General features: G+C 45.3%; 1 long non-coding RNA gene across 5 annotated transcripts; it reads right to left on the reverse strand.

The window, feature by feature from the left end:
* Nucleotides 1-27,601: 27,601 nt before the first annotated feature.
* Nucleotides 27,602-95,711, reverse strand: LOC135964722 (uncharacterized). Of its 5 annotated transcripts, none has more exons than XR_010577265.2 (3): nt 95,571-95,711; nt 95,025-95,125; nt 27,602-28,596 (listed from the first exon to the last, which is right to left on the reverse strand). It is a non-coding gene; the product is annotated as an uncharacterized lncRNA (long non-coding RNA). The 5 variants fall into 5 exon arrangements; XR_010577264.2 differs by lacking the exon at nt 27,602-28,596 and adding an exon at nt 55,929-56,071; XR_010577262.2 differs by lacking the exon at nt 27,602-28,596 and adding an exon at nt 64,597-65,697.
* Nucleotides 95,712-144,179: the final 48,468 nt, after the last annotated feature.

A 144,179-nucleotide genomic window follows, 5' to 3' on the forward strand; every position in this document is an offset into this window, starting at 1 on the left:
GGAGCATATCTCCTTCCTGAAGATCCCTTTGTCATTCACTGGAGACACATCACTTGCCCTAAATTTAGTAGCCTTCACCTAGTCACAAAAATTTAAGAGCTGCTTATTGGTTTTGAACTTTTAGAATCAACTTGAACTGTGGTAGCAAGAGAGCAAGTCAATGTAAACAACCTGAAGGTGGTAAAAATACGTGCAAATGACAGCACTGGGAGTCAAAATGAGTCAAGGAAAGGGTAGAAATCCTGATACCTTATAGAAACTGGGCAGTAAAGAGATAGTATTTAAAGTTGCTAAAATAAGATGTACTTTACTCAAAGTTGTAAAGTTAATCAGTAAAAGAACTAAAAATAATAGCGCAAATATCAAACAATAGAAAGTAGCTGGAGAAAATAGGTGGAGGGTAAACCCCCCAGTGTATCCCAATGAGATTAACAGCCCACCAAAGTGGTATGAAAGTACTTCAAACTAAAAACATCTAAGCCCTCAGCAGCCCCCAAAAGATACATGATCCATACTTAAGTAGAGCCTCCTGAAAATACAGATGCCGTTGATCTCCCTCAAAAGGAATTTCCTGTTTGGGAGAAGACTGACCCTTAGCAGTGATAAGTGCAAATTCATCTGCCTGCCAGCATCACAAAGACCAATGGAACCTTCCTTCTTTTCCCACTGAAGCCCTAAATCATCCCCTCTTTGTTAGGTTGGTATGTAAAGCTCTATCTCCGGCCCTTCAGTGAGTTATTCACTACTGAATACTCCCACAATGCATAATAGACTTTTCTCCTTTTTATCTGTCCCTTCTCAGTTAATTCACAGATCATCAACCAGCCAGACCTAAAGAAAAGTTTTTCTTTTTTTCTTGTTCTGTTAGAGACAAGGTCTTGCTCTGTCACCCAGGCTGGAGTGCAGTGGTGCAATCATAGCTCACTACTGCCTCAAACTCCTAGGTTCAGGTGATCCTCCCACCTCAGACTCCTACAGGTGAGCATCACCACAACTGACTAATTTTAAATTTTTTGTAGAAACAGGATTTCGCTGTGTTGCCTAGGCTGGTCTCGAGCTCCTGGTCTCAGATGTCTTCCCTCCTTGGCCTCTCAAAGCATTGGAATTACAGGCATGAGCCACTGTGCCCAGCCTCATGGCTAAAAGTTTTTGAAAGAAAGCCATACAATCTCTATTTGCATTTGTCTGTATCTTTTTGTATGTATATATGTGTGCACATGTATGTTACATATATGTGATATTTTCCTATCTGCAGATGCTATTGGCAAATTAATTTATAAATCCCATGATGTAGCTCTATGCCAATTCACTTAGAGGAAAATATGCACTTATATAAATAAAATATTCCTAAAACACCCAGAAGTATATAAACTAATCCAAATGCTTTTCAAGTTCATGTAATTTTGATAACTAAGAATAGTCTGTTATTCTAGGTTTACTAAAAACTAGTATATCTTCAGGGTTGTCAGCCTTAAATATAATGCAGTTATATATTTTTATTCTACCTGTATTTGCAAACCAAATATGCTAATATTACATATAGTAGATGTTTAACATAATAAAACTTATAGATTTGAATTTAATCAAATGGAGTCATTATTGTAGCAAATTGCATTTAAACAATTTTAATCATGTTTTATGTCTGCCTATAGATAGTTTCCAAAATCTTTTTGGTGACTTGGAGCCTTACTGTTATGCTAGGTAAAATATATTCATTAAAAATCTAAATAATTTCAGGCCAGGTGCTGTGGCTCATGCCTGTAATCTCAGCACTTTGGGAGGCCAAGGTGGATGGATCACCTGAGGTCCGGAGTTCGAGACCAGCCTGACCAACATGGAGAAACCCCATCTCTACTAAAAATACAAAATTAGCTGGGCGTGGTGGCACATGCCTGTAGTCCCAGCTACTCAGGAGGCTGAGGCAGGAGAATCACTTGAACCAGGGAGGCAGAGGTTGCAGTGATCCAAACTGCACCACTGCACTCTAGCCTGGGCAACAAGAACAAAACTCCGTCCCCACAAAAAAAAATTGAATAATTTCTAAGTAAGAAACTACTGAAATATCTATTCATAAGTAAACATAATTTAAGTGTATATACTTTTGGCTTCCTATTTTTACAAAGATACTAAAAATATCTGGGTCTCTCTCTCTCTCTCTCTTTTTTTTAGATGGTTTCACTCTGTTGCCCAGGCTGGAGTGCAGTGTTGTGATCTCAGCTTACTTCCACATCGCCCACCAGGGTTCAAGAGATTATCCTGCCTCAGCCTCCCAAGTAGCTGGGACTATAGGCACATGCCACCATGCCTGGCTAATTTTTGTATTTTTCATAGAGACAGGGTTTCACCACGTTGGCCAGGCTGGTCTTGAACTCCTGACCTCAGGTGATCTTCCTGCCTTGGCCTCCCGAAGTGCCAGGATTACAGGTGTGAGCCACCACGCCTGGCCTGGGTCTCTTCATAAACATGTCATTAATATTTCGCCACCTTGGAATTTTTTTCTTTTTACTATAAAGAAGCATATACCTCTAGAAATTACGAGATGATATATTCATAAAATGTGCTAATCTGCTACAAAATGCCGGCATATGACAAACAATTCACAACTGTCTACTTCTTAGTTTTCTCTGCAAAATAAAAGTTACAAATAGATACAAATTATAATGTGTAAATGAAACTACTAGAAATAAGGGTGAAGAGAAACAAGTTTGAGGCCAGGCTCAGTGGCCATGGTGAAACTCCATCTCAGTGGCTCAAGCCTGTAATCCCAGCACTTTGGGAGGACAAGGAGGCAAGATCACCTGAGGTCAGGAGTTCGAGACCAGCCTGACCAATATGGTGAAACCCCACTCTACTAAAAATACAAAATTAGCTAGGCATGGTGACCCATGCCTGTAATCCCAGCTACTTGGGAGGATAAGGTAGGAGAATTGCTTGAACCCAGGAGGCGGAGGTTGCAGTGAGCCAAGATCGCCCATTGCACTCCAGTCTGGGCAACAAGAGAAAACTCCATCGCAAAAAAACAAAACAGGCCGGGCGCGGTGGCTCAAGCCTGTAATCCCAGCACTTTGGGAGGCCGAGATGGGCGGATCACGAGGTCAGGAGATCGAGACAATCCTGGCTGACACGGTGAAACCCCGTCTCTACTAAAAAATACAAAAAAATTAGCCGGGCGAGGTGGCAGGCGCCTGTAGTCCCAGCTACTCGGGAGGCTGAGGCAGGAGAATGGCGTGAACCCGGGAGGCGGAGCTTGCAGTGAGCCTAGATCACGCCACTGCACTCCAGCCTGGGCGGCAGAGCGAGACTCTGTCTCAAAAACAAACAAACAAACAAACAAACAAACAAACAAACAAAACAACTTTGTATGTTAGGCAAAGGATACAAGGGATGTAAGATGGGTTTTTGTTAAGGGAAAAAGAGTATTTTTTCCTAACGTGGTTGTATAGTGGTTATTTAAAGGTTGTTCTAGAATGAGAAAGAGAAAAGTGTACAATTGAATGGATATAACAAGCTGTAAAAGATCCATGAAAAAGAGAAAGAGAATCTTATCTCATGTGGTCAAACTTGTCAAGATGAAATGGATTTACTTATAAGGTATTATAATGAGCCTTAATGTCAACAGTGCACTGATGCAATATTAGTTTGGTTTTCTCTCTCTTAAAAATGACAACATGGGCTGGGCGCAGTGGCTCACGCCTGTAATCCCAGCACTTTGGGAGGCTGAGGCGGGCCGATCACGATGTCAGGAGATCGAGACACCGTCCTGGCGAACACGGTGAAGCACCGTCTCTACTAAAGATACAAAAAATTAGCCGGGCATGCTGGCGGACTCCTGTAGTACCAGCTACTTCAGAGGCTGAGGCAGGAGAATGGGGTGAACCCAGGGGGCGGAGCTTGCAGTGAGCCGAGATTGCGCCACTGCACTCCAGTCTGGAGGACAGAGCGAGACTCCGTCTCAAAGAAAAAAAAAAAAAATGACAACATGGGCCATGCATGGTGGCTCATTCTGTAATCCCAGCACTTTAGGAGGCCAAGGCAGGTGGATCACCTGAGGTCAGGAGTTTGAGACCAGCCTGGCCAACCAGCCTGGCCAACAGGATGAAGCCCAGTCTCTATTAAAAATACAAAAAATTAGCCAGGCGTGGTGGTGGGCGCCTGTAATCCCAGCTATTCAGGAGGCTTAGGGAGGAGAATCACTTGAAACTGGGAGGCGGAGGTTGCAGTGAGCCAAGATTGTGCCACTGCACTCCAGCGTGGGTAACAAGAGTGAAACTATGTCTCAAAAAAAAAAAAAAAAAAAAGAGAACATATTTTTGAATTATTGGTCTGCTTCTAATAAAAGGTCATAGTAGGTTTTTCTTTACTTTTTCAATAATCCATATAGGAAACAGATTCTGTGTTTTATCAGAATAATTTGTTGTGTTATCTTTATCATCTCCTCAATTATTTAAGAGAAGTGAGTTTTCTCCCTTTTACAAGCTAGGCTTTGGGGCTGGGTACAGTAGCTCACAACCGTAATCCCAGCATTTTGGGAGGATAAGGTGGGAGGATTGCTTGAGGCCAGGAGTTTGAGGTTACAGTGAGTCATAATCACACTACTTCACTCCAGCCCGGGCAACAGAGACTCTGTGTCAAAAAGATAAAAAATAAAAATAAAAATCTAAGCTTTTTTTTGTTTGTTTTTAAATCATGTTACCTTCTATAGTTACCTTTAAAATATTTTATTGTCACTTTGGTTAGATATTATTTCATGGTGACCTATGATCCTATGTAAATAAGTGTTTAAACCTTTTGGCATTTTGACAACTTGTGATGTATTGCCTTCCCAAAACCAAATCCTAAATGAAATCTGTAATTCAAACTGACTTAGATTTCTCAGAGGGCTCCTGGAAAATCTCAAAGGATTTGTTCTTTTACCTTCTAAAAAGAGGAATGTTCGAAAATCATTAGTTTTTCTGATATGTCAAGTTACATGAAAATCTTTGTTAAATAGAAGTGATACTTAATCTTCCTTGTGTTATATTTGCATGAGAAAACATTATTAATATAAATATTTCAGAAATGTTATAAAACACCTAGAAATGTATTACATTTTTTGCCACCCATGATAATTCTTAATGCTGCTTTGGCTGAGAGTAGAAAATAATGATGTAATTGTTGACAAAAAGAGTCAAACTCTGTAAAATATTTGAAGATATTTATTCTGAGCCAAATATGAGTGACCATGGCCCATGACACAGCCCTCAGGAGGTCCTGAGAACATGTGCCCGAGGTGGTTGGAGTGCAGCTTGGTTTCATACCTTTTAGGGAGGCATGCGACATCAATCAAATACATTTAAGAAATACACTGGTTTGGTCCAGAAAGGAAGGACAACTCGAAGCAGAGGTCGGGGGAGGCCTCCAGGCTACAGGTAAATTTAAACATTTTCTGATTGACCATTTTTTGAATTTGTCTAAAGACCTGGGATTGACAGAAAGGAAATGTTCAGGTTAAGATAAAAGTTTGTGGAGATGAAGGTTCCTTTGAAGTCTTATAGTGGCTACCCTTAGAGGCAACAGGTGACAAATGTTTCCTATTCAGATCTGAGACATTTCACAGTGTGTATAGAATCAGGTATGACCAGTTTTATAGAACTAAGGTTGACTTATGGAGCCACTATTCATGAAGTTCTCTGGCAAATATCAGCATAGCATGTGCCTTGCAGCCTTCCCAGCATTTCAAGTGAGTAAGGAAGGCCACTTCCTAGCAGGCCAAAAACCACCCCATGGTTTTTGGTGTATGAAAAAATAAAAATAGGCCAGGCACAGTGGCTCACGCCTATAATCCCAGCACTTTGGGAGGCAGAGGCGGGTGGATCACCTGGAGTCAGGAGTTCAAGACCAGCCTGGCCAACGTGGCGAAACCCCGTCTCTACTAAAAAATACAAAAATTAGCTGGGCATGGTGGTGGGCACCTATAATCCCAGCTACTCAGGAAGCTGAGGCAGGAGAACCGCTTGAACTAGGGAGGCAGAGGTTGCAGTGAGCCGAAATCACGCCATTACACTCCAGTCTGGGTGACAAAAGTGAAACTCCATCTCACCAAAAAAAAAAAAAAAAGAAAGAAAGAAAAGGGAAAAATAAAAATAAAGAAGCTTAAGATATTTTGTGCATCTTGAAAATGGAGGGGCTGGGCACGGTGGCTCACACCTGTTATCCCAGCACTTTGGGAAGCCAAGGCGATTGGATCACCTGAGGTCAGGAGTTTGAAACCAGCCCAGCCAACATGGTGAAACCCTGTATCTACTAAAAATACAAAAATTAGCTGGCGTGGTGGCATGCACCTGTAGTCCCAGCTACTCAGGAGGCCAAGGCAAGAGAATTGCTTGAACCTGGGAGGCAGATGTTGTAGTGAGCAGAGACTGAGCCATCACACTCCAGCCTAGGTGACAGAGCAAGACTCCATCTCAAAAAAAACAAACAAACAACAACAAAAAAAAGAGAAACAAGGAATTCACCCAAATCTATAGGTACAGCAGGTGAAGTCTGATGTTGAGTTCTTGGTTTGACTTCATGGCCTCAAGATGCTTTTAAAATCTAATGGGAGATTCCTTATAACAGTTGCTACAAAACAAACTTTAATAGACCTATGTAGTCAATTACTATTCTTGCTGCACTTACGTAAATAATCAGGCCACAATGAGATAAGACTTATTTTGTAAACAAGAATACTACTACTTTAATGATCTGATCAGAAAAGGAGGTGACTGTGTAGAGATTTTATACTGCCATAGAAAACTGTAACACATTCTTATGGGTTATCAGATTCTAGTCCTGTTCGTTATTTTTAAGGTGCTATCATCTAACTGTGTATTGGACTGCCCCATGCCCTTTGCACACTTTGTCAGACCTCACCAGTTCTCCATTCTTTTGTCTTCCTTCAATTTCTGGTCACTGCCTTCCAAATTAACATTTCATAATATTCTCCTACCCACTTGACTTGGCATCACTAAATACTGAGATCTGACTATACAGATCTTTATTTAGGACCCTAGCATGTCTTGTAGCTGCCCCTTTCCACAGAGCGTCTGTAAAAGTCCTGCAAGCTGAAGCTGGTTGGCTTGATAAAAAGTTCAAAGGACTCATCACAGCAGATCACATATGGGATGTCATCACCAAAGACATTCAAACTACAAACTGGAAAATCCACCGGATTGCCACTACCATTCTCATTCCACTGTTTATAAATATTGTAAACCCAATGTTTAATTTCTGGACTCAGAAATTTCATCTTGTTTTTCATCCATTCATCTTTTTCTTTGTTTTCTCTATGTTCTTCTTTCTTATTGACAATTGATTATCTCCAACTTCCAGCCCAAGCCTTCTGTCTACAGTAATCAGCCCAGCTTCTTGTTTGTGAAATTTCTTAGGAAGTTTCAAGTGTTATAAATACAGGGATTAGCAGCCTGCCAATGTGGCATAAAAATTACTATAAACTGAAAACATTTGAACAATCAGCAGCTATGGATAAAAACATTATCTAAACTTAAAGAGAGCCTCCAGAAAATACAGCTGCCATTGACCACCACCCACTCCCAAAGGAGTTTCCTGTTTGGGAGAAGATTGACCCTTTTTGGAGAAGACTGGGGGAAGTGTGAATTCAGCTGCTCATTAGCATGAAAAAGACCAATAGAACTTTTCATGCTTTCTCACTAAAGCCCTAGCCCCTTCCTTCTTTTTTGTTAAGCCAGTATGTAAACCTTTATCTGTGGCTCTTCAGTGAGTTACTCATTACTGAGTACTCCCACATGCATAATACATCTTCTCCTATTAATCTGTCTATTGTGAGTCTTGACTAGTCAGACCTAAGTGGGTAGAGGAAAAGCCTGTTTCCCAACATCAATAATTATTGTCTAAAAAGGACTAGTAAAGAAATAGGGAGGTATATCATAAGCATATTGTCTATAGTTATAAAGATAACCAGTAGAAGACCTCAAAAACATATTTAAGAGATTTTTTTGAGGAAATGGGAATGGGGTTTGAGAAGACAGAGGAGGGACAGTTCACATGTTTTTCATCATAAACTCTTCCATAGTATCTGATTTCTTGATATGCACATATTACTTTAATAAAAAGAAAATGAAAGGAGTGAAATGCAGAATGTAAACTAAAAATAAAATTTTAAGCCCCTCAACTGACTGGATGAATCACCTCTTGGCCTAGGGGATCCCAGAGGAACGTTGAAAACTGAGTTCTCAGCCATGACAGGATGGAAGGTCGGTCAGACACAACTTGTTACACCTTCTACCTCACTAACTTTTCTTTTCTTTTCTTCTCTTTTCTTTTTTTCCAGATGGAGTCTTGCTCTGTTGCCCAGGATGGAGTACAATAGTACAATCTCAGCTCACTGCAACCTCTGCCTCCTGGATTCAAGCAATTCTCCTGCCTCAGCCTCCCAAGTAGCTGGGATTACAGGTGCACACCACCATGCCCAGCTAATTTTTGTATTTTTAGTAGAGATGGGTTTCACCATGTTGGCCAGGCTGGTCTCGAACTCCTGACCTCATGATCTGCCTGCCTCGGCCTCCCAAAGTTCTGAGATTACAGGTGTGAGCCACAGTGCCCAGCCCCTCACTAACTTTTCAAAAGCCCTACTGCTGATACCAACCAAGCACCTGACACTGCCCCTTCCTTTTGCAGTTTCCACAAAACAACCAACCAGCACTCCTTTTTGAAAAGAGACCACCAACCATGAAGTGGTTCTGCCCAGTCTACAGAGAATGCAGTGAGGGTTTTCACATCCTCTGCTTCTCCTTTTGATGTCAGAGGGCCAAAAACTCCACCCTCAGGTCCTGCTAACATCACCATTTTTGGAACATGAGTCCTGTGGAGATGTGTGAAGCTCCATTGTGCTTATGCGTGTTTCTCCTTTCATAAATATTCATGACTCCTCCCATAGCTTATTGAATATGTATGTTCAGCCACTCTGCTCAGCATAAATTCCTGTTCCCTTTGCTCCTCCCTTGAAATGCCTGTTTCTGGCTTCTGACTGGAGGCCATCCTCCCCAGTATGTCAGAATGGCCACCCTGCAGGTTGCAACCCTTTAAGAGAAATAAAGCTCTTGTTTCCAACTGCATGAACCTTCAGGTGACAAGAGGAAATGTGCAGCTGTACATGAAAAAGGTGTTCATATCTTCATATAGAGTCATGTGTCACCTGACATTTCAGGCAGTGATCAATCACAAATATGATTCTATTGCCTACTGATGTCTTGATGATCTTGACCCTGCATAGGCCTAGGTTCATGTGTGTGTTTGTCTTAGTACAAAAAAGCTTTCAAAGTTTTTAAAAATTCATAAATAGAAAAAACCTTACAGAATAAGCATATAAAGAAAGAAAATATCTTTGTACAGTGGTACAATGTATTTGTGTTATTGCAAAACAAGTCATAATGTTTAAAAAATAAAATGTTTATTAAGTTAAAAATTTACAGTAAGCTAAGGTTAATTTTTTATTGAAGAAAGAAAGATACCTTTTATAAACTTAGTGAAGCCTAAGTGTACAGTGTTTATAAAATCTGTAGTAGTGTATAAAATCCTAGGCCCTCACATTCACTCACCACTCACTCACTGACTCACTCAGAGCAACTTCCATTCCTGCAAGCTTCATTCATGGTAAGTGCCCTGCATAGATGTACTTTTTAAAAAATCTTTTTTTTTTTTTTTTTTTTGAGACAGAGTCTTGCTGTGTTTCCCAGGCTGGAGTGCAGGAGTTCAATCTTGGCTCACTGCAACTTCTGCCTCCAGATTTCAAGCAATTCTCATGCCTCAGCCTCCTGAGTAGCTAAGATTACAGATGTGCATCACCACACTTGGCTAAGTTTTGTATTTTTAGTAGACAGTGTTTCGCCCTGTTGCCCAAGCTGGTCTCAAACTCCTGGCCTCATGTGATTTGCCTGCCCCAGCCTCCCAAAGTGCTTGGATTACAGGCGTGAGCCACCACACCTGACCTAAAAATCTTTTACACCACATTTTACTGCACCTTTTCTATGTGTAGATAAGTTTAGATACACAAATACTTATGACTGTGTTCCAATTGCCCACAGTGTTCAATGCAGTAACATGCAATACAGGTTTGTAGCCCTGAAGCAATAGGCTATACCATATAGTCTAGGTGTGTAATAAGCTATATATCATCTAGACAAAATGATAAAATCGCTTAATGATGTATTTCTCAGGATGTACCCCATTAAGCAATGCATAACTGTATTTCATCTGACAGTTTGCTCCTCACTATTCCCATTCCTTCAATGAACGTTCCATAAAACTCTAAGCACAAGATATTTACATCCCAAGGGACTCACATCTGGGCAAGTGTCCCAGCAGAGTATGCGGTAGATGTGGAAATTGATTAAGATTTCAAACTCCAGCCCAAATGTTAAGTGCATATTCAATTGCAAATGTGCCTGCTTTGCATTCCCTCAGGCCCTAGTGTGGTATTCATGTGCTAATCAGAACTCACCAAAACAATGTTGTTCATCAGTAACTAAAATCTGTACAAATTGTTAATGCAGAGAAACTTTCAAGGAGCCAAGAGGGAACATACTTCAAAGTGAAGAAGCAGCTTCTAGTTAATTATGAAAAATGCAATTCCCCACCTCCTCCACATGTATGCCTTTCTTTGGACTACTGAAGGATTTGTGCACAAGATAAACCTGGGTTTGCACAGCTTCACCTCCACACAAATTTCCCAGGGCTGTGTTAGCCTCCTTGGCTTTGTTGAACCGTAGGCACTGCCCGATTTCATATACTTGTGCTTTTTTAAAAGAAAATCCAGAAACTTAAGGATCTACCCCCAGAAGTTTACAAATATTCTAGTTCTCAGTACCTTGGCATCTCAGTCATTTTTTTTTACAGCATTTTAGACCAAAAGAAGTACCTAACAATTTGGTTATTTAAGTAGTTGGTTCCCAGACCACTCAATACATCTTTATGTTCTAATAACTTAATCACAATTTGAAAAAATAACACACATAAGTTGAAAGAAAGATAATATTTCATTCTTAACTACAGCTATATACTCCTGGGATGTGCAGTTGACACTGCCCAGCTTTCAGACCTTGGAATCGGATGGGACACCTTTACCCTCATTTCCTGTTTCCCACTGATTTTTCACATAGTCCTTTTTTATTGCAGCAACAGAAAACACACCTTTCAACGATATGATACCACCAAAATGAATTCGTGTAATCAAGCTGGTAACTCATGATGTGTCTGACAGATGTCAAGTTTCTCCCAAATTTCACAGTTTCCCACAGTGCTCCTGTTGCTAGTGGGCCAGTTGAGGTTCTTGACTTTGACATACAGGACTAGCTAGATTTCCTAGGCCGACTAAGAATTCCTAAGGCTAGCTGGGGAAGGTGACCACACCCACCTTTAAACGTGGGGCTTGTAACTTAGCTCACACCTGATCAATCAGGTAGTAAAGAGGGCTCACTAAAATACAAATTAGGCTAAAAGCAGGAGGTAAAGAAATAGTCAAATCATATATCATCTGAGAGCACAGGGGGAGGGACAATGATTGGGATATAAACCCCAGGCATTCTAGTCAGGAATGGGCAACCCCCTTTGGGTCCCCTCCCCTTGTATGGGAGCTCTGTTTTCACTCTATTAAATCTCGCAACTGCACACTCTTCTGGTCCATGTTTGTTCCGGCTTGAGCTGAGATTTCGCTCACTGTCCACCACTGCTGTTCACTGCTGTCACAGACCTGCAGTTGACTTCCACCCCTCTGGATCTGGCAGGGTGTCCCCTGCGGTCCTGATCCAGCAAGGTGCCCAGTGCTGCTCCAATTAGGCTAAAGGCCCGCCATTGTTCCTGCATGGCTAAGTTGCCCGGTTGGCCCTAATTGAGCTGAACACTAGTCGCTGGGTTCCACAATTCTCTTCCGTGATGGGGCTTCTAATAGAAGTATAACACTCACCACATGGCCCAAGGTTCCATTCCTTGGAATCCATGAGGCCAAGAACCCCAGGTCAGAGAACAAAGGGCTTGCCGCCATCTTGGGAGCTGCCCACCACCATCTTTAGAGTTCTAAGAACAAAGACCCCGGGAACAACTCCACCACACAGAAGAATTTGAGAGCAAGTCTGAAGTGAAAAGAAGTAAAGAAGTTTATTGCAAAGTGCAAGTACAGTTCGATAGCTGGGTCAGAGCAGGCTGCTCAAGCATGAGCCCGTGCTGGCTGGCTCTGAGGAACCTACCTTTATGAGAGATTTACATGATTATTCATAAAAGGACGGGAAGGGGTGTTATGGTTAACCATGCTGTGGGTGGTTTCTTAGGCCCACATGCACAGTGGGTGTACATGCTAGTACATACATCATGTGCCTCATTAGCATTTTAATTCTCCTCCCAAGGATATGTTTTTTACTATTATAATGAGCGCAGGTCAGCCCAAGGAAACCAATCATGAGTTTGTGCGTTTGCACAAGTTTGGGGTTTTTCGCTTCTTTTCCTTTACCTCCTTGCTGCAGGATCTTCTCACCAGGAGCCGAGGATGCCTTGTGTGTACTGATGGGCAGTTTGTTCTCTCCATCTATTTGGCAAGTTTGTTCCTCTTTAAGGGTCACTATGGTCTCCTTATCCAACCTACCTCACTCCTACCAATTCATTGTGATGCCTGAGATGGGTTGGCACATAGTTTAGGAAGAACTTTTTTTCTTTTAATCTTATAACCATAGGTTCACAAAGAAAGAACTTTTATCTGAGGCATTCGAGTCCTTTTAAGTTATCAGGCCCAGAGAGGCATTAAAATGAGACAGCAGTCACCTCCTACCTTCCCGCCATTTGAAGCTGTGTGTTCATCTACTGAAACTGCTTGATATTATCACAATAGCATTATCAGGCTATTATAAATTAACCTAGTAATGCCATACTGAACTCTATAACACACATTCTAGAGCTTATCAATGTATAGCCAATGAGTAACTTGCATTACTTTAATGTAAATTATTGGTAAACAACTCAGGAACTGCTTCTTCTTTCCTTTTAACAATCCATTTGAAACTGCTGCTGAACGGAGTGCACATCCAGAGCAACTGGAATCTGTGCTCCCTGGTTGCAATCCTCAAGCTTGGCCCAATAAACCCTCTACTTACATTGATTTTTCCCTCAGCTTCTTTCTTTCAGGTTGGTGCAGAGCTACTCCAAGAAAAAGCTGAGGTCATACTTCGGTTTCTGGAAAGTTAAATAGATCATATCAAGTGACAGATGATGAGAATTTGGGGACTTCATCTTAATACCAAGTAATCAGGAATTTCCATAAATCTATAAATCTAAATTTTAATGTCATCAGTAGAAGACTGTTACAGCAAAAACTCCTGGATTTAAAGTACTTCTTGTGGCCAGGCACGGTGGCTCATGCCTGTAATCCCAGCACTTTGGGAGGCCGAGGAGGGTGGATCACCTGAAATCAGGAGTTCGAGACCAGCCTGGCCAACATGGTGAAGCCCTGTCTCTACTAAAAATACAAAAATCAGCCTGGCATGGTGGTGCACGTCTGTAATCTAGCTACTTGGGAGGCTGAGGCAGGAGAATCACTTAAACCCAGAAGGCAGAGGTTGCAGTGAGCTGAGATTGTGCCACTGCATTCCAGCCTAAGCAACAGAGTGAGACTCCATCTCAAAAAATGAAAAAAATAAAAAATAAAATACTTCTTGCTTTAGAAAATGCATATGTAAATATCAAAGAACATATAAACTAGGAGGCATGACAGAGATAAGATAGCTCAACTCCTCCATTTCAAAATAGAAGGCCAGGAGGTGGCTCACAGCTATAATCCCAGTGTGAGACCAGCCTAAGCAACAAAACAAGGCCCTGTCTCCTCAAAAACAAAAACCAAAAAAGAAAGAAAGAAAATTTAAAAAAAAATTCATCTGGTTAGACAGATGGAAAAAATAATAAAGGAAAAACATTTTTTTTGAGACAGGATTTCACTCTGTTGTCCAGGTAAGAGTGCAATGGTACAAGCTTGGCTCACTGTTAACCTTTGCTTCCCAAGTTCAAGCCATTCTCATGCCTCAGCGCCTCCAGTAGTTGGGACTAAAGGTGTGCATCACCATGTCTGGCTAATTTTTGTATTTTTAGTAGATACAAAGTTTTGCCACGTTGGCCAGGCTAGTCTTGAACTCCTGGCCCCAAGTGATCCACCCAGCTTGGCCTCCCAAAGTGCTGGGATTACAGGCAAAATAAATTTTTAAAAAGAGAATAAATAACATTGTTTAGCTCTTACATACATCGGTCACTATTCTAAGTACTTTACTACTGTCAATGAAAATAATTGAACTCTAAAATATTTGAAGAGATTTATTCTGAGCCAAATATGAGTGACCGTGGTCTGTGACACAGCCCTCAGGAGGTCCTGTGCCCAAGGTGGTTGGGGCGCAGCTTGTTTTCATACATTTTAGAGAGGCATGAGACATCAATCAAATACATTTAAGAAATACATCGGTTTGATCCAGAAAGGCAGGGCAACTCAAAGCAGGTTGGTGGGGGAGGGGTGTTCCAGGTTATAGGTGAATTTAAAATTTTCCGGTTGATAATTGGTTGAATTTGTCTAAAGACCTGAGATTGATAGAAAGGAAATGTTCAGGTTAAGATAAAGATTGTGGGGACCAAAGTTCTTTGAAGTCTTATAAGTGGCTGCCCTTAGAGACAATAGATGACAAATGTTTCCTATTCAGATCTTAGTTAATCTCTTCAGGATTGGGAGGGTCCGGAAGAAAAAGATCTAGCTTTGTTAATAGAGATTCTTTACAGATGCAAATTTTCCCCCACAAAGAACAGCTTTGCAGGGCCATTTCAAAATATGGCAAAGAAACATGTTTTGGGATAAAGTATTTTTTCTTCCTTGTCTTGTAATGTTATGCCAGAGCCAGGTTGGAAAGTAAGTCATGGTATACAGGGCTAAATAAAACCCATCTGATGAGAATTTATGATTTGTAGGGCATGATTCCCCAGACCACTTTGATAGGAATTTGGGCCAGAGAAAAATCAGAGTTTAGTCCGCACTACGTTAAGTCATTAATTCACATTGCAACCTCATGAAATGCTATAATTATTCTTATTTTATATATGAGTAAACTAAGGCACAAAGAGGCTAAAATATTTGCCCAGAAACACACAACCTCTAAGTGGAGGAACAGGTATCAAACTCCAGTCCATCTGGCCCCAAAGCCCAAGCTCTTCTTCAAATGGAAAACAGAGCCTGAGAAGATTTTTCTCTAAGTATTTAATTCAGTCCTTGATAATTTGCAAAGTGATTTATTTGTTTATTTATTTATTGAGACTGAGTTTCGCTCTTATCACTCAGGCTGGAGTGCAATGGGGCGATCTCAGCTCACTGCAACTTCCGCCTCCCAGGTTCAAGTGATTCTCCTGCCTTAGCCTCCTGAGTAGTTGGGATTACAGGCGTGCACCACAGCCCCCCCCCCCCAGTATTTTTAGTAGAGACCGGTTTTCACCGTGTTGGCCAGGCTGGTCTGGAACTCCTGACCTCAGGTGATCCACCCACCTCAGCCTCTCAGAGTGCTGGGATTATAGGCGTGACCACCACGCCCGACCTAAGAAGTGCTTTAAATCAATTATTTCTCCTCTGAGAGTTACAAAACTGCAAAGTGGGCCGGAAAAATATTACATCCAAATTCCAAGTGAGGAAAATGAGGTTGAGCAGGGTCGGGGTCAAGGTCAAGTTGCTAGTGAGCATAAGGCAAGCCCAGATTCCCACCCGGAAGTCTAGGGATCAGGGCACTGGACTGCATTTGGGCGATATAAAAAAATACTTTGTCTAAGATAATGCAAGTGACTTCTTGAAGAAACATGGAAAGACAACTGCTGTCCAGTATTCTTCAGAAAAGCTGATGACAGCTTCAAATCATTTCGTCATGTGCTGGGCATCCTGCCAAGCATTTTCTCTCCTTATTCTGCTCTGCAGCCTTACAATGTTGATACTTTTCCTCATTTTACAGATAAGGAAACTGAGGCTCAGAGGACCTGAGTCACTGCCAGCATCATTCAGCTCATGAAAAACTGGTTGGCCAACTGTCAAAAGCCTGTGTTAGCCTAACCTCTCTGCAGGTTTTACAAAACTCAATTTGTGGAATATGCTAATTCTAGGAACAAAAATGAATTTTCACCACCAATCTCTGTTTTCTGAAAACATTTATCTTACTTGCTGGAAAATACAATTGTGACATTGTAATCAGTGTTTCCCTTATTTGGAAGTCACTGGAAACAACTGGAAGGATAACATGAAGAGGTCAAGAGATACAGTCTTTATTTAATTTGGCTTCCTGTGTAAGCAGAGCAGTGAGTTTTTTTGTTTGTTTGTTTGTTTTTTTTTTTTTTTTTTTTTGAGACGGAGTCTCGCTCTGCCGCCCAGGCTGGAGTGCAGTGGCCGGATCTCAGCTCACTGCAAGCTCCGCCTCCCGGGTTTACGCCATTCTCCTGCCTCAGCCTCCCGAGTAGCTGGGACTACAGGCGCCCGCCACCTCGCCCGGCTAGTTTTTTGTATTTTTTAGTAGAGACGGGGTTTCACCATGTTAGCCAGGATGGTCTCGATCTCCCGACCTCGTGATCCGCCCGTCTCGGCCTCCCAAAGTGCTGGGATTACAGGCTTGAGCCACCGCGCCCGGCCAGCAGTGAGATTTAAAAAGATAAAATGTCACCAAGAACTACATTTGCTGAGACAGTAAGTAAAGAAAAGAAAAGGAGAGGAGCACCATTAAACTCCTGCTGCTCCCCACAAGCTCTTGATCCCTTGTTTCCTCACATTCCCTACCAGATGAGCATTTTCCTGGTTTCTAGATGAGAAAACTGAGGCTGGGGTGCTTAAGAACTAGTAGCCTACCCAGAGTGTCATGGTTTGAGGTCGAAAGTCTAACTCTCAAACCTGAGCTGTCTCTTCTGACAAACTTTCTAGACCAAAGAAACTCAGAATGCAAGCACTGGAAAGTGACGATTTGTGCAAATCCACGAATCAACAAAGAGGAGATATATTTTACAACAACGTTTAAATAGTCCATAAAGGATTCATAATGAACCATTCCTTTGACGATCTTCTTTCATAAAGAAAGAGATGTAGACAAACTGACCAAGGATACTCAGAGACAAGTTGACCAGGTTAGAGAGGGGCATTCTTGTTGTATTGCCCAGGAAGCCAACCCCCTTTTTTTTTTTTTTTTTTTTTTTTTTGAGACGGAGTCTCGCTCTGTCACCCAGGCTGGAGTGCGGTGGCCGGATCTCAGCTCACTGCAAGCTCCGCCTCCCGGGTTCACGCCATTCTCCTGCCTCAGCCTCCCGAGTAGCTGGGACTATAGGCGCCCGCCACCTCGCCCGGCTAGTTTTTTGTATTTTTTAGTAGAGATGGGGTTTCACCGTGTTAGCCAGGATGGTCTCGATCTCCTGACCTCGTGATCCGCCCGTCTCAGCCTCCCAAAGTGCTGGGATTACAGGCGTGAGCCACCGTGCCCGGCCCTTTTTTTTTTTTTTAATATCACTTTGATCAAAAAGCAAAGAGAAGCCAGGCACGTGGCTCACGCCTGTAATCCTAGTCCTTTGGGAGCCTGAGGCAGGTGGATCACCTGAGGTCAGGAGTTTGAGACCAGCCTGACCAACACGGTGAAACCCCGTTTCTACTAAAAATACAAAAATCAGCTGGGCGCAGTGGCACGTGTCTGTAATCCCAACTACTTGGGAGGCTGAGGCAAGATAATCACTTGAACCTGGGAGGCAGAGGTTGCCGTGAGCCGAGATTGCACCACTGCACCCCAGCGTGGGCAACAGAGTGAGACTCAGTCTCAAAAAAAAAAAGCGAAGAGGCCCAGTACAGTGGCTCATGCCTGTAATCCCAGCACTTTGGGAGGTTGAAGTGGGAGGATTCCTTAAGCCCAGGAGTTGGAGACCAGTCTGGGCAACATAATGAGATTCCATCTCTGCAAAAACTAAATAAAAATTAGCCAGGCATGATGGCACATTCCTGCAGTCCCAAGCACTTAGGAGGCTGAGGCAGGGGGATCATTTGTGTCCAGGAGTTTGAAGCTGCAGTGAGCTATGACTGTACCAGTGCGCTCCAGCCTGGACAACAGAACGAGAACGGTCTCTAGAAAAAAGAAAGAAAGACAAAAAAGCCAAAGAAATCTTTTTCTTGTTCCTGAATGGTTTCCAAATACAGTGCTTAGATTAGAAAAACGTAAAAGAAAAAAAACCCTCAACTGTAACTATATTAAGTATGAAACTCTAAGTCAAAAATAGTTCAAAATTCTTGCAAAGAATTATTACAAAGCATTGTTTTATAGAAAGATAAGTTCCAGAGGAATATCACAAATACCAAAGGGTGCATTTCTATAATTTGTCAAAGGCATATCTCATGCCTTTCTTGGTATTTGCCGGTACAGCCAATGAACCCTTGATGTTTCTCTCCAAGGGAAGTTGATATACATGTGTTTAAATACATTTAACTCCAACAGTGCCACGCAGGCACACACATGAAGAACATGCAGGTTCCCGTGCATGTGAACTGATTCGGCACCTACAAAAGAGAAACATGAAGTGCTCCATGATGATGCTACATTAGCATGAAAACAAAAGTGGGTATTTGTGGTCCTTTCTGTCTTTTCAAATTAGTATCTACAGTGTATGGCAGTGGTTAGAATAAAGGAGTGAATGCATGCCACATGCTTACGGTTGCAAGCATATAAAAAGCCTTTCACGTTGGAAGGCTGAGGCAGTCAGATCACCTGAGGTCAGAAGTTCAAGACCAGCCTGGTCAACATGGAAAAAACCCCATCTCTATTAAAACTACAAAAAATTAACCGGGTGTGGTGGCAGGCGCCTGTAATCCCAGCTACTCGGGAGGCTGAGGCACGAGAATCGCTTGGACTCAGGAGGCAGGGACTGCAGTGAGCCCAAATGGCACCACTGCACTCCAGCCTGGGCAGCAGAGTGAAACTACATCTCAAAAAAAAAAAAAAAAAAAAAAAAAAAAAGCACTTCAAATTAACACTGCCCATTATTATTGTCATTATTACACCCACTGACCTACACTGGCATTCTGACGAGACTCGCAGGTAACGGTTTGCAATGACAGAGCGGTCATGAGAAGTACGCTCTGCTTGGGTTTAGTTTCCCTGTGACTGCCACCAGGGGAGCCTCTTGAGGTAGAAACAACTATTAGACCAGACTCGTTTTCAGTTATTAGAATGTCATGTCAGAGTTGCAGTTGTTAGAATACGCCATTCAAATGACTGAGGATTAATTCTGATGTCAGTATTTGGTTTATTAAGAATAAGTTACTACTATCATGTCAAACTTGAAAAAATTGTGGTTCTATTTTATTCTTTAACCTTACAATTTTACAACAAGGAGTAGCATTTATTTATTTAGTTTGTTGTTTGTTTATTTGTTTATTTTGAGACAGGATCTCACTGTTGCCTGGAGTGCAGTGGCATGATCTTGGCTCACTGCAACCTCTGCCTTCCGAGTTCAAGTGATTCTCCTGTCTCAGCCTCTGGAGTAGCTGGAACTACAGGTGTCTGCCACTATGCCTGACTAATTTTTGTAGTTTTTGGTAGAAACGGGGTTTCGCCATGTTAGCCAGGCTGGTCTCAAACTCCTGACCTCAAGTGATCCACCCACCTTAGCCTCCCAAAGTGCTGGGATTACAGGCATGAGCCACCATGCCCGGCCAAGGAGTAACATTTAGAAAGTTTAAATTGATGGTGGCTGTTTCTACTTTTGGTTTTTCTGATGTTAAAACTGAATTCAAATGACACATGATGGAAGTATAGGAAGAAGGGAGTAGTTTGAAAGACAGATGTTAGCATTTATCAGAAAGTGGTATCTGGTGTTTTCTAAGCACTCCCTCCCCCAAAAGCTTGTATCTACTAGAGACATATCTTGTTTTAGTGTACTTTGCTTTATTGCACTTTGCAGATATTGCATTTTTTTACAGATTAAAGGTTTGTGGCAACCCTTCTCGATTACGTCTATTGGCACCGTTTTTCCAACAGCATGTACTCACTTCCTGTCTCTGGGTCATGTTTTGGTAATTCTCATGATATTTCAAACTTTATTATTATTACCATATCTGTTAAGGAGTTCTGTGATCAGTGATCTTTGATGTTACTATTATAATTTTTTGTTGTTTTGGTTTTGGTGTTTTTTGTTTTTTTTTTTGAGTTTGGGGTGTCACTCTGTCACCCAGGCGGGAATGTAGTGGTGTGACCATAGCTCACTGCAGCCTCAAACTCCTGGGCTCAAGAGTTCCTCCCTCCTCAGACTCCTGAGTAACTGGGATTACAGGTGTGAGCCACCATGACTGGCTATGTAATTGTTCTGGGGTACCATGGATCTCATCCATGTAAAATGGTAAACTTAATCTATAAATGGGTAATTTCTTTCTTTCTTTTTTTTTTTTTTTTTTTTGAGACAGAGTCTCGATCTGTTGCTCAGGCTATAATGCAGTGGCGTGATCTCCGCTCACTGCAAGCTCTGCCTCCTGGGTTCATGTCATTCTCCTGTCTCAGCCTCCCAAGTAGCTGGGACTACAGGTACCTGCCACCATGCCCGGCTAATTTTTTTTGTATTTTTAGTAGAGACGGGGTTTCACCATGTTAGTCAGGATGGTCTTGATCTCCTGACCTCATGATCCACGCGCCTCAGCCTCCCAAAGTGTGGGGATTACAGGCGTGAGCCACCGTGCCCGGCCTAAATGGGTGATTTCTGACTGCTTCACCAGCTAGCTGTTTCCCCCTCTCTCGCTCTCTCCTGTGGTCTCCCTATTCTCTGAGACACAATGATATCGCATTTAGACCAACTAATAATTTACAACGGCCTCACAGTGTTAAAGTGAAAGGAAGAATCCCACATCTCTCACTTTAAATCAAAAGCTAGAAATGATTAAGCTTAGTGAGAAAGGCATGTTGAGAGCTGAGATAGGCTGAAAGCTGGGTCTCTTGTGCCAAAGTTAGCCAAGCTGTGAACACAAAGGAAAAGTTCTTGTAGGACTTTTGTGCTTGTGCTCTGGCAAACACATAAGTGATTTAAAAAAAAACAAAACAAAAACAAAAAAACCTTATTGCTATTGCAGAGAAAGTTTGAGTGGTCTCGTTAGAAGATCAAACTAGCCACAACCTTCCCCTAAGCTATGCCTAATCCAGAGCAAGGCCCTAATTCTCTTCAATTCTATAAAGTCTGAGAGAAGTGAGAAACTGCAGAAGAAGAGTTGGAAGCTAGCAGAGGCTTGTTCATGAGACTTAAGGAAAGAAGCTGTCTCCATAACATAAAAGTGCAAGGTGAAGCAGCAAGTGCTAATTTAGAACTGCAATAAGTTGTCCAGAAGATCTAGCTAAGATCCTTGATGAAGGCTGCTGCACTAAACAACAGATTTTCAGTGTAGAGGAAAGAGCTTTCTATTGGAAGATGCCATCTAAGACTTTCATAGTTAAAGAGGAGAAGCCAATGTCTACATTTAAAGGACAGCCAACTCTCTTGTAAGGCTCATTTACCATTCTGAAAATCCTAGGGCTCTTAAGAATGATGCTAAATCTACTCTGCCTGTGCTCTCAAAAAGGAACAACAAAGCTGGGCTGTCAGCACTTCTGTTTACAGCATGGTTTACTGAATATTTTTAAGCACACTGTTGAGACCTTCTGCTCAGAAAAAAAAGATTCCTTTCAAAATATTACTGATCATTGACAGTGCACCTAGTCATGTACAGAGACCAATATTATTTTCCTGCCTTCTGACACAGCATCCATTCTGCAACCACATAAATCAGTAAGTATTTTTGACTTCCAAGTCTTATGATTCAAAAAATACATTTTGTAAGCCTATAGCTGCCATGGATAGTTATTCCTCTGATGGATCTGGGCAAAGTAAATTGAAAACCTTATGGAATGGATTCATCATCCTAGATGTCATTAAGAACACTCATAATTCATAAGATGAGAACAAAATATCAACATTAACTGGAGTTTGGGGGAGGTTGATTCCAACCCTCATGGATGACTTTGAGGGGTTTAAGACTTCGGTAGAAGAAGTTACTGTGGATGTGGTAGAAATCGTAAGAGAACTGGAATTAGAAGTGGAGTCTGAAGATGTGACTGAATTGCAACACTCTCGTGATAGAGCTTTAACAAATGAGGAGTTGCTTCTTATAGATGAGCAAAGAAAGTGGTTTCTTTTTTTTTTTTTTGAGATGGATCTCACTCTGTCAGCGAGGATGGAATGCAGTAGCACAATCTCGACCCACTGCAACCTCCACCTCCCAGGTTCAAGGAATTCTCCTGCCTCAGCCTCCTAAGTAGCTAGAATTACAGGCGCCCGCCACCATGCCCCCGCTAATTTTTGTACTTTTAGTAGAGATGGGGTTTCACCATGTTGGCCAGGTTGGTCTCGAACTCCTGACTTCAGGTGATCTGCCCACTGCGCCCAGCCAGAAAGTAGTTTCTTGAGATAGAATCTACTCCTGGTGATTCCATGGAGTAAAGATTCTGTGGACATTGTTGAAATGACAACAAAGGATTTAGAATATTCCATAAACTTAGTTGATAATGCAGCAACTGGGTTTGAGAGAATTGAATCCAATTTTGGAAAAAGTTCTGCTGGTAAAATGCCATAAAATAACACCAAATGCTACAGAGAAATCTTTTGTGAAAGGAAGAGACAATTAATGTGATAAACTTCTTTGCTGTCTTATTTTAATTGTCACCGCCACCCCAAACGTCAGCAATCAGCATCCTGATCAGTCAGCAGCCATCAACATTGAGGCAAGACCCTCTACCAGCAAAAAGATTTCAACCCGCTGAAGGTTCAGATGATCACTAGCATTTCTTAGCAACAAAATGTTTTTAAATTAAGGATTATACATTGTTTTTTAGACATAATGCTATTGCACACTTAATTGACTGCAGTGTAGTGTGAACACAACTTTTATAAGCACTAGGAAACCAAAAAAATTCATGTGATTGACTTTATTGTGTTATTCTCTTTATTATGGTGGTCTGGAACTGAACCCACAATATCCAAGTATTCTATAAATAGAATACTGAATTTTTTTTTTTTTGAGGTAGAGTCTTGCTCTGTTACCCACACTGGGGTACGGTGGTGCGATCTCAGCTCACTGCAATCTCTGCCTCCCCGGCTCAAGCATCTCAAGTCTTCCCACCTCTGCCTCTCTAGTAGCTGGAACTACAGGTGCATGCCACCACACTCAGCTAATTCTTTAATATTTTGTAGAGATGAGTTCTTACTATGTTACCCGAGCCGATTTTGAACCCCTGGGCTCTTGTTCTCCTCTCCCACCTCAGCCTCCAAACGTACTGGGATTACAGGCAGGAGCCACCAAACCCAGCTTGAATTATATTTAACAGCGGCCAGGATCCGTATTGTAAAAGACACATGTATATGTGTCTTTTAATGCAATCAGTTAACCAATATATCCCTTTCTTTTCTTTTATCTTTGATCTCCAGAGTGTTCCCTTGTGTGCTTTAGAACATAACAGCCTCTCAACTACTACTTAAACAATCGAGTTAATCAATTATTCAATGAGTATTTAATGAATACCCACTTAATTGTATAATCCTATCTTGACACTGGTGGATGCAGATAGATATGAGTAATAGCTCCCATTTGAAAGAAATTCAGAATGAAGTAGAATAGACAGGACTCTCAATAGAAAGGCAGGCAGACAGGCAGGCAGACAGGGAAAAAGTGACTAAATTCTTCCTGCTTAAGGATGATGAAAATCAAAACAGTGATTCCTGGAGGGAGACCACCTGCCATGTTCTCATCCTGGAATCTCCTACAGTGTCTAGCGTTATGTACTGCATGTGGTAACTGTCTACTGTTTGTGGATCGAATCGATGAACATGATATATGCTGTGAGATTTGAATGTGAATTTTAGAGCTCACAGTCTCACCTCCTCAGGTTACAGATAAGAGTTACTCTAAATGGCGATCCCCCCACTCCCTGCTTCAAGCCCTCCTCCCGCATCTCCATTTCTCAAGACCTGGGTCATACTTCCTCCTCTTGGCAAAGTCTTTGCCAAGACTATGTCCATGCAAAGTGACCTATGAATTCTTAGAGGTCTCAAGTTCTTTCTCTTTCTTTGTTTCTTCTGTTCCTTCTTCTTTCTTTCTTTTGGGTTTCTAGTTTTATTATTACACATCATCCATAATATTCACTCACAAATTTTTTCTGCTTCTACTATATAGCAGCTCATACAATCTTTAAGATTTTAAGAAATTTCCAGCCAGGTGCAGTGACTCACGCCTGTAATCTCAGCACTTTGGGAGGCCGAGGCAGGTGAATCATGAGGTCAGGAGTTCGAGACCAGCCTGGCCAACCAACATGGTGAAACTCTGTCTTTACTAAAAATACAAAAAATTAGCCAGACATGGTGGTGGGCACCTGTAATCCCAGCTACTCAGGAGGCTGAGAGGCAGGAGAATCGCTTGAACCTGGGAGGCAGAGGTTGCAGTGAGCCAAGATCGCGCCGTTGCACTCCAGCTCAGGCGATAGTGCAAGCCTCTGTCTCAAAAAAGAAAAAAATTTCAAGGATACATAAATACAGAAAAGATGATAAAACATAAAACCAAATGCCCACTGTCCAGATTTATCAAGTGTTCACATTTTGTCACATTTGCTTTAACTCTTTATTTAAACATATGTAATGAAACTGTAAAAATTGACCTGAGAGAAAACACTCTAATCTCAGTGTAGTGATTACCCCTGTGAAGGGAGGATGTGGCAAAGTGATGGGATAGGAGTGAAGCTTGGGGATGAAGCTATTAACTGCCTTTAAAACATTGACAGCAGCCAGGCACGGTGGCTCACGCCTGTGATCCTAACACTTTGGGAGGTAGAGGCAGGTGGATCACTTGAGGTCAGGAGTTTGAGACCAGCCTGGCCAACATGGTGAAACCCCATCTCTACTAAAAATACAAAAATTAGCCAGGCGTGGTGGCAGACACCTGTAATCCCAGCTACTTGGGAGGCTGAGGCAGGAGAATCGCTTGAACCCAGGGGGCAGAGGTTGCAGTGAGCCAAGATCGCACCTTTGAACTCCAGCCTGGGTGATAGATCAAGACTCGGTCTCAAAAAAAAAAAATTGACAGCAACAGAAACACGCTGGAAATTGGTTTCTGTTCTTGCTGCCCACTCCCTCCACTCTCATTTAACCATCAGATGGCTCTTTGTCCTCTGGCTGGGGCTGTCAGGCTTTGAGATTCAATGTCCTACGTTTAAGCCTTGTCTCAACAACCAACTCAACTGCAAGCATCCGGAGGGAAGGGGCTGTGTCTCAGGCTTGTCTTCTGCTCACCACGGAGCCATATGGAGCATATTAGAGGCTTATTTCATTTTATTACATCATGCAGTTCCCATGAATAGGGCATATGCAGCTCATTTTTAACATTTTCATGAGTTTCTCTCCCAAATTATGAACTTCACAACGTCTTCATTTATCATCTTACTCCTAAGTCTCCCCAAGAATGTTGTAAGTGTAGCCCGTCAAATTTACATATGATCTCTAGCTTGTTTCAAGGGATTCCCATTACAATGAGGATGAAAAATTGCCAAAGACCATTTCCAACCCATCTGCACATACTGTGCTTTAGGGATTCATTAGACACATTTTCCTTGCCTGGTTTGAAGATGAACTGTTGCAATGTCTCCACGGTGGGGCAGATGTAATCTTCCCTGGCCTGATCCTCTGCAGATGCTTAGCTGCATGGTGGATTGAATGTCTCAAAGGTCAATAACTCTTTCTATCATTTTTCATTAAAGTGCTTGGAGCGGGCAGTTCCTGCAGGAATAATTACTTGGAATCTGGCATACAATTCTTGTTCACCCCAGCAAGTTAACCTTGAGAATTCAACTCCAAAGCCAGTCCTTGACAGGTTTTTGTGGGAGTTTCACCTCACACCTTGGAACAACTGAAACGTCTTAGGAAATCCATATTTCCGAAGCCCGGGTTCCCAGGCTGGGTGCACAGACTATAATGATCATGGTGCCTGAGCCCGGGCAGGCCTACCCCATGGGAAAGGGAAGGGAAACTGGGGGAAGGCAGAAACATCATGCCTGCTTCTTGGAATTGCTTTTGCTTCAAACCTTGCTTTCCTCTAGGTTCAGGGGGAGTCAAGAAAGCTACAGTTACTCTAAATTCCAGACTCTGATAACGTAACCCAGCTCCTAACAACAGCCTCAGCATGAACCGGAACCTTGAGGAGCTCACTTGCCTCACTGACCGGCAGACGCCTTGGTTTAAATCCAGTTCTGGTGACCAGAGCTAGATGTCTTGAGGGACAGAGGCAGGGGCAGGGTCTGGGGAAGCAGAAATGATGCTATCCTGAGCGGCTCATGGCAGATCATGCTGGAGCGTCACCCGCTGTCAGCGCTGCCAGTGTTCTGTGCAACCACCCGAGGAGGCTCCGGTTCGGTTGATCTGTTCGTTAAAGTGTCTTTGATTATAAACAATTCAAACTATTTTGGTTGGGATCAACTGAAAAGAGAAGTGGGGTGACTCCAGGAAGCAAAACGCAGCTGAATAACCCAGGCCTGCAGAGGATGGGAGCTCCCCAGCAAAGGGGACTTCAAGGACTCCTTCTCCAGAGCAGAGCTGTCAAATGACATACAGCTCCAACCGTGTGTGCAATATTACATTTTCTGCTAGTCACATTGTAAAAAGTGAAAAAAGATGAGAGAAATTGATTTCCATTATATATTTTATTTAACTCAATATTTCAAATATGATCATTTTAACATAGAATCAAGGAATTGTCAATGAGATATTTTGAATCTTTTTTTCATATTTAGACATTGAAATCCAGTGTGTATTTTACACACACAACACATCTCTACAATGAAGTAGGTTTGGGACACACTGATCCATTATCTCTGTATTTTACAGATTAAGAGTGTTTATTTAACTAGCTTGCTGACATTGGCCCTCTTTGCCCTGCCATAGAGCTGTAGTTTGGCAGAGCAGGGGTGCAGCTTTGGTGGCTTTTTTTCTCCACAGAAGGTCTCAGTTGAGTGCTCTCAAATCCCCAGGGAGGGGCTGGCCCTTCCTAAACCCGTGGAAATGGGTAACTTTGGTTACATATGATTCATTCCCGGAATACTTCAGAATCCTGCCTAGACCACATCAGCCCTTCTGACCCAATCTCAGACTCCAGGCCCCAGGGGTATCTTTTCTTTGCTTCCCTTCTCTATCTCCACTTCCAGTGGAGTTCCAGTAAACCAGAAGGTGAGAGGGGTGGGAGCTCTGATTTGTAGCATCTGCCTATTTTGGTGGTATAAATACTCCCACTGTGGCCAGTTTCAAGCTATCAACATGACATCAGCTTATCTGCAAAAATCCCGAAAATTTAACAACTGGGTCTTAAGACCCAGGGCAAGCTGGACTCAGCTCATCACTGCAGCATTACCAAAATACTTCCTCCCCTGAGCCAGGCCTGTGCTCTTCTCTCACTTCTTTCTGTTCCCCAGAGATGCCACGTGCTGTGGACACTGGCTTCAGAGCAAGTCAGATAGCCTAACTCAAGTCTGTCTCTTTCTCCTTTGTTTTTTTGTTTTTGCTTTTGTTTTTGTTTTTTGACATTTGAATTAATGTTAACTAACTTACAGGATGTTGGAGAGGATTAGAACAAATCCTTGTGAAGCCCACATGTAGGAGGTACTCCATATATGCTGCTATTACTGTTATTAGCATTTTTTTTTTTTTTTTGAGACGGAGTCTCGCTCTGTTGCCAGGCTGGCGTGCAGTGGTGTGATCTCAGCTCACTGCAACCTCCACCTCCAAGTTCAAGCAATCTTCCTGCCTCAGCCTCCCAAGTAGCTGGGACTACAGGCACGCGCCACCACACCCAGCTAATTTTTGTATTTTTAGTAGAGATGGGGTTTCTTCATGTTGGCCAGGATGCTCTCGATCTCTTGACCTTGTGATCCGCCTGCCTCTACCTCCCAAAGTGCTGGGATTACAGGCGTGAGCCACCGCACGCAGTCAGCATTTTTAGTTTTCAATTTTTTCTTTCCTTTTGAGACAAGGTCTTTTTCTCTGTCATTCAGGCTGGAGTGCAGACGCACAGTCACAGCTTACTGCAGCCTCAACCTCCCAGACTCAAGTGATCACCGCCCCCCAACCCCAGCCCTCGGAGAAGCTAGGACTACAAGCAGGACGACCACGCCCAGCTAATATCCTTAAATTTTTTTCCAGAGCTGGGGCTCTCACCAAGTTGCCCAGGCTGGTCTCAAACTCCTGGGCTCAAGCGGTCCTCCCACCTTAGCCTCCCAAAGTGTTGGGATTACAGACGTGAGCCACTGTGCCTGTCCTCCTTTTCTGATTTTTAACATACAGCCAGTCAGAACTAAAGCCAGCATTAGAACCCAGAAAAGCCCCTTCAAGGATTCCAAACTAAAGTGCCACAACTGACTGGTTCAAGATGGCGTGAACAGGTGAGACATTTCTTCTGACCTTTGCATGTATCCTTTGGAGCAAGTCAGGGGAGAATCACGGGGAGCGGAGGTGAAATCATCATCAGGAATTGTGATGATGCTGAAATGGAAAATCATATTAGGACCTGTGTTAGTTTCCTAGGACTGCCACAATGACGTACCACAGGCTGGATGGCTTACAACAACATAAATTTATTCTCTCACAGTTTTGGAGGCTAGAAGTCCAAAATCAACGTGTTGGCAGGACCACCTTCTCTCCAAAATCTCTTCCTTGCCTTTCCTAGCTTCGGATAGCCCCCAGTATTCCTCGACTTAGAGCAGCATAAGCCCACCTCTGCTTCTGTCTGCAGGGGGCAGGAGAGCAGTTTTCTCTGTGTGGCTCTTTCATCCACTTCTTATAAGGACACCAATCCTATTGGATCAGGGCCACCCTAATGACTTCATCTTAACTTGATGACATCTGCAAATACCCTGTTTCCACATAAGGTCCCATTCACATGTACAGGGGTTAGAACCTCAACCTACCTTTCAGAGGACACACTCCAGCCCATAACAGATCCCTTGTGAGACCTCGATATTACAACATAAAATCTCTAGATGTTATTCTGGGTGTTCCAGCCTCCTTTCCCCAACCAAAAGGAAAGTTTTTTTGTTTGTTTGTTTGCTTGCTTGCTTTTGAGATGGAGTCTCGCTCTGTCGCCCAGGCTGGAGTGCAGCGGCGGGATCTCGGCTCACAGCAACCTCTGCCTCCCAGGTTCAAGTGATTCTTCTGCTTCAGCCCCCTGAGTAGCTGGGATTACAGGTGCCTGCCACCACACCCAGCTAATTTTTGTATTTTTAGTAGAGACGGGGGTTTCGCCATGTTGGCCAGGCTGGTCTTGAACTCCTGGCCTCAGGTGATCTACCCTCCTCAGCCTCCCAAAGTGCTGGGATTACAGGCATGAGCCACTGCACCCGGCCTACAACATAAAATCTGTAGATGTTATTCTGGGCCTTCCAGCCTCCTTTCCCCAAACAAAAGGAAAGGATATTTTTGTTCTTGTTGTTTGTTTTTGTTTTTGTATTTTTTAATGAGAGGCAGAGTCTCATTCTATCACACAAGCTCCAGGCTGGAGTAAAGTGGTGTAATCACAACTTACTACAGCCTCAAACTCCTGGGCTCAAGCAATCCTCCTGCCTCATCCTCCAGAGTAACTGGAACTACAGGTGCGAGCACCATACCCAGTTAATTTTTATTATTTTTATTTCTGTAGAGACAGAGTCTCACTGTGTTGCCCAGGCTGGTTTCAAACTCCTGGCTTTAAGCAATTCTCCTGCCTCAGCCTCCCAACGTGCTTGGATTACAGTTGTGAGCCACTTCTGCTGGCCAAGAAATGCATTTTTTAAATAATCCTAAATTAAACCAATGTATGTTAAATCTTTGTTGACAACATTGGAGAATCTGGGTCCCTTCTCTAGGTCCTGTTGACCAAACTCCCTCTAGCAAAATGTACTCAGCAAATCCGTTTCTCAGCAAAAGGAATGTGAGCCCACAGATACTAAGAGGTCCCCCATGGTCACACAGCACTAGAACTGAGTCGGGAAGCTCAGATGTGTGGAATATAGTTTTATTAGGTTTTATTAAAAGTAATGGCAAACACTGCAATTACTTTTGCACCAACCTGATAGCTTTCTTGCAAATCCCTTCCATCCCTCCTCCACCTCACCTCTCTTACAATATGTTCGCAGTTCACTCATTCATTCATTCAACAAGTAGGGATTCAGTGCCTACCACTAAGGGGCAATAGTGCGTAGTATTTAAGTCATGCCTGTGTTTGCATTCTGGCTCTAACTTACTGCTGTGTGACTTTGGGCAAGTTGCTTCGCCTCTCTGCGCTGTCTGTAATACGAGAATAATAACAATACCCATGTCATTGAGTTGGTGGGAGGGTTAGAGGACATGGAGCACACAAGGCACTGGCCACAGAGCCTGGTTAAGCACTGACATATCACTCATCTGTATTTGCTGGTTACTAAGTGCCTGGCCCTGAATCAGACCCTGGAGATACCGTGACAAGAAAACAGACAAGGCCTGGCTCAAGGGCTTACAGTCCAATGGAGACCACTGATCTCCAAATGAACACAACAATTTCAGATTTAAAACACTGTGTTTCTAATTTTGTGGCCAGATACGTTAAAAGAACGGCGGGCGGATCACGAGACGGGCGGATCACGAGGTCAGGAGATCGAGACCATCCTGGCTAACACAATGAAACCCCGTCTCTACTAAAAATACAAAAAAATTAGCCAGGCGAGGTGGCGGGCGCCTGTAGTCCCAGCTACTCGGGAGGCTGAGGCAGGAGAACGGCGTAAACCCGGGAGGCGGAGCTTGCAGTGAGCCGAGATAGCGCCACTGCACTCCAGCCTGGGCGACAGAGCGAGACTCCGTCTCAAAAAAAAAAAAAAAAAAAAAAAAGAACATCATCTGAGCCAGTCAAAATTTTCCAATCCCATCCAATCCAGTCCAGTCCAATCCAGTCCAATGCTTTGATGCCATTATCTACACATAGGGGCTTTGTAGGTAGGATGGAAGTGGGGAGAGGGGTAAGAGATGGGGCACTCATTTATTACTCCCATAGAGCTTTCCAGTGTGGGTGCTGTTGAAATAAAGAAGAAAGAAGAGACGAAGGGGTTGAAACAATTGGAGTTTCACTAATATAAGCCTGAAAGCAATTTTGAACCATTCCACACATTCTCTAGTAACATTAAAAGAAAAATGTACAGTCCTATCAGGGCTCAGTCCAGTGAGAAACATCCCACTGAGTTTTATCAGCAATCGTTCTGGGAGGTGGGAGGCAGGGGGTACCAAGACATGGGTCAGTGTGACCCACGCCAGGAGGGCTGTGTTCCTTGGCGGGGGTGGGAGGCCTACCAGAGTTAAGACACAGGCCTTTGGCTCTTATAAAAAAAAACTCCTTTTGTTGCATGTGTGTACTGAACCCATTTATACACTATCTTCTATCTGCAATGAATCTATGAGCCAGTTCTGATTTCACATATCCAAGCGCGAAGTTAAGAACTATTTTTATTTTGTATTTTTGACTTACGTTTTTACTTTTTTTTCAAGAAGACACATTATAGCTGTCAGAGGTGTGTGAACCAGAGCAACTCCATCTTGAATAGGAGCTGGGTAAAATGAGGCTGAGACCTACTGGGCTGCATTCCCAGACGGTTAAGGCATTCTAAGTCACAGGATGAGATAGGAGGTTGGCACAAGATACAGGTCATAAAGACCTTGCTGATAAAACAGGTTGCAATAAAGAAGCCAGTCAAAACCCACCAAAACCAAGATGGCCACGAGAGTGACCTCTAGCTGTCCTCACTGCTACACTCCCACCAGCGCCATGACAGTGTACAAATGCCATGGCAACATCAGGAAGTTACCCTATGTGGTCCAAAAGGGGGAGGCATAAATAATCCACCCCTCGTTTAGTATATAATCAACAAATAACCATAAAAATGGGCAACCAGCAGCTCTCCCGGCTGCTCTGTCTATGGAGTAGCCATTCTTTATTCCTTTACTTTCCTAATAAACTTGCTTTCACTTTACTCTATGGACTCTCCCTGAATTCTTTCTTGCGCGAGATCCAAGAAACCTCTCGTGGGGTCTGGATTGGGACTCCTTTTCTGTAATATAGCTATCTTTTAATTATATATCTTGGTGGGACTTTTCATATAAGTTATTTCATTAATCAGGAAAAACATCGTTTTTCAGGTCACATATGTTGATGCCTATCGATGCATTACGGTCACTGCTAGAAATCTGTCATCTGCTAGACAGCAAAAACAGAATCAGTGAGAAGGGAACTTAGAGGAGGGTGTGTGTGTGAGAGAGAGAGAGACAGAGGGAGAGAGCACATGTGCGAGTGTGAGAGAGAAACAGAGAGAGAGAGAGCATGTGTGTGTGTGCATGGTGAGACAGAGAGAGAGAGAGCATGTGTGTGTGTGAGAGAGAGAGAGTGCGTGTGCATGTGTGTGTGTGTGAGACAGAGAGAGCATGTGTGTGTGAGAGAGAGAGAGAAAGAGAGAGTGTGTGTGTGTGTGTGTGTGTGTGAGAGAGAGAGAGAGACAGAGAGCGAGGGAGAGCAGGGGGAGGGACATGTCCCCTGCCCATTCTGATATCCCCCTGGGTTTGGGAACCACTGAGCCAGTCCAAGCCCTTCATTTGACAGATGAGACACTGGTGACTTGGCACACATGGAGGGTGTATGACGCCTGTGTTCTCCCTGTCTGCTCCAGGGCCACACACACAGTAACTGTTGAATTAAAGTGCAGCCAGCTACCGTGGTGGGGACAGGCCGGAAGTGAGCAATGCAAAACGGGATGGCACAGAGGTGAAGAGCACCAGCTTTGGAGCTGACAAACCCCCTCCTCAGCCCTAGCCAGGACACCTGCAGGCACACTAGAGGCAGAGCAGGGAGCCACAAAAATCTACGCTCTTTGCTGTTCCAGCTTCCCATGGAGGTTCCAATGTGCGTTTCGCAAATTTATAAATGTCACAGAGCATCAGAGTCACTCTCAAATCTTTGGAACCACAGATGTTGAGTCCATCCACAGAAAATGTTGCTGAAGTTAACAAATTAGATCACCCCCTGCTCAGCCTCTACATAAAGCCGAGTCCAAGGGGCCTCAGCTAAGCGGTTAATCAGGCCCTTGCTGGATGTGCGTGGCCATCTGAAAGCAGTATTTTGGGGTAGCGAACCTCTCTCTCTCTCTCCTGGTGCAGTTTCTCAAAGGAGAGTGGAAATCTACATGAGGAAGGGAAGAGAAGGAAGCCCTGGGTGGGGAGGAGCTAATAGGAATCAGGGATGCTCCCAGGAAGGAACCTCCTTGTGAAGTTTAACTTGCTAGCTCTCAAAAAGAAAAGGCCATTTAATGTGCCTTTAAGAATTTACTTAATTATCCTTTTTTCCATTGCAGTGAATGCAGCAACATGTGCACTTTAAATCTTCCTTCTTCCTTCTTTTTTTTTTGTTTTTTGTTTTTTGTTTTTTTGAGACGGAGTCTCGCTCTGTCACCCAGGCTGGAGTGCAGTGGCCAGATCTCAGCTCACTGCAAGCTCCGCCTCCCGGGTTTACGCCATTCTCCAGCCTCAGCCTCCCGAGTAGCTGGGACTACAGGCGCCCGCCACCTCGCCCGGCTAGTTTTTTGTATTTCTTAATAGAGACGGGGTTTCACCGTGTTAGCCAGGATGGTCTCGATCTCCTGACCTCGTGATCCGCCCGTCTCGGCCTCCCAAAGTGCTGGGATTACAGGCTTGAGCCACCGCGCCCGGCCCTTCCTTCTTTTTATTTATTTTCTTTTTTGAGATGGAGTCTCTCTGTGTCGCCCAGGCTGAAATGCAACCTCCACCTCCAGGGTTCAAGCAATTCTCCTGCCTCAGCCTCCCGAGTAGCTGGGACTACAGGTGCCCACTACCACACCTGGCTAAGGCTAATTTTTTTGTAGTTTTAGTAGAGACAGAGTTTCGCTTTGTTGGCCACGCTGGTCTTGAACCCCTGACCTCAAGTGATCCGCCCACCTCAGCCTCCCAAAGTGCTGGGATTACAGGCGTGAGCCACCGTGCCCAGCCTTATCTTCCTTCTTCCTTCTAATTATCACTGCTTATGATTCCTGATACACCGTGCTGCTGTGTCAGCGAGAGTTCGCAGCAGGGCAGCCCCACAAGGGAGGAAGGCTGCCTATACCCTCCAGCAAGAGGAAGCCCCTGTGCTGAAGTTCCAGTGGCTCTTGGGCCATGTGAGGGTAACAGTGAGTCCCCAGTGGAGACCGGATGGAAGATTACATCTGCCCTTTCCCAGGGAGGCTGGGTGGCAAATGCAGGTGGTGGGGCTCGCTTCATTTACCTCTCTTTAGCCCGGTGCCAGTTGCAATGCCTTTAGGAGTGTCTATTTGCAATGCTGAAAGCAAGCGAGAGTGTTTGTGGCCAGGCAGGCATAAAGGCCCTGTGGTTCTGATGGTCCCCGAGGAAGGGCGAAAAAGAGGGGCCCCTTTCTCTGCGCAACCACCCTCCTAGTCCTGTCACAGATGGCTCCAGGGCACCATAATGCTTCCTGGTTGTAATGGAATTCAATATCTGTGATTCCTAAAATTTAAGAGTGACCTGGACAGTGGCAGAATTCCTCATAATCCAACTCCCCCCATAGACAGGAGTCGGGGAGCACAGGCAAAGAGTAGGGTCCCCCATGATGTATTTGTACTTACAGTCTGAGCACAAGTCCCTAAAACGAGCTCAGAAACATGAGCGTCCCCCCAGGCCTGCTCCCTTCGGCCACATACTCCCACCTGATCTCCTGTGGAGCCTTTTCCAAGAACCTACAAATTTGAGAGCCAAAGACGGACGCAGGTGGGAGCTGTCTCCTCTCTACTTCTGCTCGCAGCCCCTGGAGCCTCACCAAGTACTGATGAGTCACCCCCATCCCCACTCTTCATTCTTGTCTCCGTGGGGCAGGCGACACACTCAGGCTTTCAGAGTTAGACAAAGCATCATTGTCTTCAGGGCTTTTTCTGCGCAGGGATCAGGATAAGAAAAGGAAACACATCCCAAGGCCTAACAGTGAAGGTGTCTGTTGCTGACCACACTGAAGGCAGTGACTTCTCATTGGACTTGGACTGGTGAGATCTGCAGGCCTCTGGGCTGAGCTCGACTCCTCTTCAGCCTCATTAACCCAGAAAAGGGTCTGGAGAAGTGAACTTAGGCAGATTCCAACGAGCAAGAACTCATCATCATTCCTGCTTAGCGCTGGTTGTGGTGGACCGAAAAAGAAGTGATTGGTGAGGGAGTTTCTAGCACTTTACTTTCTTTAAGTCATCTTTCTCATCTCTTGCTCTTTCTTTCTTTTTTCTTTTTATTTTCTTTTTTCTTTGGGTTTTTTTTTTTTGTTTTTTTTTTGTTTTTTTTTTGAGATAGAGTTTCGCTCTTGTTGCCCAGGCTGGAGTGCAATGGTGGGATCTCAGCTCACTGCAACCTCCACCTCCCGGGTTCAAGCAAGTCTCGTGTCTCAGCCTCTTGAGTAGCTGGGATTACAGGCGCGTGCCACCATGCCTGACTAATTTTTTTGTGTTTTTAGTAGGGATGGGGTTTCACCATGTTGGTCAGGCTGGTCTTGAACTCCTGACCTCAGGTGATCCACTCAGGCCAGAGTGCAGTGGCACAATCATGACTCACTGCACTGGAGCCTCAAACACCTGGGCTCAAGTGATCCTCCCAGTTCAGCCTCCCAAGTACCCGGAACTACAGGTGCATGCCACCATGCCCGGCTAATTTCTGTAATTTGTGCAGCAGTGGGGTCTTCATATGTTGCACAGATTGATCTCAAACTCCTGGGCTCAACCAGTCCTCCTGCTTCGTTCTCCCAAAGTGCTGAGATAACAGACCAGAGCCACTGCACGTGGCCTGTGCTCTTTCTTTAAAACAATGTTTATTGAGCACCTACTACGTTGGGAGTTAGGGAGAGAAAACTGCAGTCTGTTCATGAAGAATTCAGAGGAGATTTTCCTGCATTTCTTGAAGTAACTGTCATGGCCTCGCCTTGGCAGTGGGTTTGGGAGACACTGTTGTTTCTCCTCAGGACCAGCTTGTTTCCAGACCTATAACCAGATTCAAATCCAAGGCCACTAGCCTGGAGACCCAGTTGCAATTCAAACCTGAAGCCAGTGTGTTGGAAATTCCTTTTTGCTCAAGGCCAGTCAATCTTTTGTTCTAGTCAGGTCTTCAACTGACTGGATAAGGCCCACCCACATTATGGAAGGCAATCTGCTTTATAGGTTAATTTCATCCAAAAACACACAGAAACATCCTGAATAATGTGTGAGCACCTATCTGGGCACCACGGCTTAGCCAGGCTGACACATAAAATTAACCATCGCAAGTCCTCACCTTGTCACCTCGGCACTCAGGCACCTCCTGACACCATACTTAATCCCTGAGAGAAGCACTTTAGGAGACCAAGGTGGGAGGATCACTTATGGCCAGGAGTCAAAACCAGCCTAGGCGACATAGCAAGACCTCATCTCTACAAGAAAAAATTTTTTTTAATTAGCCAGGCATGGTGGCACACACCTGTAGTCCCAGCTACTCAGGAGGGCAAGGGGATCACTTGAACCCTTGAACCAGGAATCCCAGGCTGCAGTGAGCCGTGATTGCACCACTGCACTTCAGCCTGGATGACAGAGTGAGAATCCAACTCTTTTTAAAAAATAAAGTAAGAGAAAAACAGTCACAAGGTCATCATTCTGCCTAACAAGATACAACTATCCTACATAAAATCAAAAACACTAATTCTTGTCCCAGAAGAAGTTGCAAAGTTATTGGGTGATGTTTACCCTTCTCCTTGATATTCTGTAATTTAACAACTATGATGTAAAGTTAACAAAACTTAAATAGTATAAGGTCAACACATCTTATGTTACATGATAGAAGGATAAGAGAGGGAAGAAACTATAGATACTTGCTATAGATACAGAGATATGTACACACGGATATTCACAACAAATAAGAAATATTCATTTCTGTTGTGGGTTTCTATAACCATATTTTTGTAGCTGGTCATGAGGTCATGGCTTGTAGTTACAACTACCTCTTCTACTAATCGTGCTATATCCCCTTCACCCTCAGCAAGCAACTCAGCTGGTGTGGTTTTTTACCTTTGGGGTGATCCAAGCCTTCTTTGCTAAAGGGTCTGGCCCACCTTCCTGCCTGGATTGACTTATTGTAGTTTTCCATTGTAGTTATTGTAGTTTTCCATTGACCTGAATCATAGGCTGTGGTAATACCAAGATACTCCCTAAGGGATCTCTTGCATTCCAGACATGCTCTTCCTCGCCTCCATGGTGAAAGAACAGTTCAGTTTCTTCCTCGTAGGCAATTCTTCTAAAAAGAACTTGTGCCTGGCCTCAATGCTGATAATTAGGCCATGTCTTTGGTGCTGGAGCCTGAGTAACTGAGGCTTGGAAGTGCTCTCCTGTTGGCTTTAATTTTCACCCATGTGGAGACCTTCTCACCTTGTGGGAGAGCAGAAAGGGAAGTGAGTGGAGGGCACAGTACAGCTAAGGAGGAGAAGGTGACAGGACAGGCCCACCTTCCCACCACTGATGCCATGTATAGGTCCATGAAGCAGGTACATTTCAGGAAGGCTATGGTGGGAAAGAAGGCAGCATCACAAAATCTAACAAATAGAATGTCTCCATCAAAAATCTAATCCAGGCCTGTATTAGTCCATGCTTGCATTATGATAAAGAAATATCTCAATTTATGAAGAAAGAGGTTTCATTGGCTCACGGTTCTGCAGGCTTTGCAGGAAGCATGATGCTGGCATCTGCTGAGCTTCTGTGGAGGCCTCAGGAAACTTCCAATCAAGGTGAAAAGCAAAGGGGAAGTAGGTTCATCACATGGCCAGAGCAGGAGCAAGAGGGGAACGTGCGGAGGTGCCACACACTTTTATTTTATTTTATTTTATTTTATTTTATTTTATTTTTTGAGACAGAGTCTCTTTCTGTCACCCAGGCTGGAGTGCAGTGGCCCAGTCTCGGCTCACTGCAACCTCAGCCTCCTGGGTTCAAGCAATTCTCCTGCTTCAGCCTCCCGAGTAGCTGGGAGTACAGGTGCATACCACCATGCCATGTTAATTTTTGTATTTTTAGTAGAGACGGAGTTTCACCATATTGGCTAGGCTGGTCTCGAACTCCTGACCTCATGATCCACTTGCCTCGGCCTCCCAAAGTGCTGGCATTATAGGCGTGAGCCACTGCACCCAAACCCTGCACACTTTTAAATGGCCACATCTGCAGAGAACTCACTAATTGTTAGGACAGGACCAAGTGGGATGGGGCTAAACCATTCATGAGAAACCACTCCCATGACCCAGTCACCTCCCACCCGGCCCCACCTCCAACACTGGGGATTACAATTCAGCATGAGATTTGGATGGGGACACAGATCCAAACTATATCAGGACCATAATATCCTGAGACATTAAAAATATGGGCTCATTTGGGAAAGAGGAAAGGTAGCTCTGATTTTGAGGAGCGTGAGAGGGAAGGGACAGTTATTAGGATCACGCTTCAGAGAATAGTCCCGCATCAGCCCAATATTTAAGCAAGGACCCCATGGAAGCGGCATTTCTTCTGAAACAAGAAGGAGCAAGTAACTGGCCCGAGTGTTGAATTTCTTCCTCACAGCTGAGAAGTCTTCGGTTCTGTGGGCTTTGGGACATGGTCAGTCTACTTCTCCATGAGAGATACTTCACGTTCAGAAACTGTAACCACAGTGCACAACCTGTGGGCGTGTGATGATACTAGGGGACGTGGCCTCCGTGACCCCTGGCAGAGAGTTGCTCGGGTAAAGTGTGAGTCATTGAGTTAAGCATATAAACCCTAGCCTCCCAAACTGCGGAGATTGCAGGCATGAGCCACCGTGTCTGACCTCAGGTTTATAGGCTCATGCCTGCAATCTCAGCAGTTTGGGAGGCTAGGGTGGGAGGATCACTTGAGCCTAGGAGTTTGAGACTAGCCTTGGCAATATAATGAGACCCCGTGTCTACAAAAAATACAAAAATTAGCCAGGCATGGTGGTGTGTGCCTGTAGTCCTAGCTACTCAGGAGGCTGAGGTGGGAGGATCACTTGAACCTGGGAGGTTGAGGCTGCAGTGAGCCATGATCACACCATTGCACTCCAGCCTGGGTAACAGACAGAGCATGACCCTGTCTTAAAAAGAAAGAAAGAAAAAAAAAGCATGTAAACCTGATGGTTAGTTTACTTTTACAAATACAGTTTGTTTCCATTATAAAATGAACATATAATAAAAGTTAGGAAATACAGAACATTCAGAAAAAGAAATGAATGCTCATATCATCTTGCCATGTAAAGATATTTATTAACTTTTTAATGTAGTTTTCATTGTATGTGCAGCTTTCTGTTCTTTTTGTACCGAACATTATGTGATGGTTATTTTTATATATTATTACTAAAAACCATTCATAATCATTACTTGTGCTTATTTCAAATTAGCCATTGAGTGACTAAGCTATTATGACAATGAGTTCTACATTTCTGGGACTTTTAGATTGTTTCTAACTGCTTACTAACAAAAATAAGTGACCATCTTAACTCGGAAGAGTTTTTTTCAGTTCCCAAGAACAGATTCACTGGGTCAAAGCAAATAACACTTGACATATAAATTATAAAATGCTTTTCCAAATTGTCTCACCACATTTCAGTTTCATGTTTGTTGTAAGTTGTAAGTGCATGGGAGAAGCACAAGAGATGCTGTTGAGGTAGCGCTATAAGCAAGGGAAGTAGATTCCCCTTTAGGAGTTAAGCTGCAAAGCCAGCAGGCACACCTAAAGCGCAAGCGCAGGAAGTGAGTCCCTGCTGACTTGGCAAGGAGACTGTCCACTGGGGAAAATAAAGTTTCATCTCGCCGGGCGCGGTGGCTCAAGCCTGTAATCCCAGCACTTTGGGAGGCCGAGACGGGCGGATCACGAGGTCAGGAGATCGAGACCATCCTGGCGAACACGGTGAAACCCCGTCTCTACTAAAAATATAAAAAACTAGCCGGGCGCGGTGGCGGGCGCCTGTAGTCCCAGCTACTCGGGAGGCTGAGGCAGGAGAATGGCGTAAACCCGGGAGGCGGAGCTTGCAGTGAGCTGAGATCTGGCCATTGCACTCCAGCCTGGGCGACAGAGCGAGACTCCGTCTCAAAAAAAATAAAAATAAAAATAAATAAATAAAAAATAAAGTTTCATCTCTTGCTCATGCCTACACAAAGATAAACTGCAGATGGATTAAAGGCCTAAGAGCGAAAGGCAAAACCAGTGTAGTAAGAGAAATGTGCAATGGATGAGAGACATCTTATCTCTAAGATGTCAGGAAGCTAAGGATTTCTTACATAAGCCCCTTGAAAGCATAAACCACAAAAGCGGGAAACAATAGATTTAAATCTCTTAAAATTAAGGATTTCTGTTCATTAAAAACACAATAGATGAAATTGACAAATTGGTGGCAAATCTGGAAGACATTCACAATTTTAAAAATCAACAAGGGATCACGTCTATTATAGAACATGCAAGGAACCTTTAGCAATCAACTAGGAAAAGATGGAAACCCATAGAATGTGAGCAACAGGTAGGAATTCGCAACTGACAGAAAGGAAAGCCTATGTGACTATAACAAGTATATATAGTGTTCAATTTCACTGGCATTCACAAGTGCGCAAATTAAAGCCACTTACCACCTTCCCCTCATCAGAGCGGAGAAAGTGAGCAGTTAAACAGTCCTCTCAAGTGCACTGGTGGGTGTGGAACAAGGACCCCATTCTGAGACAGGATCCTACAGTCCTTCATGATGTCAGGAACGCATCTGGCTATGGGGTAGAACACCCTCTCCTGGGGTGTGCTCCTGAGAAAGCTGTCCCAGGCCCACAGGGAATAAAACATACACACCCAAGCAGGGAAGTTAAACACGTCAGAGCAGATGAATGTGGGGAGAGAAGATGGGAATCAGGGTGAGGAAAGAGAGAGAATATTAATGAAACTAAACTAAAGTCAGAGAGGAGTCCTGCAAGGCTGGTTATAGCACGCCATGAACTGAGGCATGTAATTAACTAGACACTCTCCATCTGATGTCCAATTTAATTAATTAATTAATTACCTGGACTCTGCCTCATGAGTTAGATCATCCCTTGGCACTGATAAAAGGCAAGTCTGGGCTGACAAGGCAAAGCTGGTTTCCACCAGGCCGGCCTTGGATGATGCCATTATACACCGTGAGTGCAAATCGTTTCTACAGGTACTCATAGTTTTAAAAATGTTTGTCACTCTGGTAAGTAGAAACGTACAATTACATTTTAAGAGGTATACAAAGATTTTAACATGACATCTTTCTTTCAAAGTCATATGTGCCAGGCAAAGTGGGTTACACCTGTAATCCCAGCACTTTAGGAGGCTGAATGGGGAGGATCGTTTGAGTCCAGGCATTGGAGACCAGCCTGGGCAACGTAGGGAGACCACATCCCAAAAAAAAAAAAAAAAAAAAAAAAAAATTAGCTGGATATGGTGGCTCACACCTGTAGTCCCAGCTACTCAAGAGGCTGAGGTGGGAGGATCACTTGAGCCCAGGTCAAGGTTCCAGTGAGCCATGATCAACCCACAGAACTCCAGCCTGGGTGACAGAACAATAGCTTACCTATTAAAAAGAAAAAGTCCTGGGTATTTCATTTTATAAAATGAAGATTTATAAACCCCTTGCTGATCCCCAAGAAATCCTGGGCTGTCATAGATAGGGCTTGGTCAATGTGGTAGGCAGAATAATGACCACCACCCCAGAAATGTCCATGTCCTAATCCCTAGAATGTATTACCTTCCGTAGCAAAAGGGACTTTGCAGATGCAAATGAAGTCCAGCACCTTGTAGAAGGAGATCATCCAGGAATATCCTGATGAGCCCAGTACAATCACTGGGACTTAAATGCAGAGAAGTCTTCCTGGCAGCCTTCAGAGAGGGAGAGGCACGCTGCTGATCTGAGGACAGAGGAGGGGCCACAACCTAAAGAATGCAGGTGGCCTCTAGAAAGTGGAGGAGACAAGGAAATGGATTCTCCCCTAGAGCCTTCAGAAAAGAATCCAACCCTGCTGGCACTTTGATTTTAGTGCAGCCAGACCTAGCGGATCCTGACCTGCAGAACCGTTTGAGGATACATTTGTGTTGTTTCAGGATCACTGCATTTGTGGTGATTTGTTACAACAGCAATAGAAAATTAACACAGTAAACACAACCTGACTTAACCCCATTGACAATCTAGAGTTAGCTTTCTTCTGCTTCTGCTTCTTCTTCTTCTTTTTTTTTTTTTTTTTTTTTGAGACGGAGTCTCGCTCTGCCGCCCAGGCTGGAGTGCAGTGGCCGGATCTCAGCTCACTGCAAGCTCCGCCTCCCGGGTTCACGCCATTCTCCTGCCTCAGCCTCCCGAGTAGCTGGGACTACAGGCGCCCGCCACCTCGCCCGGCTAGTTTTTTGTATTTTTTAGTAGAGACGGCGTTTCACCGTGTTAGCCAGGATGGTCTCGATCTCCTGACCTCGTGATCCGCCCGTCTCGGCCTCCCAAAGTGCTGGGATTACAGGCTTGAGCCACCGCGCCCGGCCTGCTTCTTCTTCTTCTTCCTTTTTTTTTTTTTTTTAAACTTTTTCTGCTAAAACCCTACAGAGTCGTTCTTCAGCAGCACAATTCTTGAGAGGCAGGCCTGTGGGAAGCTCACACAATGGTAGAATTAGAAGCCATCACAAAAGTAACCCAGTGCAAATGGCTGCCCAAAGCTGGAATCTCTCCCACAACATCCCTGATCATTGGACACTCAGCGTTTGCTTGGACCTTGGGGGTGAAACTTTAGTTCCTGGTCTGCCCCATCTACACATTGAATTTTCTCTTCACAGCTGACTTAGTTCTGTTGTCAGAGAACATTCTTGTTTTGTTTTGTTTTGTTTTTCTTTTTTCTTTGAGATGGGGATCTCGCTAGTCTCAAATCCCTTGCCTCAATCAAACCTCCCACATTGGCCCCACAAAATACCAGGATTACAGGCGAGAGTCACCACCCCCAGCCAATAACATTACTTATAAGGAAGTCTGTTGCATTGCTCTGTTAAAAGGGAATCTGCTAAAACATTCTTTCTTGCTATGAACCAACATCTACTGCTCTCAAATGTCCACGTTTTGACATTAGTTCTGCTTTTTAAAGTGATGTAGAACAGAACATACAGGCTGTACCTAGGGCCTGAGATAAAAGGATTGGGTTCAGAAGAAAGGCTGACAGATTATTGAGCTGCATTCAATTCAAGCCTGTTCCACTGGACACATGTTCATTGAGCACCTATTTTTGGGCCGGGCGTTCTGTGAGCGGCCATGAACCATGAGCACACAAACACAGCCCCTGCCCTAGAGGAGTTTACAGTTTAAGTGAAAAAGATGGTAAATAGATACTACACAACAACACAGAAAACATAATTACCTATTGTAATACATGCTGTGAAGGAAAAGTACAGATATTATAAGCACATATACAGAGGTACCTGACCACTGGTCAAAAGGGTCCCTATCTGTCCAAGGACTCTGTTTGAGATGAAACTTCCTTTAGTCACTGGATAACCCTTCAAGTTCTCAGAGCTTTAGATGAATGTAAAAGTGCTCCATGTAACCTGACTATAATATGGCAGTTTGAATGTGGGTGCCTCTGCTATGTTTAATATAGGGGGGTGGCTGCCTTTGTTATGCATTTTTGGTAGATTTGTCAAGAATAGTGGCCAAGGTAGCCAGCCCCTGGCCGTCGTTTCTGTACTTGGGAACCCCCTCACATAACCCCATTGTCACCCTGGCCTGGCTTGCTGGTAACTCCAGAGGAGAGTCAGAACTCCCCACAGTAGGTCTGTTTAAGAGAGTCCTGAACAACGCAGTGCCATCCATAAGGCTACCAGACATCCAGCCATCGCTGTCAACCTGCTGGGACAGACGGGAGATCCTTCCTCTGGACAACTATCTGAGAACTCACTGCTGTCAGGACCAGAAAGCTGGTATATGCACATTTGTTTATATTAATCTGTATATCTACATAATTAATATTATCAATGGCAATATAGATGACATTGTTGGTGACAGCAAGGATCAATACATAAGGGTAAAATATTCCATTTGCTAAGATGTTATTTTAAACACATATATGCCAGGCCAGGTGCGGTGGCTCACGCTTATAATTCCAGCATTTTGGGAGGCCGAGGCATGTGGATTACCTGAGGTCAGGGGTTCAAGACCAGCCTGGCCAACATGGCAAACGCCATCTCTATTAAAAATACAAAAATTAGCTGGGCATGGTGGTGGTGTGCGCCTGTAGTCCCAGCTACTCAGGAGGCTGGGGAAGGAGAATCCCTTGAACCCAGGAGGTGGAGGTTGCAGTGAGCTGAGTTCATGCCACTACACTCCAGCCTGAGAGAATCTGACAGAGCAAGATTCTGTCTCAAAAACCAAGCCAAACAAAACAAAAGAAAATGAAAAAACACATATATACAAAAAAAAACCCTTCAAAATATGAGAAACAACTTAAAAATCAGTCTTCAGAGAGAAATACTAAGTCCACCATCATAACAGAATATTTCAATATACGTTTTTGTTTTTGAATGAGCCATAAGACAAGGGAAAAAATCATCAAGGATGCAGAAGATCTGTAAAACTCAATGAACAAGCTTGGCCTAATGAATGTAAAATCAGTGCAACATTAGAGCACACACATTTCCCCTGAAGAACACCTGCTATGCTTCCAATAACTGATTGGGAGCAATGCCATAAAAATAATCTCAATGAATTTCAAGAAGTAAGTGTCATACAGACTGTGACATCTGCATACAACACAATTTGGCTAGAAGTTAATAATACACACTCTTTACCAAAAACAACCAAAAGCTCATTGATGAAGAAGCGGAAGAATATACAGTGGAATATTACATCACATATGATGATGTAGATCAGGGGTCTGCAGGTATCTTAGGCTTTGGGAACCAAAAGGTCTCTGTCACTACTACTCATCTCTACTGCTACCATGCGAAAGCAGCCATAGAAAAACAGACACAGCTGTATTTCAATCAAACTCTATTTAAACACTAAAAGTTGAATTTCAAACAGCACAAAAAATATTTTGATTGTTTTTTCAACCATTCAAAAATGTAGAAACTGGCTGGGTGTGGTGGCTCACAACTGTAATCCCAGTACTTTGGGAGGCTGAGGCGGGCAGATCACCTGAGGTCAGGAGTTCAAGACCAGTCCTACCAGCATGGTGAAACCCCGTCTCTACTAAAAATACAAAAATTAGCCAGACATGGTGGCACGTGCCTATAGTCTATAGTCCCAGCTACTTGGGAGGCTGAGGCAGGAGAATTGCTTGAACCTGGGAGGCAGAGGTGAGCCAAGATAGCACCCTTGCACTCCAGCCTGGGCAAAAAGGAGTGAAACTCCGTCTCAAAAATATATTAATTAATTAATTAATTAAAAATGTAGAAACCATTTTCAGCTTGTGGACAGTAAAAAAACAGGCAGCGGGGTAGATCTGGGGCTGAGGCCACCATTTGCTGATCACTGATATAGATGAATTTCAGCACTGTGATATTAGCTTAATGGAAGTCCCCAAAGACTATATGCAGAATGAGACTTTTTTAGTAGATTAAAGTTTAAAGGAACCAAAAAAAAAAAAACTATACACACACATATTTTTTCCTCTTATATTTTTATTTGCACTTCTTTTCTGTGACATGAGCACACACTACTGATTCATGTATATATATATATTGCTCTGATACATCTCCTTGCCTGTCTTCCTTCAAAACACTGATGGCAAAGAGAGGACTATTTTATTACCAGCCACAAGAAAGTCGGGTTTCAAATTACACATAGGTAATGAAATATATGTATGTTTGTGTATGTGTGTGTGCGTGTATACATATATATGTATATCTTCTTTTTTTTTTTTTGAGATCTAGTCTAGCTCTGTTGCCTAGGCTGGAGTGCAGTGGTGTGGTCTTGGCTCATTGCAACTTCCACCTCCCACGTTCAAGCAATTCTCCTGCCTCTGCCTCCAAAGTAGCTGCTATTACAGGTGCTTGCTACCACACCCAGCTACTTTTTGCATTTTTAGTAGAGACGGAGTTTCACCATGTTGGCCAGGCTGGTCTCGAACTCCTGACCTCAGGTCATCTGCCCACCTGGCAATATATATGTATATCTTTATGTACACGTATGTATACATATATCTACACGTGTGTGTGTGTATATATGTAGGTATAGTCTGCAAATATACACTGTGTGTAAAGGAAAAAGGAACAAGAACCCAGAATTTGGGATAGCGGTTACCTCAAAGCCCTGGTTCTCATTTTGGAGGGTTTGCATATGAGTGCTTCTTACATTATTAAAAATGACTATATAACAAAGACTCATGCATGGGCCAAAAGTGAAAATGTGTGATGAAGCAAAGATCGTGGTTCATCCAACTCAGTGCGCCTGAGACCCACTGAAATTAGCAAAGTAAGAATTAGGTATAGGCACTATCTTCCCACATAGGCAGAGAGGTATGTGGGAAGAAATGGGAAAACTCATCAGGTAGAGAGGGTCGTGTGGGCAGACGCCCTGAGGAAAGATTTGGGGAACCAGAAAGAGGCCTGTCTGATCACACCTGAGAACAAAGAATGATATGTTAGAGGGGAAAGGGGACAGAGAGGAAGGACCAGGTCCCACAGGGCCTTGGAAGCACTTGGGTTTGGCTTTGGGTTTGTATTTTAAGATCTGTGGGAGCCCACTGAAGGACTGTGGATAGAGGAGTGATATGAGCAGCTGGCACCTGCCAACTATCACTCCAGCTGCGGTGGGCAACAGATCCCAGAAGCACAGGAGCAGAGAGGTTGGCCAGGTTGACGAGGCCACAGGCCCATGGTTTTCCTTATTTCTGGCGATTCCTGTAGCCTTGGGAATCTACTAGATGTTATTGGGACTTTTCTCTGCTCAGGATTCCCCTGACTCTGAGGGGAGACACAACCTTTACTAGACCCAGGGGTTGGAACTGGTGGGCCCAGGACATAAATGGTGCATAGTGGTTCAATTCCAGTTTTATCTTCTCCATTGGCAATGGTGGTGACCAGCTCTCTCTCCAGTTGCTTAGGAATAGCCCATCCTACTAATGTACCTCCTAATTTTCTTGCAAAGGCCACACAGTTCAGCCCTGCCTGAAGCTTGAGGAATGCATGTCCTTCCTCTTCACAAAGTTAAACTTCTTCCAAAATCTTCACTCTACTAGCACTGTCGTTCTGGGTCCGCCTTCTTGGCCTGTTTTCTCTCCACAGAGCCCCGGATAACCCAAGAACAAAACCGTTTGGAGTGTCAGAGCTTCCCCCAGATCGTTTCTCTGAAATTACAAGACAAATTTCTGTCTTGTAAGTGAAAAGTAGAGAGGAGCTATTTTCTGTTCATCCCCTTATAAGGGCAAGTTCTTTTTCAGATCTTTAGCCTCAGTGGAAGAACAGGAGACGCTCTGAGGGCGCTGAGCTGACTCAGGTGCACAGAATATTGATGCATGTAAGCGGAGAGAGGAAATCCCAGCACATCCCCATGGTAGTGGGCACAGAAGCCCCGTGACACACTTTTGTCTTTCCGTGGTGTTGTCATCCTGTAACGGGCAGAATTGTTTCTAATGAGTTAGTTAAGAGGGACGTTAACTGATCTGCAGTAGTGTTTGTGAATCGTCAAAATACGTCAAGATTGGTGTCTGGGGACTTGGTAAAGACTTCAGTGGACACTCCCCTAAGGGAGACTGCGGGTCGGGGATGGAGTCTATGGTGAAGGCTGGCAGGGCGTGTAGGGGAAGCTCAAAACCAAATGCCTGAATGGCCTTTGCATCTGTGCCCTGGGAGGTTAAGAGAGTGACATGAGCTGATTGATGGATTTAGGGAGAAAAGTCTCCTGGCACATCTTCTCCTCCAGCCCCAAAGAGAATAATTTGCAGGGCATGAACAGATGCTCTCTGGTTTTCCAGGCACAGTGAGAGGGATCAGTTTGGGAAGTCACATCCTCAGCCCCTCTCCTGTCACAGGAGTGAATCAAGCAGGATTTGACTCTCTAATTCACCTCTTAGAGGAGCCACACTCCTCTCTCTCTGTCCTGGCAGGTGACACAGTTGAGAGAACCTCATTGGAAAGGATCAGCAGTGAGACCTGGCTGAAGAAGGGCGTATCTTCCCTGTGCATAGGAGGCTGCACCATGCGGCCTCCAATCCATGTAAGACGCTGACCAAACAAGTGGCTGGAGCGTGAAACCAGGGCAGAACTATTTGCTTGAGAATAAATTATAGCCCTTCCATTATCTTGTTTCATGACTCTCCTGCACATTCAATCCACTGATTGCAGAGAGAAACTATTTTATTACCAGCCACAGGGATCTCAGGTTTCAATTTATACAAAGGTAATGAAATGTCAAACTGACCCAGTCTTGTTGCTAGAGCCAGCTTATCGCCCCTGTCAAAATAGTGCAGTTCGTAACAGCTCTCCTTTGGCCCTCTGGGAAGCCCAGTCCTGCAGCCCTGGCTCTGGAGACATCTGGCACCCCTGGCTGGGCCCAGATCCACCTTCAAATCTGGATCTGAGCTGTCTCTCTGCAGACTACAGACCCCCAAGCCCTGGCCTGCCTTCCCTAGATTCCAATCAGAACCTCTTTCTTAAGCATTGCATCCCAGGCCCTTTCCGTATAACTAGGGAAATTATATTCAATGTCTGCTTCCTTCTTTCTAGCCCCTTCCAGCTCTCTCGTCTCTGGTCAATTCAAGCATTAAAGGCTGTTCTTACAACGGTCCAGTTTGCCTCAATTCATCCTCCTGTCTGATTTTGTTTCTTCTAAAACTTCCTTTTTTTTCCCTTCACTTCAAACATGGGCCTCCACTGCTGAGGAGGCATTTAGACCCTGTGATAACATGAGTGACATCTGCTTTGGGTCCCTGCCTGGTTCACAACCCCATTCTGAAGGAAACTGCCCCTGCTTCTAACCCAGGCCTCCTCCCCGGGAAGCAGCCCTACGTGGTTGTTTTGCCTGTCACTACGCTGGTACCACGTGATCCCTCACTCCTCTAGGTGGGCGCTTGATATGGTTTGACTCTGTGTCCCCACCCAAATCTCATCTTCTAGCTCCCATAATTCCCATGTGTTGTGGGAGGGATCTGGTGGGAGATAAATGAATCATGGGAGCAAGTCTTTTCTGCGCTGTTCTTGTGATAGTGAATCAGTCTCATGAGATCTGATGGTTTTAAAAATGGGAGTTTCCCTGCACAAGCTCTCTCTCTTTGCTTGCTGCCATCCATGTAAGATGTGATTTGCTCCTCCTTGTCTTCTGCCAGGATTGTGAGGCCTCCCCAGTCACATGGAACTGTAAGTCCATTAAACCCTTTTTTCTCTATAAATTACCCAGTCTCAGGTATGTCTTTATCAACAGCATGAAAATGGATTAATACAGTGCTTGACCTCAGGGTGGTCAACCTGAAAATATTTGCTCTGGCCAAAAACAGAGAGGGAACAACAGAGTCAGGGCCTCTTGCATAAACCATGTGATCAGGACATTCAGTCGAGTCTTATTAGTTGAGATAGTTATGTTCTATGAAGTTGCTAAGGGCACTGAATTAACCAATACCAAACCATTGTTCCTAGGGGAAATTTGTGGTTACTTTCCTGCAAGCCTCCAGTACATTTTTGTCAATCAATTAATACATAACCTTGTTTTATATGTGTTTCTCTTTCAAGACACCTTATTTAACATATAAGGTTGATTCATTAACATTGAACTCACAGGCAATGGCACTACAGCTCACCTCTGAACAAAGCTTATCTAACACGTATCTTCTCCATAAGGCTCATCCCAGCCTTCTTGGCCTTAAAAACACTAGACAGCACTTCAGTGCTACCCTTGGGGGCATTTTATTTTGTTTTGTTTTATTTTATTTTATTATTTATTTATTTTGAGACAGTCTTGCTCCGTCGCCCAGGCTGGGGTGTAGTGGCACAATCTCGGTTCACTGCAACCACCGCCTCCTGGGTTCAAACAATTCTCCTGCCTAAGCCTCCCAAATAGCTGGGATTGCAGGTGCCCGCCACCATGCCCAGCTAATTTTTTGTATTTTTAGTAGAGATGGGCTTTCATCATGTTGGCCAAGTTTGTCTCAAAGTCCTGACCTCAAGTGATCTGCCTGTCTCAGCCTCCCAAAGTTCTGGGATTACAGGCTCAAGCCACCGCGCCCGGCTTTAGGGGTATTTTAAACAGAAAAATTGCCAATAAAAAGAGAGAGAAATGCAAAAAGCATGGCACTAAATAGACGGTGAAAAGAAGGCAAGTCCACAGCCTGACAGCCGAATCAAGAAGGCAGAGCCTCACCTTGCACTGCCTCAGCTGGGGACCATGCATCAGGCAACTCAAATTTTTCATCATTTTTCACATGTCAAAGAATGACTGCAAACATGCTACAGGTATTTATCTGGGGTAGTACAAGTAAATTTCGGTGAGTAGAAGAATTTGCAAATATGAATTCCACAAAATGTGAGAATGGACTGTAGTTAATTGCTTGGTTGGTTGTTGTCTGGTTTGTTGATTAACAGCAGGAGAAAATGATGGGAGACCCCCTACAAGACAGTATTTGCATATTCCAAAAGGCTGTGGGAGCCACGTGTGAGTCCAGGACAGTAGAAACTTTGTGGCAATACCCTGTTGCATGGCTCACTGAAGAGTCTCTGTTCCTTGCAATCAAAAAACCAATTGGTGACCAAGCGAGGCAGGAGAATCTCTTGAGCCATGAGCTCGAGACCAGGCTGAGCAATATAGCAAGACCTCATCTCTACAAAAAATTAAAAAATTAGCTGGGCATCCCAGCTACTGGGGAGGCTGAGGCAGGAGGATCCCTTGAGCCCAAGAATGAAGCTGCAGTGACCTGTGATCATACCATTGCACTCCAGCCTGGGGAACAGAGGGAGACCTTGTCTCAAAAATAAAAAATAAATTCAAAATAAGCCAACTAGCCGGCATATACCTATCCGTATATTACTCTCACTTGGTCCTGAGAGTTTTGATAAGTGATGATTTCTTTTGGAAAGTCCTGTTGGTTCCAATCGAGCTTGCACTTGGAGTCAATAGGCCTGGCCATATCACTTCTCGGTCACGTGACTGAGTTCTCTAACTCAGTTGTGTCATCTGACAATGGGATGGATACTTGGCCTCCAAGTTCAGAGAGTTATTATGAGGCTATGTGAGGTCACGCAGGTGGGATGAGCATCACCCTTGTCAGCTTCTGATCCAGCCTCTCCTTTTCTAGATGAGGACCCCAAGTCTCAACAGGGGAAAGAGATTTGCAAAGAAGGCCAACATAGGACAGTCCAAGATGCTCACACCTCCCTGGGGTGAACGTTACCCCTGCCAATGCCACACTTCCCCAAGGAGAGAACGCATCCCTGCCCCAGCAGTTCAGGCACAGCTGTCTTGTCTCATTCTTAAAGAACAGAGGGTCTGCAGGCACCTCAGTAAGACGCTAAAGTAATTTGTTTTATTTGTCCAAGGGAATACTACCCTTATTTGACTGAATAAGCATAAATAGCCAGGGAGGGGTCTGTTTGTGGTGTCACCGTCTGCACCAGCAGAAGAGCCCTCACACACATTGTCTCTCCCCCAGCAGCTGCAGTTCTCCTGAAGAAGTCAGATCAAGTTCAGGTTTAAAATAAGCAATCTGGATTTACAAGTTGCCATGAAGATGGCAGTGCCACTATGCCGCTTCCCTGAGAACAGCAGTGCCACTTATACCACTTCCCCACACAGCTATTCCCGGGGCTCCAGGCCCTGTGGTTTGACTTCTCTTCTCTGGCATGAGAAATCAGTGTCTTCTCACATATTCTCCTGAGATTCAGATCCTCTGCCAAACAACGGATCTGAAACTAGTCTCATCTCTGCCTCCGCGCTTCAACCCATCTGTCTGCTCCAGAGTGGACTACTTGGGACAGATACATAAAATAATAAAAGAGAGTGCTTCAGGAAAGGGAAGAAGTATGGACCTTTGCTGGGTACCCATTCTACTTCATTGGATCATCCTGATAACTCAATATGCTCAGTGTTATTATCGCATTGTGTAGATGAGGCTGAGAACGGGCGCTTGTCTGTGGTCACACTGCTGTGCAGTGATGGAGTTGGAATACCAGCTCATTTGTCAAAGCCTGGGTTCCGCTCAAAGCTTCTTAAACTTTGGTAGGACTAAAATACCCCTAATGCAAGAGATGGGTGAATGCACACTCCCAGTTGAGCTTGGGGCTCAGTACACGCAGTCTGTGGTGTTCAGGCAGCATGGAACATTGTTCCTGGCCTTTCACTGAGAAGACTCTTACTGGTCCTTCTCATCTCAGCCAGTCATTTCCTCCAGGAAGCTATTCCTGAGCTCCCCAGTCTAGGCTCCTTTGCCCACCCCCAGGTGCTCCAATATTGCTTACTCTGTGAGGGCACTCAGCTTGTGTTGTGTTGCTTACTTATTTGTCGGTGTGGCCTCAGGAGGTCTGGGACCATATCTGCCTTGTGTCCTCCCATAGGTGCCCCCAGCAGCCAACACACTGCTCAGCACAGTATAACTGCCCAATGAATATCTTTTGAGTAAACATTGACTCCAGCTAAAGCTTCTATCTCATGTGTAAATTGCCTGTCGAACAGATCTGTTAGTTCTAATTCAGCCTCTTCAAACGCAGTACCAACAACAGAAAATCCAGCAAATGAAGAGGCAAAGGCTGGATGCAGTGGCTCACGCCTTTTAATCCCAGCCATTTGGGAGGCCAAGGCAGGATGACTGCTTAAGCCTGGGAGTTAGAGACCAGCCTGGAAAACAAAGCGAGACCCTGTCTCCACACACACAAAAAAATGTTAAAAATTAGCCAGATATGATATAGCATGCACCAGTTAAGATGGGAGGATCACTTAAACCTGGGAGGTCAAGGCTACAGTGAGCAGTGATGGCAACGCTGCATGCCTGCCTGGACAACAGAGTCAGACCTTGCTCAAAAAAAAAAAAAAAAGAAAGAGGCAAACCCTTCTATGTTCATCCCATACCATGCCCATTCTACTGCACATTCTCTGTTGATTGGGTTTGTTTTGTTTTGGTTTGATTTTTGAGACAGGGTCTCACTCAGTTGCCCAGGCTGGAGTGCAGTGGCACAAATACAGCTCACTGCAGCCTCAACCTCCTGGGTTCAAGGGATTCTCCTACCTCAGCCTCTTGAGTAGCTGGAACTACAGGTGCATGCCACCATGCCCAGCTAGTTTAAACAATTTTTTGTAAAAATGAGTCTCTTACTATGTTGCCCAGACCGGTCTTGAACTCCTGGCTTCAAGCTATCCTCCCGCCTCAGTGTCCCAAAGTGCTGGGATGACAGACATGAGCCATCATGCCAGCCTACTCCATGTTCTTTGCATTCCAGGCACACTGGCCCTCACTGAGTTCCTTAAATGCTCTATGATCCCTCTACCACAGAGCCTTTGCACACCCCATTCCCTCTAATCCCTACTCCTGCTCTTTCTCCAGATCTCAACTCAGTCCCAGCTCATGTTCTTGGAGCACCATTCGGCTCTCTCTCATACCTTTCAGCACATGGTTTGTGTCTGATTGTATCTCTTGCACTGCGAAGGCAGGTGTGAGGTTTTTTTGGTCTTTGTTTCCCCTCATGTCTCCAGCATCTAGTGGCTGGCATAGAGTACAAGTTCAGTACACTGTGCCTGAACAATGAAGTGATGTTTAAATGGAGACCTGTGCAGGCGAAGGATTCTATGCGGGAGAAACAGGTAGAGCAAAGCCCTGAGGAAAGAGATATCAAGTTGCGTTTAAGACTGAACGGAGCCCACTGTAGCTGAGCCACAGAGAATGAGGGGGAAGAGTGCAGCATGGTGAGGCTCTAGAGAGGTAGGCAGAGCCTCACAGGGTCTTAAAAGTGAGTTAAGGCCTTTGACTTGCCACCAGCGGGTTTTAAGCAGGGTGGTAATTCTCCCGTTCTGCACAGGACCCCTACTAATGCCACCCCATGAGGGAAGGTGGTCTTTTAAACCAGAGGTCACATTAAATGTCATCATGGCTAGCTGAGTCTATTGCTCTAAACTTCTGAGATCATTTTGAGCCTTCTTCCTGCCTTCTAGCTTGGCATCCTTAGCAATTTGTGGTAATAGAAGGGGGCCCACCTATCAAGAAATATCAGAGAAAACAAAGTCAGCACAGTTCCACAGGGCTCCAACCACAACACAAGTCCTAGCTCCTGTGGCACTGGGAATTCCAACCGTGGATGTCTGGGACTATAACCCTGATCTCTAATAGACTACAAATTCAGCAGCATCACCCTTGCATATTCTAACATTTTATGTACATATCCTTTTATTTTTGAATTTTTAAATTTCCCTTTTTCCTCTTTAAGCCCTTCTTAATAAAGGAAGTGGAGAGGAAGAGTTTCCTTGCTTACTTCAACCACATAAACTGGATTTTTCTTTTCTTTTCTTTCCTTTTCTTTTCTTTTCTTTTTTTGAGACAAGGTCACTGTGTCACCCAGGCTAAAGCAAAGTGGCACAATCATAGCTCACCGCAGCGTCAACTTTCTAGCCTCCTATCCTCCTGCCTCAGCCTCCCAAGTGGCTGGGACTACAGGCACATGCCACTAGACCTGGCTTTTTTTTTTTTTTTTTTTTTTTTTTTTGTAGAAACAGAGTCTTGCTATGTTGCCCAGGCTGGTCTTGAACCCCTGGGCTCCAGCAATCCTTCCATCTCTGCCTCTCGAAGTACTGGGATTACAGTCAAGGGCACCACATCCAGCCTATAAATTGGATTTCTTTTTTCCCTAAAAAAATTTGTATTGTTTTCTTCCTGCTATCTGGTGTGTTTTAATAAATAGGATGTTTGTCTTTTGTTTGCATATATTCCAAAAACTGTCAGAAACTCAGGGCTTGATAAGTATTTTGAAGAAAGGAAAAACTCCAGTTACTCTTTGAGGTCACAGCATCCTTCAGGTCTGAGCAACTATCACAGAAAACACGACTGTTCTGTTCCTGTCGAGCACAGATACCCCAGGATGAACTGGAACTAGTAGCTTTTTGTTACAAACTGTGTTCAGGCATTTTTTGCTTAGTTGAGGGTTTGTTTCTTGCTTTTGGCAGATGATCCCAATGCACAAAAATAATCCCAAAATCACCATTGTTACCTTGATCTATTATGAACTGGGCATGTTTCCAGCATCCAAAATCCAACTTTTTGAAATGATATTTCCAAATTTGTAGATCTTAAAAAATCAAAGTAAGGAGTTGCTGGACTTTAAAAAAATATTTAGTTTATATTTGTCAGGAAAATAACCCAGAGAGGGAAAGAAGGAGAAGAAAAACATAAAGGAGATAACTCATGCCTTCTCCATAGCTCTCGTTCCAAGCTTGAAAAACTATTTTAAAAATTATGAATTTGCTTTATCCAATTGAAACTAAAAGAAAAGCAATGCCTGCCCCCAAAATAATTAATGAACCGGGGGAAGAGGGTGTTGCTGAGGACAGAGATGCGTGGCTTCTGCTCAGGCTCAGGTGCTGTCTACAAGGTCACAGTGACCCATTGAGACATGTTAGCTTCCTTCTAGACTCTCAGTCAGTTTCACCAGCCTGCCTGCAAAGAAATGAAGAGGCAGCACTGGCAAGAGGGTCTGCTGAATCTCAGAGGTCCCATGCCCCCATGCCCCGCAAAGTATTCCGTGATGCCAGTTTCAGAACAGACAGAAGCCCAATCTATACCAACTGCTTAAATAGTCATCCCCAGGCCCCTCTCCAGATGCTTAGAAAAGCAGCTTGTTTCAGAATCTTACCAATACCAAGGATAGGTGTGAAGTTCACTGCCGATTGCATCCGGAAAGGATCCCTTCTTTCTGGAAGCTGCGACCAACCGGGCCATCTTCAGCATTCACGAACTCACGCAGAGCCCAGCAATTGCTGCCTGGTGTGGCCAGTCCTTCATTAAATCAGAACCCATGACCTCACTTTCAGGACCTTAACAAAGGAGCAGGCATCCAAAAGCAAAAAACCTTCATTTGGAAGAAAATAAATTTTTCATGAAACTTTTTTTTTTCTTTTTGAGACGGAATTTCACTGTTGTTGCCCAGGCTGGAGTGCAATGGCACGATCTTGACTCACTGCAACCTCCGCCTCCTGGGTTCAAGCAATTCTCCTGCCTCAGCCTCCCAAGTATCTAGGATTAAAACCATGCACCACCAAGACTGCCTAATTTTGTATTTTCAGTAGAGACGGGATTTCACCATGCTGGCCAGGCTGGTCTCGAACTCCTGACCTCAGGTGATCCACCGCCTCGGCATCCCAAAGTGCTGGGATTACAGGTGTGAGCCATCGCTCCTGGCCCTGAAACATTTTTTAAATGCAAAGAAAGTGCCAAAATGTTTTCAGATTTGAGGTTCAAATGTGGTTCGTGAAACATACCAATGGAACTTGCAGCTCTTGTCTGGCATGTGAAGTGCTCCAGGCCTGCCCAGCAAGCAGCCCCTCTCTCTCAAGTCAGACAAGGTTCTAAAGAACAGTCCATGAATACTGTGAAGAGACCCTCGAGCCCACGAGGCTGCAAGACACTCATTAATAACAAGTCCACGGGGAAGCAAATCCACCAGGACTGTTAGGCTGCCTCACTGCTCGCCCCACCTCCCGGCCGTTACCTGAGGGTGGGGACTTATGAAGGGGCTGACAGCGTGACTCTGTTACCGTCTGACTGATTAAATCCAGGTGCTCTGTTTACTTTGGAGTGCAAAAAAACACACCAAGAGCTTAAAACTTACATTTACAGACAGGAAATGGCACTCCAGGGACACGGATGTCTGAAACCTGAAGACCAAGACAGGCCTCTTCTCAAACAGGGACTGTTTCTTCCAGGCTGGGGCCCAGGCCTGTGCCTCATGATGGAAAGGGGACCATGGCCTCCTTACATGGGGCAGTTCAAGGCTCCTTGAGTCATAAATTATGCATTTGAAATGTTCTTAGTCTGTCCTCACTCTCCTTCTATTTAAAAGCAGATGGTTTAAACTTAATCCCAGCCATGCTGTCTCAAAAGAGATGGTCCTTGTAAACTGGCCATTAAAATCTCTCTGAAAGCATATTCTGAATGCACAGCAAGAACAAGGGTGGTATCAGGGCAGCCAGAGAGGGTAGCTGGAAAAGGGAGGATGCGGAGACAATAACAGCCTCATTAAACCTAATCACTTTCCATTGCTTATTGAGACACCAAGATTGGAAGGGGAATTTGTGGAGGGGTTTTCTGAGTCCTTTGTACTAAAGTGATCCCGTCTCCCTTTCCCACTTCCACCCTCATGTACTCACTCACCGCATCCCCATCTCCTCACTTTCACATCAGTAACACTGAGAAGATGATGATGATGATGATGACGATGATGATGATGATGATGATGATGATTAGTATTATTATTATTGAGATAGGGTCTGGCTCCGTCACTCAGGCTGGAGTATAGTCGCATGTTCTCAGCTCATTGCAACCTCTGCCTCCCAGGCTCAAGCAATCCGCCCTAGTAGCTGGGAAGCCCAGCCGGTTTTTTGTTTGGTTGGTTGGTTGGTTGGTTTTTTGTTTTTGTTTTTGTTTTTGTTTTTGTTTGTAGAGATGGGGGGTCCCACCATGTTGCCCAGACTAGTCTCGAACTCCTGAACTCACACAATCTTCCTGCCTCAGCCTCCCAAACTACTGGGATTACAGGCATGAGCTACTGCACCAGGCTTGGAAAGATTATTTTTCTAAAAAAATTTTTTTCTTCCTTGACATATTAGGCACCCTTATCTCTTCTATATTTCCCTTTGATGAAATGAGTCAGGAAGTAAATACAGTATCTTATGGTGTCCTTCAATAACGCCCAGTGTCTATTAAAACGTTAAGCATACAGTAAGTACATGAAGCGCCTCGCTCGCACAGCTAAATGCCTCCAGCTTGTGTACACTGGAGAGCACTCGGCATTAGCAACAAAAATCTCACTGCACAGCAAGCAAGGTGTGCAGGGTGAGTCACAGCCCTTCCAGTGGCCTTCAGTCTCGTCTGCTGTCAAGTGAGGACAGAAGATAGGGTGACCCTCAGGCCATTCCTGCTCCAGAATGACAGTTGCCAGGTCTGCCTCTGCTCACAGAGGCTGCATGCCTCCGAAGCCTTTGGTTTAAGCTCTCTCTCATAACCCACCAAAGAATGCAAACAATAGAAAAAAAGACTAGAAGGAAACTGGCTAAAACGTAACAGTGATGTGTCCATTTTAGAGCTGTTGGTTGTAAGCCCTAACAGTCTACTTTAAACAAGAAGAGTTGGCTGAACTGAATCGAAAAAAAAAATGCTGATCAACAGGGTTTTTGGAAGGACAGACGCAAGGGCAGGTTTGGAGAATTTCAGGAGATGGAGCTGTGAACAGCTCCACTGTGTTGCTGATGTCTAAATGACTCATCTTCGCCTGATTTTATTCTTGATATCGTCACTACAGATTCCCATTCCTGGCAGAAAAAATCATTTGGTCCATCTGAATCATGTGCCTGCTCCTTTGGCTACATGGGCAAAGTGCAATGACTGACAGCCCAACCAGGACCACAGTGGAGCAGGGGAGGCCCCCTAAGGAAAGTGGGAAACTCTGTGTTATCATAGATTTCCCTGCATTTTTTTTTTTTTTTTTTTTGAGACAGAGTCTTGTTCTGTCACCCAGGCTGGAGTGCAGTGGCACAATCTCAGCTCACTGCAACTTCTGCCTCCTAGGTTCAAGCAATTCTCATGCCTCAGCCTCAAGAAAGTAGGATTATAGGGATGTACCACCATGTCCAGTTGATTTTTGTATTTTTAGTAGAGACGGGGTTTCGCCATGTTGGCCAGGCTGGTTTTGAACTCCTGACTTCAAGTGATCTGCCTACCTCGGCCTCTCAAAGTGCTGGGATTACAGGCGTGAGCCACCACGCCTGCCCTTCCTCTGCTTTTGATGCTTTTCTGTGATGTCTAATTGTTTTAGACATTCAACTCCTACAGTTTTTGCAACTGTATGTGTATTTCTGTGCATATATATGATATACATTAACTATATAATATATAAAAATATACTACACACACACTTGAGAATATCAACACTGAATTCTTTCACCCCTTAGTATGAGTGTATTTTAATGGAGACTGTTTTCTAAGAACAGGAGTTCTGTCCAGCACTAAGATGCTGAGAGCCCTGTGGATGGAAATAGTATAACACATTAAAGGTGATGGGTGTTCAATTGGTTTTGTTAAATAAAAACTGGATGAGGAAAAGCTACAGAAAGGGAAGATACAAGCCAACTACTTCACATGCTCTCCAGTACTCCATCCACCTGCAATGACCCAGGGGATCTGGCAACATCCCCCTTCCCCAACTCTACTGCTCTGCCCCCTCTCTTAAGAGGAACAGCTAATAGATTCATAGATCTATTAATGCTTTGAGAATAATTTTTCTATCTTTAACCTCTGGTTGCAAATAAAGCAGATACTAAGTCTCCTCCCGCTCCACATCACTGCCAGTCCCTTAAGCCAAAAGCCAGCCTTATTCCTGTAGGACTGGCATGTTGGACAAGCTCCACTGGTGGAATAGGATCAAAGCACACCTCTATTTTTTTCTCCCACTAACTCGTTAAAGCTTATTGAGCAGGGGAGGCTTTTCCTCTGCCCCAGATGAAAACTCATCAAGTCAATGACTTGTCTTTGTTCACTTTTAGCTTAGAGATAGTCTTGTATTCACTGAGTCACAGAACATGTTTCCTGAGTTTGAAAAGTATCCTACCCAAAACACTAACCCACACTTCACTCTCCATTATCCTCCTTGATAAAGCCTACAGGTGGGCAGCCAGCCTTTGGGGAGGCAATAGCCACTTCCAGTCTCTTTCTCCACCAGTCTCCTCCCCCATTCACTAGCTGCTATTTGGGAGCCTGCCAAGGTTTAAAGGAGGTGGACAGGGTGGGGATTAAAGGGGAGAGGTGAAGAATAGGACAGTTCTCACCTGGGTGGATGCATCCCTGCTTTCCTGCAGGCAGCTGGTGAAAGTGGACTCTGATGGGCATCTCCATGGGTCCTTTGGGGATTCCCAAGCTGGGGTTCCCCAGATCTGAGCATCCTACTACTCAGATGTGAATGAGGCTCTCCTTCAGCAGACCATGCTACACCTAGGAGGTCCTCTTGGACAGGACTCAAAACAGGTCCAAGTGACCTACATGTCATTCATAGGGGAAAGTTACAGAGCCTTTGCTCCACCTTTGGATACAGAATTCCTTCTTCACGCAACTTCTGCTCCTCTCTCCCACAGAGATCACTTAATGTCCTAGCAGCAAGCCAAGCCCCAAGCCTGGAGTGCCCAGCTACAGCAAACACATCCCTACCTGTGCAGGCCGTCTTGCTGAGGGAGTTCTCTCTCCCTGTCCTTCTCCTCTGTCACTCTCATTTTTTGTTTTGTTTTGTTTTGGTAGAGACTGAGTCTCACTGTGTTGCCCAGGCTGGTCTGAATCTTCTGTCCTCCACGAATACTTCTATGCCTCCCAAAGTGCTGGGATTACAGGTATGAGCTACTGTGCCCATCTTGAGTGAAAGAGACAGCACCAACAACCCTTGACTTTCGGAGGGCAGAGTGGGGACCCCACAGATGGCAACTGCAGAAATCCCCTCATCCTTGCCTCTCTCTCCCCAACATACCCCTGATCCCTTTATTTTCTCATCCTGGGGAAGGGGTTCCAGAGTCTGTGTTTTCAAGTTGGCATTTTAAAGATTTCTCCTGAGTGACGTGTTCTCACACTCAATTGAGCATCTAATATTTCACATCTGGGTCAAAATTTGAATTTTAATAGCCTGTCCTTACAGCTTTTACATATGTTACCTATCAAACTGAACCTTTTCAACTTTCCAATGGGGTTTTCAGCCCATTTTATAGATGAGAAAAGTGAGGGTCAGATAGTGATGCCACATGCCTGACGTCACTCACCAGGCAGCAGGGGGAGGCCAGGTTCAAGCCCACACCCTCGCTCTCTCTTCCCTACATCGCATCAAGTTGGCCTTTGAGGAGGAAGAAACATCTGCCCTGCTCTGCAATATGGGATTCAACCATTCCTGATGGGTCACTCTGCTCTTTGACTGTCATTCGGCTCCAGTAGAAGAAAAATACTTTCCCGTAAACAGTTATTCAGCATTGTCCAAGGGACAGAAATGAGTCATACCTGAAGCCAATCTGCAAGTGCCTCAATACTCATTCTAGAATACAGATCATATAGGTGTGGCTGGCCTTAGGTAAATTCAGAATCCACAATGATACAACAGCTGAATGACAGGATAGTACTATTTCTTCTGTAATAAGATCCACCTAAACTTTCCTTCAAGCAGTGAAGTTTCCTGAGCAAATTCAATGACTTGATCCCCCAAGGCCTCAGAGCCCTGAGTTCCACATCATAGAACAAGTGCTGTCTTGGGGTGACTCCCTTCCTCTCCTGCTGCCCTGGACCCCACATCCAGTGGCTCTAAAGACAATAAGAGTTTTTTTTTTTTTTTTTTTGAGACAGACTTTCGCTCTTTCGCCCAGGCTGGAGTGAAATGGTGCCATCTCAGCTCACTGTAACCGCTGCCCCCCAGGTTCAAGTGATTCTCCTGCCTCAGCCTCCAAAGTAGCTAGGATTATAGGCACCCACCACCATGCCATGATAATTTTTGTATTTTTAATAGAGACGAGGTTTGCCATTTTGGCCAGGCTGGTCTCGAACTCCTGACCTCAGATGATCCACCTGCCTCGGCCTCCCAAAGTGCTGGGATTAGTGGCATGAGCCACCACACCCAGCCAAGAGTCATTCTGAGAAGAAACTGCTCGCTTGGTCTAAGAAGGCAGATTCACGGCCCCCCTGGCTATACCCTGCTATGAGGAAACCCTGCACAAAATGGCCCAAAAGGTCCTACGGGTGATAGACACTGGTATATTTTTCTTGCAGGGAGTAACTGTTGCCAAAAAAATTTGAAAGTCTGGCTAGTTTTAAGGAATTTGAACTTTACTTTTTCCCCAGTCAAGGACTTAGCCAAGACAGGGATTTTACAGCAAACAACAGAAAAAGGGAGAAAGAAGATTTGAAAAGAAAAGGAAGAGAGCAAGGAGGACAGGAGGGAAAAAGGAGAAGGGGCCTCAGAACAGGGAGGACATCCTCCCCTGCCTTCAAGATGTCAGTTACCTATTCCCACGCCACCCACTTGTAGCCACACAGGCCCTGTCTTCCCTGAGTCATGGGCTCCAGAGCCCTCTGGGCTCAGAGCCACCCCTCAAGTCCTCTGACTTAGAACACCTTCTGCCCCCACTTCCCACTTCAGTCCCATCTCTGCAGACCTCATCTGCTCTCCAAGGCTGCTCTGGAACCAGAGCCATGACCGGCCCGGGGAGCAACTGCTTCCCCTGAGTATGTTCTTCAAAGTCATCACTTCCTAAGGTAAGCTTGTCCAACCTGTGGCCCATGGGCTGCATGCAGCCCAGGGCGGCTTTGAATGTGGCCCAACAAAAATTCATCAATTTTCGTAAAACATTATGAGATTTTTGGGTTTTGTTTGTTTGTTTGTTTTTAGTTCATCAGCTGTCATTAGTGTTAGTGTATTTTATGTACAGCCCAAGACAATTCTTCCAATGTGGCCCAAGGAAGTTGAAAGATTGAACACCCCTGTCTTAGGTGGTGTGACAATCATTAAGGCTAGGAAGAAAATACATGGAAAAAAAGCAAGACCAGGAGACCCAGAGAGAAGTTTATCAAACACCGCTGGCTTTTTCAGAGGGTTCAGCCAGACTCCAGTGGTGCAGGCCCCAACTCCTCTCCTCCACGCGGCCCTGCCCAGGCTCACGTCTCCTCCATGCACTCCTGGCTGGCTTATCCTCTTGTCCCCTCTCCAGGAACACCCATGGTGCGTCAGGCTGCAGCAGCACACACTACATTTATGACATCACCTTGGTGCCATTTTCCATGAATTAATCTTGAACTGCTTGCCCAGGTTCAAGAGGGCAGATTCACAGCGAATCTCAAGTGGAGTGCAGATTCACTGGGGTCGAGAGTTCTATTCTGTTCTCTGATCACCGGCCCCCGCAACACTCCTTGCCCCTCCACCTCTACCTAAGTGAGCAGATAGTGGGCCCCCTCAGATATTTTCTGGAGGATTCCATGTCCCTCTTTCTCCACACTGCACCCCATGGACTCCAGCCCAGCAGCCAATGCTTTCAGAGCAGCCTCATCAGAGCTGCGGGGCTGAGGTTAAACCTGCCAATCTGTTACAGGACAGGGATGCCAATCCAGACCCCAAGAGCAGGTTCTTGGATCTCACGCAAGAAAGAATTCTGGGGAGTCCGCAGTGCAAAGTGAAAGCTAGTTTATTAAGAAAGTAGAGGAATAAAAGAATAGCTACCCCACAGAGCAGCCCCGAGGGCCGCTGGTCACCCAATTTTATGGTTATTTCTTGATAATATACTAAACGAGGGGTGGATTATTCATGCTTCCCCGTTTAGACCATATATGGTAACTTCCTGACATTGCCATGGCATCTGTAAACTGTCATGGCGCTGGTGGGAGTGGAGCAGCGAGGACGACCAGAGGTCACTCTCGTTGCCATCTTGATTTTGGTGGGATTTAGCTGGCTTCCTTACTGCAACCTGTTTTATCAGCAAGGACTTTATGACCTGTATTTTGTGCTGACTTCCTATCTCATCCTGTGACTTAGAATGCCTTAACCATCTGGGAATACAGCCCAGTAGGTCTCATTTTACCCAGCTCCTGTTTAAGATGGAGTTGCTGTGGTTCACAGGTCTCTGACAAAGCCACAGAGCTGGACCCCAGCTGGGGACTGCCGGGCTTATCTGTTCGTCCATGCTGTCCCTCTGTGTGTCCCCAGTTTGTTCCCTGTCTCGGCCATCAGATGGCACCACTATTCCACAGGTCACCCAGGACAGTCGGCCAGGTTTTTTGGAAGGGGCGCTCACCACCCTGCCGCTGCCCCTCCTTGCGTGGGTGGCATTCCCAGAGCCAGCTATACCCTGTGGGCTGGAGCTGGGCTGGCCCTGCCAGCAGCATGGCACATGAGGGCCCAGCCCCCTTCTGTGTGCTGAGGGCCATGAAGCAGTGGGGCAGGGACTTAGTGGGACCCCCAGTGGCTCTCAACTAGGGAGGTCGAGGAGGATAGCAGAGGAGTCTGACTTTGTCACTGAAACACTGGCTTTAAGGAAGGTTCCTGAGTCCCGATCCAGGCTTCCTTCCTCCCCATCCGCCCCACCCCCACTCCCGCTTTCCTGATTTGAGCAGGAGGTCCAAACCCCTGCTGAGTATTCCCTAATGAGGGTCATGGTAGACAAAGAGGAGAATGTGCCTGGAGGACTCCCTGCCCAGGAAGCCACATTCCCCAAATCCTAGAGCATTTTCTTCCTAAGGCCAGTTCGATTAGCAAGCCTTTCTAGTAACGCTCAACAAAGACACCATTCTAACATGTATTTTCCCAATAAATGTATTTTGCCAATTGGCCTTTCTCTCCTAAAGGCATAAAAATTGGATGATATTAAATAATCTTGATTTCAAACTAGTGCACCCAGGGCTATTGTCACAACACCCCAAGACTTGTCCTATGACATGAGTATCTGTTGCATTTGACCTTGGCCATGGGTCTCTGTGTACATTCCTTGTTATATAATTCTAGGACTATAAACAACCTGCAGGGCTTCTAATGGTAAGAAAAAAGAACAAAGGAACACAACCTTAAACAATTTGCTAATAGCTTAAAAGATACTAATATTTTAACTTAAAAGCCACATGGTCAATCTAGTATATGTGAACTGCCTGCCAACAATCACATAAAAATACAGAGCAGACAGAATGTGCTATTGTAAAATACATGTTTGTTCTTTGACCCCTGTTTCCTGGCATACAACTTCTGAAATCCTTAGAGTCTCCGGAGTGATGTCTTCTTGTATGCCAATGAACTGGTGGCTGGGGGCCCCTGGGTAGCCCGACACTAGAAAGAAGGCAGGATTAGAGGGTTGGGAGTTTAAGCCCCACCCGCAGCCTCTTGGAAGAGAAGAGAGGCTGAAGGTTAAACTGATCGCCAATGGCCAGTGGTTTAATCAATCATGGCTATGTAATGAAGCCTCCATAAAAACCCCAAAGGTCAGAGTTCTGAGAGATCTTAGGTAACTGAATACCTGGAGGTTCCTGGAGGGTGGTGTCCCAGGAGGCATCTGTGCCTTTCCCCTACACCTTGCCCTGTGCATCTCGTCATCAGTGTTCTTTGTACTATCCTTTATAAACCTGTAAATGTGATTCCCTAAGTTCTGTGAACCACTCTAGCAAATTAATTAGACCCAAAGAGGGGGTTGTGGGAACCCTGATTTATACCTGGTCAGTCAAGCACAGGTTAAAACAACCTGGGTCCTGTGATTGGCATCAAGAGTAGGGGCTGACACTCTCTCCAGGTAGATAGCATCAGAAGTGAATTGGATTGGAGGATGCCCAGCTGGTGTTCACTGCACAGCTGATTGCTTACTTGCTGATGGGGAGAAACCCCCACATTTGATCCCAGAAGTCCTCTGTGTTGATTTCTGTGGGGTAAGAGAATAGAAAAAGCACTTTGGTTGTTTTTTCTACTCACACAGGGGTTGATCTGTAAGTTGAGCCTTATTTTGAGTCCATGTAATCCCCAAGACAGGCTGGGCACGATGGCTCACACCTGTAATTCCAGCACTTTGGGAGGCCAAGGCGGGCAAATCACTTGAGATCAGGCATTCGAGACCAGCCCAGCCAACATGGTGAAACCCCATCTGTACTAAAAATACAAAAAGTAGCTGGGTATGATGGCGCAGTCCTGTAATCCTGTTACTTGGGAGGCTGAGGCATAAGAATCACTTGAACCTGGGAGGCGGAGGTTGCAGTGAGCCGAGATCATGCCGTTGTACTCCAGCCTGGGCAACAGAGAGAGATTCTGTCTCAAAAAAAAAAAAAAAAAAAAAAAAACCAACTCCAAGATAGATTGTGAATTTTAGTTTTGTGTGTGTGTGTGTGTACGCACTCCCACACCCCTGTCTCCCTCTCTCCGTCTGTCCCTATACTCTCTTTTCTTTCCTTTCTCCCTCCCTCTGTCTCTGTCTCTCTCACCAGCCCACCCTTTAACCTAGAAACTAGACACTAAGGGAAATCTTCAGGAGAGCTACTGGGGTCAGAAGCCCTCTCCGGAGACTCATGGAATGTTTTTCCTAATACCAGACTCTAGAGAAAGAGGCTTAGGTAGATGTTGGCATCCCAACTGCTTAGGCTTAAAGTTGATACCTGCGGGTTGGTGCTCATGGTCAGGCACAGACACCACCACAGAACATTGAATCCGTAGAAAAACTGACTCCAAAAAGGAACCATAAAACCTCTCTTCCCTCTGGTGCTAGATCTTCCACTTGTGACAGCCCCTGAGACTGATGCCTTTTTCTAGCTGCCTCCCACTCCCAGAATAGCTGCAGGGAAGCTGCTGAACTTGTCAGGGCCTCAACCTCAGCCCCTTCATCTCCTGGCTTATGTCTGCTCAGCCTCAGCTGAGGAGCGCGGCTCAAGTTCATCTCTCCGTCCAAGGGCAACCAGAGACATGGCACAGAGATGCTTCCCACTCACTTCTGTCTTTGAGCTCCGTATCCATAGCCTACTACCTTGGGGTTTCCTCTCTCGACCAAGGTCCTACCTTTTCTGGGATTAAAAAATAAATACAGGCCATGTGTGGTTCACACCTGTAATGCCAGCACTTTGGGAGGTTGAGGCAGGGGGATTGCTTGAGCCCAGGAGTTTGAGACCAGCCTGGGCAACATAGTGAGACCCCATCTCTACCAAAACAATCCTGAAAAGTAAATAATAATAAATTCATAAAAATTTGAAAATTGGTACAGAAATTCCGGAGGGGCCAAGATGGTCAATTAGAAGCAGCTGCAGTCTGTGGCACTCACAGAGATGAAAGGGGCGAGTGAATTCAGCACCTTCAACTGAAATACCCAGGTTCTCACATTGAGAGTGACTAGGTATACAACTCGACCCTCTGAGAATGAAGAAAAGCAGGGTGGGAACCAGGCCCCACCAAGGGAAGTAGTGAATGATTGTGTTACTCCACCTGGGAAATCATACTTCTCCCACAGATCTTTACAACCCCTCACGAGATCCCCTCATGAGCCCACACCACCATGGCCTGGGTCTGATACACAGAGCTGTGTGGAGTCTTGGCAGAGCAGCCGCTCAGGCACACACAGAGAACCAGGAGTTTTACACACTCCGGTTCTAGGATCTCCATCAAGGTGGCAGATGTATCCATACATATCCCCAGAAAGGGGGCCGAATCCAGAGAGGCAAGCAGCATTGTTCCATGGGCCCCACTTCCATGGCACCTCACAAGTTAAGACCCATGGCTTGGAATTTCTGTTAGCCAATGGCAGTAGGCTGGAGTCTGCCTGAGATGGGACCAAGTTCCTAGAGGGAGAGGTGGCCACCATCTCTGCAGTTCAATAGACTCAGCCATTCCAGCATGCCAGCTTTGGAGAATCCAAATGGTCTGGACAAGGAAGGGTCCTCCAGGGCATCACAGCTGCCTTGCCAGGTCATGGCCAGACTGCTTCTTTAAGTGGGACCCCATCCATTCCTTCTTACTGGGTGAGACCTCCCTGCAGAGGCTTCAGCCACTCCAGCCAGGGTTCTACAGATAGAACTCTTATCTCTCTCTGGAATGGAGCTCCCAGGGACAGGAGTGGCTGCAATCTCTGTGGTTTGGTTGACTCAGCCATTCCAGCCTGCCAGCTTTGGAGAATCCAAATGGTCTGGATGAGGAAGGGTTCCTCATAATGCAGCACATCTGCTCTACCAAAAAACAGCCAGACTGCTTCTTTAAGTACATCCCCAATCCTGTTCCTCCTGTCTGGGTGAGACCTCCCAATGGGGATCTCCAGTCACCTCCTATAGGCGTGCTTGGGCAGACAACAAGTCAGTATCCCCTTGGGATGGAGTTTCCAGGGGAAGGAGCAAGCTGTCATCTTTGCTATTTTGCAGACTTCACTGGTGATACCTCTGGGTACAAAAAACTCCAAGGCAACTAGGGTCTGGAGTGGACCCCCAGCAAACTGCAACAGTCCTACAGAACAGTGGCCTGACTGTTAAAAGAAAAACAAATAAACAGAAAACAACAACAACAACATTAACAAAAGAGATCCCACAAAAACCTCATTCAAAGATCAGCAGCCTCAAAGATCAAAGGTAGATAAGCCCACAAAGATGAGAAAAAATCAGCGCAAAAATGCTGAAAACCCAAAGAGCTAGAATGTCTCTTCTCCTCCAAATGACTACAACACCTCTCCAGCAAGGACACAGAACTGAGCTGAGGCTGAGATGGCTGACTTGACAGAAGTAGGCTACAGAAGGTGGATAATAACATACTTCGCTGAGTTAAAGGAGCATGTTGTAATAAAATGCAAAGAAGTTGAGAATCATGATAAAACAATACAGGAACTGATAGCCAGAATAGCCCATTTAGAGAGGAACATAACCTACCTGATGGCGCTGAAAAACACAACATAAGAACTTCTCAGGTATCAATAGCAGAATAGACCAAGCAGAGGAAAGAATCTCTGAGCTTAAAGACTATCTTTCTGAAATAAGACAGGCAACCAAGAATACAGAAAAAAGAAAGAAAAAGAACGAACAAAGTCTCCAAGAAATATGGGATTATGTAAAGAGACTGAACCTACAACTGATTAGGGTACCTGAAAGAGACAGGGAGAATGGAACCAAGTTGGAAAACACATTTCAGGATATCACCCAGGAGAACTTGCCCAATCTAAGAAGACAGACCAACATTCAAATTTGGGAAATGCAGAGAACCTCAGTAAGGTACTCTACAAGAAGATCAATCCCAGGACACATAACCTTCAGATTCTCCAAGGTTGAAATGAAAAAAAAAAATGTTAAGGGCAGTCAGAAGGAAAGGCCAGGTCACCTACAAAGGGAAGCCCATCAGACTAACAACAGACCTCTCAGCAGAAACCCTACAAGCCAGAAGAGATAGAAGGCCAATATTTAACATTCTTAAAGAAAAGGATTTCCAGCCCAGAATTTCATATTCAGCCAAACTGAACATCTTAAACGAAGGAAAAATAAGGTTCTTTTTAGGCAAGCAAATGCTGAGGGAATTCGTCACCACCAGGCCTGCCTTGCAAGAGCTCCTGAAGGATGCACTAAATGTGGAAAGGAAAAATCGTTACTAGCCACTACAAAAACACAGTGAAGTATACAAACCAGTGAGACTATGAAGCAACTATGTAAAGAAGCTAGCATCATGATGACAAGATCAAATTCACATGTAACAATACTAACCCTACATGTAAATGGGCTAAATGCCCCAATTAAAAGACATGGAATGGCAAACTAGGTAGAGTCAAGACCCATCAGTATGCTGTCTTCAAGATACCCATCTCATGTACAAAGACACACATAGGCTCAAAATAAAGGGATGGAAAAAAATTTAACAAACAAATGGAAAACAGAAAAAAGCAAGGGTTGCAATCCTAGTTTCTGACAAACCAGACTTTAAATCAACAAAAATCAAAAAATGCAACAAAGGGCATTGCCATGACAGTAAAGGGTTCAATTCAACAAGAAGAGCTAACTATCTTAAATATATGTGCACCCAATACAAGAGCACCCAGTTTCATAAAACAAGTGCTTAGAGATCTACAGAGAGACTTGAGCTCCCTCCCACAATAATAGTAGGAGACTTTAACACCTCACCAACAATATTAGATAGATTACTGAGATGGAAAATTAACAAAGATATTCAGGACCTGAACTCAGCTCTGGATCAAGTGGACCTGATAGATATCTACAGAACTCTCCATCCAAAAACAATAGAATATACGTTCTTCTCATCACCACATGACACTTACTCTAAAATTGATCACATAATTGAAAGTAAAACTCTCCTCAGCAAATGCAAAAGAACTGAACTCATAACAGTCTTTCAGACCACAGCACAATCAAATTAGAACTCAAGATTAAGAAATTAACTCAAAACCACACAACCATATGGGAATTGAATAACCTGCTTCTGAATGACTCTTGGGTAAATAACTAAATTAAGGCAGAAATCAAGAAGCTATTTGAAACTAATGAGAACAAAGAGATGATGTACCAGAATCTCTGGGATGCAGTTAAAGCAATGTTAAGAGGGAAATTTATAACACTAAATGCCCACATCAAAAAGCTGGAAAGATCCCAAGTTAACCACCTAGAGCAAACAAACCCCAAAGCTAGCAGAAGACAAGAAATAACCAAGATCAGAGCTGAACTGAAGATAAAGACATGAAAAACCCATCAAAAAATGAATGAAATCCAGAAGCTGTTGTTTTGAAAAATTAATAAAATATATAGACCTCTAGCTAGATGAATAAAGAAAATAGAAAAGAATCAAATAAACACAATCAGAAATGATAAGGAGGATATCACAACTGACCCCATAGAAATACAAACAACCATCAGAGAATGCTGTAAACACCTCTATGCACATAAACTAGAAAATCTAGAAGAAATATATAAATTATTGGACACATACGCCCTCCCAAGACTGAACCAGAAAGAAATTGAATCCCCAAACAGACCAATAGTGAGTTCTGAAATTCAGGCAGTAAATAGCCTACCAACAAAAAAAGGCCCAGGACCACAGAGATTCATACCTGAATTCCATCAGAGATCAAAAGAAGAGCTGGTACAATTTCTACTGAAACTATTCCAAAAAATTGAAAAGGAGGGACTCCTCCCTAACTCATTCTATAAGGTCAGCATCATTATGATACCAAAACCTGGCAGAGATACAACAACAAAAATTTCAGGCCAATATCATTGATGCACATTGATGCAAAAATCCTCAAAAAAATACTGTCAAACTGAATCCAGCAGCACATCAAAAAGCTTATTGATCACCATCACATTGGCTTCATCCCTGGGACGCAAGTTTGGTTCAACATATGCCAAACAATAAATATGATTCATCACATAAACAGAACTAAAGACAAAAACCACATGATTATCTCAATAGATGCAGAAAAGGCCTTTTCATTAAAGTCAACATCCCTTCATGTTAAAAATTCTCAATAAGCTAGGTATTGAAGGAACTTACCTCAAAATAATAAGAGTCATATATGACAAACCCACAGTCAACATCATACTGAATGGGCAAAAGCTGGAAATATTCCCATTGAAAACCGGCACAAGACAAGAATGCCCTCTCTCACCACTCCTATTGAACGTAGTATTGGAAGTTCTGGTCAGGGCAATCAGGCAAGAGAAAGAAATAAAGCACATTCAAATAGGAAGAAGGAAGTCAAATTATCTTTGTTTGCAGATGACATAATCCTATATCTAGAAAACTCCATCATCTTAGCCCAAAAGCTTCTTCAGCTGATAAGCAATGTCAGCAGTCTCAGGATACAAAATCAGTGTGCAAAAATTGCTAGCATTTCTATACACCAACAAAAGGCAAGCAGAGAGCCAAATCATGAATGAACTCCCTTTCACAATTGCTACAAACAGAATAAAATACCTAGGAATATAGTCAACAAGGGAAGTGAAGGACCTCTTCAAGGAGAACTACAAACCACTGCTCAAAAAAGTCAAACAGGACACAAACAAATGGAGAAATATTCTATGCTCATGGATGGGATCAATCAATATTGTGAAAATGGCCATATTGCCCAAAGTAATTAATATATTAAATGTTATTCCATTAAACTACCACTGAAATTCTTCACAGAATTAGAAAAAAACTATTTTAAAATTCATACGGAACCAAAAAAGAGCCTAAATAGCCAAGACAATCCTAAGCAAAAAGAACAAAGCTGGAGTCATCCCACTACCCAACTTCAAACTATACTACAAGGCTACAGTAACCAAAACAGCATAGTACTGGTACAAGAACAGAAACATAGACCAATGGAACCAATAGAGAACTCAGAAATAAGACTGCACACCTACAACCATCTGATCTTCAAAAAACCTGACAAAAACAAGCAGTGGGGAAAGGATTCCCTATTATTATTATTATTATTAGTAGTAGTAGTAGTAGTAGTAGTAGTAGTCAGAATCTCACTGTCACCCAGGCTGGAGTGCAATGGCATGATCTCAGCTAATTGCAACTTCTGTCTCCCAAGTTCAAACAATTCTCCTGCCTTAGCCTCCCGAGTAGCTGGGATTACTGGTGCCTGTCACCACACCCAGCTAATTTTTGTATTTTTAGTAGAGATGGTGTTTTACCATATTGGCCATGCTGGTCTCTTGGCCAGGCTGGTCTTGAACTCCTGACCTCGTGATCCACCCACCTTGGCCTCCCTAAGTGCTAGGATTACAAGCATGAACCACTGTGCTGGGACCAGGATTCCCTATTTAATAAATGGTCCTGGGAGAACTGGCTAGCCGTATGCGGAAAATTGAAACTGGACCTCTTCCTTACACCTTATACAAAAATTAACTCACGATGGATTACAGACTTAAATGTAAACCCCAAACTATAAAAACCCTAGAAGAAAATCTAGGCAATACCATTCAGGACATAGGCATGGGCAAAGATTTAATGATGAAAACAGCAAAAGCAATTGCAACAGAAACCAAATTTGACAAATGGGATCTAAGTAAACTAAAGAGCTTCTGCACAGCAAAAGAAACTAGCATCAGAACACAAGCAACCTACAGAATGGGAGAAAATTTCTGAAATCTATCCATCAGCAAGGGTCTAATATCCAGAGTGTACAAGGAACTTAAACAAATTTACAAGAATAAAGCAAACAACCCCATTAAAAAGTGGGCAAAGCACATGAACAGACACTTCTCAAAGGAATACATACTAGTAGCTGACAAATATATGAAGAAAAGTTCAACATCAGTGACAATTAGAGAAATGCAAATCAAAACCACAACGAGATACGATACCTTCTCATGCAGGTCAAAATAGCTATTATTTAAAAGTCAGAAAACAACAGATGCTGACAAGTCTGCAGAGAAAAATGAATACTTTTACACTATTGGTGGAAGTGTAAATTAGTTCAACCATTGTGGGAGACATTGTGGTGATTCCTCAAAGTCTAGAGGCAGAAATACCATTTGACCCAGCAATCCCTTTACTGGGTATATACCCAAAGAAATATAAATCATTCTATTATAAAAACACATGCATGCATATGTTCACTACAGCACTATTCACAATAGCAAAGACATGGAATCAACCTAAATGCCCATCAATGATAGACTGGATAAAGAAAATGTGGTACATATACATCATGGAATACTATACAGCCATAAAAAGGAACAAGATCATGTCCTTTGCAGGCACATGCATGGAGCTGGAAGCCATTATCCTTGGCAAGCTAATGCAGGAACAGAAAACCAAACACTGCATATTCTCATTTATAAGTAGGAGCTAAATGATGAGAACACATGGACACAAGGAGGGGAACAACACACACTGGGGCCTATTGGGGGTGGGTGAGGAGGAGGGAGAGCATTAGGAAAAATAGCTAATGCATGCTGGGTTTAATACCTTGCTGATGGGTTGATCTGTGCAGCAAACCACCATGGCACACGCCTACCTATGTAACAAACCTGCACATCCCTACACACATATCCCTGAACTTAAAAGGTTGAACAAAAAAATTTTTTTTAATCAGAGGACTTAAAAATCCTGCACTTCCCAGTTAATTTCGATTAGCCAGAATGAGTAAGGAATTCTTGCTCTCTGCCCCTCTTGGCTTACTAAGGAGATAAGGAGGCCAGCACTGCTCATGCTTTTCATGGAATCGAAACAACCTTCGCAAGTCAGGTCACCACAGTGGTTTCCACTCTATAACCCCTGACCATTCCCTCTAAAATTTCTCCTCCTCCCCATCTCACTCCAGCCTCCTGCCAACCCTTCCTCTACTGTTTTGTATTTCACTGTACTCGCCTCCACCTGAATCATATGAGGTATTTGTTCGTTTACCTGATTGTGCTCTGTCTTCTCCACTAGAATGTGAGCTGCTTGAGGGCAAAGACTGCCTCACTTGCTGCTACAGCTGCAAGCATGGAGGAGAGCCCAGAGTGCAACAGGAATTCAGTCAATGTTTTCTGAATGAAGGAATGAACGAACAAACGAACGAACAGATGAACGGATGAAAGAACGGAGGGTTGCTCCCCTGCCTCTGCTTCTCCAGCTCCCACTCCTCTCTCGCCCTCATGTGCCTGGGCCACTCTGGTCTTCTTTTTCTTTTAGAGACAGAGTCACACTCTGTCACCCAGGCTGGAATGCAGTGGTGCGATGTTGGCTCACTGCAACATCTGCCTCCAGGGTTCAAGCAATTCTCTGCCTCAGCCTACCAAGTAGCTGGGACTAGAGGCACCCGCCACCATGCCCAGCTAATTTTTGTATTTTTAGTAGAGACGGAGTTTCACCATCTTGGCCAGGCTGGTCTTGAACTCCTGACCTTGTGATCTACCGATTTCGGCCTCCCAAAGGGCTGGGATTACATCTGGTCTACTTTTTGTTCCTCTAATCACCTTTCTGTCCTCAGGTTCCTCACACCCCTAAGGTCCCTCCAACTCTCTAATGCCCACTCCTTCCAGATCTCAACCCCAGCATCTCCTCCCCATCACTCACCTCCCCAGCTGGCCTTGGGCCCCATCACACACCTCCCACCTCCCTGGACTCTTTCCACAGAATATTATCACGGTTTGCAATGCGGCATTTATTTGAGAGATTATTTACTCCATGGCTTAGTCAATAACTGCCTTCTTACCATCGTATTCCCAGTTCGCAGCTGTGTCTGGCACACAATCAGTGCTTAATAAATATTTACCTTTAATATTTATTATGATTAAATGAACACAAGTTTCCTCAAAATCCTTGAGTTTCTGGATAAAGGGTACAATTGACAAACATAGAGTTTGTAAATGTCCCAGATTGCCCAGTTTTTTAAGACTTTCTGGGCAGACTTCCCCAAACTTTCCTACTTGCAGAAGCCAAGTCACATAGGATTAGACCTACTGTTTTTCGGCTATATGCTAGCCATGATTTTCTCAACTAGGTGCTCAGAAGAATGGAGAGGTGAGGTCAGGGGTGAGGAGTGGGGTGGGGAATAACAAGGGAACAGGAGGGTTTGCTCAAGTAAGAGGTGAAGGTTACTGGGTGATTCAGAGCTTGGGCCTTCCTTAATATTGATTACCTTCTCACCTCCCACTATCATATTAGAAAAAGACAAAACATAAGTTGTTATCACAGAAAAAAACCTCGGTGGTTAATATTGTGAATACATATCTGCTTTTACTTGTTGCCAACAGATTAGCAAGATGCCCTTGATCCAATTTTACAGCATTTTGGAACTGGTAGGTATCTAGGGACTTATGCAATCTGGCCCTCTAATTTTACAGACAAAGGCACTGAGGTCCATATGTTACCCAAGTTCACCAAGCAAAAATTATAATTCAGTCTCATCTCCTAGAACCATATTCCTTTATCTTTGTTGCAAGTTTTTTTTTTTTTAATTTGCTAAATTTTCCTACGTTGCTTGTTGTAGCAGAGTATGGTTAGTAACACAGGCAGATGATTGCTGACAAGCACAACATGTGCTTATTAGCTGCATGTCATGGCTTCACTGGGGTTTCCCCAGAGCACACTCAGAGACAAATCGATGGGGAGGTGAACTCAGGAAGCAAAGGAGGGAATGGGGAAGGGAGACAGGGGAGGGAAGAAAGCCCCCAAGGTGGAGCTAATGGGCAGTTTTCTGGGTGGGCCAAGGGGGCTTTATCCAACTGGGCAAATCTCAGATTTGTCCCATGGAGAGTGAGGCAGCGGGGTCAGTTAATCGCCAGCTTTTGTCCTGTATCACTGGAGGGCTGCTGTGGTTCCTTAGCTGTGGCATCCCAAAACAGAGGGGCCATGAGGGAAGCTGGGGTATGTGGAAACTGTCTGCAAGGCCGCCTCCAAGTTAGGTCTAAGGGCATCTACAGACTTTCCTTCTGCCACTCTCCTGGAGCATGTGAAATGTGAAGCCTGATAAGGCATAATGCCTGATCTCAGATCCCACAACCAGGAAGGCCCTAGAAATCATGTAGGCCAGAGGTCGGCAAAGATTTTCTGCAAAGGGCCAGAGAGTAAATATTTTAAGTTTCATGGATGGTCTGGCCTCTGCTGGGAAAACCAACTCTGCCATCGTAGTATGAAAGTAGCCACAGACAAGATGTAAAACATTGAGCATTGTTGTGCTCCAATCAAAGTTTATTTACAAAAACAGGGTGAGGTGTTGGATTTGGCCCCAAGACCATAGTTTGCTGACCCCTTATTAGACAACTCTTTTTATTTTAGCATGAAGAAAATTGAGACCCACAGAGCTTCTCAGGGTCATGGCTCGGGACTTTGCAGTGGTGTCAGAGCTGGGAGTATCAAATCAAGTCTGACTTCCAGTCCAGAGCACTTTCCACTCTGCCACACTCATCCCCATCCAGTCTTCTCCCAGTAGGGGCTTTTCTTTGACCCCTACCAACCCTGCACTGACCTCCTGGACATACAGAGGTTGGACAGTCAGAGGAGTGTGCAGGAGCCCCTGCTTTAGAGGCTGTGCATTTTGGATCTCCCAGATCTTGCCATCTGCAGAGATACTCCCTGGCCCAGACCTCTTATTCCACCTGAATCCCTTTCTGCCTCCCCTGTGCCCATTTTCTGCCTCTTCTAAGTTAAAATCCCAGCACTTTGGGAGGCCAAAGTGGGCAGGTCACTTGAGGTCAGGAGTTCTAAGTGAAAATCAACCTGGTATTGACCTATGAAAGTTTTCAGAAAACTCAGAAGGCCACCAGGGATTCATCCATGCCAGTGATGCTGTGTATAAAGCCAGGTTCACAACACATGTGAGACCCACCACTTCTCTCTTACAACATATATTACTGAAAGGTTCTTTCAGAATTCTAGCCAAGCATTTATGGTCAGGACAAGGAAATAATTAGGAACAGTACCCTTACTTTCTTGTCCTCTTTTTTTCTGACGCTGTGCACCCAACACATACACAGACACACACACACACATACACACACATGTGCATGCATGCACATGCATCAGTAGAGGAACCAAACAGAAAGGAATACAGAACGGAACAGAGTGTTCTCCTCAGACCGAGTGAAATTAACTCTAATGTAAATGACTTTGTAGAGTCAGGAGAGCAGGGTCTGAACCCATACTTTTCCTTGTGTTTGCTGTTTAACACTGAGCAAATGACCTAACTGCCCTGATTCCCCCAGTCTTCTTTTCTCAGACTCGGTAACACTGCATGCCTCATGGGTTTGTTGTGCAATAAATGTGAAATCACACGATCTCCGGGAGCCTGTTACCAGGCCAACTCGATAGCAGGCACTCCACCAACAATGGGTTGCTCTCCCTGACCACAAGGAGGATGTGATTCCATGTGTTCCCTGCTTCTACCCTGCCTAAAACTCCTGCCTAGTTCTCTCTCTCTCTCTCTCTTTCTCTCTCTCTCTCTCTCTCTCTCTCTCATACACACACACACACACACACACACACACACACACACATACACGAGGTCTTTGTCATGCTCACTTATTTCTGGCCTCTATCCAGTGGTTGCATACCCTCCCAACATTGCAAACCTTGGAGACGCCAACCAGGATGTGCTGCCATTCACTCTGTTCCCTGTGCAGGGTAGCAGGAAAGGTTGACCTGGGCACCTGAGCTCAGCGTGTCTGTGCATGGGGGGAGTAGGACAGCACAGGACAGGGCAAGGGGCACCATCTCTTTTTCCTCCTCTGGAATCACTGGAAGTAAATTTCAAATTTTTATCTTAACAATATCCCGAGAGCCCTGTGATTAATGCTGAGCATGCTTCTGAGATGGCCTTGCTTGAGTCAGTTCAGGTTTTACATGGGTAGGGTTTCAGTCTGAAAGGACTCAGGACTCTTTCCTGGTTTCAAATTGCTGTTTCAACCAATGGAGCCAACCAAAACTTACATCTTGCTATCCCAAACCCTGGGGAGTGAGAGCCGCACAGGGCAGGCTCTCTGTTTCTTTTTGTTGCTATAAAGAAATAACTGAAGTTGGGTAATTCAAAAAGGCAGAAGGTTTATTTGCTCATGATGATGCTGGCTGGAAGACTGGGCACCTGGGGAGGGCCTCAGGCTGCTTCCACTCCTGGTGGAAGGGGGAGGGGAGCTGGCACATGCAGAGATCACAGGGCAAGAGAGGAAGCAGGAGAGGAGAGGGGGCCCAGTTCTTCCTAACAAACAGCTCTTGCAGGAACTAGAACAAAAACGCACTCATCCCCCAGGAAGGGGATTAATCTATTCATGAGTGATCTGCCCCCTGACCAAAATGCTTTGCACTAGGCCCCACCTTCAACATGGGGATTAAATTTCAACAGAGGTGTGAGGGGACAAACATCCAAACGACACAAGCATCTGAACCACAGCACTGCGCCACAGCCTGTCTCGTTCGTGGAGGGGAGGTGAGTTACCTACAATAGGAAAGGCCTCTGAAAACCTCCTCTGAAAACACAATGTAAGCTTTTTAAAAAATTATTATATTTTATTTAGAGACACGGTCTCACTTTGTTGTCCAGGCTGGAGTGCAGTGGCACAATCACAGCTCACTGCAGCCTTGACTTCTTGAACTCAAGAGATCCTCCTGCTTCAGCCTCCTGAGTAGCTGGGACTACAAGTGCACATCACCACACCTGGCTAAATTTTGCTTATTTTTTGTAGAGACAGGACCTCACTATGTTTCCCAGGCTGGTCTCAAATTCCTGGGCTCGAGCGACTCTCCTACCTCAGCCTCTCAAAGTGCTGGGATTACAGGTGTGAGACACCGTGCCCAGCCAGTGTACACGGTTTGATGCACATGCTCTGCTGGATCTCTTCTGCTTTGCCCTCTAGATGGAATTTCTATCTTCCTCTCTGCCATGAGCCCCTGGAGACTGGACATGTGCACAACAGCAAGCCCACATAACTTCTGGCTTCCTGTTGAGTTCAGCCCATGAAAGATGGGGAAATCTACTTCCTTACGCCCCTCCCAGGGGGGACAGCTACAAGCTGGCTGCGAGTCCTGCTGGGCTGGTTCTGATACTGTCCCCAGCCCTTGTTCCTTGAGCCCAGTGGGGGGTAAGACCTCCCCAGTGCCGGTCCTGCGTTCTTCACTATACTTCGTGGCCAGCCTATACTTTTCCCACACCTTTGTAAAAAGGCCTTGTGTTAAACACCTTCTCAAATCGCCGGGTTCCAGTGTGCCAACTATTTCCCGCAGAGACATTGGCTGATCAGGTACAGCACATGGAAGAGGAATGTTCACAACTGGAGGTCTGTGGGGAACGGACCATCTCCTGGCAGGTTGAAGAGGGGTTGCTGCATCAGGCCCAGAGGACAGGGTCTGAAGAGGCTAGAAGAAGGGGATGAAGAGGCCACATCTGGAGGCAGAGAGGACAGTGGTGTGGTGGGGTTGGGGAGTGGCCGCTTCAAATCCTCTGCCCCAACTTTAGCAAGAGGGAGAAGCTCAGGACATCAGTCCAGGTTCTGGGAGAGTGCCAGGGACACCTGCCATCCAAATGGGGAAAGTGTCGCCCCCACTGGCCAGCTGTCACCACAGAGCCAAATGCGGAAATTAATCAGGATTATGATTATGGGATACATGTCGGTGGTGCTCTAAAAAGAGCCCCCAGCGTTCATGACAGTCTTCCAGTCAATCTGAACACTGGTAGAACAACCAGCAAAAGGTTGCAGTTCTTCCCAAGAGGATGTGGGGTCAGATTCAGAGCCTGGCACCACTCAGAAGTCCTGCCCTGCCTTTGGGGCCAGATCCAAGGCCCTAAACAAGAGCCAGAGGCTGAAGAAACTCGAAAGAAACAGCTGCCTGGCCTCAGGAAGAGGGCCCTTCTCTCTTGGTGGGTTGTCTGGGAAGAAATCAATGTTTTGATTGCAGGCAAGCAGGGTACCAAAACCGCATCCCTTGTCCCTTCCCTAGCACAAACAGAGAAACCTTGGAAAAGGAAGCCAGACACACAGCCAGTCTCCAAGCGGGGCACACCATCTCCAAATGGATTACATGGCCCATTGAGCAGCCTTCACCGTGGATTATTTAGGCACTGTTAAGAGTCAGGGCTCTATAAATTGGATGTAAAATGCATGTGGGTTTCCTGTAGTTTATCAAGCTGGTAACTCCCTAAAACCATAATACAGAGCATGAATATGCCAAAGAGCTGAAGAAGGAGGGGATGAAAACCTTCTAAACTTAACACCGGATTCAGAACCCAAGATTTAGCACGCTGCTCACTCAGCCCACGGGTATTCTGGGGAGGGCCCACTTGACCTTGGCCTCAAAGGCAGGAGATGTCGCCCCTGGTTATTTTTTATGGATTCATCATGCACAATTTACTTGTTTCCGCAGAGATTTATATTTTTAATCTGGACTGACTCTTGTGCTCTCTAAATTTACTACCTTGGAAACAACAGTACTTCCTTTTGTTTATTCTACATTGTACTTCTTTCAGGCTGTGAGGAGTGTTCCTGAACTAGGTGTTCTGGAAAAGCTCCCTCCAGCTATTCCCACTCATCAGTTTAGTAGGCTTTGGTCATATTTGCTTTGAGTTTCATCCATCCAGCCCACCTGTACTTATTAAGCACTTACTATGTGCCCTGAATTGGGCATCTCTGCCTCCACTCCACTCATTTTTTTTTTTTTTTGGTTCTTTTGATTGTTCTTCACTCTTTTCTTTCTTGACTTATCCATCTAAATAATTTCACTGGGCCAAGTGCAGTAGATCATGCCTGTAATCTCAGCACCTTGGGAGGCCAAGGTGGGAGAATCACTTGAAGCCATGAAATTGAGACCAGGCTGAGTAAGAAAATGAGATGCCATCTCTACAAAAAAAAAAAAAAAAAAAAAAATGAAAAAATTAGCTAGGCATAGTGGTGCGCTGGTAGTCACAGCTACTTGGGAGGCTTATGTGGAAGAATCGCATGAGCCTGGGAGGTCAAGATTGCAGTGAGCTGTGATCACGCCTCTGCACTCCAGCCTGGGTGGCACAGCGAGACTGTGTCTCTAATAGTAATAGTGATGATGGTAGCTTCACTGACCTACAAAAATTAAATAGGCATATCACCGTTTTCTTCTCACAAAAGAGGGAACCATGATGCAGAGATATTTCATTCTCAAGAACTACTGCAAGGCTGCAGTCTTATCTGAAGGAGATGAGCATTGAGGTTTGCAGACTTGGGTTCAAATTCTGGCTCTACTGCTTACCTGCCAGGTGACCTTGGGAATGTTGGTGAACTGCCCTAGCCTTAATCTCCTAGTCTGTAGAATGGACATCATATCACTTCTCTCAAAAGATTGTTGAAGAATTAAATAAGAAAACATTTGCATGTGACATAGGAGCAGTTCTTCATATGAATCCAGGCCCCTTGCTTGCAGAAACCTGAGCCTTCCACTACAAGAAGGCATAAGACTGCAGAGACAGGACAGGGACAGGAAGGCAAGAGTTAGATTCACTGATTTCCTGACATCATGTACATCATGAGGAGGAAACAAAATTAACCAACTGCCAAGCACAGCCTTCCCCTAAAGTGGGAGTGTCAGCATCCTCTCTCTCCCTGACCAACGTCTTCCTTCAGAGGGATGTCATGCAAAGAACAGGGAACCAGAGTCACAAACGGGCCAGGCCCTTGTTTCAAGTCATAAGTTAATGCCACCTTTGACTGGTTGCCATTTTGTGAAATTGTAGGAAGATGTGTCAGTCTTTCAGCGGTTGATTGCCCTCTGACCTAAGAAAGAATTGCCCTCCAGACCTGGACATGAATGTGAAGGCTGGGGGCATATTTGGTACCCAACTGAGAATAGAACTCTTGCTAAGCAAGAAAGACTCAAAGCCCTTGAGGAAGATTCATGGCAAGGGCTGTGCAGAGGAAACCCACTGTTTAAGGACACCTTCCAAGTGTTTGTGGGTCCAGGTCAGGGGCCCCAGAGAGGCAGACCCCCGAGGTGATCAGAGCACACAATTGTGCCAAGGGAGGGCACGTGGTCCCTTCTGTGCCCCATAGGTGGGATCAGTAGTGACCAACCTGGGGCCCACACTTGTTCTCCTCAGGCTTTCTAGCAGATGGCTTGTGCTGTGTCCTCCCCTCAGTGCCATCCTTTTAACAGGAATCACAGAATCGAAACTTTCAAGGGTCTCTGGGAGCTGTACTGGAGTGGAAGTGAGAGGCATGAGATCACCCTGGGAGGGCTTCTCCCATCCTTGCTCCTTCCCTCTCCTGTGAGGGACTAGATGAGCACTTTCCTCAAAGTCTGCTGCCTGGACCATCTGTTTCAAATGACCAACGTCCATGGTAATGGTGTGGATTTCTGGCCCACTCAAGCTGACTGGGTGATTCTACTAACTTTGAGAACCCCAAGACACAATAATCAGTAACTCTCTTCCAGACCTAACAACACAGAACTGCGTGACCACACAGAGACAAAAACACCTCCAGCACCTCACCTTGCCACCTTTGAAAAGACTGGGCCCTGCGTATTAGAGTCTGATTAAAGCACCACCACTGCCGCCTTCATTTCTTTCACCTAGGGCTCCGGCCCTCATTGAAATCAAGTCTCATGCAGTAAATTGTTATCAGTGGTTTATACCCCCGGGAGCCTGAGCTTCAAATAATTTGCTGAGGACAGATGTGAGCCCAGAGAAAAATCAGGAGGGTAGGATAGGGAGCTGGGCAGGAGAGGGGAAGGTGTAGGGGAGAGAGTCCAGGGACCTAGGAATTTCTGAGATAAACATTGCCCCACACACAATTTCGACTATGACTACTGCCGAATAAGAACGAATCTTCCCAGACAGGCACATACCTAGTGGGACTCGCCCATCCTACTTCGAGAGTTTGTTCCTGACCTTGATACTTGTTTGAAGCTTAGCACATCCTGACCAAAGCCTTAGCCCCTGCTTCCAGCAGAATTTGAACTGGAAACTAGTGTTTGCCCAAGGCTTTCCTGCTCAAAAATAATATTTGTGGAAGGACAGAGCTAGCTCAGAAGTTCTGAGCAGATCCAGAAGCTTCTCTCTCACAGGCTGTGACTGTGTAACCAGCCACTCCTCATCCCCAACTCCATTCGTCTCTTATGTTTTGGCACTTCTGGGGGACATTCTGGCTCCCTCAGACCCTCCAAAGGGAATCAGGAAACAATAGACAGGGCTTTTTTTTTGCAGAGCTATGACTACCCTCACTCGGAAAGGGTCAGGGCAGGTACCAAGCTGTCTTATCCAGAATTTAGTGCTGTTTTTGCTTGCTCTTTGAAGCTACTTAGGCTGCCCTTTGCACTCCCGTGGCTCTTGAGAAGAGTCCAATTCCTCCTTATTTATTTATTTCACACTGTCTTCTAAGCTCCCCAACACCCAGTGAGCCCCCTCTGCCCCCAGACACATCTCTGTCCCATCCCCTCCTCTCACTGCGCCTGTACTTGGGGGTTCACTCAGCCCTTTCTCAGATCTGCTAGAGGTGCTCTGTTCCTTTAAGGGACTCCTCACAGCAGGATGTGGGACCACAGCCTGCAGGACCGGCCAGCCATTCTGACAGGTGAGAACCTGGATCCCTGCTCTCCAGAACCTCAAGAAGCTCAGAGCCTGAACGTGCTGACATAAGGGGCTCCCTCTCTCATGAGGATACTGTGCGCCAGACGCATTGTGTAGAGTACCTCCACCATGACCAGGTGATTTAGGCATCCTTGTGTTTCCTGCAGATAAGGCGAAGGGGACTCCTGGAGGTGACCTAGCTTGCCCAAGGTCCCACCCAGGCACATGGAGAGCTGTGATTCTAAGTCGATGCCTCCAACTCAAAGCCCAGTGCCCTTCCCATCTGATAGGGACAAGACAGCAGTACCAGGAGGGACCTGCAGGTGGAGCGGTGACATGATGGAAGCAGTAGCTTCTGGAAGAGCGTCTGGAATCCATGTGCGAGATGGACTGGGAGGAAGATGAGTAAACATCGGCTGCATCGAGGAGGCGGTGAGAAGCATCAAAATGATTAGGTGACTTCGTGGATGTAAATCCTCTTCCAGGACAAAGCTAAAAACAACCCTTTGTGACTGGAAGGGGTTAACTCTCTCAAGAGCGCTCGATGGCTACCCACTCTCAGAGCCCCTGGTGTGCTCAGGCAGAAAATGGGCAGGAGTAGCTCAAGGAATGCTTTATTGAGTATGGATCGGCCTTACAAGAAACTGCAGTTTGTGGAGGGCAACAAGCAGCCCAGACTGTGATAGTTGAAGCAGGTTAGAACTGCATAACTCTAAACAGCAGAGTTTCATCAGTCCTTCAGCTCCTGTGCCCTCCCAGCTCCAGACGTCCACCTCAGGATTTCCCATGGTGCACAGAAGACTTGTCCTGATTTGAGATAATGGAGACAGTGTGTCCATAGTGGTAGTCAGGAGTGGGAACTATTCCCTGAACCCAGCCTGAAGCAATTACAAAGGGCAGGGCCACCCAGGGCCCAGGGTCTGCAGCTGGTTAGAAAAAAACCATCTCTGATGAGGTCTCAAGGTTTGGCTCTTTTTCTCTCCACTGATTTCTCCCAGACAGACCAGATGGATTTGGTTCCAGGTCAGCGTGTTCTCTTACCCCTCAGCTCAGCAATCATCTATTTCTCTCGTCTACCTCTCCTAACTCTCTGCAGTAATAAAATCCTACCTTGAACAGTACATTCTGATTTACAAAGCTCCCTCACATGCACAATCTCATTTGGTCTTCTTAACAGTACTAAGGTAGAGGTGTTTTTTCCCATTTCACAGATAAAAACCTGAAGCTCAGAAGCTTTCACTTGCCCAAGGCCATAAAAACTGAGCCCAGGCAGGGCACAGTGGCACCTATAATCCCAGCACTGTGGGAGGCCAAGGTAGGCGGATCATCTGAGGCCAGGAGATCAAGACCAACCTGACCAACATGGTGAAACCCCATCTCTACTAAAAATACAAAAATTAGCCAAGTGTGGTGGCACATGCCTCCAGCTACTCTTGGGAGGCTGAGGCAGGAGAATCGCTTGAACCCAGTAGCCAAAGGTTTCAGAACCAAGATCACACCATTGCACCCCAGCCTGGTCAACAAGAACAAAAACTCCATCTCAAAAAAAAAACAAAAAAACAAAAAAACTCCAGATAAGCTCTTCCTCCAATTCTCTCCATGTTAATGATCAAATTCACCAACTACCCAATGATTCATGCCAGAAACCTGAGAGACAGACACTTTTGACACTGCATCTTCTCTGAACTTCCTCTCAGCAGTTACCAAATTCCATCATTTTTTTCTCCTAAATATGTCTTTCCATCTCCACACTAGACTGTTGCCTCCCTCACTGTGATGCCTCCCCAGGGCCAAAAAGGCAGCCTCTTCTCTGGTCTTCCAACACTACTGTTGCCATATTTGTGCCATTCTCATACCATGCTGAGTGTTGTTTCAGAATTGAAAATCTGCCCATTTCATTTCTTAAGTTAAAACTCATGCGAGGTCCCCATTATTTCTAGAAGAAGAAGAGAGGGAGGAGGAGGTGGAAGAAGAAGAAAATACTTAACATGACTCTCAAGCACTTCATGGTCAATCCCTGTCTATGTCTTTATCTTTACCTTCATCACACCTAACTCTTCCCCCCATCCCCCTGAGCTCCAGCCACATTAGCCTTTCTTTAGCTCTTCAAATGTGCTAAACACTTCCTGCCTCAAGACCTTGTACCTGCTATTCCCTCTGCCTGGAATATTCTTTCTTTCACTCCAACCTCGTTTTGCTTAGTTAAATTCTTACTCAGGGTCTCAACTTCAATGTCATTTCTTCAGAAAAACCTTCTTTTGTCCCCACAAAAAGGTTGAGTTACTCAGTTCTATACTCTCATATCTTCTTATTTCTCCTTCATGACAGGTGTCACAATTGTAATTAATTATTTACGTGATTGTAACAATTGGCTGTGGGCACAAAAATACTGCATTCCAAACTGCTTCAAAATCCAGTGACTTGAAACCATATTCTCAGGTTCTCATGGGCTGCAGGTCAGCTGGACATGACAGGTCTAGTTCAGGCTCGGATGGTGGCTTCACTTCAGGATGCAGTGGCTGGGTGGCCACTCTGCCTCTCACTGAGGTTGGTGAGCCATTGGGACCAGCCTCTGCTCCACACATCTCTCACTCTCTTCAGGCCAGCTGACTGCAGCGGGTTCTTCTCATGGTGATGGTAGGGGCAGAAGAGGGCAAATAGACGTGTGCAAAGTCTAGGCTTGGAATAGGCACATGGTCATGTCTGCACCATTCCATTGGCTAAAACCAAAGTAAAAGGGTAGGAAAAATATGCTCCATTCCTTTAGCAGGACAAACTCTAAAGTCACATTGCAAAGAACAAGGACAGAGAAAGGACGTGAAATATTAGGACAAAGAATGCAATCTACCCCAGTACTTATTGAACTGTGTTGAACTCCATTTTTTCATTTAAATTGTAAAATCTATGAATACATAGTTTTCTAAAGTGCATAACAAATTACCACAAATTTAGTGACCTGAATAACAGGTGTTTATTATCTCACAGTTTCCATGAGTCAGGAATTCAATCATGGCTTAGCTGGATTTTTGGTTCATAATCTCATAATGCTGCAATCAGTGTGTTGACTGGATTGTGTTCTCATCTGAAGGTGTAAGTGGGAAGAGAGCCACTTGAAAGCTCCCTTAGGTTGTTGGCAGAATTCATCATGTTTCTGCAGGACTGAGGGTCCTGTCTTCTTGCTGGCTGTTGGCTCAGGGCTGCTCTCATCTCATTAGCACACAACCCTTTCCTTGGATTGTTCACCACATGGCTGTTTGCTCCTTCAAGGCCACCAAGAGAGCCAGATCAAGTCTTCCCAGAGTAATTTCAGGAGTGATATCCCATCACCTCTCCCATATTCTTACAACTAAAAGCAATTCAGAGATCCCACCTATATTCATGCAGCTGGTACTACACAGGTTGTAACATCAGGGAGTGGAGATAATGGGGACCACCTTAGAGTTCTGCCTACACACTGTGATGATAGAAAGAGATGGACTTCATCTGTCCTGGTATTTCAGTATTTCTATGCTTTACACAATACCACAAAGATAGTTTGTGCTCAGTAAATATTTGTTGAAAGGATTAATGAATGAAAAAACACAAATGATGATAGTGGAATAGGACTTAGGTCTAGGTCTTTCAACTCTGACTCTAAAATTCTTCCATTATCTCAGCTACCTTCTCAGCCCACTTTTCTGCTCAGTCCCTCCCTCTCACATCAGGTCTTCATTCCCACAGTCCCAGTGCTTCCTAAGTTTTAACTCCACCACATTGTCTTATCTTTATTTTTTTTATTTTTATTTTTTTGAGACAGAGTCTCGTTCTGTCACCCAGGCTGGAGTGCACTGGTATGATCTCAGCTCACTGCAACCTCTGCCTCCCGGGTTCAAGCAATTCTCCTGCCTCAGCCTCCCAAGTAGCTGGGATTACAGGTGCCTGCCACCATACCTGACTAATTTTTGAATTTTTAGTAGAGACAGGGTCTCACCATGTTGGCCAGGCTGGTCTTGAACTCCTGACCTCAGGTGGTCTACCCACCTCAGCCTCCCAAAGTGCTGGGATTACAGGCGTGAGCCATTGCACCCAGCCCCACATTGTCTTATTTTATCTCTCATTCTCTTCCTCTGTTTCATTCATGCCACCACTATTCCTCTTCTCTCTGTCTTCTCCTCACTTCCAGGCCCACTTCCCACACTTTATATGCTTCCCAGAGCACCAAACTCTTTTAAAGACAATGGGAGAAAGAACAAAATACCTTCCCTATCAGCATAGAGCAAGCACTCAAATAATATGTTTAAATGAGTGAGTGATTGAAAGAATGAATGGAAAATATATTTCCAGAAAGAGAAAGACATCTTATTGTCTTAAATGTGTCTGTCTTTTGATGGACCTGAAGATGGAAATGCCAAATATGAGCAGGGACACCTGGAATGGATCTGTGGTGACCTAATGGAATAGGAAAGCCATCTGTTTCATTTAAATCTTGGGGATTGTGTGTCTGTCTGTCTGTCTATCTGTTGAGACAAAGAGTTAGATAGAATAATAGGAGTTTAATTCACACATATTTGAAAATACAGAGCTCTATTCCTCTGAGTCTCTTAATTTTACATTCTATGTTCAGTGTTTTGCACAAAATGTGGATGTTACACTCAAAAACTATGCACTTTTCCACCCCCCACTTCCACATACCCCATGCCCTTTCCTGACACCCTCCCAAGAGAATCAGACAATCCACTGTAGTGGTTAGTTTTACGTGTCCACTTGATAGAGCCATAGGGTCCCCTGATATTTGGTCAAACATTATTCTGGGTGTTTCTGCTAAGGTGTTTTGAGATTAATGTTTACATCAGGAGACTGAGTAAAGCAGATTGCTCTCCCTAATGTGAGTGATGGGGGCATTATTCAATCAGTTGAAAACCTGAATAGAACAAAATTACTGACCCTTGAGTAAGAGAGAATTCTTCCTGCCTACCAGCCTTTGAACTGGAACTACACCACTGGCTGTTCTAATTCTCAGGCCTTAGGACTTACTGGAGTTAAACCATCAGCTCTCCTGGATCTCCAGCTGGCCTCCTGCAGATTTTGGGACTTGCCAGCCTCCATAATCATGTAAGCCAAATTTTTTTTTTTTTTTTTTGAGATGGAGTTTCACCTCGTCACCCAGGTTGGAGTGCAATGGCACAATCTTGGCTCACTGCAACCTCTGCCTCCTGGGTTCAAGCAATTCTCCTGCCTCAGTCCCCCGAGTAACTGGGATTATAGGTGCCTGCCACCACAGCTGGCTAATTTTTTGTATTTTTAGCAGAAATGGAGTTTCACCATGTTGGCCAGGTTGGTCTCAAATTCCTGACCTCAGGTGATCCACCCACTTCACCCTCCCAAAGTGCTGGGATTACAGGCGTGAGCCACTGTGCCTGGCCTGATTCTTTATAATAAATCTCTCTCTCTCTCTCTCTTCTCTTTTTTTTTCCTCTCTCTCCACACACAAACACACACCCCCACACACACACCATTGCTTCTGCATTTCTGGAGAATGCTAATACAGTGACCTTCTGAACCTGTGGTGAGTCAGGGTGTGGAATGCATGAAATGTGTAAGGTGAATGACTGGCTTTGTGAGTCACATCCCAGGTCAAGGACTGAGCATGATGGGCAGGTCATCACCATCACAAGTCTCCCCCTGTCCAGTCTGTTTGTACTGCCATCAAGGCAAACAAAAATCAGAGGTTCCGATCACTGGGTTGAGCTAAGCACACTGGACACGGGTGAAGTTTACTGGGGGCCAACCTGCTGGATCTCCTATCATCAGCTTTTCTCTGCATATGCAAACTAAAGCTTTATGAAGGAAAAGAGTTCTGGAAGACAGAAAAGCCCTGATGATCTAAATAAATAATATCTAGGCATATAATTGGCACCGTGGCACACTCATTGACAGAGAACAAGCTTGGGGAAGGGGTGTCTTCCTCCCAGCGGTCTCCAGCTGGCCCCCTGAGGCTGTGGCTGCCCCTGAGCCATAGAGGAATACACTCAACCTTACAGCTGGAAGGACCTGGCCCTAATAAAAATGTACCAAAGGCTTGTAGAAGCAAGACCTTTCCCCAGGCTGCAGTTTTCAGAAAGGGCAATGATTTACCTGAGCTTCTGATCAAACCCACAACAATCTGGAGTCCTCAACTGATTCGAAATGAAACTCTATTTCCTTCCTTTGGCTTCATTTCCTTCTGGTCAATATTTGTTCCACCATTTCCAGGCTGAAGATTATTCTTTTTAGTGGAAAAGACATGGTAACTAGGATTTGATGGGCTCTGTGTTCTCTGAGTCAGAAGGTAGAATAGAAAGAGTCATTATACTCACAACAGTTGACATGGGTTCTGGTGCCACTTCATCAATAACTTATCAGAGTTTTAAACGCCTGTGGGTATCTTTCTCTGTTCTGCAAAATGAGACCTTTAGATTGTGTGCTGATTAAGGTTTACAGGCTACAGTGTTGTAACAAAGACAAGCCAAAGTACAGCTGCTTAAATAAGAAGTTTATGCCTCTTTTTCACCAAACTTTCAAGTATTCGGTTGGTGCAAAAGTAACTGTGATTTTTGCCATTAAAAGTGGTTCAGGGATGGTGGGTTAGCTCTACTCAAAAAGGTCCAGGGAGCCAGGCTAGGGGGTCAACATGTGACTTTTGCCTCTGGATCCAAGGCAGCAGAAACAGGGAGAAGGAAGGTCCAGGGATTTCTACTTTAACTAGAAATGTACACATCACTCTGCTCATATCCCACTGGCCGGTGTCATTGCCACGTTGCCACCAACTGCGAAAAAAGGCGGGAAAATTCAGTTTGTAATTGAGCAGTCATGTATCCACCTAAAGTTGGGAATGGGGCAAGGGGGAAGAGAGCTCTATTAGTAAACAAGAAAAGAGAAAAATAAATATGGGGAGCGACTCTACCACTGACAACATGATCTTGAAAGTTCTTTTGGCTCATAAGACAAAAAAGGCTAGGTTCTTCAGCAATTACACAATCTTTCCCCAGCATTGGCTTTATTCTGTTGTCATTTCCTTTTTCCAAATAGTCCATTTTCTTGTTTGACACATTTCACAATCCACAGCTCACTGTGGCCCTGAGTCTCCCTGACCTCATCCACATGAGCTGGCCTTAGCTTCCATCTTTTACAGGATCACTCTTAAAATCTGAACTTATTAGCGGGCTTTGCAGGCAGTTCTGTTGATTCTTAGATGCCTTCACTTAGTCTCTTCCTTGCTACTATTACTGGTTATTAGTTGAATCTTGGAATCTCCTGGGTTATTTTCAGATTTTTTCTCCCAGTAATCTTTCTGAAAGAGGAGACACGTAGGTGGCATTTATTGGTAATGCCCAGATAAATTTCCCTGAGGTTCCTGTACCATAGAGTGCCCCACCCTGGTGGACAGAACCAAGCCTGGGGGAGCAGCCCCCTATATCATTTACCACTACTTTCAGAAGCTGAAAGAGATTAAGGCAAATCAATATCCACAAGGCTTGATTTTCAGTAGACAAACTATTGCCCCATTACTGCTTCCTCGGTCTAGAGTGAAATTTCGACACCAGTATTTCACCTGAAAATGACCATGGCAAGCTCTTCATGTCCCAGTTTTCTTGCCGATGTTTCTCTCTGCTGACCACATCCTCTGTGCACTCTTTACTATGGTCCAGCCTCCTCTGGCCAAAACATCAGCCAGCACTGACAATGCCCTTGACTGTGGTCCTGCAGTGCACTGCCCTGACCCTTGAGCGACCTTCTCCTATTCCTTATTCTGGATTTTGGTTTCTCATGAAGACTCTCATTGTCTAAAGAACAGGAACCTTGCCTGGATGGAAGAAGAGAGAAAACAAAGTGTGCAGGGCTAAGGGAAGAGGGAGGGAGCCAAGGAGAAGACTGAAAAAGAGCAGAGCTTGGCAGGAGCTCCTTCCCCAGGGGCCATGGCTGACAAATTCCCTGAGCCGCAAGCGATGGTAGCCAAGGAAGTGGGTACAGCCAGCTGGCTACGCAGCTCTAGAAAGCCAGAAACTCCAGACTGATGGGTCCTCAAGAGTGCGCTTTGGAAAAGGAAAATGAGATTCCATCAGCGAGACCTAATGAGAAGGCCGCAGCCTCTGGTGAGCAGATGGAGCAGAGAGGAGGAGCTCTGACATTCATCTCTAGAGTGTGGGTGATGTGGGTGAAGAGCACAGCCAGCCACAGGGGCACAGAGTAGGTCAGAACCACAGGACCCCCTGTGCAGGGCTTGGCGAGCTGCCTTTTGGTGGAGAGAGGGCTGGAGAGACCCGGCCAGCCTTGTGGACTCCACAGAGGTAGCTGTTGGTGTGAATCTTTGCCCGGCAACATTTGCTGCTGACCATCCACCTTTTCCAGGTGAGGTAAGGGGGAGATTAGAGCAAAAACAGAAAAGGGGGTGCAGAGGGAATCTTCTTTTTCTCTGTATCAGAGGCTCAAAATGAATAATAATGATGGGTGGACTGAATCTAAAGTCACCCTGGTTTGAGTTTTGCTCAGTCCAAGAAGAAATGATTGTAACAGTTTACATCAGGACATAGAATTGAAATTACTGCTCCCTCTTTCAAATATCAAACCACCCACAGAATCAGTTCCAGGTTTAGCAGGGGAAGGAGAGAGGCAGGACAGCAGTAATCTGGATTGAATGCAGGTTTTATCTTCGCAGAAAGAATAAGCTCTTCTCTTACAGTGCCTTTCATTTAAAGTGCTCTTAAGAGCTGATGAGAATCGAGGTCATCGTAGAACCTCCTCTGTACTCAAGAAAAAGGAGAGGCAGAAATCTCACCCTCCTCCAGTTGACATGTGAGGGAATAGAAGGACCCAGCTGCAAATTGCCCAGAAGGACTGGGACTTAGGGAGAAAGGCTTGGGGACAAGAAGGACATTTAGAAGCACAGTTCTCAGACGGGCTACCTTCCCAGGCTCTGCGCCTCAGACACTCAGAGTTAGGCAAGTTCCATTTTCCAATATTATAGAACTTTTAACTTTTCTCACTGATTCCAGGGCTCCTCAACACCCTGGAGAAGCCCCATGACACAAATCTATGTCTTTGGGGATCAGAGATATTACCAGGTTTCCCAGAAGTCAAGATGGATCTCAAGACCGGGCACAGTGGCTCACGTCTGTAATCCCAGCACTTTGGGAGGATGGATCACCCAGACACATGGATCACTTAAGGTCAGGAGTTCAAGACCAGCCCATCCCTATTAAAAATACAAAAATTAGCCAGGCGTGGTGGTGCACGCCCGTAGTCCCAGCTACTAGGGAGCCTGAAGCAGGAGAATTGCTTGAACCCAGGAGGCGGAGGTTGCAGTGTGCCGAGATCACACCACACTGCACTCCAGCCTGGATGACAGAGAGGGACTCCATTTTTTAAAAAAAGAAAGATGGGTCTCAAGACATTTAAGCAGATTCCACAGTGAGCTTTCCTGCCTACAACCCCACCTCTACCACAAACATTTTACAGGTGAAGCCAGACTACAATTTAGTTTTAAATTGGCTGCCTTGAAGAAGAAATATTTTCCAAACGGAAAGTCCAACCAATGTTATGTTTGGGAGAATCACAGATGAAGACAAGAAGTTGTCTTCCACGTGCGTGTCTTGGGGTGACAGCCGGGGAGGGGTTATGGGCTGACTGGATGTGAATTTTAAGCCTTTGGTGGAACTTGATAAACAGTATGAATTTAGTCCATAAATCTGGGGCACAAGAAACAACCCATTTCTTTGTTTTTCTAAGTGAGCTTAAACCTGGCTCAGCCTCTTAAGTCACTTTTAATTTCTTTTGGGTCATAAAAAATATCCTGGGGTTTACGCAATTCAGGAAACTTGGGGAAGGGCTGCCTTTCTTCAGTACCTTGTACTCATTACTTTGATGCTCAATGGGAAGACTCTGCGGCTTCAAGTATCCTCCTTCCAAGCCAAGAAGGGAGGTAGTGGTTCCTGTTCAAGCCACAGACATCTCCACACTCATCCTATCCAAGGTCCTGCAACCTCCAGCCCACTGTACAGAGGCAGAGTACACACAGATCTCCACTCACAAAGAGCCCGGCACCACTTCAGCCTCCTGTGCAGGCATCTCACTCTTTCTCAGGTTGGATCTCCCTTCTCCTTCAACCTGAAAGTCCTCCAGTTCTTGGATAAACCAGCTCCTCCCCCAAACAAGCCTATACTTGTTTCTCCCCTGGGGCAAGGGAAGTCCAGCTCTTGGAACACAGAGTCCTGGCTGTCCTTGAAAGGAGGTCGGAAATGCTGCTCATTCCTTCAGAAGGCTTAAAGTTTGGAAAACGAGAGAGAGTGAATTCCTCAGTCAGGATCTACTGTATGGGGGAGCCACTCAGCCAACCTTCACCCCCGTCAGTGATTTCGTAGCTGGACCAGACCAATATGGTTCAACTTCTATGTAACGAAGTTCCGAGCTGTTTTTTTTTTCAGTTCCATGGACCCTAACCTGAGCGTGCCCAGATGAACCAAGCAGGCAGCCACCCGGGGAACCTAAGTCCTGGAGTTGGGGAATGGGGACTGAATTGAGGCGTGAATCCAACATGGCAGGATCCAGGATCCAATCAGATTGAACTCTGGTGTCACCCCATGGCAGGATCTAGTCAGATCAGGCCTCCTGGCATCACCTCATTGCAAGATCCAATCAGATCACACCTCATTACCCTATGCTTATAAAACTTGACCCAGCCCTCAACTGGAGAGACACTGCTTTGGGAACCATACCTGGGGTTCTCCTTACTTGTTACAAGTAATAACATCCCCTTGCTAAATCTTCCTTGGTTGTGGTCATTGGGTTGACACCCACCAAACAACTGAACCCATCCGTTGTGTGGATGATAATTTCTCAGACTCCTGTGTAATGATCAGGGAGGAGGAAGCCCAGGATCCAGGCTCTATTCTCTTTCCTAGATTCTCTGCATAAAGGTACCTGACCAAGTGGAGGCTGAACATGGGTTCCTGACCAAGTGGGGCTGATCAGGGCTCCTCTCCCAAGTCCTGTGTCCTGCTGTGAACCTGTTGACTTGGAGGAGGCACCTTTTGCTAATTCATGCAAAGGCACCACATGGCCTAGGGGTGGTCTTGTACCTATAAATCTGCATGCCCCTCAGGCATCAACTTGGAAGTACCACTCTGTCCTGTGAGATTCACATTTAGCCCAGGAGTACCATGATGAAGGGAGAAAATGGGAAGTGGCCTGCCCCACACTGGGAACCATTGCCCAGCCATGTGACAGAGTGGAAGATCACCCAGCATGCTTGAGGGATGTGACCCAGCTCAGCTTACCTCTGTGGTAGGTCATGCCAGGCCGAAGCAAAAAAATTCTTCCTTGGGACAGGCTCTTCCTGGAAACCCTCTCCTCCAGCTGGGGAAACATGCTCAGCCTACTGGAAAAAAATGCAACAGGAGTTGGGAAACATGGATTGTTATTCCTTTAAATCACCTTGTGAAAATGATTTATCTTCTCTGGTCCTTGGTTTCCCCATCACCAGGATACCAGATCCTGCATAGGTTGGTTAGAGGATCACATTAAATCAAAGGATAAAACTGATAGGAAAAGCACAAAGAACTCCACAAATACAAAATAGAGAGGAGTGGGAGTACTGCCATATGCAGGGGACCTTTCCTTCTCTTTCAAATCAGATCTGTGCTCCTGTATCAGACCCTGAACAAACATAGAGTGTAGGAGTCCATAAGGAAGTCAGGACATCATAGAAACATTTTTTGATACAGAACGAAATGTCTCCTATGTCAGAAGAGGACACATGACCTTCCTCAGTCTTTCCAAACTCCCAACCACAGTCTCCAGGAGCTGGAAAAGAATTTGCCTACCCTAGTTTGGGTCAGGTGATGTTCCTTGTCCCACCCCTCGAAGCCACGCAGAGACAGCAGCCCACCGGGGGCTGATTCTCTTGAAACCTTCATCCTTTCCTGGTCACGTCCAGCCACGCACCCAGCTCTGGGAAAGAAAAGGGATGGGGGTGGCATTGGCACAAGAGGTCTGGAGGCAGGAGGAGGGGACAGTGAATCCTCAGTCCCCTTACCAGAGCAGACTTGGACCCTAAAAATAGTTTCATGATGTCAACCAGAACAAAGCCTTCTTTGGCTCCAGGAGTAAAACTTCTCAGTCTGGAATTCAACCGAAGGCTTTGTTACAAATACTTTACATGACAGAACCTATTAATATCTCCAGCTAATTGCTCCCAGTTTTGTAATCTCTGTGGTGAAAATTCCAGGCAGGTCAATGAAAGGGAGTGGATTTGTTTGATTGGGGGCCTCCCAAGTTCATATAAACTAAGTCATGTTGGCATTTTAGCCACCTGAGAAGCCCCTTGCTGTGACTTGGTCTTAAGTCTCTGTTCCCTCAGCACCCTAAGGGATTCTGCAGGCTCCTGATGTTAGGGTGTGACAAGAGAGAATTAAAGAGAAGACATAGAGAGAAATGCATTTTACCAAGGCTTAAAATGAGGCAGAATCTCAGCAAGCACGTTTTGGTGATTTTGCTTTTGGCTGGATGCAAGAAGGAGCTGCTGAAAGCTCTAGCCTTGTGTTTTATAAATTGGATCAATCAAAATCTCCCCTCTGGCTTGTATTAGTGAAGCTCTAGCCTCCCCTCACTCTCCTGGGAGGGGGGCTAGTCAGGTTCTCTGTTCTCCTGTAAGAAGACCCAAGATTCCCCTGAGCAGAAATGATGGAAATTGAGAATTCAAAAATTAGTGGCAACAGTGCTTGTTCCATGGCTGTGACCCAAGAGAAGACTGTGGAGAGAAAATAGCTTCAAATTGTATTTAAATGTAAACACGTTATCACAATAAATACAAGTCATTTCTTCCATGCACCCCAGAAGGAGCTAGGTGACTGAGAATCACTTAATGCCTGTTCCCCTAGCAATCATGTGAAACAGCTCAGATCAGTGAAGGTAAATCACATTAAAATGTAGTAGTATTCCCAAACTCGAGCGGGAACCAGACCATTCCCACCCATACACAGACTCAGTGGCAAGTTACATACACAAAGAACAGAGTAAATACTCAACCTGGCAAGGAAGCTTGTTTGAGTCTTCCACCATGTGAGGACACAAGAAGATGCCATCATTGAGAAGGCTGGTCTCATCATTGAGAAGGCTGGTCTCATCATTGAGAAGGCTGGTCTCATCACTGAGAAGACTCATCAAGTCTACCATTGCCTTGATCTTGGGCTTCCCAGGCTCCAGAACTGTAAAAAATACATTTATGTTGTTTATAAGCCACCCAGTATGATATTTTGTTACAGCAGCCAGAACGAACAAAGAGGTTGGAAAGGAGGGTACAGTAGAGCCTCAGGGAGTCCCAGGAGACTTGGAACTGGTGCATGGTACTTCATTTTGTTTGAGGGTTTGACTTTTTATGTTATTTTGGAGGATTGGCATCTGAAAATAGGGTCTGGGGGTTTAGTTCTTTGAAATGTGATTTTTACTTGTTTCGTCCTTAATAAATGACATCTTGGACTCTAACTAAAAGCTCCTTTTGGCTGAAACTACTCTAATGATCTATCCTGAATTGTTTGGAAATGTCAGGAAGACGATGAGCATACAAGCTGCTGTCACCCATTCAAGCCAGAGTGCAAGAGTAACCCGCAAGTGACCTCTGATGCTGCAGACCACATGCCTTGATCTCTTACTTGCCAGGCTCTGCAGTGGCCCCTGTGGGGCGTTTACTTTTGAGTGACCATCCTAGATAGATGTCTCTTCTTGTGAGTGATGACATTTTCCTGGGGTTGGAGCTGCATCCTAGCACCTCACACCCGGAGTTCAGATCTAGAATGGAAGCAACTGGGAGGGAAGGTCTGCACAGAGCCCCTTCCAAAATGCTGTAGTTAATAAAGTACAGTCAAGTCCTCATAAGTTGTGGCAACTGAAGCCCACATGAATACTCATCCCCAGGTTTTCTAGCCAACCTGGCAAACAGCTGCTTCAGAGACAGCCCTGCCCTATGTAGGCTCTTGAGGTTACAGCTAAGAAGACCTCTCAATTAAAGCCACCGTTAGCAACAGCCCTCCTTCCCTTCACCCACCAGAAGTCTTTCCTCTAGACCTTCTAATATGCATCCCCCTTGAATCCAGAAACCAGCTTCAGGTGAGGCTGGAAAGAGTAGCTGCCTGAAGGAGCCAGGTGGGAGAATATGAATGTGGGGAGGGCAGGAGAGTCGACCAGATCCTCAGTTTCCAGTCCACAGTGCTGTCCACCCTCCACCTCCTAGACACCTGGACATGGCTTTCCTGTTTACCTTCTGATGAACATCAGTTCCAAGCATAGAATTGGCAGGGTTCCTAAAAGCTGTTAGTACTCATCCTTCACCAATTTATAAATCTTCTCTGACATGTTCCCTTTCTAAAGCCAAGCAGGAAAATGTTACATTCCTCTCTCCTTCCTTTTTTTTCCTTCCTTTCTTTCCTTCTTTCTTGCCTCCCTCTCCCCACAGCAAGGGGGGTGTGAAGGGGCACAGGGGTCCCAGACTTTGTTTATGCAGAGGAATTATTCTCAAGGCAACCATTTTCCCAGCAACAATGTAATTATAAAATATTACTCAAACACACTGGGTATTATTGAATGTGCCATTTCTGGATCCCAGCCAAGAGCTTTGGCAGAAAAGAGACTCAAAGGAGGAAAAGAGGGAGAAAAGTTATGAACATGTTTCCCCGTCACTCCTGCTGTTGAAATAAACCACATGTAAGTTTTCTAGAAGAACAGGGCAGAAACAAACAGCTCTGAAGCACATGTTTCAGAGCAGAGGTCTTGTTTGGGGGATTTCGAAAATTAGCAGCTGAAACAATATAACGTGAAGTCGAGGGGCATGTGGAAGTGATTAAGTACCCTTGCAATATACAGTAAGAGTTATTAACCAGCATCTTACTACTGGCTACTTGGAGACAGGATGTGAATAAACACAAAGTTGTGCTCAGTAACTACACCAGGGGTCGTGAGGACCCTGGTCGTCTGAGGAAACATGTATATTTGGAAAGGAGTTGGAGTTAACAACATGACAGTTCTTTACTAAAACAAACCCTAGAGGGAAGGTGGTGCAGAAATCTCATCCACGAGGTTGTAATGATCTCTGCCTGCCTCTAACACCAAGTCATCACAAAGAAGCACTCAAAGGTAGGATGTGTTCAGTCCTTTTGCTATTCAGTCATTCACTTATTTATTTAATTATTTATTTTGAGACAGAGTCTCACTCTATCACCCAGGCTGGAATGAAATGGTGCCATCTCAGCTCACTGCAACCTCTGCCTCCCAGGTTCAAGCGATTCGCCTGCCTCAACCTCCCATGTAGCTGGGATTACAGGTGCCTGCCACTGTGCCAGGCTAATTTTTTGTATTTTTAGTAGAGACAGGGTTTCACTATGTTGGCTAGGCTGGGCTCAAACTCCTGACCTCAGGTGATCCACCTTTCTTGGCCTCCCAAAGTGCTGGGATTACAGGTGTTAGCCACCATGCCCGGCCTCATTTGTTCATTTATAAATTTACACACAAGTATATTCAATCAGTATTAACTAAGCAACTACTATAAACACATACTTTGGACAATATAAAGACTATAAAAGGATCTGAAAAAAAGTACTATCTAATGAAAACAGAAAACCTACACTTATAACAAGTGCAATTAACAACACAAGACATGACACGGGCAGCATACATATTTACAGAAATGGTAAAGGAATAATGCAGACGAGAAACCTCCAAGCACTTTGGGGAGGAAGGTGAGATCACCGTGGTCCAGGGTAACCTGGAAAGGATGAGGTTTGAGTTGAGCTCTGGATGACTGGAAAGGAAGAGAAGAGGCATTCCAGGTGAGCTAGAACAGCATCATCATGGTGGGAAAATCCTTCCTCTTTTGCTCCATTCCTGTGTAAGAGCCATGCAAGAACTCTGCCATCAAGAACAGGCTGATTAGATGAGCTTCACATTGATGAAAGCTGCCAGAAAGGACAGGTGGGACTCAGTGTCCCTTCATATAGTCAGAAAACAAGTTCCAAACTGGTCATTTTGTCCCCTGCCCCAAGGAAGTTCCCGCCAACCTCCAGAGTGACCAAGGTCTTTACTTTCTTTTCTGTTTTTTGTTTGCTTGTTTGTTTGTGTTTGTCTGTTTATTTTTGAGACAGAGCCTCGCTCTTGTTGCCCAGTCTGGAGTGCAACGGTGCGATCTCGACTCACTGCAACCTCTACCTCCCGGGTTCAAGTGATTCTCCTGGCTCAGCCTCCAAAGTAGCTGGGATTACAGGCACCCACCACCATACCCAGCTAATCTTTTGTATTTTTAGTAGAGAGAGGGTTTCACTATGTTTGCCAGGCTGGTATCGAACTCCTGACCTCAGGTGATCCACCTGCTTTGGCTCCCAAAGTGCTGGGATTACAGGCATGAGCCACCATGCCCAGCTTGACCAAGGCCTTTTTGTTTCACCCAACAAAAAGGGTAGGGTCCTGAGCCTCCCTCCATGGGAACTCCACCACCAATGGCACTGTAGCCCAAGACATAGACACTTTGTCACTTGGCCTGTGCCTAACCTTCAGACAAGGACAACAGTCAAGGGGACCCATCTCCTCTTTCTCCAGCTGGACTGGTCTGCAGCTGCACTCCTGGCCCACTCTCACAAGGTGTCGAGTGCCCTCCATTCACTTGGGAAGTGAGGGGAATAGTACTGCCCTGAAGCTGGCTACTACACAGGCCAACTTCAGTGGGAAACCCATAACCACACAACTCAGGGCTGATGAAAAAATCTGGAGTTGTGCCTTCTAGTCTAGTCAGCCCAGCTTCCTGTCCCACGCAGTGATGCAAGATTTCACTGTCACTGCCCAAATGTCTGGGTTGCCCCATAGGTGTATTCTTTTACTCCCCTAAATGCCTTCTTCTTTTCTTTTCTTTTGTTTGTTTGTTTTTGAGATGGAGTTTCACTCTATTGCCCAGGCTGGAGTGCAGTGGCATGATCTCGGCTCACTGCAACCTCCACCTCCCAGCAATTCTCATGCCTCAGCCTCCTGAGTAGCTGGGATTACAGGTACCCGCCACCACACCCAGCTACTTTTTGTATTTTCAGTAGAGATGGGGTTTCGCCATGTTGGCCAGGCTGGTCTCGAATTCCTGACCTCAAGTGATCTGCCTGCCTGGGTCTCCCAAAATGCTGAGATTACAGGCATGAGCCACTGCGCCTGGCCACCTTCTTTTCATAATGTTCTTTTAAGTTCCTCTCCAGTTTCTCAGGCTACTCATTCCTCAAAATTGAGCAAGTCCCAAGTTATTAGCTCCACCTGCCCAGTTCCACCCCTGCATAGAAAAGAGAGGTGAACTGATTCCTGAGTATAGCAGAGGCTCGATGGAGGAAGCACATTAGAAAAAACCTCATCTCTGCATTACAGTTAGATCTTTTTCTCTTTCTTTTCTTTTCTTTCTTCTTTCTTTCTTTCTTTTCTTTCTTTCTTTCTTTTCTTTCTTTCTTTCTTTTTCTTCCTTCCTTCCTTCCTTTCTTTCTTTTCTTTCCTTCTTTCTTTCTTTCTTTCCTTGTTTCTCTTTCTTTCTTTCCTTCCTTCTTTCTTTTCTTTCCCCCCCCCCCCCCACAAAATATCTAAAAGCAATCAAAGCCACCTTTCACTGCAAGGCTTAGATTCCCACTAAAAGCTTTCATTAGGTCTGTACACAAATTCCAATCTTCCCTGTGACTTGGACATTGTTATGCTGACAGCGCATCCATTTCCCTTCCTGATCTTGGATAATGTTACAAAGCCCTCTTCCACCAAATGACTTCCCGTGCAATGCGCCCGAAGCCAGGGTTTCTCCTGTTGGCTGCAGAGGGTGAGGAGGTGCAAGCAGTGTAGGAGTTCATCCCCACCAGAGGTGCTAGTGTGCTCTTGGCACCACCTCATTCACACACTCCTTCTTTCTTCACTCTTTCACATGTGAAGGTAATTCTGCGTTCTGTAAAGACAGACTCTGTTCCATTCATCTCGTCAGCACCACAGCCTCTCGTATCTAGAAAGTCTCAAAAAGTGGGTTATTATCTACCTCATTTCTCTAGGAGCCCCATCGAAGGATTTGTTATTTCAAAATTTTTTCCATATGAGTCTTGGCTATTTTTTGTTGGAGTTATACCAAGGTACCTTATTTTTGGCTCTGATTCTTAAATTAGTTGACTTTTTTTTTTTTTTTTTTGGAAGGAGTCTCGCTCTGTCACCAGCCTGGAGTGCTGTGGCACGATCTCAGCTCACTGCAACCTCCAACTCCCTGGTTCAAGCAATCCTTCTACCTCAGCCTCCTGAGTAGCTGGGACTACAGGCGCCCACCACCACGCCCAGCTAATTTTTGTATTTTTAGTAGAAATCAGGTTTCACCATGTTGGCCAAGATGGTCTCAATCTCCTGACCTCGTGATCTGCCTGCTTCTGTCTCCCAAAGTGCTAGGATTACAGGCGTGAGCCACTGTGCCCAGCCAAATTAGTTGACTTTTTAACTGACAAATTACAAGCACATATAACAAGTATTTATGGGGTACAAAGTGATGCCTTTTTTTCTTTTTTTTCAGATGGAGTTTCACTCTCGTCACCCAGGTTGGAGTGCAATGGCATTATCTCAGCTCCCTGCAACCTCCACCTCCCCAGTTCAAGCAATTCGCCTGTCTCAGCCTCCTGAGTAGCTGGGATTACAGGTGCCCGCCACTGTGCCTAGCTAATTTTTGTATTTTTGGTAGAGACAGGGTTTCACCATGTTGGCCACGCTGGTCTCAAACTCCTGACCTCAGATGATCCACCTGCCTCAGCCTCCCAAAGTGCTGGGATTACAGGCATGAGCTACCGCACCTGGCCTGATATTTATTTATTTTATTTATTTATTTTTTTTTTTTTTTAAGAAATGAGCGTCTCTCTATGTTGCCTGGGCTGACCTTGAACTTCTAGGCTCAAGTGATCCTCCTATCTCAGCCTCCCGAGTAGCTGGGACTACAGGCAGACAGGCAGGTGCCACTGCATCCAGCTGAGGTGTTTTGATTTTTAATCAAAAAAATGTTTCTTTATTTCTTTTTTTTAGAGACAGGGTCTTGCTTTGTCACTCAGGCTGGAATGCAATGGCAAAGTAATTGCACACTGCATCCTCAAACTCCTGGGCTCAAGAGAGTTTCCTGTCTCAACCTCCCAACTAGTTGGAACTACAGGTATACACCGTGCCTGGTTCATTTTAATTTTTAAATTTTTTTTTTTTGCAGAGATTGGATCTTACTGTCTAGCCCAGGCTGGTTTTGAACTCTTGGGCTCAAGCAGTCTTCCCATCTTGGCCTCCCAAGTGCTGAGAGTACAGGTGTGAGCCAACACACCCAGCCTCAAATAAATTTTTAATGATAATTTCCTACTGTTTGTTACTGATATACAGAGATGCAGTTGATTTTATATAGAATAATCTTCTCTTATTAATTCTGATAATCTGTAAATTCTGAGTTTCCTAACTAGAAAATCATATTTTTAGTGGAAAAGGACTATTTTTTTCTTCCTTTGCTAGTCATATTTTTAAGAAAAATGTGTTTTTCTTGTCTTCTCTGCTGGCTTGGACCTGCAGTAAGCATAGACTAGTGACAAACCGAAGTGGCTATAGTTGGCATCCTTGTCTAATTTTAAAAGGCATTTTCCCAGTAAGTTTCTGGCAGATATCCTTTATCAGGTTAAGAAAGTTCATTCTGTTGCTAGTTTACAAAATACTTTTATCTGTCTTTTAAATAATAATTAAGTATTGCATTTAACCAAGGATTTTTTTATCTATCGAGATATTCATATGGACTGAATTATGTTCCCCCAAAATTCCCAGGGTGAAGCCCTAACTCCCGATACTCCAGGATGTGGCTGTACATGGAGACGGGGCCTTTAAAGAGATGCCTGAATTGAAAGCAGGTCATTAGGATGGGTTTTAACCCACCCTGGATGGTATCGTTATAAGAAAAAGCAATCAGGATTTGCAGGGGACAGTGGGGGCGTACGTGCACACAAGGATGCTTATGTGAAGAGGCTGTGAGAAGGCGGCCGTTTGCAGGCCAAGAAGAGAGTCCTTAAGAGAAGACAAATCTGCTGACACGTTCCCCTTAAGCCTCCAGACTCCAGAACTGTGAGGAAATAAATTTCTGTTGCTGATGCCATCCAGTCTGTGGTCTTTTGTGTTGCAGCCTGAGCACATAACTTTGCTTATTTCATCTGTTCATGTAAATTACACTAAGAGATTTGAAAATGTTCATCCATCCCTGCACCCTAGGACAGACAAGTCATTTAAGACATATTTTTTAATACATTTTACTTAGAAGTTTTACATCTATATTGCCAAGTGAGGTTGGCCACAATTTTCTTTCTTATATTGTTATCTTGTTTTGGTATTGTAGGGGCTCAGAAAAGAAAAACAGCTCACAGCTGTATGAGCTGGCAAAATATATTTTGCCAAAATATACGAGGCTGGCAAAATATATCAGGCCCAGAAAGACGAGTCCAGAGGGACTGCAGGTATACCCTAGCCCCCATTACTGCACTCGTGGCCAGACAGAAGCAACTGTTCAAAGGCATTTTGTTCCTGACTGGCTGTCTCATCCATTATCTTCATATTCTTGAAATTTGTGATACAAAGAACAATATACGGCCAGCCAATAGCTTATTTTATTTTAATGTAAATTCTTGGTAAATGACTTAGGAACTGCCTCTTCTTTTCCTATAAAAACCTACTTATAACTGCTGCTGATGGGAACATACATTCAGGGCAACTTGAACCTACACTCCTGAGTTGCAGTCCTCAAACCTCACCCAAATAAATTTGCTACACATACTAAGCTTGTCTCGATGTTTTCCTTTAGGTCAACAGGGTCAAGGGAAAACTTTCCCTTTGTGCTCTGAAGTTTCAATGAAAAATCAACTGACAAAAAGGAGATTAGTAAGAAAGAAGGCATATAACTTTTTTGTTTTTTAAAGAGAGTCTTGCTCTGTGAGTGAGATTATAGCTCACTGCAGCCTCAAACTGCTGGGCTCAAGCAATCCTCCCACCTCAGCTTCCCGAGTAGCCGGCACCTCAGGCATGTGCCACCACACCCAACTAATTTTTAAATTATCTGTAGAGACAGTGTGTTCCTGTGTTATCAAGCTGGTCTCGAACTCCTGGGCTCAAGCAATCCCACTGCCTCAGCCTCCCAATGTGCTAGGATTACAGGCACTGCGCCGGCTGGTATACAAATTTATTAACGTGTACAGGAGAGAAACACAGAGTGGTTACCCCCAACCTCTCGATGGGATACAGAAGCTTCTAGTAAGTGATTATTAGGGAGAATGAATGAACCAGAGAAACAGAAATTAACTCGTAAAGTATTCCCTTTGGGGTACATGCAGAACAAATGTCCCCTATTGATTCTGTTTCTCTAGAGAACCAAGACTAATACATAGACTTTACACAATTAACCCAAAGAGTCACTAAACGAACAACAATAACAAACAACAGCAGCAGCTAAATGTTAGAAGGGGAGTGAGTTTGATTTCCACAGTCACCACATTATATTATTTAAAATACCCAGTTCTCAATAACAAAGTACAAAAGATGCAAATAAATACGAAAATATGACCCATACACAAAGGAAAGAAAGCAGTCAATAGAAAACTGTTCCTGGGCCGGGCGCGGTGGCTCAAGCCTGTAATCCCAGCACTTTGGGAGGCCGAGACCGGCGGATCACGAGGTCAGGAGATCGAGACCATCCTGGCTAACCCAGTGAAACCCCGTCTCTACTAAAAAATACAAAAAACTAGCCGGGCGAGGCGGCGGGCGCCTGTAGTCCCAGCTACTCGGGAGGCTGAGGCAGGAGAATGGCGTGAACCCGGGAGGCGGAGCTTGCAGTGAGCTGAGATCCGGCCACTGCACTCCAGCCTGGGCGACAGACCCAGACTCCGTCTCAAAAAAAAAAAAAAAAAAAAAGAAAACTGTTCCTGGCTGGGCGCAGTGGCTCACACCTGTCATCCCAGCACTTTGGGAGGCTGAGGCGGGTGGATCATGTGAGGTCAGGAGTTCGAGATCAGCCTGGCCAACATGGTGAAACCCTGTCTCCACTAAAAATACAAAAATTAGCCGGGCGTGGTGGTACGCCTGTAATCCCAACTGCTCGGGAAGCTGAGACAGGAGAATTGCTTGAACCCGGGAGGGGGAGTTTACAGTGAGCCGAGATCGTACCACTGCACTCCAGCCTGGGCGACAAGAGTGAGACTCTGTCTCCAAAAAGAGAGAAAGAAAGAAACTGTTCTGTTCCTGAGGAACATCAGAAATGGCACTTATTAGTCAAAGACTTTAGGCTGGGTGCAGTGGCTCACGGCTGTAATCCCAGCATTTTGGGAAACTGAAGCGGGCAGGTCATTTGAGGTCAGGAGTTCGAGACCAGTCTGGTCAACATGATGAAACCTTGTCTCTACTAAAAATACAAAAAAAAATTAGCCGGTCACAGTGGCACACATGTGTAATCCCAGGTACTCGGGAGGTTAAGCACGAGAATAGCTTGAACTTGGAAGGTGGAAGTTGCAGTGAGCTGAGATTATGCAACTGTACTCCAGTCTAGGCGACAGACTAGACTCCATCTCAAAAAGAAAAGTCCAAGGCTTTAAATCAGACATTATAAATATGTCCAAAGAACTAAAGGAAACAGTGTCTAAAGAATTAAAGGACCAGCACTTTGGGAAGCTGAGGCGGACCGATCACAAGGTCAGGAGTTCAAGACCATCCTGGCTAACATGGTAAAACCCCATTTCTACTAAAAATACAAAAATTAGCCGGCGTAGTGGCATGTGTCTGTAGTCCCAGCTACTCAGGAGGCTGAGGCAAGAGAGTGGTGTGAACCTAGGAGGTGGAGGTTGCAGTGAGTGGAGATCGCACCACTGCACTCCAGCCTGAGTGACAGAGCGAGACTCCATCTCAAAAAAAATAAAAATTAAAAGAAAGTATGAGAATGATCAATTCTCATTGATCTCAGAGATCATCAATAAAGAGATGGAAATTTTTGAAAGAACCAAATAGAATTTCCGACGTCAAAAAGTAAAATAACGGCATAACTGAAATGGAAAATTCATTACAGGGGTTCAACAGCAGATTTGATCTGGCAGAAGAAAGAATCAGCTAACTTGAAGATAAGTCAGTGGAGAGAATCCACTCTGAGGAATAATAAGAGAAAAGAATGAAGACAAATTAACAGAGTCTCATATCTGTGGGACACCATCAAGTGTACCAACATACATATCATGGGAATCCTAGAAGGAGAGAGAGGAAGGGGTAGAAAACATACTTGAAGAAATAAATCCAAAAGAAGCCATTCATAAGTGATCAACATCAGTTGTCTGGCTACAAAGGACTCTCTGAAGAATCACGTTGATATTAAGAAGGCTTGGCTCTGCTGTATGTAGCTTACCTCGGAATCCTTCACATGGAAGAGTTGGCTAGAAGCTCTGTCTGGTGGCTGGGAATTAATCCTGAAATCCAGAAGGAGGTAGAAGAGTGGAGCATATGCTAAGCGAGCCAAGGGAAGTGATCGATCGAGAAGCCTGGGGGCAATCACTAATTTCTCTCTCAGGGGTCATAGCTGGGGAAGAATATCCTAGTTTTGTTCTGCCTCTTCTCCAGATGGCTCTGATCAGCATTGATTACAACTCCTGCTGTGTCCATTAATTGCAAATCATTGATAACCAGACATCAGGGTTTCTCAAGGTGAATATGCATTTAGCTCATTCACGTATCTCTAAATTGTCACCATTGTTTCTTAAAAGTCTTACTCAAATAGTCTTACTTCAGAAGTACTGCAGATATTCTTAAATGAATTGTTGAAAGAGATGAGCCAAGAAACATTTACTGCTGTCTCATTTCAGATTTAACTGGAGTCATGCTTGTTCAATGACTGAAGAGGAAGCATCCCAAATCTTGCCTTTTATTTCCAGCCAGACTTTGCGGTGACCTCAAAACATAACCAGGACTATATCCTCAGTGTTTCTTAGTGATGCCCTCTGCACTTACTTGATTCTTATTTTTACCACCAAAGACGGTGTTGTTGGAATCATGGGATTTGAGTCAAAATATGGGTTCCTGCTACCAAAATTATATCAGAGCAACATGTAAAATCCAGACTCAGGCAGACCAATGCAGCAACATCATAATAAAAAGTATTTATGAAGTACCTGAGCACCCACTGTTTATTAGATATTTTAGATAATTTACCTCTAATCCACACATCACTGCAAGATAGTGTCTTCATCCACAGTTTTACAGGCAAAGAAATAAGCTCAGAAAAATTAAAGAACTTACCCAAGGTCACACAGTTACAAAATGAAAGAACTGTCATCCCCTAAAACCCACTGCACTAAGCAGATCATTTCCCAAATCTTCTATGTGCTGTCCTACTTTGACCAGTGTGTTGGTGCCTCTGGCCAAGCTGGCTGGAGTTAGGGTGAGCTCCTGCCCCAAGGTTGGGGCAACCCTGTAGGTTCAACCTATGAAGTACCACATGGCCAAAGGGCAGAAAACCTAGTGATGATTCACCCCAACCAATCAAATTCTCTTTCTATTGAACTTAAACAGAAGATACAGGAAAAAAGAGTCAACAGCTAATTTTGGGAGTGGGAGCCAAACAGTACTGAAAATCACACAGAAGGAAGAGCAACCATGAAGGCCCAAAAGTAGGTAGACTCCATGAGTAAGCCAAAGATCATAGCAACAGAACAAAACATATGCAAAAGATGGAGAATGAGATCACCAGCAGGTTGTGTCCTGAGTGCCAGAAGTAGAAACTGAGACATTCTGATTCACCATAATTGTAAGGGACCAATAAATCCCGAGGCTGGGGCAGAGGGAGTCAGAGAACCTAGTGACTTGAGTTGTGTCTTTAAGTTCCCAAGCTATGCTCCCACATCTCTGAGCTCAGCTCCATGGCTCTTTTTGAGGATACTGTGACATCTTGTTCCCTTTTTGGACATGTATCCTTGATCTAAATCTCCATTCCTCCAAGTCACTGAGTAACAGGAGGCAAACTAACACAGGCCCCCTCTCTCTTTTACCTCTTGCTTCTCTCGGTGTGGACAACTGCAAAGTTGTTTCTCTTTCTTTCCTTCTTTTTTGTTGAGATGGAGTTTCACGCTATCATCCAGGTTGGAGTGCAGTGGTGTGATCTGGGCTTACTGCAACCTCCACCTCTCAGGTTCAAGTGATTCTTCTGCCTCAGGCTCCCGAGTAGCTGAGATTACAGGCGCCAGCCACCACGCCCTGTAATTTTTTGTATTTTTAGTAGAGATGGGGTTTCGCTATGTTGGCCAGGCTGGTCTTGAACTCCTGACCTCCTGATCCTCCTGGCTCGGCCTCCGAAAGTGCTGATATTACAGGCATGAGCCACCACGCCCAGCCAAAGTTGTTTCTTGTTCCCACTGTGTGTCTGGCGGAAAAGGCAGCTGAAGCAGCTCTCCTGAAGCCAACTAGTCCTCAGTCCTCACCAGCACTCAAGAGAAGACCTCTACTCACAACAGCTGAGATGCAGACCCCTGGCATTTCCTACACACAGTCTCACAACTAATTAAAATATTTCATTAAGGGAAAAGGGAGGGGTGATTCCCTGATCTGCTTTTGTTTCTTTCTGAGACTGAGGACCTCTGTTCCTCTCAGCTCCCTGAAGCTGTAAGCTGCAGAGAGGTATGCCCAGCATGGCCTTGGGAGCTTGGCCTGAATCAGCATGACTGTTCTCGAAGTACTCTGTTTGCCCCCTAAGCATTCCTTGCTGCTCTTGTGTAGCCAAAATTACAGAAGGAATTTTCTGGTCAGAAAGAAGGTTGAAGGGCCGGGCGCGGTGGCTCAAGCCTGTAATCCCAGCACTTTGGGAGGCCGAGACGGGCGGATCACGAGGTCAGGAGATCGAGACCATCCCGGCTAACACGGTGAAACCCCGTCTCTACTAAAAATACAAAAAACTAGCCGGGCGAGGTGGTGGGCGCCTGTAGTCCCAGCTACTCGGGAGGCTGAGGCAGGAGAATGGCGTAAACCCGGGAGGCGGAGCTTGCAGTGAGCTGAGATCCGGCCACTGCACTCCAGCCTGGGCGACAAAGCGAGACTCCGTCTCAAAAAAAAAAAAAAAAAAAGAAAGAAGGTTGAGAGAATGGAGACATGCAAGGGTCAGAAATTTCAGATGAGACCCAGAAAAATAAAAAGGAAATCTATTAAAGAACGTGCTCATCCAGCTCCTAATGACTGTGGGATCTGCCTCAGAAAGAGATGAGGAATCCTCCTCTGTCCCAACTTGATTCAGGAAGAGCCTGCCAACAGCACGCTCCGGCTCAGAAGACCAGGCGAGGCATTCAGACTTTCTTTGAACATCAAAGAGCCCACGTCCTTCTGGCGACCTTGAGGAGTGAAAGGGAAGCAGGGAAGCTCTGAGCCCCTTGTTGATGGTACAAAGATCAAACGGGACCCAATAGAACTAATGCTTTCCTTTATCTCTTGACTCCAGAAGTCTTCAAATTGCCCGCCATGCCCTGAAGCTGGAGATTCAGAGGGGAATTGAGATGTCTTTCTTCATCTGGGAAAAGAAAACAATGTACAAATTATAATTCATCCCAAGGAAAACCTCTCAGAGCTGTTCACTTTCACTGCTCTACAGACGGCGTTTTCTTCTGTGAAGCCTCGTTGGCCACACCCCACCTCACTCACATGGTACCCTTGGCACCCTTCTCCACCCCAGGCGCCGCAGCCTCTCTCACTGCAAGTCTCTTGCGATTCAACACCCAGCACAGTGCCTGCCTGGAAATGGCACTAAGTATTTATAGAATATAAATGAAATAAAGGCTAGGTTTGGTGTCTCATGCCTGTAATCCCAGTGCTTTGGGAGGCCGAGGTGGGAGGATCGCTTGAGCCCAGGAGTTCAAGATCAGCCTGGGCAACACAGTGAAATCCCGTCTATATTAGGCAGTTCTTAAATTGCTATCGAGAAATACCTGAGAGTGGGTAATTTATAAGAAAAAAGGTCTAGTGGCTCAGGGTTCTGCAGGCTACCCAGGAGACATAGTGCCAGCATCTGCTTCTCGGGAGACCTCAGGAAGCTTTTGCTAGTGGCAGAAGGTGAAGTGGGAGCAGGCATGTTACGTGACAAAAGCAGGAGCAGGCCGGGCACGGTGGCTCACACCTGTAATCCCAACACTTTGGGAGACCGAGGCGGATGGATCACGAGGTCAGGAGTTCGAGACCAGCCTGGCCTATATGGTGAAACCCTGTCTCTACTAAAACTACAAAAATTAGCTGGACATGCTGGCAGGTGCCTGTAATCCCAGCTACTCAGGAGGCTGAGGCAGGAGAATTGCTTGAAGCCGGGAGGCAGAGGTTGCAGTAAGCAGAGATCGTGCCACTGCACTCCAGCCTGGGCTACAGAGCAAGACTCCACTCAAAAAAAAAAAAAAAAAATCAGGAGCATGTGAGAGAAAGTGGTGTGAGGTGAGCTGCCACACACTTTTAAACGACCAGATCTCAAAAGAGCTTGCTATCACGAAGACAGTGCCAAGCCAGGAGGGATCCAACCCCATGACCCAAACACCTCCCACCAGACCCCACCTCCAGCACTGGAGATTACAGTTCAACATGAGATTTAGGCAGGGACAAATATCCAAACTATATCACCGTCTCTACAAAAAAAAAAATTTTCTTTTTTTAGATGGAATTTTGCTTTGCCACCCAGGCTGGAGTGTAATGGCATGATCTCAGCTCACTGCAATCTCCACCTCCCGGGTTCAACCAATCCTCCTGCCTTTGCCTCCTGTGTAGCTGGGATTACAGGCATGCACCACCACGCCTCTCTAATTTTTGTATTTTTAGTAGAGAAGGGGTTTCGCCATGTTGGCCAGGCTGGTCTCCAACGTCTGACCTCAGGTGATGTACTTGCCTCAGCCTCCCACATTGCTGGGATTACAGGCGTGAGTCATTGTGCCCAATCCAAAAAACTATTTTTAAATTAACCATAGACGGTGGCATGCACCTATAGTCCCAACTACCATGGAGGTCGATGTGAGAGGAGGGCTTGAACCCAGGAGATTGAGGCTGCGTGAGCTGTGATCACACCACTGCACTCCAGCCTGAGAGACAGAATGGGACCCTGTCTCAAAAAAGAAATAAAGAAACGAATAAGTATCTAAATGTTTCACTGTTGGAAGGAGCAGTTTTAACCACAATCATTCTGTTTTCAGCATTTCCTCTTTTGCTCAGCTTCCATAAATAGACACCCTGTACGGACTGTGTGCTTGCACTTGTAGGAGAGATAAGAGGCTTTAGAGGCAGCACCTACACTCAGGGGCCTTCATTTTACCTAAAGAGATGACATATGGACCTAATTATTATGGAAATGCGTGTAGATTCTTCAACTACCACCTAGGGATCACCAGTTAAAAATGCAAGTCTCCCGAACCCACTCATCAGGGGTCCTGATTCAGATAGGTGTTAAAATCGAAATTTTGAGCCAGCTCTCATATGACTCAGAGGCTGATATATACTAGTCCACTCTTGGAGAAACACTGGTTTGCAGGGAAGAACAGACTCAATAGGGAAGCACTGAAGGCCTTGCCTGATCTGTTCCGTGATCTTCCCTGTTACGCCTGTAAATCTTCCCACCTCCTCCTGGCCCCCATTCTATCTCCCATTGGTGACTCACAGCTCTGGGTCTCACCTTTGCACGGATGGCCCCCTTGGGTCTCAGGGCAGGTGTTTCCAGCAAATTAGTGAGACCTTTGCCAGAAGCTAAGGAACATCCTGGGAGAGCCAAACCTGTCCCTCCCTCTCACCCCTGCTATGGGTCCCACAGGCTGTCCTGAGGTTAGAAGGAACCAGCACCATGAGCTGGGCTGTCAGAAGTGAGGGGCACAGGCAACTGGACTTCTTCCCCACTGGATTCCTGATCTCGTGGAGGGTAGGGAGTCAATAAGGGACAACACAAAGAACCATTTGATGGTTGGTAAGCTTGGTAATCATTAGGGAACAAGCAGAACTCCTTCAGCACACTTAACACCAAAGAGAAGGAAAAGACTTTCACCCTCCACTCTGTCTTGGCCGCAGCACAACAGCTGGGGGTGGTAGAACCACCCGGCAGGACATGGGAGAACAAGGTGGGAGGTGGGCACCCAGTCACAAGCTTTTTTTTTTTTTTTTTTTTTTTTTTTTGAGACGGAGTCTCGCTCTGTCACCCAGGCTGGAGTGCAGTGGCGATCTCAGCTCACTGCAAGCTCCGCCTCCCGGGTTCACGCCATTCTCCTGCCTCAGCCTCCCGAGCAGCTGGGACTACAGGCACCCGCCACCTCGCCCGGCTAGTTTTTTGTATTTTTTAGTAGAGACGGGGTTTCACCATGTTAGCCAGGATGGTCTCGATCTCCTGACCTCGTGATCTGCCGGTCTCGGCCTCCCAAAGTGCTGGGATTACAGGCTTGAGCCACCGCGCCCGGCCAAGTTTTTCTTTTTTTGAGACGGAGTCTCGCTTTCTCGCCCAGGCTGGAATACAGTGGCGCAATCTCCGCTCAGTGCAAGCTCCGCCTCCCGGGTTCACCCCATTCTCCTGCTTCAGCCTCCCGAATAGCTGGGACTACAGGTTCCCGCCACCACACCCAGCTATTTTTTTTTGTATTTTTAGTAGAGACAGGGTTTCACCGTGTTAGCCAGGATGGTCTCGATCTCCTGACCTCACTCACGAGCATTTTCAAGACAACCCTGAGACTCCTGGGAACACCTGGGAGGGGGAGGTACAAGGTTACACAGTGTATTAGTCAGGGTTCTCCAGAGAGACAGAACCAATAGGAGAGAGATAAGTGGTGGATATGTAATAGATCAATAGATAATACACAGATAGATGATAGATCAATAATAGATAGATCTATCAAGAGATGGTAGATACATACATACATACATACATACATACATACATGAATGGGGATTTATTAGGAGAATTGGCTTTTGAATTTATGGAGGCTGAGAAGTCCCATGACAGACCATCTGCAAGCTGGAGACCCTGAGATGCTGGGAGCATGGTTCAGTCCAAATCTAAAGCTTCAGAGCCAAGAGAAGCTGATGGTGTCACTCTGTCTGAGAACAAAGGCCTGACAGGCCACAGAACTGCTGGTGCAACTCATGGAGAACCTGGAGTTCTGATGTTCAAGAGCAGGAGGAGGAGAGTGTCCAGTTCCAGGAGAGAGGGAGGAAATCTTTTTCTGTCTTTTTTTGTGCTCTTGAGGCCCCCAGCTGATAAGCACTCAGTCCACCACCTCACACACCAGCCTCCTCTGGAAACACCCCACAGATACACTCAGAAGTGCTGCTTTACCAGCTCTCTAGGTATTCCTTAATCCAGTCAAACTGACACCTAAAATTAGCCATCACACAGCACTAGAAGTAGAGCTACAGCCAGTAAATGTGCGTTGTTACTTTTTGTAATCCCCAAATGAACAAAATTCTAAAATACCTCTCAAACGCACCTACACTTCTGTCTTATAGGAGGGCTTCGTGGCTTCTTTTCATGACTATTGAAACAATGTCATATCTGGTCTCCCATTGTTTTATTCTCCTTTTTACTCACTGTACTGCAGCCATCGGTATTTTTTTTTTAAATTGTAAGTCTGATCATTTTACTTCCCTTCTTAAAACTATTCAAGTTCCCTGTAACCCATACTGTAAAGTTCACTTTCCTCCAGACCCTTCAAAACTTGATTCAAGCATAAAATCCTCCAAGGAACTGCCCTGAATTCCTTGAGTAGAATGGGCAACTTCTTCCTTTGCCTCTGTTACGTTTAGTTATAGAACTCATTACAGTTTACGGCATTTATTCATTTACCTGATTATCTGATTCTTCTCCCAGACTGGAACTTCCTTGAGGGCAATCCTATACTCTTACCCATCTCTACCATTAGTACCTAGCCAAGTGCTGGTGTGCACTATGAGTTTAATCAATGTTCATTCATTTATTAATACCATCACATAGCTCCTATCTTGGACTACTTCCTTCTTGCCTCTTAACATGTTCTCATCCCCATCATTGACTCTTTGCATCTCTTCCTCCCCTTCCCTGAAATATCCTCTAAACTTTTTCATTTTCCCTTTTATTTCTTTAAACATTTTTGTAACCAAATCATTACAATGCCCACAATCCTTGAAAGAATAATTCTGCCATTTGTTGTTTCTGCTGACTCTTGCTCCTGGTGGCTTATTACCTTTTGTGGTATGTGATTTTGGATTATGAACTCATGTTTGCTAAGGTCCCCTGAGGCACTACCACTTAAATAACCTCTTTAAGTTAATTTCATAGCTTGAAATTTCCTGTACAATGCAGTTAGTACACATCCAAACCTCAAGCATGTGTAAGCGTAAGTGTCTTGGTTTGTCTGTGCTGCTACAACAAATATCTGAGACTGGGTGATGTATAAGAAATAGATGATTATTCCTCACAGTTCTGGAGGTTAGAAAGTCCAAAATCCAGGTGCCAGCTGGTTTGATTGTCTGGTGAGGCTGCATCCTCCAGAAGGCTGGCACACTGTCCTCACATGGCAGAAGAGCTGGAGGACTAGTCAACCAAATGCCACATGAAGCTTTTATTTTAAACAGCCTTGATCCCATTCACGAGGCAGAAGCCCGCATGGTCTAATTGTTTAATCACCTCTCAAAGGTTCCATCGCTTAACACTATCACATTGACAACATTTGAATTTTGGAGGGGACACATTCAAGCCATAGCAGTAGGCCTAACTATAGTAACAAATTCAAATTTCTTTTTTTCACCGGAGTCGAACCTCAGAAAGCAAGTTTCCCTACCTGTCTTCCCTTTCCAGGGGCCTCATTCCTCTAGTCCACACTGGCCCTGGGAATCCTGTTTTATGCATGTGAGGGTTGTCTCAGTTCAATCTTCTCACCTTATGTGGGCTCCAAATCAGAAGATCCATAAAAGGCATTAAAACCCAAGACCCTAGACCAGAGATCAGCAAAGCATAACTCATGGGCCAAACTGAGCTCACAGCTAGGCAAGTCCTCCCACGCCCTTTTGCTTATGCATTGTCTGTGGCTGCATTTATGCCACAGAAGCAGAGATGAGTCATTTGAACAGAGAGCATCTGGGCTCGTAAAGCCAAAAATATTTACTATCTGGCCCTACAAAGAAAATGATTGCCAACCCTTGCTCTGGACATCTAGGACCACCAAAAGCACTAGGAACTCTTTTCGTTTTTAGCCCTTGGGAAACACTCTCACCTTTTTGCAAACTCAATGACGCATTTCAAATGAATTTTGTATCCTGCAAATTTAGCCATATTGAGTGGAGAGTTTTTCTTTTTTTTTTTTTTTTTTTTGAGACGGAGTCTCGCTCTGTCGCCCAGGCTGGAGTGCAGTGGCCGGATCTCAGCTCACTGCAAGCTCCGCCTCCCGGGTTTACGCCATTCTCCTGCCTCAGCCTCCCGAGTAGCTGGGACTACAGGCGCCCGCCACCTCGCCCGGCTAGAGTGGAGAGTTTTTCTAGGATATCTAGTCCACCACATGGCCAGAAGGCAAAGCCAGCCTCTTCTTTCTTTTGTACTCTCAAAATTCTAATCACCTTATGAGATCTAAAACATAAATTCTTTCCATCAGAAAGCCTTCCCAGGCCGGGCGCGGTGGCTCAAGCCTGTAATCCCAGCACTTTGGGAGGCCGAGACGGGCGGATCACAAGGTCAGGAGATCGAGACCATCCTGGCTAACATGGTGAAACCCCGTCTCTACTAAAATATACAAAAAACTAGCCGGGCGAGGTGGCGGGCGCCTGTAGTCCCAGCTACTCGGGAGGCTGAGGCAGGAGAATGGCGTAAACCCGGGAGGCGGAGCTTGCAGTGAGCTGAGATCCGGCCACTGCACTCCAGCCTGGGTGACAGAGCGAGACTCCGTCTCAAAAAAAAAAAAAGAAAGCCTTCCCCGGTGATTTTGGCTTATTGTACCATGTGACTACATGTACTTTAAATGTCCTTATCATCTCTAATCCATGGTCTAGTAATTCATCATGAGAGTGTGTGTGTGTGTGTGTGTGTGTGTGTGTGTATGTGTGTAACTGCTCTCCAGTTGCATTGAGCAGGTAATTATTCACTTCTGTACGGTTATCAGAATCTTAAGAACAGTGTTGATCATTTAGATCAATACCTAGTATTATGGGATTTGAGAGTTGACACAATCCAGAGATGCCATGGAGCTCTACATCTGGTAGTTTAGAAGAGAAACCTTGGCCTCGCCATAGCAATGGAGAGTGTAGCAAGGGGAAGTAGTAAGTGTTCAGGCCTTGGGTTTACACAGAACTGGGTTCAAATCCCAGTTCTAGCTAATTGCATACTAGCCGTATGACCTTAGGCAATTAACCCTTCTGAGTTCAGGTTGCTTCATCTATAAAAATATAAAGAATGTCATACCTACCTTGGACAATTGAGAGACTTAGAAAGAACATATATGCACAGTTTATGGCATAAGGAGGCAATTAGTGGGCTACTATCATGTTATGGAAACAACTTGTTTGTTAATGATCTTGAGACCACACTTGGAGGTTTTTACTGTTCCAATACTCCATGCATCCAAGCTAGAATTCGATCTGTTATGTGTATCCAAGTTTGTGAAAACTGGACAAGAAGCCTAGGAAATACAGAAAGGAATTGGCAAGGATGCATGCCTAGACCTTACAAGAGAGCAGATTTCCAGCATTTTATGTCTGGCTGCAGAAATTCTGCAGGGCTAGAATAGGTCAAATGGCCTAACCAATCTAATCAACAAAAAAGTGTATTACAATGTTAATAGCTCTCAAAAATTGCTGGTTGACTGCAGCTGCCATAGATAATGCATCTTGGCGTTGTCTTTGGCATTGGTTTCCTTGATAACTCTATCAGTATCTCATCCCACCATGCCCAGCAGGCCTGAGCTTCGCCAGCTAGTCTTGTTCGTTAAGGGAAAACAAATTTGTTTGGTTTTCTTTCCTCTCTTTTCTGGCATTTGTAACAGAAAAATGGAGCTCTAAGCAGGAACTGAAGAGGGAGATGGGGTGACCCGAAGTTGCACCACCTCCCTCTAGGCTGACTTAGACCTATGTCTTTGGTGCTCGTTCAAGGGTGCTGGAAGCCTCATTCAGGTGCCCTGGGCAATGGGTTGGACATGGGATAGCAAGAGAAGTCACAGATGTATTTATGACCCTAGCCACAGAAGAGGCTATGGGAGTTTATTGGTGAGAAGGCCAGCTCATCTAGGCCTTGACTCCTTTGATAGCACTGGGCTTGTACTTGCTGACTTGACCTCTCTAAGCCTTTGCCTGGTGGCCTGCACACTTCTTAGGTCGCTGCACTGCCTCTTTTCTTTTTCCCCATAGGACTCCTGAACATGCCTGCTTCATGCAGCATTCTCCTGCAGGCAAAGGGGTTCCCACTCCCATCCTCACTCTGTCCAAACACATGTGCCCACACCCTTTCTCCACTTTCCATCATTTTATTGATCCATCACTTTTTTTTTTTTTAAAGACAATGTCTCACTGGCTCAGGCTAAAGGGCAGTGGTGTGGTCACAGCTAACTGCAGCCTCAAACTCCTGGGCCCAAGCCATCCTTCCACTTAAGCTTCCCAAGTAGCTAGGACTACAGGTGGGCACCCCACACCTCACTAATTTTCTTAAAATTATTTTTGTAAAGATGAGGTCTTGTTATGTTGCCCAGGCTAGTCTAGAACTCCTGGAGTTAAGTGATCCTCCTGCCTCAGCCTTCCAAAGTGCTGGGATTACAGGCATGAGCCAGGCCTCCATCACTTCTGACTTACTCAGTGATAGATTTTCAAATATACTTGTTTGTGTTACTCACAGCACCAAAGGCTGTGTTCAGTGTTTCCTGACTATTTCAATTCTTATTCATTAGGATGCTCTGCATCTGAAGACAGAAGATTCAGTAATAGTAAACCTTTAATTTGCACAGCATTCTTTTTCAATATATGATTTTATACTTTTTAAGTAAACAAAGCATCTAAACTCAGTCAATACTATGTTGCACTAAGTTATTCAAAATGACCTATGAAAACAATAAATTGAAAAAATGTGCAATTCAGATTTCCCTAGCATACAAATAGCACTGCAAAATTAAGAGATCAAACACCAACAGAAAAATGGGAAAGGACATAAACAAGACAGCTCACAGAAATGAAATTAAAAATGGATTACAACATAGGCCAGTGTACTCAACCTTATTCATAATAAGAGAAAAGCTAACTTAAAATTATATTATCTACAGTTTTTCACCCTTAAGATAGGTAAAGATTAATTAATGCAACTTCTCTAAAGTGTAATTTGGCAATATTCATACAAACTGCAACAGTACACACCTTTGACCCAGCAATCCTACTTGCAAGAAATTGCCAAACAAATGCATTCTCACATATATGTGGATAATATACATACGAAGTTGTTCATGGTAGCATTATTTACAATAGCAAGGTATGGGGAAACACCTAAATGTTTACTAATAGGGGATACTGCTTAAACAAGTCATGGGACATCCATAAAATGGAATACTATGCAACTGTAAAGAATAAAGTGGTGGGCCAGGCACGGTGGCTTATGCCTGTAATCCCAGCACTTTGGGAGGCCAAAGTGGGTGGATCACAAGGTCAAGAGATCGAGATCATCTTGGCCAACATGGTGAAACCCCATCTCTACTAAAAATACAAAAATTAGCTGGGTGTGGTGGCACACGCCTGTAGCCCAGCTACTTGGGAGGCTGAGGCTGGAGAATTGCTTGAACCAGGGAGGTAGAGGTTGCAGTGAGCTGAGATCGCACCACTGCCCTCCAGCCTGGCGACAGAGTGAGACTCTGTCTCAAAAATAAATAAATAAAAATTAAAAATAAAGTGGAGGGATGGGATAGTCTGGGATGGATGGATTTGATGCAGACTGTTAAGGATATATTGTAAAGTGAAAAAGCAAAGTGCAGGACAGCATGCATTCCATGTTGTCATCTGTACTAGAAAGGTCAGGGGAGAAGAGAATATCTAAATGTAAATATACTTTTTTTGGTCCTTAGAGACAGGTTCTTGCACCCTCACTCACGCTGGAGTGCAGTGGTATGATCATAGCAGCCTCGCCTTCCTGAGCTCAAGTGACCCTCTTGCCTCAGAGTAGCTGGGACTACAGGCACACACCACCATGCCCAACTAATTAAAAAAATTTTTTTTTGTAGAGACAGAGTCTCACTATGTTTCCCAGGCTGGTCTTGAGCTCCTGGCCTCAAGCATTCTTCCCCACTCTACCTTCCAAAGCACTGGGATGACAGGTGTGAGCCACCACACCCAGCCACATACATATACTTTTACGTGGATAGAATATCTCCAAAGATACATAGAAAATGTAACCCTGATTGCCTGTAGAGAGGAAACAATGTCTAGGAAGGAGGGATTAGGTGCAGACTTTTCACTGTCTACCCTTTGTTCCCTTTCAATTTTGATCATCAAAATAAATAAAACATTCTAATCGAGTGTCCCAATTATTGGCAGTAAGTGGTATTTTTCTTGTGCCACTGAGCCTCATCAAATTTCTTTTGGAAATCAGATGGCACCCAGGCATTTGTCAGCTCCACAGTTACCACCCAAGCAGAAACAGAGCTTCTGTGCCCCAACGTGGCCCTGCAGGTTCTGGGAGCTCTAAAGGGAGCTTCTTAGATGCCCCCAATCCAGTCTGTATCTGTACAACCTCTGCCTCTTCATTGGGCTCTCATTCACACCACCACCTGCTCATGTTACCCTCATGAAGGTCTCTTGGAATAGCCTCACTACAGCCCTATCAGTTGCCTCTGCTACAGTGGTCTTCAAATGCTCCCAACATTTCCTTTCCCTGGAAGCCTGGTTCCTGGCAGGGCAGTAGAAGAGGGAGCAACCCTGCTGTAGGCTGCATTTATCTCCCCAGCCTTAAGCAACTCTGCCTGGACACAGAGTATCAGAGTCTTTTCGCAATGTTTCTATTAGCAATAGTATCAACCTCCAGGCCCCTGTCTATAAAGATCATCCTGACTCCACAGGCTCAAGGGAAGGAGACTCCTTAACACCCACTCATCTTCTGCTTTTTCTGGGAGAGGGTAAAAGGAATTGCTTCCCCCTCCATAACTTCCTCACTCCTCTCTCAAACACAAAACAAATGTGGGTGGAGGTGGATCGAGGAGAACAGGTGTTACCTGTGATGCCTGCAGTCAATCAAGAATTCCTGATAACTGCTACAACTATAAAAACCCAATTCTAGACAATTCCTTTCTCTCGAGGATTATCACGTTAAGTTCTTCCTTGAGGTATTCCATTGCAATGATTCTGACACTTAACCCAAATCCATGGTGGCTACTGTCCTGCAATTGTCATCAGCCCATTCTGGCTCCAACCTGCACCCTGACGCTCTATTAGCCTTCCTGAAACACTCTCGAATGAGACCCTGGTGGCAGCATTGAGTTCCCGAGTTTCCAAAGAACCCTTGAAAGTTGGTCCCTGTGCCAAGGAGGCTGGCTGGGTTGAGCGGCCTGGAAGGCGTGTTGTGCACTCAGAGAAGCGTTGTTTCTCACGGACACACTGAGCTAAGTAATGGGTGGGAGAGTGGGATCCGTAAGTTACAGTACTGAATTTCAAGAAGCCAACAAACAAGCAGAGAATATGAAACTCTCACACAAAGTGGCTGCCATATAGAATATAACGTGACACATGACAGAATATGTAACAGCAACATACCAACATACCACGGAAGATACTGAGAGAGGAATCATCCCGTTGGAGGAATCAAGGAAGGTTTCATAAAAGCAGTAAGATATGAGTTGAGTGGTGGGGGTGTTGACCTAAAAGGAAGAAACTGAGGGACAAAATGTGATTTAAAGCATTTCCTTGGCAGGCACAGTGGCTTATGCCTATAATCCCAACACTTTGGGAGCCTGAGGTGGGAGGATCGCTTCAGCCCAGTTCAAGACCAACCTGGGCAACATAGTAATACCCTGTCTCTGCGAAAATTACAAAAATTAGCCTGGAGTGGTAGCACATAACTGTAGTGTCCCATTTACTCAGGAGGCTGAGGCCAGGAGAATCGTCTGACCCTGGGAGGCAGAGGTTGCAGTGAGCTGAGATTGCACCATTACACTCTAACCTGGGAGAGAGAGCAAGACTCTGTCCCAAAAAAAAAAAAAAAAAAAAAAAAAAAAAAAAAAAAAAAAAAAAAAAAAAAGTTTCCTTGAGCTAAAGCTAGTCCTTGAACTAAAGTTAGGACAACTGCCCGGAAGACTCAGACCCAAGTAACCTTGGATATGAGCTCTATTTGGACTTTGTTACAAGCAGGTTTTTAAAGACAAGGGACCGGGAGTGGCTGGTAGAAAGTTATCTGTCGAGAATTCTCATTGGTTAATAGAAGTAGTACTGATTAGTGATTGGCTGTACACTGTGAAGCTCTCAGTGTGGGTTAGCGTGTCCCCTGCAGTGTTACTGGTTAGTTTCTAGACACTTGTGGCAGCAGCAGGCAGCTTCAATAGATGAACGTGCAGCTGGGGGTGAAGGAGGACACCAGGGCTGGTTCACTTCAATGTCTCTCTGGATCTGATCATTTAACAGGACTTGCATTCCTCGGTTAAATGTTCTTTGCTTTTCTCAAGGGAAAGGTAGAATTTGCCCAGGTGCGGTGGCTCACGCCTGTAATCCCAGCACTTTGGGAGGCAGAGGTGGGCGGATCACCTGAGGTCAGGAGTTTGAGACCAGCCTGGCCAACATGGTGAAACCCCGTCTCTAGTAAAATTACAAAAATTAGCTGGGCGTGTTTTGTAATCCCAGCTACTCAGGAGGCTGAGACAGGAGAATCGCTTGAACCCAGAAGATGGAGGTTGCAGTGAGCCGAGACCACCACATTGCACTCCAGCCTGGGCAACAAGAGTGAAACTCCATCAAAGAAAGAAAGAAAGAGAGAAGGAGAGAAAGAGAGAGAGAGAGACAGGGGGAGAGAGAGAGAAAAAAAGAGGGAGAGACAAGAAGAAGAAGAAGAAGAAGAAGAAGAAGAAGAAGAAGAAGAAGAAGAAGAAGAAGAAGAAGAAGAAGAAGAAGAAGAAGAAGCTGCAACAGCAGCAGCAGCAGCAGTGGCGGGAGGAGGAGCAGGAGGAGGAGGGAGAAAGAAAAGAAAGGAAGAAAGAAAGAAGGAAGGAAGGAAAGAAGGAAGGAAGGAAGGAAGGAAGGAAGGAAGGAAGGAAGGAAGGAAGGAAGGAAGGAAGGAGAAAGAGAAGAGGAGAATTTGGGCACAGAGCTGGAAGGGAACAGCTGAGCCAAGGCAAGAGGAATGTCAGCTGGTCTGGCTACCGCCATTTGCATGGCCCTTATAATTGAGGGCACTCTTTCCAGTACATTGTCATTTGACCTTCATGATGACCTTGTGACTTACACATTTTTAGAAAAAAAAAAAAAAAAACTAGAGCTCAAAGAGAGTTGGATGCAATTCACCCGAGGTTATTCGGTGGCAAACATCAGTTTTAACTTGGGAAAATACAGAATCCTTTGCGGGAAAAGGCACTAAAGTACCACAGATATGTGTTGATGGGCCCCTAGTTGCCTGGGGCTAATTTTAAAAGTTTGTTCTCTTACATACTTTTAACATTTCCTCTGAGTAAATTATTTTCCAATATTAATTTGCATTGTAAGTAATGTCTTTGGGTTAAATTTCTTCAGGTAACTGCCAAGTTAAACACCAGACTTGAACCTCTTCAAATTACCTAAATTCTGAGTTACTGGTGGGTGAATGAATGAGGTTTCACTGTGTATTTCTTAACACCAGCTCAGCTGTGTCAGTGTTTTCAAGACTGGTAATTTGCACAGCTACTTTTTAACTGGTTCTGGGAAGCCCTTAGACTTCCCAGTCCCAGAACCTGGGAAGTCTAGAGTGAACAGGGACACCATTTGTCTTTCTCTCTCTCTTTGTTATCACTGTTTTGTTTTTAATGAGGATTGAAAGGATGAAGGTAACACAGAAACACATTTATGAGAGAAGTGAATGGACTGCTTTATTACTTTTTTTTTCCTAGTCTAATCCATAATGCTTTATTACCTATATGCTGACATTCCTCCCAAAATGTCCACCGACATTGATGGCATTGAATGGGCCCAATAGCAACTGTTGTTTCCTGTGAGATGCCCGTTATTAGGCAGTGGTTAGCTTTTATTGTTTTCTGTTTCTTTGTTTGTGTTTTCATTTGTTTTATTTTGTTTTCACACTGTTTGGAGCCAGTGAATAAATCACTGCAGAAAAGGAGCTCATGGTCTCTCAATTCTCGGGGAAGACCCTACCCCACAGTGGCATAACCCTCCCTAATGTCATGGGTGTTCTAAAGATGTTTGCTAAAGGGGAGAAGTAATCTTCACAGGTGTAGACCTAGAGTTTTCCAGAGCTCCTCTCTACAGGACATCCTTCATTTTGTGACATAGGGAGAGACAGGTGAGGGCAGGGACACCGATCCGTTCATCACCATTCTCCTCACTAGGCCTGGGTGAAAAAATTTAAGCAATTCTCATTACTGGAGATAGTGATGTTCCATAAACTTTCTGGGAATGCTGGAATGGTGAATACTGAACCATTGCTCCTAGGGGAAATAGAGGGTTATGCTCCTATGAGCCTCCGGTCACAACATCTTCATCAGCTGACTGATTCATAACCTCGTTTTTTTTTTTTTTTTTACAAGAAAGAGATCCCAGTCCAGACCCCAAGAGAGGGTTCTTGGATCTCATGCAAGACAGAATTCGAGCCAGTCCACAGAGTAAAACAAAAGCAAGTTTATTAGAGAAGTAAAGAAACAAAAGAATGTCTACTCCACAGCCAGAGCAGTGGCAGAGGCTGCTCGACTAAGTAAACTTATGGTTATTTTTTGATTATACGCTAAACAAGGGGTGGATTATTCATGAGTTTTCCAGGAATGGGAGAGGAGTTCCCATAACTGAGGGTTCCTCACCCTTTTAGACCACATAGGGTAGCTTCCAGACTTTGCCATGGCATTTGTAAGCTGTCGTGCCACTGGTGAGAGCGACTTTTAGCATGCTAATGTATTATTATTATTATTATTATTACTATTTATTATTATTTGAGACAGGGTCTCACTCTGTCACCCAGGTTAGAGTGCAGTGGTGCAGTTTCAGCTCACTGCAAACTCTGCCCCCCAGGCTCAAATTGTCCTCCCATCTCAGCCTCCCTAAAAGCTGGGACAGCAGGCATGTGCTACCACACCCAGCTAATTTTTGTAGAGACAGGGTCTTTCCATGTTGCCCAAGCTAGTCTTGAACTCCTGGGCTCAAGCCATCTGCCTGCCTCAACCTCCCAAAGTGCTGGGATTACACAGGTGAGCCGTTGCATCCAGCCTGCTAATGTATTACAATTAGCATATAATAGGCAGTGAGGATGACCAGAGGTCGCTTTTGTCACCATCTTGGTTTTGATGGGTTTTGATTGGCTTCTTTACGGACTCCTGTTTTATCAGCAGGGTCTTTGTGACCTGTATCTTGTGATATCAGTCCTGTTGACCTCTTGTTTCATCCTGTGACTAAGAATGCCTAACCTCCCAGGAATGCAGCCCAGCAGGCATCAGCCTTATTTTACCCAGCCCCTATTCAAGATGGAGTCACTCTAGTTTGAATGCCTCTGACAGTTTTATTTCTGTGTCTGTTTAAGGACACTTCCTATGATATGTGTTGCTGATTCATTAGTACAGTGAACTCATGGCCACCTGCACTGTGACATACCTAAGCAGAGCTTACCTAATGCACATATTTTCTCTGGAAGGCACATCACATCCTTCCCGGGCTATGCAATACTAATAGCACTTCAGTGTTACCCTTGGGGACCATTTTAAATGACAAAATCACCAACAAAAAGCACAAAAATGCGAAAAACATGGCACTACATCAACTATGAAAAGGACTCTTATTTAGAGTAACAAAAAAAGAGAGCAGGGCAGAGCATTGCCCTGTTTGATCTCAGCTGTAAACATGCACATTCGGAGACCCCAAATTTTTGCCACTCTGCAAATGTCTGCAAATGACCATGAGCATGTCGTTGAGTATGGATTTGGGGGTAGAGATAAATTTTAGCAACTAGGCAAATTTGCAAATATGGAGCCAGTGAAAAATGAAGAGAGACTGAATATTGAAAGCGTGTGTGTGGGTGGGGGAATGGGTGTGGGTGCTTGTGGAAAGAATGAGGGATTCTGTGGTTGGGCAATGTGAGTGAGGGCTGTGTACAGCTAGATCAGGGCCACTAGTCTCTATGGTACTGTCATGTGAATTTTTTTTTTTTTTTTTGAGACAGAATCTCATTCTGTCTGTGCCCAGGCTGGAGTGCAGTGGCACGATGTCAGCTCATTGCAACCTCCACCTCCTGGGTTCAAGTGATTCTCCTGCCTCAGCCTCCTGAGTAGCTGGGATTACAGGCACATGCCACCACACCCGGCTAACTTTTGTATTTTTAGTGGAGACGGGGTTTCACCATGTTGGCCAGGCTGGTCCTGAACTCCTGACCACAAGTGATCCACCCATCTCGGCCTCCCAAAGTGCTGGGATTACAGGCGTGAATCACTGTGTCTGGCCCCGTCATGTGAACTAGATGGCGGTAGCCCCTCTGCGCAGCCTCACTCCCCCAGCACACAGCTTGAGGAACAGACAGGATAGTTAGCACCTTCAAGCCAATAAAAGGAAACCCTTTTCTCCAGAGGAATGAGGCTTTGTACCACCAGCACACTTGGCTCAGTGGAGAGAGACAGACAGGATTTCCAGTCCCTTCTCTCCCCCTGGGAGTGCAAACTGCAGAGCCAATGTAGTGGCCTAATAAAGAATAGAAGTTCATCCTTCAAACAAGTCCTGTCAAGGCATTTCCAATGGGACTTCTTGCCTCAGGCCTTGGATTCCTTTAAGGGCCCCTGATTGGTTTCCTAGGGTTGTTGTAACAAACGAATACAAATGCTATGGCTTAAAGCAACAGCAGTGTATTCCCTCACAGTTCTGGAGGCTACAACTCGGAAGTCGAGGTGTCGGCAGAACCAGGCTCCCTGCAGGCTCCAGGGGAGACTTTGCCCTTGCTCTTCCAGCCTCTGGTGGCTTCTGGCCATCCTCGGTGCCCCTTGGCTTGTCGCTGCGTCACTCTGTTCTCTGCCTCCACCTTCACAGGCCCTCTTCCCCTGTGTGTGTGTCTCTGTGCCCTCTCCTTTGGATTTAGGGCCCACCCTTAATCTAGCATGATCTCATCTTAACTAATATAGCTGCAAAGACTCTATTTCCAAATCAGGTCACATTCTGAGGTTCTAGGCAGATATGAATTCTGGGGGTACAATATTCAACCCACCACCACTCCCACAAATGAAGCCTGGGGAAGTATAATAACAGGGACCTGGACCATTGTCTGACCATCTTTGTCCAGAGCTCTGGCTTGCTCTCAACGCCTCCATTATTGCATGCCTCCCAGTTATGGGGTCCCCCTTTGCTCCTATGTCCTTTCCAGGCTTAAGGGGTTTGAATCAATTATAGTAAGTGAAAAGATAGAGAAAGAAAAACAAATGCCAGCCACAAGAAAAACCCCGAAATATTTCACCTTGAAAGTTTATGCAAATATGCACAACCTCATTAACAATAACTTGAAGTTTGCTGTGACCCAAGGGCACATTCCAGGGGACACCAATGGTCTGGGCATTAGAACTGCACCCAGAATAACACACGAGGTTAGACATTAATGACCCCTTCAGCCACAACATTTCCCCTGGTCTCAGGAAACCCGCACTGCGAAGCCTCCCTTCGTGACAGCCTGTCCTCTGACACGCTCTGGAAAAGAGCATGGGCTGTAGTCCACTCTGAGATTCGTCATCTTGACCAAGAGGCTAACACAAGCCAGCCGCTGGAGGTAGGTATCTGCCGACAACATACTTAAAGGAGGTCTTCAGTTTGAGTCCCTTTGAAGACAAAAAATGTTTTCAAGAATAATTAAATCTGCTGCACTGTGTAATAGAAACGAAATACAATTTGCTCTCCAAGCTTTTTGGATTTCCAGATCTTTTTCCCTTCTCCATCAGTCCATGTGTTGCAGGTGGAGTTAACTCCACTCCTGACTTCAGGTGGCCATGGAGCCATGCCTGACCAGTGAGAGCGCTGGATTCTCCTGGCCACAGTGATTGGATGAAGGATGCGTCGGCCACAATCAGAGCCAATGAAAAGCAGTGAGTCTTTATGGAACTTCTGGGAGAAGGGCATGGGCTGTTGCCTTTGGGTTTGTGTAGCTGCTGGCAGCTATATCGCCAATGTGGAATGACTTTGGAATGAAGTCAAGATGAAGAACAGTGGAGCTGAGAGAATCACTCAAACTGAGACTTGATGACATCAGTTGAGCTCTGGATCTAGCTGTAGCTGGACCTGAAAAATATATATATATTATTGGACTTTCAGTTACATGAAGGAGTAAACTCTCTTTTTTTTTTTTTTTTACTAATTCGAGTTGGAGTTTCTGTCACTTGCAATAGAGAGACTCTTAGGGCACATACAAAACCACCGAAGAAGGACACGGGGACTCATCAAGCAGGTCTGGCACTGAGCGCCAGTTCCTCCTCACTAGGACACAGGAGATCATTCTGTACCAGCAACTGGGTTAAACCTCTTGTCTTTATTAATTACCCAGTCTATTTTGATTACCATGCGATCACCATGACCACCCAGCTGGCTCTGTTTCTCTGAGCACCAAGGAGATTTTTTGCTTTGCTCTCATTCTATTTTTTATATAATTTTTATTAGCATTATTATTTTTGTAAAGTTGGGATCTTGCTCTGTTGCCCAGGCTGGTCTCAAACTCCTGGCCTCAAGCAATCCTCCCACCTCAGCCTTCTGAAATGCTGAGATTACAGGCATGAGCCAATGCACCCAGCCTACTTTGTTCTCACTCTATATGAGGTCTCTGTGTGTTTCCCCCCAGGCTGCTCTTGTTGTCTTGGTGATAATCTCACGTCCACTTCAGACTGCCTTGGCCTCAACTGGCTGCCACTAGCAACGGATGCTGAGTCTTCGTCCATGCACCACCCAGTTCACTGCCCTGAAAGTTCCAGCCTCTGCAATGGGTCACCTCTAACCTGCCATGATGGACACCTTGACAGGCCCCTGGCTGCCGGATCAATGTCCAACTAACATGGTGACCAAGGCAGCTAGAGAAGGCAAGACCCTGGCTTCCCAGGGCCACCTAGAGCCACAGGTTGATGTGGCCATTCCCAGGTTGGTATGTGGCAGACTCTGCTTTCTATGTGTCCTTCACTTTGCCTGCACCCATGCCCCTCACCAGTGTGTTCTCATGCTGCTATGAGGAAATACCTGAGACTGGGTAATTTATAAAGAAAAGATATTTAATTGACTCACAGTTCCACATGGCTAGGCAGGTCTCAGGAAACAGAAGGGCCAAAGGAGAAGCAAACATGTACTTCTTCACAAGCCGGCAGGAGAGAAAAGTGCCAGCAGGGAAAATGACAGATGCTTATAAAACCATCAGATTTTGTGAGAACTCATTCACTATCACGAGAAAAGCATGGGGCAACTGCCCCCAGGATCCCATCACTTCCTGCCGGGTCCCTCCCATGACACACGGGATTATGGGAACTGTAATTCAATCAGAGCACTTGGGTGAGATTTGGGTGGGGGCACAGCCAAACCATATCACCAGCCTAAGCCTGGAAGGGACAATAGAGCAGACCCAGGCCCAGCCGCTTGCCAGCCAAGCCCCTCTCTTTCCTGCTCCTTATGTTTCCTAGGTTGAAAGGGGCTCCAACTTGTCCTTTGCTTCTCTTGCCTCACTCCCTCTTTCTCCTGGGCTCCAGCCAAACCAAGAGACTCTCCTCTATGCTATGGAAGAAATCTTTGAGATGAGTCACCCAGGCTCCAATGCTGAAATGTTAAAGGGGGAGGGACAGAGATGTGGAAATGGTTTTGAAGACAATAGCCTGGTGTACATAGCTCTCTTATTGCTGAAGAATCAAATTCTGAATGTCAAGGGCTGAATACGAAGCTGTTCTTCCTCTTTGCATTTCTTAAATAACTTTTCTCATCCTCTCCCACTTGCAAACAAGAATGTTTGGGGCAGATGAAAGCAATGCTGTCCAAAATAACTTTCTGCAATGGTGTAAATACCCTCTGTGCCATCCCCACGCTAGCTATATGTGTCCACTGAGGACTTGAAACATGGCTTGTCGGCTGGAGGAATGGACTTTTTCATGTATTTCATTCAGGTAACTTATATGAAATTAGCCACATGTGCTAGTGGCTACTACTCTGGGTAGCACAGAACTAGTGTACAGGTCTCTTCAGGAAGGCAAAAGAGAAACGTGCAATCTGTTATTATAAAATCTGCCCATCCCCCTTCACTGCAGGTGGGAAGAGCTGTGCAATTCTGCATCCTCCTGCTAGGACACATGCTCTGCTTGGTTAATTATTTCATACCCAAGACTTCTCTATCATCACCCATAGACACAACAACGACAGGTGTTTTTACAGCACTGCATACCTCCCTGTCTCTGAATATCTCCTGCCAGAGGTTCATATCGTTTCCAAGAAACAGATCCGTAATTTAGACCACTGGCTTTCTCATATGGAAATGTTCCTTGTTTTCCTTGGACAGTTTCCTTAGCATTAGGGGCCTTTAGGAAAAAGGTCAGTGAACAGCGGGAAACAGTTCCATAAAAGCTCACTCTCTCAGACCCCAGGACGTCGCAGAAGGGCAACCTCCCGGTTTGGCTCATTTTCTCTGGGAAGTGTCTGTCATTCAGACCTCTTTAAGGAGTCAGTCCACTGAGCTCAGCTGAGTGCTGGGGCTCCTGTGCGTACGTTGGAGGCTGCATTGCAAGATAATCCCGAGGAGCTGGAGGGCCCCAGAAACCAGGGGAAACCCCCTACCTCATGCCCTAACTCTGAGTTCTAAAACCACGAGGTCATCACACTGTGCCCCTGGGCTCACCTAGGATAAAGGGAAAGGAACACGAGAGATAGACGGGGAGAGAAAATCACCTTCCACCACAGTCTGGAGTGGGGCTCAAAGAAGTGATCACACTGCCAATCACGCTGGCTTTGAAGATGAGTAATTGTCAAGAGCAGTGATTAAAAACTTACCTTTGTATGGTAAGTTTCTCATACAGTATCTCACTTAAATCCTCTCAAGCTGACAGCATTATCAATGTCCTTAACTGTGAGAAGAGGAAGCCAAGCCAGCAGGGGTCAGTGCACTCTAAAGTCATACACCAGGAACTCGTGGGGGCAGGTCGACTGTCTCTGGAGCCCAGAGTGGCATGGGGGTTGGGGGAGAGCTGCAGCCACAGAGATGAGGGTGTTGGGTGTGATATGTGGGAGGGAGGATGGAGGTGATCACCAGGAAAAACTCTTTTTTTTTTTTTTGAAGTGGAGTCTCGCTCTGTCGCCCAGGCTGGAGTGCAGTGGCCGGATCTCAGCTCACTGCAAGCTCCGCCTCCCGGGTTTACACCATTCTCCTGCCTCAGCCTCCCGAGTAGCTGGGACTACAGGCGCCCGCCACCTTGCCCGGCTAGTTTTTTGTATTTTTTCATAGAGACGGGGTTTCACCGTGTTAGCCAGGATGGTCTTGATCTCCTGACCTTGTGATCCACCCATCTCGGCCTCCCAAAGTGCTGAAAAACTCTTAAGAGGACATAAGACATATTCTAGGCCCCAGATAGCACAGACCTTGACTGTACTAAAGTGAGCAATACCCCTGACCCACACACTGCCTGCCAGCTCTGGGTAGAAACACTTAGGGTCACACCACATTTTTCAGTTTGTCAGGTTCTTTGTATTTGCACTATCACATTTGATCTTCACAGCCAAAGGGCCATGAAGTAGGAAGTCATGGTAGTTCCTGAAACCTCCACGTGGGTGGGAGAGCTGCAGTACAGAGGGATTCAGAAACCTGCTTCATGTTAAACAGCCCAAGAGTGACGAGACAAAGATTTCATTTATTTTTTATGCTATGTTTTTAGAGAGGGGGGGTCTCACTCTGTCACCCAGGATGGAGTGCAATGGTGTGATCATAGCTCACTGCAGCCTTGAACTCCTGGTAGCAAGCAATCCTCCAGCCTTAGTCTCCTGAGTAGCTAAAACTACAGGCATGCACCACCATGCCTGGCTAACGAGTGAGGATTCTGCCAGGCACAGTGGCTCACAACTGTAATCCCATCACTTTGGGAGGCCAAGATGGGAGAATTCCTGGGGGCAAGAAGTTCGAGACCAGCCTCAGCAACATAGCAAGACCCCACCTGTATTCAAAAATACTTAAAAATTTTAAAATTAGCCAGGTGTGGTGGCATGCACCTGTGGTCCCAGTTACTCAGGAGGTTGAGATAGGAGGATCAATTGAGCCTGGGAGGTTGAGGCTGTAGTGAGCTGTGATTGCACCACTGCACTCCAGCCTGGGTGACACAGCAAGACCCTGTCCCAAAAAATAAATAAATAAATAAAGTGAGGATTCTAACCTCTGCCTCTACCTCTGCCTCCTGGTGCATGGCTCTTTTCCGTGCAGGTGAGGCCCACTGTAGTCCCTCCAGGGACTGGTTGTCTGTCCCACAGCTCAGCACATCCATCCTCTGCCCTGTCTGCCTGTCTTCTCCAGCCATCCCAGCGGGAGGGGATGGGTGCCTGGACCTTCTTTAATTGCCACTCCCTGTCTAATCAGTCCTCACCTGGACATTACTCCTGGAGTGAGTCAAGAGGAACCCCAAGAGCTCCTTCCTTAGAGAAGCCCACACTGCCCTCACAGAGGAGCCAGCACTCACTTCCAGCCTGGGTTGTGTCAGCAAGGAACCCGGCTGGGGCCAGGCCCACCACCCATCTGCTGGCTCGTCTCCATTAGTCTCCACAGTCTCTCCCCGCAAGACTGCTCTGCAGAGCTTCACACAGACAGCCTGCTGGGCCCTGCAACTCTGCAGCCAGCCCCGGGGCCAAGAGCCCCCACAAGGATGTCCATGGGAAAGAGCTTCATGCGTGGTCAATTTATGGTCCCCTGATGATGCCTGCTTCCAAGACGCTTCCTCTCTTCTCTCCTTAGTGGCCCCCAACCCTGGGAGCCAGTAGGGTGGACAGCCCAGCCCCTTCCCCACCCCTACTGAGGCTGCTTTATCAGGGGAAAGCAAGTCCAGGCAACTCTGGGCCAACCAAACAGCTACTACCTCCGGGAAGCCCTAGCCTGGATGTGCTCCCTCAGCCAGGATGGTCCGGGAATAGGCTCAGAGTTCCCAGAAGCCACCCGAGCACACTCTGCATTGGCCCCTGCACACACCAGCCTCTGTCCCACTGCCCTGGAGCCGCTCCCAGGAGACAGTGGTGCTTCCTGTAGCCACGCCACCCAGGCTTATCCTTCTGAGGGGCTGCTAGCAGGAGGAGAGGGGAGGGACTGGGGCATGAAGGCAGGAAGGCCTGGGCCCCCTGTCCTGGTTGCCCATAAGCAAGACCCTCAAGCCTGCATCCCCAGGAACACCTCTGTCCTTGGGTCTTCATCTGAACAAGGAAAACAAAAACACTTGCCTGGCCGATCTCCTTCCCTCATGCATTCATTGAGCACCTACTCTATGTCAGGCACTATGCTGGGCGCTGTGCGGATACTCAGGAGCAAACCATCAGGGCCTGCTCTCCTCGAGCTTACTGCCTTGTTCCCAAAAGAAATCACTCATCATGCTGTCTGGAGGGGGGGTTCCTGGCACACACGCAACCACATCTCCATAAACGTTTGAGGACTCAGCATAATTAACACATGCCTTTTTGCTCAGGGCTGCTATGAGGAGCTAAAGAGATAGTGCAGGATCAGCACTTAGTAAACTATTAAGGGATTATACAAATGTCAGGGACGATTTGATTGTGGCCATCACAGAGCTGGTGCTCTGCCAGGCAGCTGCGAAATGGAAGGGAGAGGTGTGACCCGCACCTGCAGGGAGAATACCGCAGGTCTGATGGGGAGAAGGCGCTTCAGCTCCCAAGCAGGGCGAGACCATTTGCAGGCATCCACCCATAGAGGAACCCTGCGACCTTGGGCCAGACGACTTTCCTGTGGCTAGATTTGTAAGGCTCACCAAAGTGGTGTTCTTGCAAAGGGGTTCCCCAGACTCTCAGTGGGACTTTGGGCCTTTTGGAAAGACACTAACCTAGTTAGGCACATAGGGAGGTAGTTAATTGAGGCAGGGGCAATTTTTCCTATTTTAAAAATCATAATTATTTACAATTCTTAAAAATGCAATTTATTGAATTAAAAATGCAATTAATTACAATTCTTAAAAAGAGGACAATTTTCTTCTTCAGCTCTCAGTCTCCCTTGTGCCTAAACTTTTTAACCCCAGATATAGACATGGGGTCCCCCAGAACTTCGTTCTCACTCCTCTGTACTCAAATTTCATGTCAGCCCTCCTTCCACTGCCCTGAGCCCAAGGGGTTTATCATTTTTACTAAAGTTCCTTAACATTTCTTAGCTCAGTTATTGTGAAGTCTAGATGTGTTCCTTACCTCCCTTCTAAGCTGCGCTAACCCAGGGGCTTGCATTCTTTCGTGGTGAATTCCTTCCATTTCAATGAGTCAACTATCTGAGAACTTAAGTACTTTCCTGTTTTCTCTGCCTCAAGCAAATATGAGCGAGTCGCCTTGAATGAACTGACTGATTGATCAGTTGATTGATTTCTGGCCACTGTCACCTTCTTGCTCCACAGAGCGATTCCGATGATGAGCTCACCACTCTGAAAACACTAATCAGCAGTACAAGGCCAACAAAAGGGAATGAGAGTTCCAAGACTGCTTAAGATACTACTTTGCCAAAAACATACACACACACAGACACATACACATGCGCACGCATGCACCCACATCAGACCTACAAGAAAGTTTCCTTCCTAAGAAAACCATTTGAGGAGCAGCTAAGACTTGGGTTTGCTTTTGTCACATTTTGGGAGCCGATTCTCTAATCTTCCACAGCCCTGGCTGTATAAGATCTTTTTCTTTCCAAAGTGGGGGGATTTGAGCCAGGGCTCTCAGCTCCCCTGAGTGGGCATGGGCCTGGACACCTGTACCGCATTTGGCAGAGGCTCCACGGGCATCAGTTGAATTCACCTCAATCAATTGGGATTGAATGGGAATCATCCATAAAACAGGCTGAAGAGCAGGCACAGCTCCAGCACCACTAATCATTCAATAAATAGTCACAGATGCTGAGAGGCTGAGGCAAGAGGATCACTTGAGCCCTAGGAGGTTGTGGCTGCAGTGATCACACCATTGTGCTCCAGCCTGGCAACAGAGCGAGACCCTGTCTCAAAAAAAAATAAATTGAATAAATAAATAAACAGTCACAGAGGCTGAGAATGCACTGGGCCTAGAGCGACTTCTGGTCCTCAGAAAGCTTGCATCCTCATGGCATCTCGTCTGGCCTACTCCCACCTGCTCTTTCCCTATTATCTGCTGTCCCCCCCTAAAAGAATTGAAAAGCAGAGACTTGCCTCTTGAGCCATGCTGTAAAAGCCACCATTGCCCCTTTCCCTCACCAGATCAATACTGCATTCTGTGTAGCCTTCGGAGAGCCTTCCCAGAAGCATGGTCTCCAGGCTCGCTGCACTTTAGAATCACCAGTGGTGCTTTTAAAGCATACACGCAATCGGGCCCTACTAGGAGATGTTCTGATTTAATAGGCCAGGGCTGGAGCCGGGTTTCTGCCAGAGAATTTCTGTTTTCATTTCTATCTCCCATCAAAATTAGCTGTGTGTATGATTGTGTGTGCACATATGTGTGTGTGTGTACAGGGGAGGTCTTTGCCAGTGCCAGAGGTGGAATCCCCACCTCTCTACCAGCCCTGATTGAGACTGAAACATCCAGACAGTGAAAGGCAGTTGGTGGAGTGGAGAGAAGGCTGGGCAGGAAGTCGGGAGACAAGGCTCCTAAGTTTAGCTGCACATTCACCAGCGACATGACGTTGAACGCATCTCTCCATCCCTGGGCCTCAGTGACTTTAGGTAAGGGCCCTGGGGGTAAGTCAGCAGGTGATCCGAGATTCATTCCAGCTCTGACAGTCCATGACTGATACAAACTGTGACTCAACCCCTTGGGTGGAAAAAAGGGAGATTTGCTAATTGCTCCATGATCTGGTGGGGTTTCACCAAGGGAGAAATTTAAATACCATTCTCCAGGGAACATAAAAGATTAGAGGTTCCTAAGCCAAGGAGACAAGAGGACTCCCTTTTAGAACCTTCTGCACACAACAAGGGCTCAGTCACTCTCACACCTGATAGATGGTATCATAAGACTCTGGCAGCTTGGAGCTCCCTTCCTCGCCCTGAAATGGCACTGCATCTCAGCTTCATCAAGGACCCCTGCTGCACGCAAAGGCACATGAAACAATGTGATTGGCACTGCTTGCCTGCCTCTCTATTGTTCTGATCCTCGTCAGGTTTAAGAGACAAGGCTGGAGTACACTGGTGTGATCATAGCTCACTGTAGCCTCAAACTCTTGGGCTCAAGTGATCCTCCTGCCTCAGCCTCCCAAGTAGCAGGGACTAAAGGTATGCACCACCATGCCCAGCTAATTTATTTTATTTTATTTTTTGTACAGACAGGGTTTTTCTATGTTGCCCTGGCTGGTCTGGAACTCCTGGCCTGATACGGTTTGGCTCTGTGTCTCCATCCAAATCTCGTAATAGCGTTCTCACGAAATCTGCTTGTTTGGAAGTGTGTAGCACTTCCCGCTTCTTTCTCTCTCTCTCTCTCTCTCTCTCTCTCTCTCTCTCTCTCCCTGCCCCCCCACCCCCACCCATCTATCTCCTGCTGGCCATATAAATATATGTGCTTGATTCCCCTTCACCTTCCACTGTGATTGTAAGTTTCCTGAGGCCTACCTAGGAAGGCCTGTAGAGCCATGAGCCGATTAAATCTGTTTTCTTTATAAATTATCCAGTCTCAGGTATGTCTTTAAAGAAGTGTGAGAGCAGACTAACATATGGCCTCAAGTCATCTTCCCAACTTGGCCTCCCAAATTATTGGGATTATAGCTGTGAGCCACGGCACCAGGCCTGCATTAGCTTTAGAATGAGCCTCCCAAGTCATTGGAGCTGCTGGAGTAGAAACACGTTTTCTGCCCTGGTTTTGCAGAATCTGTGTCCACCAGATGACAGTCACTACCCAAGATCAGCGGAGCCTGAAGAGTTCTCCAGGCTGATCTGGTGATGAGCGATTGTTTTCCAGGAAAGTTACAGATCAATGGGGTTTTCCCATTGGCTTAGAAAGTCAGCCTGTCAATCTGCTGCTCAGCCTCCAGAGCCCTAACAGAGAGCAGATGGCTTTGCTCCCTGACAGGCTGATGGGAGCGGCTCATCATGCTTGTCTATCATCAGTCTGCTCTCAGATTGAGAATCAGAGCTTGACAGCAAGGCTCAAAGCAGAAGGCAGCCCTAGGGTCAGTCAGTTCCCAGAAGAGCCCAGAAAAACTAGCAGAGGTCTTTGAGGCTGAAGTGACACATGTCTGCAGCCATCTCATGTAACATCACCTCTAATACTTAATTTCTGTGGTCTATGTGGCCCAAATGGCAACTTCTGACCATGCCCCTGGACACTGACACCCCGGGGGATGGCAGCGTGGCGGCAGCCCTTGTGTACCTGGGCTCCTCCTCCTGGAGTTCACTTAGGTTCTTCCTACCTGGGTTCCCCACCGTGCAGTGGTCAGGGAAGGCCTTTGCAGAGCACAAGAAAGGCCAGGATTTGCCAGCCATTCTGAAGCAACCAGCCAGCAGCAATGAGAGGCAGCAGAGGTCATTTGTCCTCTTTCACCTCCAGCACTGTTCATTGCTGGAGACTTGGCTGTGCCCCCAGAGGGCTATAGCCACCTCTGTCCTTGAAGATGGAGCTATCCTGGTCCAAAAGGAAAAGAGCTTGGTGGAGGAAAGAGCAGATAAGGGGGCTAAAGCCGAGAATTGCTAGTTCTCCCCTACAACTCCCCTACAACTCAGTTCATAACTGCATCTCATTCAGAAGGGCCAGGCAAGACAGCTCATGTTCCCAGCACTTTGGGAGATCGAGGCAAGAGGATTGCTTGAGAACAGATCAAGAACAGCCTGGACAATATAATGAGACTTCGCCTCTACAAAAAATAAAAAAATTAGCCAGACACGGTGGCATGTGTCTATAGTTCCAACTACTTGGGAGGCTAAGGCTGGAGAATCGCTTGAGCCCTGAGTTCAAGACTACAGTGAGTTATGATTGTACCACTGCATCCAGTCTGGGCACAAATCTTTATTTTCAAGACCCTGTCTCTGAAAATAAAGGCTTCTGTGGCTTTTCAGAAGAATAGATTCCAACTCCCCCAAGCCCAATCAAAGCTTCTCAAATCTGGCCCCACTGGACTACCTCAATGTGTCTCCCATCCCTTGGTATGAAAACAGCCTTGGTGAGCACACTGCCTGAGCCCTGTCCATTCCCAGTCCAGGCCAGTGCTCACATCTCCCTGTCCTTCTGGCCCTCACCCCCATCCATCACATGCACGAATGCTGCTCCCCTGTCCCCTACACCCATTGAATCCAACCCATTCTCCAGGCAGCACCTAAAGACCCAGCTCTTCTGAGAGTGCTCCCTAACCACTCTAGCAGGCATTGTTCCCCCTCTGCTCTGAAATACTCTGTTCTTGCCGTTTGCTATCCTTATTAGAGGAACTTCAAGTCCTAATGTAGCCCAGGATTCATGGTTTATAACTTCCACTGGATCGTTTGCACTGAAGGGGAGAAACCCCTGAATAACAGACTCCAGACTTAGTGCTCCAAGAGTCTGAACTTTCCACTCCAGAATTGCTGCACTGGGGCAGGGCGGAGTGGAGCAGGGTGGGAGCTGGTGTAGTGTGAACGTTCCTGCTTGAAAGCTCATGACCTTTGTATATATTGCCTTCAGTCTTGCTCTGGTTCTATGACACTGAGTCACCCAACTTGTTTCTGGGTCTATTTCTAATCTGTGTCCCAGGATAACTTAGACTGCAAGTGACTGTCACCCCCTAGATTGCTCAGTATGCAACCTGCACAACCACACGTAGCAGTCCTGTCCAATACCTGGAAGTCGTCTTTGTGTAGCTGTCTATCTAGGGCCCCCAGCAACAAAAGGAGATCATACAGAGGATGAGTTCAGTTGAAAATGTAGCCTGTGGCCTGGAAAGGGACAGCCTATGCTCCCTGGCATTCTCTGTCTCAAGTGCCAGGAACCAGGCTGAACCACCACCTGGCATCTGGTCATGCCCTCGCTCCCTCTCCATGATGAGGAAGCCCTGGGCAAGACCTTGGGCCAAGCCGAGGGTTGACCCACATTGCTGTTGCCTGGGATTCTGACAGTCATCACCATTTATCTGAAAGTTTTGGCTAAAATTCTTAGAAGCTCCTGAATTTCAAGTGACTTCCCAACATCACGGTCCCTCTTCATTTTCTTCATTTTCTATTCCCCAGAGAGCACACTGACCTCATGGGCTGCCCACATGCTTGTGGGGAGCCCGTCATGGAGGGACTGAGCCTGAGTCATTCTATTAAGAGTTTCCAAACCGTGCGTCAGCATGGGCCACTCTGCAGCAAGCAGGAAATTATCAGTAGAAGTGGAAGTGACAGGGTGTTTAGTAAACATTCAACCAAGGGAGCTTAAAAGGTCTTGGAGCATCGTTAAATAAACATTTAGGATGACTGAGAGGGCAGAGTATGAAATGGAAAAGAAAGTGTAAACACGTTCTGTGGGTGGGAGAGGCTTTGTCATTCTTCCGTCTTCTGGTCACAGGGCTATGAGGATGCTAGGCGTGATCTGAATGAAGCTGTTACTTGAAATAAAATTACCCTTTCCAAGATGGAGGATCAATCAACAGACATTCAGATGAAAGAAACTGGGTCTATTTGTTCATCTCAATAATCAGGTTTAACTCTGATACTCATGTCCTGAGATGCTACGCAAGGTCTAAGAGGTTCCCAGGGCCCACCTGGCTCAGGACCTCACCCTCCGAGATGCCCAACAGGCAAACCAGCACTGGGACAGAACTGCCTCACTTGAGTTCCAAGTAGCTTATGTGAGCCTCAGAACAACTCCAGGATGCAGGCATTCTCACCAGGGGTAGACTGATGCTGAGAGAGATGAAGGGCACAGAGGCAGTGGCAGAGCCACAGTGGGGACTTGGGGACTCCAATCCATGTGCTCCAGAGTCCCCACCTTCAGCAGCACCCTGCATTTCCATGAAGTGCCATGAGGGGCCCCCGCCAAGCTCCTCCCAGGGCACCACAAAGAGGAACAAAGACCGGGAGAGACAGAGGCAGTGGAGGGCCCGGCCCACAGCAACAGAGTGATGACCACAGTGGCGAGAACGCGGGTGGTGGAGATCCAGACCTCGGCAGAGTTACAGCGCACAGCATTTGCTGGCCCTTCTTTGCTCTAGAAGGTTCTCTGCTGCTAATTTTTAGGAGGTTTGTTTCTTAATGGCTCCAATCAGTCCAGGGAAAGGGCAGAGAGGAACAAGACTGGGAGCAGGCCTGGGTCAACCGGGGGTTTTTGGGGGAAGCCAGCCTGCTGATTTTGGCAGTGTCACACTTAACAAAGAATCTGGAAGCCTTTCTCCTGTTCTGCCACGGTGGTTCAAGTTGGCTAGTAATCGTCTCATTACTTTATTTATTCCCGATTTCCTACAAATGCAGAAGACATGAGCATAAGGTTAGTGGGCATGTCTTCTAATGATGATCCCCCACCCAGAACACACACATGCACACACAAACACACACACGGACACGCACAGACACATGGACACACAAACACATGTGCATACATGCACACATGCAAGCATACACATGCACACATGCACAGATTGCACACACATGCACACACACTGACACACAGACACATGGGCACACAATACATGCAAACACAGTGCCCATATACATGTAAACAGACATGCACACATACATATAAACACACATGCACACACAAGCATGCACGTGCACACACATGTACACACAAGCACACACATAGACACACGGACACACAAACACGTGCCTGCATACACACATGCAAGTACACGGGTGCACACATGCACAGAATGCACACACATGTGCACACACAAACACAGACATGGGCACACAAACACATGTGCATGCACACACAAGCAAACACACATGCACACACAAACATGCACATACACACATGTACACAATGCACACATATGCACACGTGCACACACGAGCATGCACACATGAAAACACATGCACATGCATACACACATACATGTACCACCCCTTTCCCGAAACAACTGGGATGATCAAACGCCAGGGATTGCCACAGTCCATCTCCCGACAAGGGAGCCTCAGCTGGGCTGTGCCTTCTACTCTGGCACCTGGAGTTCGTAAGAACTTAACAAAGCGAAGCAAAGCCAGGCAAGGCAAGTAAATAAATAACGATTCATGAAGTGCAAGAAAAACAGCAACAGAGCCAGATGCATCTAGCATCTTTTCCAGAGCTTCCACAACAGGCTATGACCTTGCCTGTGTTTGCAGGCTTATTCCATATCTCTAGTTCCTTAAATACCTCCATCCTCAAAGCTGCCCCAAGGCTCCCCATTACACAAGCTGGAAGTAGGGGCCAACACCCCAACTGCTCTCCATTACGCTTGCACAGTCTGCCAGTATCTCGCTTGTTGCTCCCTCTCAGTTTTCTCTCTCCTGACTCCAAGTTTCTCTAGCATCTCAGGGTCTGTGTCACCCTGGCTTTCCTAAGTGCTCCCATCCCTCCAGGACCTGCTCCACCTTCCTCTTTAGTAAGACTCCCTCGCCCACTCCAGGCCAAAGAGACTCCTCCTTCCCCTGAATTTTCAAGCCTAGAACTTGGCTTCCTCCCTTCATGCCAAGCCAATTAGTCCTGACTCCTCACTTAGGCCCTAAATCCCTGGGATCAGAGGCCACAGTGCTGTTTCTTTGCCACCTGGCACGTCACGAGGGCTTGTTAGCTGGCCGGGAGGGAACATCTGTCCTTTTTGTGATCCATCCAGGCCAGCAGTAATCACGGCAACTGGGCTGGCAGCTGCTGGCTCTGGCTGGACAGGCTGGTCCAAGGTCCAAGTGAACATACTCCAGAGACCTGGGAACTTCAGCAAAACCTCGGCACCTGCCCAGATCTGCAACAGGCTCAATCTGTACCTCCAACATAAACTTGGACCTCATTTCTGCTGTGTTGAACTAGATCAGTGACACAAAAAAAGGGGAAAGAAAGAATGTTAAAATAGCCTTCACAGTTCCCTATTGAATCAATTACGAACTTCCACAAACAAGGTTCAATCTTCTCCAAATGGAAGTTACTTTCATAGTATAGTACAGTGACTCAAAAGAACATTTACTGTTTGTATGATTGCAGCTGCCGGCAGGGCCTCTCTGAAGCCTCATACATGTGTATTTGCTTACATGAGCTGGGATTTTTAGCTCTCTTTTTGTTGTAACATAATTACACATTTTATGTGTGAGGCTCTTTCCATGTGGGTATTTTTCAAAATGCTGTAGAAGTTCCCATGTTGGATGGAGTTCCCAGAAACATTGACAGGGAGAAGTAAGAGGACAGCAGAAGGTCCGCAGTGAGGCCCTTTGTGCACACGTAAGACTGTGGTCTCCCTGTTCTGGTCTGCAAGAGAGACACCAGGTTTTAGAACAAGACACTCCTTACCTCCCAATGAGGTTGTGTCCTCCTGATAAACTCATCATAAATTGAAAATATCCCAAGTTGAAAATGCATTTAATACACCCAACCTACTGAACATCATAGCTTAGCCTAGCCTACTTTAAACGTCCCTGAGCACTTACCTTAGCCTACAGTTGGGCAAAATCATCTAAGACAAGCCTTTTTTTTTTTTCTTTTTTTTTTTGAGACAGAGTTTCGTTCTTGTTACCCAGGCTAGAATGCAATGGCATGATCTCAGCTCACTGAAACCTCCGCCTCCCAAGTAGCTGGGATTACAGGCATGCACCACCACGCCCGACTAATTTTTGTGTTTTTAGTAGAGACGGAGTTTCTTCACGTTGGTCAGGTTGGTCTTGAACTCCCGACCTCAGGTGATCCGCCTGCCTCAGCCTCCCAAAGCGCTGAGATTACAGGGATGAGCCACCGCGCCCGGCCACAAAGCCTGTTTTATAATCAAATGTTGATTTCTGTACACACATGGGCATTTTGCAGACATGATGGAATGAGAAACAAAACACAATATCCAATAAACACTGGCAACGCAGTACACCAGAAAGTGCAGGTCCCAGGATCCCCAACCTGTACCAAAATTCACCATACTCACGCCTCTGATATAAAATGGTATAGCCTTTGCATGTCTCCTACCCATATCCTTCCATATACTCTAAATCAGGGGTGTACGATCTTTTAGCTTCCCTGGGCCACAATGAAAGAAAAAGAATTGTCCTGGGCCACAAATAAAATATGCTAACACTAATGATAGCTGATAAGCTAAAACAAAAATAAAATAAAATAACTCATAATGTTTTAAAACAGTTTCTGAATCTGTGTTGGGTTGCATTTAAAGCCATTCTGGGCCGCATGTGGCCAACAGGCCACAGGTTGAACAAGCTTGCTCTAAATCATCTCTAGATTACTTACAATACCTAATATTCAATACAATCTAACTGCTATGTAAATAGTTGTTATACTGCATTGTTTAGGGAATAATGACAAGAAAAAAGTCTGTGCATGTTCACTACAGATGCCACCATCTGTTGTTGTTGATTTTCCATGAATATTTTCAAGTTGTAGTTGGTTGAGTCCACAGATGTGAAACCCCAAGATACTGAGGTTGATTCTATCGGCCATTCACCCTTGTGATTGCAGGGCTGCCTGGGAGCTGTAGCTCGCTGCTGCCTAGCATCAAGAGACAGCATCAAATGCATATTGTTAGCCTGGGAAAAGATTATAATTCAAAATTCAAAGTACAAGTCCATCTGTATTAGTCTCTTATGGATACCATAACAAATACTACAATCCAGGAGGCTTAAAGCAACAGAAACGTATTCTCTCACAGTTCTGGAGGCCAGAAGTTTAAATTCAAGGTGTCAGCAGGGCTGCGCTCCCTCTGAAGGTGAGGAGGAAAATCCTCCTTTCTTCTCCAGCTTCTGGAAGCTGCCAGCAAAGCTTGGCTTGCAGACACATTGCTCCAATCTCTGCCTTGGTCATACAAATCTCCCTCTCCTTTATCATATAAAAACAGCAATCATTGTGTTTAGGGCCCATCTTAATCCAGTATGACCTCATCTTAATTTGATTACATCTACAAAGACCCTATTTCCAAATACAGTCTCCTTCTCAGGTACCAGAGATTAGGACTTGAACACATCTTTTGGGGGATACAATTCAACTGGCTATAAGCAGATAATAGTAAACACTACTCCAGATTGTTTTTTGGGAAAAAC

This window comes from Macaca fascicularis, chromosome 8, assembly GCF_037993035.2.
Source record: "Macaca fascicularis isolate 582-1 chromosome 8, T2T-MFA8v1.1".
In the NCBI taxonomy this organism is placed as follows: Eukaryota; Metazoa; Chordata; class Mammalia; order Primates; family Cercopithecidae; genus Macaca; species Macaca fascicularis.